The 123,348-nt window shown below is 42.3% G+C and overlaps 1 protein-coding gene and 2 long non-coding RNA genes across 3 annotated transcripts; 2 read left to right on the top strand and 1 right to left on the bottom strand.

The window, feature by feature from the left end:
- The first annotated feature begins 13,676 nt into the window (after positions 1-13,676).
- On the top strand, positions 13,677-77,823 carry Rab2a (RAB2A, member RAS oncogene family). Its single transcript, XM_085677028.2, has 8 exons — positions 13,677-13,931; positions 30,573-30,644; positions 38,919-38,986; positions 48,714-48,796; positions 49,213-49,305; positions 57,455-57,566; positions 74,613-74,681; positions 76,548-77,823. The coding sequence occupies exons 1-8, from the start codon at positions 13,886-13,888 to the stop codon at positions 76,641-76,643; spliced, it is 639 nt and encodes a 212-aa protein (XP_085533154.1). The 5' UTR covers positions 13,677-13,885; the 3' UTR covers positions 76,644-77,823.
- Positions 39,024-44,410, top strand: LOC146891389 (uncharacterized). Its single transcript, XR_015735081.1, has 3 exons — positions 39,024-43,512; positions 43,843-43,944; positions 44,280-44,410. It is a non-coding gene; the product is annotated as an uncharacterized LOC146891389 (long non-coding RNA).
- A 23,876-nt stretch (positions 77,824-101,699) lies between the features above and the next one.
- Positions 101,700-103,212, bottom strand: LOC148119526 (uncharacterized). Its single transcript, XR_015735080.1, has 2 exons — positions 102,767-103,212; positions 101,700-101,856 (listed from the first exon to the last, which is right to left on the bottom strand). It is a non-coding gene; the product is annotated as an uncharacterized LOC148119526 (long non-coding RNA).
- Positions 103,213-123,348: the final 20,136 nt, after the last annotated feature.

Raw genomic sequence — 123,348 nt, 5'->3', positions numbered from 1 at the left:
CACTCTGGATAGAGTGAACCCGAAAGAAACAGCTACTCAGCCCTGGAGGATTGTGTGTGGTAGTTAAACACACAGTTCCTCAGCGAGGCCATCACCAGTTGGACAAGAAGTGCATGCTAGAAGCAGGCTGAGCCTCTCAAGAAGACTGTGAGGCAGGCAGCAATCACTCAGACATCCTTGAGCTTTTTCAGGAGAATGACCCAGCAATTTACCATATTATCATGGTAATTATATTATTGAAGCAAAGAAAGTAAATAGTAACTTCCCAGTGCTGGCTTTCCATTGTTAACAAGACAAATATCTTACCTGACTCTTCCCTTTTATGGCCCTTAAGCCTGGCCTGAGCCTGAAGCTCTATTGGTAAATCACTGGTCAGGCCTGCATAGTCCCTGGGCTGGGTCCCCAGTACCACAGAAAAGCTGGCGTGGCACAAGGAAGAAGAATCAGCTCAAGGTCATCCTGTGCTACAGAGCTAACTCAACACCAGCCAGCACTGAGACTGTCTCCAAAAGGCGGGTGAGGCACTTAAGCCCTAAGTCTTTCTGCCTAGAGACCGAGCTCATTTGAGCCACCAGCCTCACAGGGACAGAAAGCAGAGATTTCTATTTAAAACTTTCATTGGTGTTTTGCCTGCATGCATGTCTGTGCAAGGGTGCCAGATGCAATGGAATTGGAGTGACAGGCTGTTGTGAGATTCCATGTGGGTGCTGGGAATTGAACCGGGGGTGCTCTGGAAGAGTAGTCGGTGTTCTTAACAGTTGAACCATCTCTCCAGCTACCTTTCTTATACAGTCAAGGTCCACTTGCCTAGAGATGATACCACCCACGTGGGCAAGCCCTTCTCCACCAGTTAGCAATTAAGAAAATTCTCTGTAGACATGCCCACAGCCAATCTGATGGAGGCGGCTTTTTAAACTAAGGGTCCTTTTAAACGTGTGTCTAGTTGAGAAAACGATGACATGGTTAAACAGTTCTTTCGATAGGAAGAGGCTTAAAGAAGCTCACTAATTTCTCATGTTATCACAGCTAGTGAATGACAGCATGGGTTGCTGGATCTGTGGGTCTAATGACAGCACCAGCCTCCACAGACAGAGTTAGAAATTACCAGCACTTAGCAAATAGCAAAACCATGTTTGTCCACCACAAGGAAACCATGTTTTAGGTTCACAAAGATATATTGCATCTCTGGAGACTGCTCAGGCTGGTACATGTGGTAAATCAGACCCAGAAACTTGATTTCTCTGCAGATCTAGCATGGCTCCATCCTTCAGGAATAGACTTGCAATAACCTGCTTTGTGAGCCTAGTGGAAGGTCAAGTAGCAAAGAGAAGTCACTGCCCCAGACTTCAGGATTTGTAAAGTCTGTGTGGAGTCAAGGTTGTGAAGGGTTTAAAGACTAATTGAATAGAGCATGAGCAAGCTTCCTCTCCTCCCCTCCCCTCTCCTCTTCTCCCTGCTCTCCTTTCCCCTTAGCTCCCTTCATCACTGTTCTATTGCTGTGAAGAAACACCATAACCAAGGCCAATTGTAGGGTAAAAAACATGTAATCGAAGGCTTGTTTAGTACATTATCATCATGGTGGAGAGCGTGGCAGCAAGCAGACAGGCATGGTGCTGGAAAAGGTGCTGAGAGCTTTGCATCCTAATCATAGGCAGCAGGGAAGGAGAGAGAGAGAGAGAGAGAGAGAGAGAGAGAGAGAGAGAGAGAGAGAGAGAGAGAGACTCTGGACTTCGTGTGGACTTTTGAAACCTTGAGTCTACCCCAAGTGACACACTGCCTCCAACAAGGCTACACCTCCTAATCCTTCTCATTTAGTTCACCCGCTGGGGACTAAGCATGCAAATATATGAAACTAGGGGGGCATTCTCCTGCAAAACTCCACAGCCTTGACCAACGTAACACTAAACTGCTTATCTGAGCCTCTGCCATATCATAACTAGAGAGAGAAAGATGGATTAGCAAAAGAGAGCAGCCAAATCTCCCAGACAGACCAGTTTCCACGGGCAATAAAATGTTCTCCCTCTCCCCTCTCTATTTATGCTTTGCTTGAAATCCATACCGGCATTGAATCACATGTGTAGCCTTGAACTTATGCTCCTCACGTTTCTACCCCATGGATGCTGGTGTGGCAGGCTACGACCACCCTCAACTCATCTGCTTTTCTTTGACAAAGATGTTTCTGTGTAGAAAATCTCAAAAACCCAGTGCCGGGAGTTGGTTCACTCACTCTCTCATATCCTGAGCACACCCTATTCTCTTTGGGCCTGTGAAGACACTTGCAGTTTTGACTCAGTGGTTTTATTCACTACTAAATAGCTAGATGGGGGAAAAAAAGTCTCCTGAACTGAGTTTAGTATTTAATGCAAATTATTTATTTATTATTTATTTGCTAGTCTAGGGCTGGAGTGCAGGGCCTTGTGCCAGGCAAATGCTAGAACACTGAGCAGGCTGTAGTTGTGTCCAATAGTTCCGTGATAGCCTGGAATGGAGTATAACAAAGGTTTATTTATTTGAGGATAAACTCACAGTCAGGGTAGCGATCCACAGTCCTCTGTGTGTCCTGGGAACTGGAACCGAATCCAGCAAAAAAAAAAGGGCCATATGCAGTTTTCGTCTGCACTTATAATACATGAGACCACACCCAAAGTGGGCCAGTATCTTAAAGGTTTTTGGGTGACAAGGACTTAAATAGTCCCTGGGAATTATCATCTTTGACTGAAGAGAAATTACAGAAGGCACATTTGGATCTTGTCAATCTGAATCTTAATTGTATTCTGTAGGATGAAGGCTGCTAGTCATTTCCTGGCCACTTGGCCCTGATCATCTGTGTGATGATCACACAGAAACTGTATTAATCAAATCACTGCTTGGTCCTTGAGCTCTAGTTTCTTATTGGCTAACTCTTACATATTAATTTAACCATCTCTATTACTTTGTGTATTGCCACGAGGTAGTGTCCAACCAGCAAAGTTTCAGCATGTCTGTCTCCAGCAGAGGCTCCATGGCTTCTCCCTGATTCCACCTCCTTTTTTCCAGGATTCCATTTAGTTTTCTCCCCCACCTAGTGCTGTTCCCCTATAGCTCTGCTATAGGTCCAAAGCAGTTCCTTTATTAACCAATGAAATTCACAGCATAGAGAAGGGAATCCCACATCACCTCCCCTTTTCTGTTTAATAAAAAGGAATGCTTTATCTTCAACATAGTAAAATTACATATAACAAAACAGGTATCAAGTAAGAATTACAGTTACTATATTTATATCTATTTTATCTTTTATCATAACTAAGGAAAACTATAATTATCAATTCTTCAACTCCATCAAAGACTCCAGAAGGATATAATATTACTTAAGTAAACTGGAAGTCCGTTGTAAGCTACTTCCAAAACTCTAGAATTGACAGAGATATCTCACTGCTTGGACAGTCATCCAAAGATCTTCTGTACCATTGGGGCATCCATCTTCAGCCTACAGGCCCATAGTATCTGGCAGACTTTTCCATGAAGCAGGAAATTTCAAAGAGTTCTGTAAAAGCAAATCTCTATAGCATATTGGTCATATTACTCTAAAAACATTCCCCAACAGGAATTTTAATGCAGAAGGAAGATATTATCTTAGAATGATTCTTTTTTACCACATAAACAGACTAAAAATTTTAAAGCTTATGTGTAAATGGCCTCTGAGTTAATTCTAAAAGGAAAACTGAGACTTCATCAATTGGAAGGAATAAAAACAGCAGAAATTATAGTACTTTTAATGATGATGAAATTGACAAATTATAGAAGAACCCTGGCAAAGAACTTGTAGCAATAGTAATTTTTTGGAGAGAACAACAACAACTATTCAAAAGCAAGAGAATTCAACTTATAAAGAGAACTAATTACATCCTTCTTTGCATTGTACTTGTCATACCAATAACTAGAGTGCCTACATTCTATCTTGATGCAAATAAATCAGGAAAGACAGGTTAGAAATCAGAAAATTTAAGTAAAGTGGAACAAAGTCCTCATGATTCTGTCCATAAGTCAGAATTATATGCTATTCTAATGGTGCTAAGAGATTTTAAAGAACTTCTCAATATAGTTACTAATTTGTAGTATGCAGAAAGATTTGTTTTGCATATTGAAACTGCTGAACTTATACTAGATGATACAGAACTGACTTTATTATTTATTCAGTTACAAGATACAATCGGGAATAGGAATAATCTCTTCTACATGACACACATCCAATCCCATATGGGTCTGCCAGGTCCCTTAGCACAAGGAAATTAAAAAATCGATCAATGAATTGGAAATGTGCTGAAGGCCTCAAAATTATGTGAAAAAATTATGTCACTAGCAAATATTAAAAAAAGAACTTTTTCATCACATGGCAACAAGCCAAGAAATTATAAGGAAATGTACTACTTGGTCTTTATATAATCAAATACCACTACCTGCAGGAAGTAACCCCAAAGGGTACTTAAAGGAACAAAATCTGGAACATAGACATGTTTCATTTTGTAGAATTTGTAAAACTAAAATATGTACAACACACCATTGATACCTATTCAGGTTTTCAATGGGCAACTGCTTTGAGTTCGGAAAAGGCTGATTCAGTAATCACACATTTGCTACAAGTTATGTACATTATGGATATACATGTATCAATAAAGACAGGCAATGCTTCAGCAATTGTCTCTAAAAAAATGAAACAGACTTTTGCTTATTATAATATAAAACATATTACAGGCATACCACACAATCCTACAGGGCAGGCAGTTATAGAAAGGTCAAATTGAACTCTAAAGGATACATTAAATAAACAGAAAGAGATGATAAAGACCCCCAGAAATGGCTTGCATAAATGAAGCATGAATAATAAGAGTTCGTAAACTCTTATTATTATTGGGGTTCAACCTTCCATAGACAGATATCGGGGTTCAAACTGAAGATCAGAAAAGCAAAGCAAGCAACCACTGACTCTTACCTCTACCTCAGAATGAAATGGCGATCCTGCCTCCACGAATCCTCAGAATGAGACTGAGCTGAGACCTGTCTCCTCCCTTCCTATATTCCTCTCTAGTGCTGGCATTAAAAGCCTGCACCACCAATGTCTGCTCTCTATAGCTGTGTAGTTACTAGGGTTGAAGGTGTGTGCCACCACTGCCTGCTCTGTATGGCTGACCAGTGAGGCTGCTTTAGTCTCTGATCTTCAGGCAAACTTTATTTACTAAAATATAACTGAAATATCACTACAAATAATGCTTTATTAACTTTGAAATTTCTAAATGCTAATGAGAAAGGAACAACAGCTATGTAGAGACTTTGAATAGTAGAAAAAATACAGAATTAAATCAGTCGATATACTTTAAAGATGTACTGACCTCAGAATGGTTACCAGGACTTGTGTTACATTGGTGAAAGAGTTTTGCATTTGTTTCCACAGAAGAAGAAAAACTATGGATACCATAAAAATTGATAAAGATTCAATTTGAACAAGAGACACATCTTAATTAGAAGAGATGATAGTTCATTAAGCACCATGGCCATTTAATCTAGCGTAACCTATAAAGGTAACAAATGCTTTTAATTTGATCAGTTATAACTTTCCAAAAGAGAATCTCCCCAAAATTAAGGTTAGGGAAAGGTTTTGTTTTTGTCTTTTCAGGAAAACAAAGGTATTCAACTAAGAAATCTGAAGACCATTGAACAAGACCATGAGACATCTAAAGAAAAAGGATAAGTCATTCAGAAAAAAAAGTCTCAAAAAAAGTAGTAGGTTGACCTATTTCTATATCACATTTCCAACAGGGTAAAATTTCAAAAATTTCCCCAAATGTTTCTTTCTGCTGTTCTCTACAGACATATAATACAAATGGTCTTTTTGTAGTCCCAGTCCAGTTAAAGATTAAAGCTGGCTTTGGAGTTGGAGTGTGGCTCTCTCCATCTCTAAATCTAAGCATGCTTATTAAAGTGAAATCTAAAATCTCTGTCTCATGTCTGAAGAGGCACCTGATATGGCACAGAAAAAAACAAATATTTAAGGACAATTTTATTGGCACTAATCTCATAATCCTTTGGTTTTGTATTGACTCTTTGACAGCTTTTTTAAGTTATAAGTTTTATAAGATTAATATATATATTAAAATTTTGTCATGATATTAATGGTCATAGAGAGTACTAATTCTAGAAAAAGTTTTAATCTACCTTCCTGTACATGATTTTGGGTTTGAGTCTCTATCAGTTTTCTGCAGTGAACCATGAGCATACCTACCAGTGACCTTTGAAGTCTCCAAAAGGAGGATGGGTGGGGCCCACAATGATGATTCCTTCAGGATTATGATAACACCACTAAGCTGAAAAATACCACCTAATGATTGGCTTTGGGTGACAAACTGATTAGAGCAATTTCAAGGTGGCTAGCTGAGATGATCCAGCCTAACAGATTACTCTAGCCAATCTTTAAGTGGTGTTTTTCAGCTGGGGACAATGGTATCTTTCAGGGATACTGAAAATAAAAATTTGAGTTAATTGTCAAGTCCTGGGAGAGGTAACTATCATTTTTTGTCCAATCTCTGCATAATGGGAAAGTGACAGCTGTATTGCTGGGCAGATTGTGGGGCCACTGGCAGTGAGACCAGAATTTATCTCTACTGCTTGTACTGTTTTTTTTTTTTTAAGGGCACTTCCTGCTCTTTTTTTTTTTTGAAAGTAATTTTATTAAATTATAAAAGTTTCCATTTCCGCCCCTCTTCCCAACACCCTCCCACTCCCCCCACTCCCTCTCCTCCTCCCTCTTCATCCCTTAGGGCTGTCAGGGTTTCCTGCCCTGTGGGAAGTCCAAGTTCCTCCCCCCTCCCTCCAGGTCCAGGAAGGTGAGTATCCAAACAGACTGGATCCCCAAAATCCAGTATATGCAGAGGAAACAAGTCCCAGTGTCATAGTCAATGGCTTCTCAGAAAGACTTCGGGCCAGCCACATTCAGAGAATCCGGCCAAATTCTGAGAATCTGGTTAGATCACGTCCTCGTTCAGTTGTACTGGTTTTTTCAAACCCGTTCTTTTTGAAGGGACACCTTGCTCAGTCTAGATATAGTGGGGAGGGCCTTGGTCCTGCCTCAAAGCAATGTATTAGACTTTGTTGACTCCCCGGGGGAAGCCTTACCCTCTCTGAGGAGTGGATGGGGGTGAGAAAAGGGGAAGGTAAAGGGAGGGTATGGGAGGAGGGGAGAGAGTGGAAACTAAGATTGGTATGTAAAATGAGAAAAGATAGTTTTTCTAAGAAAAATTGAACTTATAGTCATATTAAGTATGTTTTCAAGGTTAAAGAAAGGCATATTTCAGATAGATGGGTCATCTTCAAACATTTCAGAGATCTACAGAATATGGAATATAAGATGTTTTAATAACAGGTTCTTTTTTATGACAATAAGACATGTCTGCTCCTGGGAGCACCAATCTACTTCAGAGAAGATAAAGGGCACTGAAGAAACTCCACATGGAGTTTACTTTCTTTGTGGCAAAAGTAAGCTACTTGGCTAGAAAATGTCCTTACCTCAACTGCTGGCAGTATGCTGTCCTGATGGGACAAACAGGACACAAAAACAAAAGACAGTGACAGCCAAACATTATTATCAAGACAAGGCAGAACAACTCTTCAGAATGTCCTGCTTCACAGAAAAGTCTGTTGGATATGCTAGGCCTGTGGGCTAAAGATAGATACCCAAATGTTGTCAAGTAACTTTGGGTGACTGTCCTAGAAACCAGCTGTTTCTGCCATTTCTACAATTTTTGGAAGTCGCTTGCTCATACTTCCTGCTTACTCAATTAATATTATTTCCTTCTTGGGTCTCTGAGGGGGTGGAAGACTCGATAGTTATAGTTTTCCTTGTTTACCTGACACAGAAATCAAGTTATGATAGAAAGTAAATTAGGTACAAGACTTTGGACTCAACAAGATAGCATAGATATGGAGTATTTTCTCTGAATTTGTCAAATGCAAATGGACTAGACATTGTTGACATATTTATTGCTTGCATATATTGTATATAGTTACTATATTTATTGTTTAGTCTTTTTTTTAGCCTTAGTTATAATCTTTTTATTTTAGACCAAAAAAGGGGGGAAAGATAGTGACATTTCATTTGTATTTTAATAAATATTGCTTGCCTGAATACCAGAATGCAAAACAGCCACACTAATCAGCCATACAGGCCAGGCAGTGGTGGCACACACCTTTAATCCCAGCAGGCACACTAGTTAGCCATAAAGGCCAGGTACTAGTGGTGCATGCCTTTAATGCCAGCACCAAAGAGGAATATAAGGCAGGATGAGACAAGAACTTGCCCCTTTTTCAGTCTGAAGGTTTCATAGAGGTAAGAGCTCTCTAGTGGTTTGGCTTTCTGATATTCAGGTTGAAACCCAATATCTGAGTTTTTAGTAGTTGTGCTACTAAAGGCATACATTGTTTATCTGGTTTATAACGTTCTTAAGAACTGGCTTCCAGATTCCTTAAATTAGGAAATGATTGAGAAACAAGGACAGTCATAGAGGTAATCTACAATCCCAGAATTCAGAACACTGAGGTAGGAAGACTGAAAGTTTGAGGTTAGCCTGGGCTACTATAACTAGACACTGGGGAAGGGGGGGAACAGTAATTAACGATTCTTGGCATAAATCTGAACAACTGAGCAGATTTAAATAAAAGTATGCTGGTAAGTTTTTAAATTATTTATTTGTATGTGTCTGTGTGTGCATGACACTGTGCACCTGTGGAGGTCAGAGGACAATTTGGAGGAGAAATACCCATTTCTCCCCAAGCTCCCCAAGGATTTTTGACTCTGTTGGGGTCATTTTCCTCTAGTTCCATATGTTGAGAATCTTGAGACTGTTTGAAGCAGTGAGGGTTATTCAGTAAAGAGAGGTGACTGAAGAGTGCTGAAGTGTGATGTCACAGTTGTCTGTAACATTTATTTTGTCTCACACAAATGACATCAGTTACAGGTCTCTCTGGGTCCACTTCCCCAGGGACAAAACTAGCTTCTCATTTGCCCTGAGAAGAGAGACGAAGTGGGTCTCTCTTTATGTACACATGGCTATCTTTAAAGAGAGAGAAAAAAATACATTGGAACACGCAGGAGGTATATTTCTCATGAACAGCATTGTAAACCCCAGTCTTCCAAATCAAGGACTATCTAGAGTTTAACCCAAAGTGCAGAACATACTCAAGACAAAGCAGCAGTGGGCAGCTTTGGGAGACAGTTCAGCAGTAGCACCCATGCTCAGCATGGATGAGGCAATGGTCTAATGCTCAGCACCAAGACCTACAGGTGACAGTTTTAAAAAGGAAATGGGAGAGGGGTCTAAAAACCTGGAAGGTCTGATGTCTGCTGATACCAATACACAAGACATAGAATAAGCTTTTTTCTTTCTTTCTTTTTTTTTCTTTCTGATGTTACAAGGTTCTGTAAAATGGGCTGGAGTGATAGTTTATTTGATCAAGTGCCTGCCACAGAACCATGAGGACCCAAGTTCAGTCTTTACCACCTATTTCAGAAATGGTATGACTGTAATCCCAGCACTAGGATGACAGACAGGCAGATCTCTGCATCTTCCTGCCTGCGTGTGTAGCTGAACCAATGAGCTCCTGGTCCCAGTGAGAGACCCTGTCTCTTAGAAACCAAGGTGGATAAAGGCCGAAGACATCTGGGGTTGAGGCTGATCTTTGACACATGCGTGCACATAACACACACACACAAACACACGAGAGAGAGAGAGAGAGAGAGAGAGAGAGAGAGAAAATATCAATCAATAAAAACTAAAGGTTCTGTAGCAGTAGCAATCAGTGTTGCTGCTGTTATTTTGAAGACAGGTTCTTACCATGTAACCCAGCTTGGAAATGGCGAGTCTCCTGCCTCAGCCTCAATGAAGAAGAAGGTCTCTTAATATAGTCAGATACACTGTAGAGAATCATAGAGCAATATAGTAAGTACGCCTGTTTTCTCCTAGCAGTAATGTGATTTTTAGAATCTGAGTCTATCTGCAGTAATTGTGGTATGTGATCAGCTAGACTATTCCTGTAGAATAGACAGAAGGTTCCAAGAAGAGATTTCCCAGGTCTGTTAGTCACTAGAAAAAACAGACTTCACTTCAGGTCTGCTGGAACCCAACAGGAGACCATCTCCCGACTGCTCCTTACACAGAGTCACAGGGAAAAAAAGAGCCAGTATTATTCTGGTTTGTAACTCACTTTTAAATTTTTACTAATCACTATTTCAAATATTTATGAAGTTCTGTCTTATAGGAATGAGATTACTGTCATTCCAATATTGAATGTTTCTGATCCATGCATTTATGCTCTTCCTTAGAACTTCTATTACTAAGTATCAATTTATAGGTGTAAGAATAGCTTACCCATAAAAGAAAGTTTCCTATCTATCTGAACACACTGACTAAGGATACGAATTTAGTTATGATAGTCCGTAAATCCTACAATTTTGATCTTCAAACCACTGTGTATGATGCGAGCCTGAAAGATGAGACTCCTGGGACTCATTCCCAAGAGAACAACAGTAGCTGAAAATCAAGTTTGATGGGAAATCCCAGGAAGTCTACTACCACTTAGTCTGGGGAAGTCTTATTGAAAAATACATTTGATTTTTATATAGGCCAATAAAATATCTTAAATGGCATTTACGTGACATGCATTTGTATCTCCATTAACAAGAAGATTTAAGCAATGTATATGTTTGGAGAAAATAAAACACAATATTATAAATGGGAGAAAAGAAGACACAGAAGAAAGGATGCTTCCTCCCTTTGAGACTGGGGTCCTCCAACCCAAGCTCCTACCTCGGGCTCCCATGCGCAGGGTTACAGATGGGTGCCACAACGTCCATCTTCCAAACTGACTTTAAACATGAACTCATGCAGTAATTAGACCTTTGTTTCTTCAAAGTAGCTTTTAGAGAGAATGCAGCACTTAATAATTTCATACTTTTAGTAAAGTAATAATAATAATTGGGGCTGGAGAGATGGCTTAACAGGAGAGCCTGCTGCTTTTCCAGAGAACCTGAATTTGGTTTTCATGCCCCACTTCAGACAGCTCATAACCTTCTGCAACTTCAGCTCCTCAGGCACCATCTAACACATGACATATATTCACAAAGACACAACATAAACCTTTAAAATTCTTACAGTGCAACAACAACAACAAAAAAGCCAGGCGGTGGTGGCGCATGCCTTTAATCCCAGCACCCAAGAGGCAGAGGCAGGAGGATCTTTGTGAGTTTGAGACCAACCTGGCCTACAAGAGCTAGTTCCAGGAGAGGCTCCAAAGCTACAGAGAAACCCTGTCTTGAAAATCCATAAGTAAATAAGTAAATAAATAAATAAATCAATAAATAAATAAATAAATAAACCTTACAGTGCTGGGTATGGGACCGTGGAGCTTTAACCATGCCGGCAAGGATTACATCACTGAGCCTCAACCCTAAGCCTTCTATTTTATAATGTTGAAAATATTTTAATTTTTCTTTTTTTCACACCAATCTTCAGTTCATTTTGTTTACATGTGTACATATGTATATGTGTTTGAGGGTTCATGTGCGTCTATGACTCAGGAGCCAGAGACCAAGACTGGGTGTCCCCCTCAATGGTTCTTTATCTGGTGTTTAGAGGCAGGGTCTTTGAGTGAACCGGAGCTTGCTAACTCAGCTGGATTTCCGCTCAGCAAGATCAGTCTGTGTCTACCTCCCACACTGGGGGTCCAAACTCAAGCCCTCACGCGTGTGCAGGAAGCCATTTCCAATATTTCAAATTTTGAAATATTGATATTTCAAAGTGCCTATCACCCACGTTTTCCAGAGAAGTGAACTGAGGCTCGGAGGAAGATTTGAAAACCAAGTGCTTGGATTGGGGAGAGGGCTCAGCAGATAAAGACACCAGCCTCTGGGACTGGCGGTCTGAGTCTGACCCCTGGGACCCACAAGTTTTGGGAGAAACCCATTCCAGGAAGTTGCGAGCTGACCTACTGGCCATTGTATATACATGCCCACAGTCATAAATGTACACAACAATCTAACAAAAAATTTGCCTGTAAGATATATATATATTTTTTTTCTGGGTTTTTTCTTCTACACACCTAATTCTTTCCCTTCATAATTTCCCTTGTATCTCCTGTATACAGCTCTATATGTATATACCTTGACACAAAAGGCCCTGGGTGGCCTGGCACAGACAACTTCTTTGATGAGCTATCTCCTCCAGGGGAATACTCCTGATTCCAAAGGAGGCTAGGCTTCTATAAACGTTCTATATGAGTTTCAACTCCAGTAACTTTGCATGTCAAATTCTTGTCCTATCCCGAAAACTTGGGCAAACCACCTCCAAGTATTGCCGCAAAATCTAGTGAGTCCCTGCTTGGCAGCCGTGCAAATGCTATAGTAACCAACTACAGCCATTCCAACATGATGGCATCGACCGTAAACACAGAATGACAGATTCCCAAAGGGAGAGAATATCAGTTAGCAGAAAGCAGGTCACTAAACCCCACTCATCCCTCCTCCAGTCAAGAGGGCTTGAGCCATTAAATTAGCTTCCTTATACAAATTCCCCGGACGGATCTATGAATTTTGAATATTCTGCTTATTCTTTATGCTTGAGTGTGCGTGCGCACTATGCACGCGCGTGCGCATGTGTGGGCGGTTTTCTCCCTCCACTGTGGTTTCCAGGGAAGGAACTCAAACAGTAAGGCTTGTATGGCAAGTGCTTTATCTGCTCAACTATTTGAGGGATACACATTTCTGAGACAGGGTCTCATGCTAGACACCCCCCCCCCACCCCCAGGTAGTAAAGAATGATCTAGAACTCCTGATCCTCCTGCCTCTATACCAAGTGCTGATTATAAATGTATGGCTGACTTGTAGTAACCTTTGTCCTTTTGATACACTTTTACTTATATCTGATTCTGACATGATCTCTCTAAAAAACTATTCAGATACTTTAACTCTGCCCTCTACCCTCTTCAAAGCTTGGGCATTTTAAGAAATGGGTTTGTCTCTAGTTGCTGGCAATATACACAAAATGAATTCAACGGCAAAAACAAAACAAAATCTTCAATACTGCACACCCCCACACACACACACCCAAAATCAGTGAAAATTAAGATTTTTTCCCCCAATTCCATTATGTAACTTAATATCAGGTGTTTCTTTTCATAATGCTTCTGCACATACTTCAGGGTTTCATACAATACATACATAGAACATGATTAAGCCATATAAGTGCACATTACACAGCGCTTAGAATCATGGTCTGCTGTACATGCACATGTACATCCACTTGAAGATTCATACAGATTTGCTTTGGTTTTTACATGGGTGTAGGAGCAGCCGAACAGCATAGTATTCGGTGACAGGGACATACCAGGATTACTTCCGCCCGATTGAGCTGCCCCGCACCGAACGTCCTCTCCGCCTCCCGTCACGCGGGTCGGCGGCGGAACCCCAGCCGGCTCCGGTTTCCCGGCGACCTCCCGGCACCCGGCCGGAGGGGCGGGGCTGCGGGTGGGCGGGGCTCCGCGGTAGGCGGGGCTCCGAGCGGCGGGCGCTGCCCCGGCTCCTCCCCTCTCCTCCGGCGGCGCCGGCGGTGGCAGCACTTCCGGGTCGGCGCGGAGGCGGGGCGGAGGCGCCGCGGCTGTTATTGTTCCGAAGGGCTGGGCCGCTGCGTTCCGCGCTCGGCGCTGTCAGTTCGTCCCTCTGCCCCCTCGGGTCCTTGCTGCTGGCTCTGACGGCGGCCGACGGCGGGCGGGGCCCGGGTTCGCGGCCGAGCGGCGCCGGTGAGGGCGCGGAGGAGGCGCACAGCGGGAGGAGGAGCCGTGAGCCTGGCACGGAGCGGCCGCGGCCATGGCGTACGCCTATCTCTTCAAGTACATCATCATCGGCGACACAGGTGAGGCCGCCGGCGGGCCGTGGCGGGCCGAGGCGGGCAGGCGGGGCAAACGGCGGCGGTGGCGCGGCTGGCGCGGGTCGGGCGGCGCGGAGCGGCGCGGCGCCTCCCTTCCTCCCATCCTCCCTCGGTCCCCTGGCCGCCGCTCCATTTCCGCAGTGCTGGCGCTGATGACGTGGGCGCTGCGAGCGGCCGCGGCCTGGCCGGGGCCTTCCTCGCTCGGCCCGGGTCCACTGCAGCCGGGCCTAGGGCAGCCGTTTGCGGCTCCCGGAGAGGGTGACAGCAGGGCGGCCCAGCCCGGGACCCCCGCCTGGACTGTCTCCGCGGCCCGAGGAGGGAGAGGGAAGCTGAGCGAATCAGAGCGTGATGGGCCCCGGTCCGGATTTTTGTCCCCGGTCCCACCTCCCCGACCTGCACGCTTCCGCCTAGGCCTGCGCAAGGCGCACCCTGAAGTGGGACAGCCTGTTACGGAGAGATTATTTTTAAAAAGAATTTTTTTTTTTTTTGAAACGTTCTCAACTTCCAAGTCCGGATAAGTCGGGTCACATGACTTGATGGCAGGGTTGTTCCTTTCGGGGTCATTAAAGCATTGTAGAGCCCTGGCGACTTTTGCCACGTGTAAGCTGGGGTTATTGGATTTGATAGTAATGCAAGGCGGGTCAGTGCTCAGGGCGTGAGCATACCGTGATATGCTGATTGAGGACTTTTTTTTCCAGTTGTGTCAAGTCACAGTTGCTGATTTTCAGGTGACCTCGTGTACATTTGACGCAAAGGAAAAAAAAAATCAATTTTCAGTTAATGATATAAACCTAATACATTTCTCAAACAAATAAAACAAGCCCTTTATGAAATACTTCGAATACCTGCGATTTGGGCCATACTTCGAATCTAATAATAAGCCTAAAGCTTGTTCAGGTGTTAAAACTATTAATACACCGGAGTCTGATTTCAGTGGTGACTGTTGCACAACCCTGGACCCTTTGCACAACTTCGGCAATGTAGAAGCAACTTGAGGTGGCCCTGTAAAGAGTAGGTTCTATAAGTAACTGGAAGTATGTTGATTGCTGCCTAAAATAAAATCTTCCTGCTGTGAATACAGTTTTTCAACAAGGTTCTTTTGTGTGTGTGTGTGAGTGTGTGTGTGTGTGTGTGTGAGAGAGAGAGAGAGAGAACAGAAACTTGATCGTTTTCTATGCAAGGTACTGGGTAAAGCCATATTTTATTTTGTAAATTGTTTGGAAAGGGAAGAATCTAAGACCACTGAGATATAAAAAATAAAATAAAATTGGAGATAGCATAGCCTGGAACAGAAATGACTTATTACTTGGTTGTCTCAGCAGTAGCGAAAATTAGGTTTAGAATTTGTCTTGTTTTTTACTTGGGATCTCCTGTGGATTAATAAAGCAATATGCAGGGAATAATGGGGCTACAGATATGAGCGAGCTGGTACTCTGTATGACATTTGTCCCCATGCCACATCAGTTCTGTGCTTTAAAGGAAGGCACTCCTTTCTTGGCATTCTGTTGTGACCTAGTTCAGGCACTGGACTGCTGACACTGGACTGTAGAGTAGCACTTTGCCCACACTCCACTTCAGCTAGTACAGTTTAGCATGAGCTTAAGTTCCTGAAATACCTGTGTCAAGAGACAAACCCCTGCTCATTCATGCCTTTGCCTTTTTAGCTTGACCCTCAGTGAACTCTAAAATACCTGCCTGTTCTTCTGGCATTCTTTCCTACTGCATCTCCTTCTCTTGCCTGTGATGCCCAATGGCTAGTTTTTGAAGATTGCCTTGGTCCCTCCTCCTCCCTCTGACTTGGCCTGTATTCTGCCACAGTCTTTCCCTATGAAATTTTGTTAGTCTTTTAATAAAAGCCTTGCCCAGGTCTTTCAAATGCTTGCAGAATCAGCATATCTTGACCTCATATATGCCAGTGTTCTCCAGTTAGTACTGACTACTTATTTTCTGGATTATATTTCTCAATTTGTGTCATTTTTTTCTGATATTAACTCCAGATTGATTTTTATAGGTATAGGTATTTTTTTTATAGGTATTTATAGTTTCTATAATAAGTAATATCAGTGCCATGTAGCTTACCCTTAGCCCTTGGTTTGGGAAATTTTTTATTTTATTTTATTGCTTATTTATTTATTGAGGTAGGATCTCACTACATAGCCCAAGCTGGCCTCAAATAATTCTACTCAGTACTGGGATTACAGGCTCATCTAGTCCTTAGTCCTTGTGTTGAATTTTTCTTGGGTAGGGGGATCTTGGTTTGGGTTTGTTGTTGTTTGTTTTTATAGACAGATTTCACATAGCCCAAGCAGGTCTCTGTTTCTTGGTGTGGGGAAGGATGATGTTGAAATGATCCTCATGAACCACTTGGCACCACCTGGAGGTTTTGTTTTGTTTATAGTTATGGTCTTCGTTTTGTTTCATAAATTGGCCTCAACTTCAGATCCTCTTGCCTCTGTCTCTGAATGCTGGTTTGTTCCATTGAGTCGGTTATCTTTTAATCCTTCAACAAATTTGCTAGGTTTCTATTTCACATATGAAGAAAAGCAAGCTATGTTGTTTAGAAGAAATTATGTTTAGTACATGGTAGAACAAAGGACTCGGACTGTCTATTACATTGTGATAGCTAGTGACCTGGCTTTGTTTTATTTGGCATCCCTCACCTACCTCAGTTTTACCTTTGCTTTTTCTTCTTTGAGAAATGAAAGATAACTATATGGCCTGTCTGACTTGGAACTTGGTCTATAGACCAGGCTAACCTCAAACTCACAGAGACCGCCTGCATCTGCTTCCCCGGTGCTAGGATTAAAGGGGTGTATCACCATGCAAGATTCCTCAGTTTTGCTTTTTATAGCTTTGATAAAGCTTAGGTTTCACTGGTGGTGGCTCACACCTTTAAACCCAGCACTTGGGAGGCAGAGGCAAGTGAATCTCTGTGAATTCGATGCCAGCCCTGGTCTACAGAGAGAGTTCTGGGACAGGCTCCGAAGCTACAGAGAAACCCTGTCTTGAAAAACAAAACAAAACAAAAAACATAGGTTTTTCCCAATTATCTTAAATATTCTCATCTTCAGGTATAGCTGATGGTGACTGTCTGGGACCAAGTTGGGAGAGAGAGAGAGAGAAAGTGAATATTGATGTCTGTGCTGTTGCAGCCAACTTCTTGAAGGCAGGAGCAGGATGGTGCCTGGCACAGTCAGTACTGTCGTGAATGATAAATGTGATGTGTAGGTTTTGCTGGGCAGGCAGCATGGCATTTACCAAATTATTTTTCATTTGCAGAAATAGTAAAGGGCGTCGAAATTGAATTTTATGTAAATGAAGGATATAGGATATATTAATTTTTTGTTGTTTCTGTAATAAGCTACCAGAAAATTAGCAGCTCAAAGAAGACAAATTTATCTTAGCATCCTACAATTCAGATGTATGACGTGTCTGTGTTGGCAAAAGTCAAACCTTTGGCAAGGCTGGGTTCTGTTCTGGAGAGTCCTTGCTCATTCAGGTTGTTGGCTTAGTTCCAATAGCTGTAGCTATGGGGCTCCTATTCCTGTCTCTTTGCTAGATGTCATCTGAGGGCTTTTCCCAACTTTACATATCCATATATACATAACAACCACACACACACACACACACACACACACACACACACGAGGTGGGGGCACTGATTCTTCTTTCTCCTACAAGATAGTAACAGACAGTTGTCCACATTTTTCTTGTGTCCTGTCTTGTTTTGTTTTTCCAAGACAAGGTTTCTCTGTGTAACAAACCTGACTGTCCTGGAACTCATCTTGTAGACCAGGGTGTCCTAAAACTCACAGAGATCCACCTGCCTCTGCCTCCCCAGTGCTGGGATTGAAGGTGTGTGCGGCTGTGTTGTGTCCTATCTTTCTAAATCTTCTTGTGTCTTCTCATCTTGGATTAATCTAGGAGTCTCCATTGTTAAAGTTGCATGTAATTAGGTTGGGTTCACCTGGATAACAAAAATAACCTTTTCTTCCCTAAGTCTTGACTTTTGTTTTGTTTTTCTCGGTTGGTTGGTTCTTTCTAGGTCTCACTATGTAGTCAAGGCTGGTCTTGAGCTTGCAGCAGTCCCTCTTCTTCAGTCTCCCAACCGCTGGACTTAGAAGCATTTAACACTGTGTCCAGCTGCTGTTAAGTGGTTGTCTAAGGCAATCAGTCTCTCTGTGTGGTAACTCATTGTATCTGAGCAATAAAATCCATGGAGAGACTCTGTTTTTTAGTTGGAGAATGGGAAGCTGCCGTAGCACAACATTGCTAATAACTGACTAAGCTGGATTTTAAACCTGGGTCTTTCTAACTCCAGATTCGGCACTCTCCCCTGTGTTGTGCAGATTCTTTTGGTTCTTCTAAGCTCCTTATCAAATTGTCTGCTCTGGGTCTGCTAATCTTTTGGTTTTGTAGAGTTGCTGCTGAGTACTGCATAGTTCTTTATTTAAAGAGAAAGTACAGTGTACAGTCAGGGCAGAGTAGGTCTGTCCAAAGCTAGGATCAAGGATTTTCTTGACGCCTGCATCTATTACTGTGCAAATTTTCTGAGTCTTAGTACCTTTATATCATGGGAATGAAGACATTAGATTAGATATGTGTGTTAGATTAATATGTGTGTTAGATATTTTTCTATTACTGTTACAAAACACCATGATCAAGACAACTTATAAAAGAAAGTGTTTAATTGGGTTTACTATCTCAGTGTTAAAGTTCATGATGACAGAGAAAAGGCATGGTAGCAGAAACAGCTGAGACCTTACAGAGAGCTCCTGAGCACTGGGACTGTCTTTTGAAACCCCAAGCACTGCCCCCAGTGACACACCCTCTTCAAACAATCCTTCCAATCCTAATCCTTCTCAAAGAATTCCACCAAGTGCCAAATATTCAAAGTAGACGCCAGTGGGCGCCTTTCTCATTCAAAATATGTGGCTGTGAATTGTGTAAGAAATGGCAATAGCCCATCATCGCTTTGTTTTGTTTCCTTGAATGCTTCTGTAATTACCTCATATTTGTTTTAAAAACCAACCCAGATTTGCCCATGCTGCCTAGTATCCAAATAATACAGATTTAAAAACATGTTGTTTTGCTCTCTATGTGTCTTAATACATGAATTCCTTTCACCAGCTCCCCTGCCCCAGGACATTTCTGCTTACCTGCTTATTTATGGCCAAGTGGTACTTTTTAATAGTCTGCTACGGCTTTTCTTTAGCATTCCTGGCCTGTGTTGTGTTTTCTTTTGCTTCCTTTTTTTTTTTTTTGTATCTAGGTGGTTTGTATAAGCTTCCTTATATTAAGATGATTTGTTAACTGTCATTTTATCCTTTGTATCTGTTCATCTTGGTTCGTCCATCCATCCATCTACCCATCTCCAGCTCTACTAGTGGCGTTTTTCCTGTATGTGTGCACTTATTCCTGTGTAGGTACATGTGCACATGCATGTTGAAGTCTGAAATTAGTGCTGATTGTCTTCATCTCTCTTCACCTAAGATTTTCTTGGGAAAGTGTGTTTTTGTTTATTGACTAGGCTGGTTGGCCAGCGAGTTCCAGGGATCCTCCATCTCTGCTGTCTATTCCTCTCTCTGCCCTTGCCTCAGCATTATATTACAGACACTTGGCACCGTACAAGGTCTCATACTTGTTTGGCAAGAACTTTACTGGCTGAGCTGTCTTCCTAGCTTCCGCTAGTGATTTTTTTTTTTTCTCTCCAAAGACTCAGGATTTTATTTTAGGACAGACCTAAATGGTTACAAGAAATAGAAACCCTCTTTGACTAGCTGAGTAAAGGAACTAAACTGTAAAGGTGGTAGCACAGCACAGGGTGCAATCTGCCCATAATCCCTGAAGGTTTGACATCGAGGCAGGATCAGGAGTTCCAGGACATTCTGAGTTTGTTGTGAGTTTGAAGCCAGCTTGAGTTTTATTGTGAAACATTGTTTCAAAATAATACTAACACTAAAACTAATACCACCAAAAATAGGCTTATAGAACCCAAGAAAAACTGTAAGTGGGTGTTTGTTTACTGAGAAAGTATTGCTTTTTTTCTTGATCCTTGAGGTATTTGTGTGAAATGATACCTAAATTGTTTCAATATAATAAAAACTCATTAGTCGGAAATTGAGATAAAGACCTGATAAATTTTAGGAACAGCGGAGAGTCGAATGGCTGACCCTCTATGTTTCCCCTATCCACCAAACCTGGAAATCCCTCTTTTCTCTTCTCAATCTTCTCTAGCAAACTTCCTCAACTCTCCAACAACTCTATGACTAATCCCAGTCAGCCAATAACTGACTCCATCCTTTGACTCAAGATGGCTTTATCAGCACAGTAGAATGGCTGTAAGAACAAATGTCCTGCAGCATATCCCCCTTTTGTCTAAATAAAAAGGAAAAATTTTAGCTCTAACATAATAAAACTATATATAATAAGAACAATTATCAAATACATTCATGCTGGGCAGTAGTGGCGCACACCTTTAATTCCAGCACTTGGGAGGCAGAAGCAGATAGATCTCTGTGAGTTTGAGACCAGCCTGGTCTTCAGAGCAAGTTCCAGGACAGACACCAACGTTACACAGAGAAACCCTGTCTCAAAAAAACAAAAGAAAAAATGAAAAAAATAATACATACATACACAATGTCCAGTCCATTAGTATTTGGCAAATTCAGAGAAAATGTTTTATTATCTGTCCTATCTTGGTGAGTACAAAGTTTTGTACCTAATTTTTTTCTATCACAAGTACGGAAAACTGTAACTATAACTATCAATCTTCAACCCCTTCAGATACCTGAGAAGGACATACTATTAACTGAATAAACAGGAAGTGCAGAACAAGTAACTTCTGAAACTAAGAAATAACAGAGACATCTACCTGTCTGGACAGTCACTCCAAGGTTCCTCTGTCACGTTAGGGCATCTTTCTTCAGCCTGTGGGACTAAAGTATCTGACGGACTACTCTGTGAACATGAATTTTTTTTAATATTTATTTATTTATTTTAAATATTTATTTGTTTATTGTGTATACAATATTCTGTCTGTGTGTCTGCCTGCAGGCCAGAAGAGGGCACCAGATCCCATTACAGATGGTTGTGAGCCACCATGTGGTTTCTGGGAATTGAGCTCAGGACCTTTGGAAGAGCAGGCAGTGCTCTTAACCACTGAGCCATCTCTCCAGCCCATGTGAACATGAATTTTGAAGGACTGTACTACCTTGTCTTGGCAGAATTCAGCAGTTGCCTTCTTTTGTGTCCTGTTTGTCCAATTTGGACAGCATACTGTCTGCAGTCGAGGAAAGGGCAGTTTCTTTGTCCAGTAGCTAACTTTGCCTCAGATGGTAGCAGGCCTCATACGGAGGTTCTTCAGTGCCCATCATCATCTTTTGAAGTAAATTGGTGCTGCCAGGAGCAAACGAGTCTCACTTTCATGAAAAGCCTTATGTTCTTAAAACATTAAAATGTCATATTCTGTAGATCTCTGAAGTGTTTGAAGACTGTCTGTTTAAAATATATCTCTGATTGACCTTGAAAACATACCTAACATGACTATAAGTTTGATTGTTATAGATGACTAACTACTAAGCTGTGTTTCTTTGTTATCCTAAATAGCTGTCAAGGACTAGAACTTTACATTTTTAAATGAGCTACATAAGTACAATACTTTAAACGACATAAAAACATGTAACACAAAGAACAAAAATAAACTTAAATTTCTATCAGTATACAAAATTAACTTGAGTAGAAACATATACAGTACAACAAAATAGCCTTGTTTGTATCAATATATAGAAATTCATACCAATGTAAAATGTTTGAGACTAATAATTACTCTTTTAGCTTAAAAGTAGATCCCATAACCTACCCTTTTATTCAATCATTTCTATATCTCCCTTTTTTCTTTTCAGAAAGGGATCCCAGAATCTAAACCTCCCTTGCTTAGTTTTCTTCCTGACCATGACCAAAAACAACTTTCAACTAACCTGTCAAACATCTATAAAATCACCAAAGACCAAAAACCACACAACCCACCTCTTGGGAATGTGGTCATCATTTTGTTAAAATTACTTCCTGCTGTCTATGGACAATGTCCTCTTTAGGGGACCCTGAGAAAATTGAGATACAATGTTCAAGTTACGGGATAGCTACCTGTTGTCCAATCTCTGTGTGATATGAAAGTGCAGAGCTTGTCTGAAGTCCTGACTGGAGTAGTTTACGAGACAGGGCCATCTTAGCTAACCACTTTGAAGTGGTCCTGAGCAGTTTGTAGTCCAAAGATGATTTTTGGGTGGTGTTTTTCAGCTTACTGGAGTTAGCACAATTCAGGTGGATTCATCATTGTTGAGCCCCAATATCCTTTTGAAGACTTCATAGGTTTCTGTTAGGAATGGTTGCAGTTCACTGCAGAAAAGTTAAACACTTTAAATGTCATATGCATCAGATATCAGAGAGCTTAATGGGCCACTGTAGATTAATTCTTAGTTGCTTCCTTCAGACTCAAGCCTAAAACCACATACAGGAAACTAGATAAAGCTTATTTCTAGAATTAGTTAGTACTGTATATGACCATTAATATCACAGCAGAAGGTTTAAGTATATATAATCTTAAAAATTTAGAGATAATATTTATACCTTAAGAAGAGTTTTAAAGAGATTAGTGGCAAGAGAATAGTGCCATGCCATTAGGCCATTTTACTCTTTTGGGGTGGGGGACATTTTTCTGGATGATTTGTCCTTTCAGATGTCTTTATTTGTCCAGTAGTTTTTAGATTCCTTAGTTCCATGATTTTATTCTTTTGGAAAGACAAAAACCCAACCTTAACTCTGGGGAGTTTCCCTTCTTGGCAGGTTGAATAGCCACGCTGTTAGATGAATTATTACCTCTTCTCATCAAGAGGTCTCTCTTGTTCAAATCTAATCTTAACCAATCTTGATGGTATCCATAGCTTTTCTTCTCCTGTAGAAACAAAAGCAAAACCTCTTCCCCAATGTAGCACTTATTCTGGTTTCCATTCTGAGGTCAACATATTCTTAAAGTATGCAGGCTGATTTAATTTGGCATTTTTTTTCCCTATTAGCCAATGTTTCTCCACAACTATGGCTTCTTACTTGTTAGTATTTAAAAAGTTTAAAATTAGGCTAGGCAGTGGTAGTGCATGTCTTTAATCCCAGCACTTGGGAGGCAGAGGCAGGCAGAACTCTGTGAGTTCAAAGCCAGCCTGTTCTTTAAGAGCTAGTTCCAGGACAGCCTGTCTCAAAAAACCAAAACAAAACAAATTTAAAGTTAATAAAGCATTGTGCATTCTATCCCTGAGGGTCTTTATTATCCCCCCCTTTTTAAATTAAAATATCTTTTAGAGTGTGATTAGATCTTTCTATAACTGCCCTAAAGGACTGTGTGGTTTACCTATAATATGCAAAATACTGTTTCATTTTAATAGAGACACATGCTGGAGCATTGTCAGTCTTAATTTGTACAGATACTTCCTTAATGGTTATAACTCACAAGTCTGTGATTACAGAATCATCCTCAGAGCTCAAAGCTTTGCCTTTTGGAATCCTGATATGTATATGTGATATGGTGTACATACTTTAATTTCCCAAACTCAACAAAATAAAATGTATCTATTTGCCAAATTTCATTTCCTTGAGTACCCTTTGGAATACTTCTTGCAGATAGTGGAGTTTGGTTATATAAAGAACAAGCAGGACATTTCCTAATTTCCTTGACTTGTCCAATGATAGAAAACTCTTTCTTCAAACCCTTGCTACATGGTGTTTCTTTTGAAATTCAGAGTCTTCCAACACATTTCCTATCAGTAGCTGAACAATTTCATCATTACCTTGTAGGAGAGGGTAGACCCAAATGGGATCTGATACATATTATTTGCAAGGATTAGTTTCCATTTCTTATTATTTCTTATAATTGAATAAATGACAAAGGTAATCCTAAATTATCTAAGTTCAATGGCTTCTATATGTAAAAATTCTTTCTGCATATTGAGAATCAGTAACTATATTAAGAGGTTCTGGAAAATCTAATAATACCATAAGAATAGCATATAATTCTGACTTTTGAACATACTCATAGGGACTTTGAGCCACTTTACTTAATTTTTCTGACTTATAACCTTTATTGATTTATTTGCATCATTGTAGAATGTAGGGCCTCCAGAAATTCTTGCTCACATTCTGTGAGGAAGAATTCAATTAGTTCTTTTTATAAACTGAAGTCTCTTGCTTTTGTGATATTTGTTCTAATCTCCCAAGAAATTACTACAGGCTCTTTGCCAGTGTTCTTTTTTTTTTGTCCATAATGAGGCAATTTCAGCATTAGTAAAAACTTAACTACAATTTTTGCTGGGTCTATTTCTGTTAATTGATGAAGTCTCATTTTTTTCAGATTCTATTCAGAAACCTTTTTGCCATAGTTCTTTAATTTTTTACTCTGTGTGGCAAAAATATCCGTTCTAAAATATTATCTTCTCTCTGTGTAAAAATTCCTGTAGCAAAATGCATAGAAGGTAGTTTGACCCAGATATAATCAAGCTATGGATTCAAGTGATCCACATTTGCATCTTGTAGTTTCTTTTCTACCTAAGCCAATTGTCTCTCAGTCTCAGCTGATAATTTTATTGAACTATTTAAATCCTTATAACTTGTAAGATTTGAAAAAAAAATACTTAGCTCTCAAGTTTTTAATCCCGTCTTAGAACTTTTTAAAAATTATTGAGTTCTCAATCTCTCCTGATTTGTACATTCTGTGGTTGACTATTTTGTAAACCTATCTTATATTCTAAATAATTAATAGAGTCTCCTCTTTGTATTTTTTTTCAGGAGCAATTGTAATCCCCAACAATGCAAAAAATAATAATTTTTTTTTGCTTCTTCAAGCATTTTTCTAAGGTATTTGCTTCTAAATCAGCTAGTAAGATTTCAGCTATATAATGGTAAATTACAGATTGAGGAAACTGATTATGAATTATTTGCAATGGCTGTTGTACAAAATATTGTCCTTTCCAGGGACAACCATGCATGTCTCCCTTAGGGGCCTCTTTGTTTCTTAGTTTTCTGGGGTTGTGGGCTGGAGGCTAGTTATCCTTTACTGTATGTCTGCTGTCCACTTAAGAGTGAATGTGCATCATGTTTTCTTGATGGGTCTGGGTTACCTCACTCAATATAGTTTTTTTTCTAGTTCCATTCATTTGCCATCAAATTCAAGATGCCATTTTTTATATTGCTGAGTAATGATCTATTGTGTAAATGTACCATTTTTTTTTTATCCATTCCCCAGGTGAGGGGTATCTAGGTTGTATCCAGGTTCTGGCTATTACAAATAATGCTGCTATGAACATAGTTGAGCAAATGTCCTTGTGGTATGAGTGTGCATCCTTTAGGTATATGCCTAAGAATGGTATTTCTGGGTCGTGCAGTAGGTTGATTCCCAGTTTTCTGAGAAACCGCCATACTAATCTTCAAAGTGGCTGTACAAGTTTACATTCCCACCAACAGTGGAAGAGTGCTCTCCCTTTACTCCACATCCTCTCCAGCATAAGCTATCAGACTGCTGTAAGATGGTTTCTGAGAGTTGTTTTGATTTGCATTTCCCTGATGGCTAAGGATGTTGAGCATTTCCTCAAATGTCTCTTAGACATTTGAGTTTCTTCTGCTGAGAATTCTCTCTTTAGATCTGTACCCCACTTTTTAAATTGGATTCTTTGGTTTTTGATGCCTAATTTCTTGAGTTCTGTATATATTTTGGAGATCAGCCCTCTGTCAGATGTGTGGTTAGTGGCAATCTTTTCCCATTCTGTAGGCAACCATTTTGTCTTGTTGACCGTGTCCTTTGCCTTCTCAGTTTTAGGAGGTTCCATTTATTAATTGTTGCTCTCAGCATCTGTGCTACTGATGTTTTATTTAGGAAGTGGTCTCCTGTGTCAGTGCTTTCAAGGCTACTTCCCACTTACTCTTCTGTCAGGTTCAGTGTAACTGGATTTATGTTTGATCCATTTGGACTGGAGTTTTTTGCTTGGTAATAGGTATGGATTTATGTGTTCTTCTGCATGTTGACATCCAGTTATACCAGCACTATTTGTTGAAGATGATTTCTTTTTTCCATTGTATAATTTTGGCTTCTTTGTCAAAAATCAGGTATTTATGGGTGTGTGGATTGTCAAGGTCTCTGATTTGATTCCATTGATCCACATATCTGTTTTTATGCCAATACCAAGCTCTTTTTATTATTATAGCTCTGTAGTATAGCTTCAAGTCAGGGTCACATGTCAAGGCATATCTTTTAAAAATAGAATGTGTGTGTGTGTACACATATAATTTAAGTAAAATTTATGAATATATGAGTTCAGTATTAACATATATCATTTCCACCCCCTCCTCTCCTCTCTAATTCCTTCTGTGCCCCAAACTCCCTTTCAGATTCAGACTTTATATTTAATTACTTTCATTGCATATTATATGCATACATAAATATATGTACAACCTGCTGGATCCATTTAGGATCCATTTGCTCCTATGTATGTATTTAGAGCTGAGCACTTGATGTTAGGTACCAATTAGGCTTGTCCTTGGGGAAGACTTTCTCTCTCTCTCTCTCTCTCTCTCTCTCTCTCTCTCTCTCTCTCTCACCATTAGTTTCCTTCATCTTAAGGGTAAATGAGTCTTGTGAGAATGTTCCCATCTTCATTTGCATTTCAGCTGGCAGTATTATCTTGTTTAGGCAACAGATTGTTGAAATTTTATGGATTAGCTCCTGTTACATATAGAAGACAGTGTCTCCCAGCAGATATTTTTGTCTCTAGCTCTTACCAGTCGTTCTGCTCCCTTCTTTGGTGATGACCCCTGAGCCTTAGCAATAGGGATTATGTTGTAGATTTATCAGTTGGGGTTGGGTACTTACTTCATGATCAGTTCTTTACATTTTGACTATTTATGAATTCCTCTATATAATTTTAATATAACCTATTGCAATATTTTAAAATTCATTTTGAGTCTATAATTTGAAAAATTTAGTGTTTTCATATATATTGCAATCATTGAAGAATTTGAATTTATTTCTGCTGTTAGGTTCCATTTGGCTAAGTCAGATAGGAAGGGATGAAGACATAGATGACAAACATGCATGCCCATCTTGAGCCTTTATAGAGGCACATCCCACGTAAGAAGCAACGTGAATGCCAAATTTCCCAAGATGTGTTGTCACCTGTGCATTATAGAACATTGATAGAGCCACAGCTTGTGGAATTACATCATTAAATTTCTCAGTTCTCTCTAAAATTGGTATAATGTCTGCCAAGTGCTTGTTCAAACACCCATTTCTTCTCTAAATTCACAGTGTATTCAAGTGGCAATTAAGTGTGTCATTTATTTACTGCTGGTATGCTAGTGTAAGTATGTTCATGCTTGGTATGTTGACATATGCTTGTAATTTCAACATCTAAGAAGCTGATACAGGAAGATTAAGAGTTAGAAGTCATCTTGTGGTGTATAGGAAGTTCCAGGCAAGCCTGAATATATTAAGACCTTATCTCAAATTGAATTAATTACTATTAATTAAATAAAATTTGTAGAAGAATTTGGTTTTAGTCCATTTTTAGCAATAATTGCTATGCATCTAGAAGTCAAATGGTATCACAAGTCCATCTTTGATTATTTTGACCTAGACCTCACTCTTGAACATTTTCCAAGAGTCTCTATTTATAATTAGAAGATTTTGATTGGTATGGTGTCTCTACTGTATGACCTCTTCATCTTCTGTTTTCTCATGTAATGCCAGGCTTAGCTGACTTTACCGGTTTTTCTTTTGTTTTGTTTTGTTTTTTGAGCTTGATGTAAAACTATGTACAGGTGCCTTATAAACGACAGAGTGGTTTACTAATAATGGTACTTAAAGCTAATTGTTCCCTTCATTGAGCGTCCTAGAATTAAATTGGAGGGGGGTTTCCTATTCAAAAAGGTTATTTACTTTGCTGATTTCAAACCACTTAAATTTAAGAACACAAGATCATATGTTAATCCCAAAATACTAGTTTTTTTGGTCTTGATATCTTTTGTACTCAGTAAACTTGAAAAGGTTCTTTTCAGCCTGACAGTGGTTGAACCTTTTCACAGCCTTTAATTCCAGCACTTGGGAGGCAGAGATAGGTGGATCTCTGTTAGTTCGAGGCCAGCCTGGTCTACAAGAGCAAGTTCCAGGACAGGCACCACCCTTCAAAAAAAAGTCTTCATGAGTCACTCAAAATAGGGAAGATATTCTAGTTTTCACTAGTCTTCAGGAAATCAGAGACACACAGTAGTTACCTTCTTTTACCTGAACTTCTCTGTTTACTTCTCTGATGCTACTGCATGTGCTGGCTACTTTTATATCAACTTAAGGAAACATCACTTGGGGAAGCAAGGCTCTTAGTTGAGAAAAACAAATGCAAGTTTATAGTGCATTTTCTTAATGATTGATGTGGGCGGGCCCAGCCCATTGTGTATGGAACCACCTCTAGGCTGGTGGTCCTGGATACCATAAGAAAGAAGACAAAGCAAGCCATGAGAGAACAAAGCCTTAATTAAGCAGTACTCCTCCATAGCTTCTGCGCTGGTTCCTGTCTCCAGGTTCCTACCTTGAGTTCTTGCCCTTACTTCTCTGGATGATGGTGACTACAAGAGATAAACCCTTTCCTCCCCAAGTTGCTTTTGTTTATGGTGTTTTATCAGAGCAATAGAAACCCTGAGACTGCATGAAGGATTTCTCATTTTTAAAAGAATGAAGTTGGTAGTTCTGCAGGCCTGTTTTGTAGAAATGAATCCAATAATAAAAAGCTATCCCATCTGTTTGATTAAAGTATCATTTTTTCCATTTCAAAGGGGGAAGTAAAAGTGTGCATGGCCCCAATCACTTCTACTCAAAACTTTGCTTTATTTAGTACAAAAATAAATAGCAGAATGAGCTATCAGTTATAAATTTAAACAAATAATTGTATTCTGATGTTTGTATCCTAATTTCATCAACAGAATTATGCAATGTTACTATTATTGTACTTTTTAAAGTATCCTTCTGTAACACATATTAGTCTTAATTTTTTTAATTTCTATGTAATTCAACCATATAAATCTGTTTCTGCTTCTTGTAGTCTACTTCTGTGTTATCTACTAGAAACCAACTCTGTTGAAACAAGATTTTAGTGAAAAACTTAGATTCCTGGTTCTGAGCAGCAACATCTGATTGACAGCCTCTGTCAGTTTCATCTCAGCTTTCAGAGAGATCACAGAAGGGTACTCAGGATGCCAGGTTGCCAAAAACAAATGTCCCCTAGTTTTTGTTTTAGTTTTTTGGTGTTTATGTTGTTTGTTTGTTTGTTTTATTTTGGTGTTTTTTTTTTTCCAAGACAGTCTTTCCCTATGTGTATCTCTCACTGTCCAAGAACTCACTCTGTAGATCAGGCTGGCCTCAAACTCACAGAGAACCACCTGCCTCTGCCTCCCAAGAGCTGGGATAAAAGGTGTGTACCACCACCGCCTGGCCTGGCCTTGCGGTTTTTGTTTTGTTTTGTTTTTTTAAAAGCAAGGTCTCACCATGTGGCCTTGGATCACACTACTTGGACCAGGCTGGCCTCAGATTTAGAGCTCTGCTCGCTCTACCTCCAGAGCACTGGGATTCAAGATGTATGTCACCACACCTGGCCACTAAAACTATTGTCTTCAGTGTTGTTTATTGGTAATCTGTGCATTTGTGTATGAAGCCAGGTTTCCAGATCAGCTGCTATTTGCATTTGTATTTTTATAAATGTTACTTAATGACTTTCACAGAGTCTCTCAATGTCCTGTTGTTCTAGACTTTTCCCTTTTTCTGAAGTCATCTCAGACGAAGCTGAGGTTGAGGGTTAGCTCACTGCTATATGTGGCAGCTCTGAGTTTGCTGAACCAGACTACGTTTTTTGCAAAGAACTTGGTCTTTAAATTCTTTAAGAGGCACCAGTATGTTTTGAATGTGAGATTCTTGAAAATTTGTCCACTGAAGAAGAGGATCTGATACAAAGAGAAGCATGAACATGAGCTGAAAAGGGCTGGCTAGTTCTTGGGACCTACGGCAAAGGCTGAGCCCGGCCTTTAAAGGAAAGGGACACTGCTGCAGTGTTGAAAGGACTCAGGTGGCACGGCTAAGAGGGCTCTTGGAGGGAAGAAGTGAAGTGTTGTAAAAACCTGTTGGATTTTGACTTTTTAGTTAAATAGAATAATAAATGAGTTCTAAAGTTACTCTGTCCTGAGTGCTTTATAATTTAGCTGATTTAATTCTCCCTGCCCTGTGATATGGATGCATTTAATCCTCATTTTGTAAATGACAGAAAGGATACATGTGTCCAGCTTCCCTAGGTGGTGCTTTGGTGGGAACTGCTAAGACCTAGTTGCTATACTAGGAGTTTATGTGCCAGCCTCCTTTGCATGGAAAACTAATGAATAAGGAAGCGCAAAGGGGTTATTTTAAAACTTGGAGAACTGTAAATAATGACTGACTGGACGACAGCAGCAGAAACCCTTGCTGCCGCTCCTCTGTGCTTTTGTAAGGTCAGTCTTAATTTAGGTGGGTTTTATTTTCCTCTGATTATTTGTTCATTTTTTAATTTCTAGGTGTTGGTAAATCGTGCTTATTGCTACAGTTTACAGACAAGAGGTTCCAGCCAGTGCATGACCTCACAATTGGTAAGTTTTAGAAAAGAATAAAACATTTAAAGTTTTCAATAGCTTTTGTGCTCTGTGCTAGTGGGTCCACTATATAAAAGTAGTGAAACTAGATTTGTTGTACAAAATTTAGTCTCCATTACATTTTAGAAATACATATAGTAAAAATAGATATTAACTAACTTTTCATACAGGGTTAAAATGCAAAAGACATTAGTACTTAAGATTTTAATTAAATTTAATTATGAATCATACTGTTAAGAGACAGTACTGCACCATGGTAGGAACTCATTGGGAATTAAAGCAAGTCTTATCAGTAACTGAGCAAACTGCTTCACCTCTCCATATTTTCAGCCTTGCTGTCCCTACAGTGAGAGTAACACTAAGAATTCCACCAAGTTACTGTGATCAGGAAATGAACAGTAAGTGTAAAGCATAGGAACAGTGTCCTGCAGTGTGGCAAATCCAGCATGTTTGCTGTAATTATTAAACAGGACCGTCAGCAGAGTATGAGTTGTATGAGGTAGGTACTAGTAACAAGTAGACATCCAGTGTTAATTATTGTTATTTTGCATAGTGTTATTACTACTTTTTTATCAGCATGCAAAACTGCAAATTTAAAATGAGTAAAAACTAAGAATTTTAGAGAGTTACAGTTTGTTTGAAAAAAATATATTGATGGCCAGGCATGATGCTCCTGTAAACCCAGTGCTTGAGAAACAGGCAGGAGGTTCACCACAAGTCCAGAGCTAGCATGGTCATTATAGTGAGTTCCAGGCCAGGCAGGGCTATGTAGCAAGATGTCTCTTACAAAAAATTATCAATAGATAGATAGATAGGTAGATGATCTAGAGCAGCAGTTCTCAGCCAATGGGTTCTGACCTCTTTGGTGGTCAAAGGACCCTTTCACAGGGGTTGCATATCAGATATCCTGCATATCTAAAGAGTAGTTGGAAATCTCATAATTCTTTTGCTTAGTAACAGTCACTGACTGTTTATTTCTATCTTGGAGCTGGGTTCGTTTTGTTATTGTTTGTTTAAGACAGATCTCAAGATGTAGTTCAAGGCGGTTCTTGAATTTGCCTTCTGCCTTCACCTCCTGAATTCTGGGGTTACAGTTGTGTTCTACCACACCCAGTCCTTTAAGTCATTGATTCTGTTACTTTACTGATCCGTGCTTTGTTAACAGTACATGCAGGAGGATCTAGGAGTCAAGGCCAACCAACCTCATCTAGTAGTGAGTTTGAGTCTAGTCTAGACAACAGGAAGCCCTGTCTCAAACAAACAAAAGGAGTTCAGCCAAAACTAAGGTTGTATGAAAAACTCTTTTAGAAACCCACTGCTTTGTAAAGTTGTTATTGTTGTTGTTTGATTGCCTGTACTTTAAGGAGTTTAAGCACAGGTATCCTCCATGGGCAGACAGTGCTTTCTCTAGAAGATCTGGGTGATTAAGTGAAAATCTTAGTATCAGGTGTAGAATTCCTCCCTGTGAGTTATGTATTGGTCAAGGAGGCTCCAGAGGTACTGCCATTGTTCTTGGTTGCCCCCCAAACTTAACAGTGTTTAATTGGAAGCTCTGCTCCAGCCTCATTCTCCCACATTCCAGCCCCCCTCCCCTCAGATGTTCGGTTGGGAGCCCAGCCCCCAGTCTTCCCATTCCAGACCTTGCTCTTCCCCAAGGGTGTGTCCTTCCCCCCACCAGCTACTCAAGACCTGGTCACTAGATCTGCCTTAGGCTCTCTCTCTCTCTCTCCTGCCTTCCTGAGAGTTAACTGGGAGTTGTTTCCCTCTGTTTTGCTTTACTCTGTTTATAAAACCTGAGTTTATTAATTCAACTGGATTTGACTTTATTGCATCGGTGAACGGACCCACTACCAGGGATTTTTAAAATACTTATCAAATAGTATGACCACCCCTGCTACTAAAGACACAACTCACTTTTGTTGCAGGACATTTAAAAAAAAAATCAAATTGGAACAAATTTGAGAGCTTTTTACCTGTTGGTTATTTTCATAGCTGGAAGATGCTATACAAGCCTGTGGGAGAGATAAGCTATCAGTGTTATTAACCAGCAGCAAACCCTGGGTGTCCTAATGTTCTTTCTCCAGGAAGAAGTGCCTGTATGTACAACAGTGGCACAAGGGTTTTGGTGATAACTATATACTTTGGGATTAGATTTGAGGCCTGCTCCACAGGAGAGAATTCTTAGCTAATACTGTAAACTTGGTCAAAAGCCCAATGCTAGGGAGGTCATGGCCCTAGACCCCTTAGGGCATATTACTGTTGTCTTGTTAGATGAATATAGTGTCAAGCTGTCATGATTTCCCTTGGCATATGTTCTTGGCCAGGTTTACAATACCAGGCATGAATTTCCTCCTGTGGAGTGGGCCTTAAGTCCAATCAGAAAGCAATTGATTATCCACAGATACTTATGACACTATTTTGTCAATGGGCATATCTTGTCAGGCCAGTGGATTTTTGTAGTTTGCAGTGATCACAGCTGGGTCAGATTTTAATAACTTCTCCTGAGCAGCTTTCGTAGCACCTTTGGCACTGTGAGAGCCAGCCAGCAGGAAGGAAGCCTCCAGGTCATGTCCTGTCACCAAAGTATCCGATGCCTTGAGTAATAAGATCGGGCTGTTGAAGTTTGGTGGGCATCCTAGAGCATCAGCAACAGGTCATGTTGTTCTGTGTGCCTTGGCACCTCAGCTGCAGAGTTGTCGGTACTGGGGATTTTCAGACTTCATCTTACGCAGCAAAATCCACCTCACAGATTAAGCAAAATGAGACTTTATTGCTTTAAGTATTTTGTGTGTCCCACAGAAACTGGGGGCCGGCCAGAAGAGGGCCATAAAGCTTTTAAGGAGGTGGGAACTTCTGCTTCTACACCACCCATTTTCCTCATGCCCACTTTATGCTTCTCTCTGCCTATTCCCAGTGGTTTTTCTGTTTGTTTGTTTGTTTGTTTTTGTTTTTCTGTCTCTGTGGCAAGAAATAGTTAACAATGAACAGCTCCAAAGTTGTATTGTTCAGAAGATTAAAGGTTTTTATAAATGTAAAGCCGGATTCTTTGGGAAACACTGCCTCAGTTTGGTAGAGACCCACTTAATAGCTCTTATTAACTTGGAACTACAGATGTGGGTCAGCTCATACCATACCCTGGGATCAGCTTGCTCATCTTACCAACTCTGTCCTGGTGGTGGAGATTTAGATGCATAGTCACATAATTACTATCATAATTCCCTAACCCTTAAATGTCAGCTAGTTGTCTTTTCTATTGCTGTGGAGAGACACCATGACTAAAGCAATTCATAAAATAAAATTTATTTAGTGGGGTTGTCTTACTTAGGGTTACTATTTCTGTGAAAAGACCCCATGACCATGGCAACTCTTATAAAGGAAACATTTAATTGTGGCTCACTTACAGTTCAGAGGTTCTGTCCTTTATCATCATGGCAGGGAATATGGCAGCAGGCAGGCATGATGCTGGAGAAATAGCCGCATGTCCTACATCTTACAGGCAGTAGGAAGTCAACTGACTGTCACACTGACTGAAGCTTGAGAAAAACCAAAGCTCAAAGCTGATCCCCCACAGGGACACACTTCCAACAAGACCACACCTACTCCAATAAGGCCACACCTCCTAATAGTGCCACTCTCTTTGGGGGCCATTTTTTTTTTCAAACCACCACAGGGGTTTAATGGCACACACCTTTAATCCCAGCTTTTGGGAAGCAGAGGCAGATTTACCTCTGTGAGTTTAAGACCAGCCTAGTATACAAAATGAGTTCCGGGACAGCCAGAGCTACATAGTAAGACCCTTCTCAAAAACAAAACAGCATAAGAAAGAAAAGTAAAGCATTTAATTGGGGACTTAACAGTTTCAGAGGGTGAGTTCATGATCATCATTGTTGGGAGCATGGTGGCAGACAGGCAGGCATAGTATTTGATCTGCCACTAAGAGTTTCATCCTGACTTGAAAGTTGTGAGAAGAGAGAGATTAATCTTGGAGAGGGCTTAAGTCATGCTTTAAAACTTTATGATCAGAGTTGTATTCCCCTAAAAAGCCAGCATAAATCTTATGGAAGATGAATGTGGGCATTTTGACTTTTACCTGCTGTGTTCAGGGAAACTATATTCAATGGATTTAAGAGTTTGCTACGTGTCTTCTTCACTCTGTTGTGCACTTGCCTTTGCCTCATGCATCGATAATGACTTACTTAAGCTTGGACTGAACTTTGCTGGTTTGAATAAGAATGGTCCCCATAGGCTTATATATTCGAATGCTTAGTCACCAGAAAGTAGAGCTGTTTGAAAAGGATTAGAAGGACTAGAAGGTGTGGCCTTGTTGGAGTGGTATTTCCCTGGAGATGGTCTTTGGGTTTCAAAGGCCCACACCAGGCCCAGTCTTTCTTTCTCTGCCTTTGGATCAGGATGTAAAGTTCTCAGCTACTGCTCCTGAGCTGTGCCTATCTGCTTTCCACTATGATGATCATGGACTAACTAACCCTCTGAAACGGTAAGCACACCCGCAGTCACATGTTTTCTTAATAAGAGGTACTGTGCTCATGCTGTCTCTTCACAGCAATAGAACAGTAACTAGGACTGTAACCAAGAAAGTGTTAAATGATGGAGGGTTTGAGAAGTGGTTCCATCATTAAGAGTACTTGATGTACAGTCATGAGGACCAGTGACACAGACCCTGTGTCCCAGTACCCACAGACACCTGAAACTCCAGCTCTGAAGGGCCTGACACTGTCTTTGAACCTCCATGCCTACACAGGCATGCACACCTGCATATATGCTACATACGCCCATACACCCACACTTTCACACACAAATAAAATCATTCTTTCGTTAAATATTAAATGATAGAAAAAAGGAAATAAAAGATTAGGGAATTAGAGGAAATAAAAGACTGGGTTAGTTTATTAGTCAGGGTCTCCACATACATACATAAAGGGGAGTTATTAGAATGACTTACAGGCTGTGATCCAGCTCATCCATCAGATGGGTGGCTATGAACAGAAGGCCCAAGAATCCAGTAGTTGTTCATTCCACAAGGCTAGATGTCTCAGCTGATCCTAAGTATACGCTGGAATCCTGAAGAAGTAGGCTATAATGCCAGTAAGGAAATGGGCTTGCTAGTGAGGGCAAGAGCAAGGAAACAAAGAGCAAGGCTTCCTTCTTTGTCCTTAAATAGGCTTCCAGCAGAAGATGTGGTCCAGGTTAAAGGTGGATCTTCATACTTCAGAAGATCTGGATTAAAGGTGTGTGTTACACCTTAAATATCCAGATCAGAAGTAGATCTTCCCACTTCAGATGATCCAATTAAAAATCCCTCACAGGGCCGAGCAGTAGTGGCGCATGTCTTTAATCCCAGCACTCGGGAGGCAGAGGCAGATGGATCTCTATGAGTTTAAGGCCAGCCTGGTTTACAAGAGCTAGTTCCAGGACAGGCACCAAAGCTACAAAGAGAAACTCTGTCTCGAAAAAAAAAAAAAAAGAAGAAGAAGAAGAAGAAATTCTCATAGATGTGCCCAGTCATTTTTGGGTTTTAGTTAATTCCCAATATAGTCAAGTTGACAACCAAAATATCCATCACAGTTAGACAATATCCTTATATATAGTTTATCCTCTATCTCTGAGAATTGTTAAGATGAACCGAAACAGCTGTCTATAAATAGCTTTATAATGAACTGGAGAAATGGCTCAGCCATTAAAGGCTAGACTTACAACCAAAAGTAAATACATAACAGAATTATATTGAAAACCCAGAGGATTGCCTGGAGCACCATCATCAATGTGATATGGAAACTTAAGCAGTGATGTAAATACTGATTACATGGTTGCTTGGGTCTGCCATGAGCACAAGCACACGTCATAGTCTCTCAGTCCTTCTTCCTCCGCTACAGTGAACCTGGATCCTCTACATCAGCTGCCTCGTGTCCCAGTCACAGCCAGGACTTTGTTCACACTGAAGTCTAGAGCCCCTCGAGAATTTCAGTTTCACACATCTCTCTCATCTTTCCAGTGCCACCTGGAACCGTTGGCCGCACCATCTTTTCATCTGTTCACTTCCCTGCATACCAGGCTAACTTAACCGTATCACTCCCATAAGCACTCTACCCTCCTCCTATCCTCCTGGTCCCTTCTCGGTTCCTTTTGTTTTTGTAAACAAACATAGGTTAAATCTGACTATCTGCTCCATTTTTGCATGTGTACCATTAGCCAGGGATGGAGAAAAACATGCTAACAAGTCTCATTTTTAATTTCTTAGACACCAGCTACAGGGGAAGCTTCTGTATTTCCTGACAGTCGTACTTTATTTCCATTCATCTGAAAAACTGCAGCCTGTTTTCTTGTATTTGACCATGCAGTACTTTTCCTGTTTTCACTCGCATTTGATTACCTTGGTTTGTATTTCATTCAGAAAATAAGGGCAAGTCAAGGAACTTTTTCACAGGTTCCCAGCAGCCCCACCTAAGAGCACTGTGCCCAGGAACTGCTCACTTGCTTACTCCAGATGCTGTGGAGGAGCTGGGAGATCCTAACCACACACACACAGGCGCCCGCCCTCCTTAGCCTTTCTCCTTTAGCCTTTCTCCTTTTCTCACAGCAAGCATTGTTAACTTTTCCTTTTTTTTTTTTTTGGTGATTATTATTTATGGCTGTTTTCTTTTCAATCATTTTTTTCATTTTAACAAAATTCTTCACAAAAAATTATCCACTGTGATTGATGTCTCTGCCTCTCTTCCCCTCCTCCACCTGTCTCTCTTCCTATTTTCTTCCCTTCCTCTTTGATAGTGGTGGTGGTTTTGTTGAGACAAGATTTCATATAGTCCTGTATGGTCTTAGATCCAATATGTAGCTGAGGGTGGCCTTGTCTCACTTCCCAAGTGAGAGAATTAAAGATTTGTACTACTATACTCAGTTCTTACCTGATCTTCCTTGAACTCTGTCATTAGACCCCTCCCCCTGTCTAAATATACACCTCTCTTAGATGAATAGACGCCTGAGATGTCCCAAATGGTTTCCATCTTGGTGTGCTAAAGAGTTCAGCTTACCATTTACCAAGTTTATGGATCAAAACAACAAAAAGTAATCATTATCTTGCCAGTTTTAATTTTTTTGTGTGAATATAGGTATATTTTGTAGACTATGAAGTGTTTCTGTGAATGTAGGCTCAGCTGCCAGGCCTAACAACCTGAGTTTGATCCCAAGGACTCAAGTGGTTGAAATACCTTTTGGAAGTTGTCTCTGATCTTTTCCATGCACTCTGTGACATACACGCATACACACACAAAATGTCTATTTACACACATACACACATACATAGTAAATAGAAAAATTTTGTTTATCTGTTGGCTTCTTTGAAGGGCTTTTGTGCCATTGGGTGATGGTTTTATGTATGTCTGTAGCCAGAACAGATATGAAAAAGTACATATGCTATGAATATACATGTGTGCATAGATGAGCAGATGTGTAGTCACTATTGTATTTTCTGTGGCATAATTTTCCAATTTTGCATTTTTTATTCTAGTCCATCATAACTCCTGGGTCTCTTTTCTCTAGCGTGCCAGTATTACTGAACCCGAAAAGCATGAGTATCACCAAGTTTCTGTGTGTTAACAGTGTGCAACCCAGGAATAGAATGTATATCATGGGCGACAAATCACCTTTCTATCTCACCCTCGTGGTAACAGCTAGACGATGGTAGAGGGCTTTTCTTTGTTTTGTTTTGTTTTGTTTGGAAGGTCTCTCACTACGTAGCTGAGGCCGGCCTTGAACTCCTTATTTTCCAGCCTCCCAGTGTCAGGATTACAAGAGATTACAAGTATGTGCTACCGTGCCTGACTGTAATTGTAATTTTTTTTTTTGAGACATGATCTCTCTATATAGCCTTGGCTATCCTAGAACTCTTAAGCCAATCTGCCGTTGAAGTCAAACGTCCACCTGCTTCTGTCTTCCAAGTGTTGAGATTAAAGGCGCATACCACCAATCCAGCCCTGTAATTTGTTTTTAAACAGTGCTGTGTAATCTAGATGGCCTCAAACTCATAGCAAGTGCCAGGAATACAGACTAAGTGTCACTCCTGGCCCATGTTGAACTATCTAGAGTCAGGTGGCTCCAGTTAAGTGCTAGGAAGTTCACAGAGTACCTCTGACTCAGCTTCTATATTTTACAAGGTTAGCAGCTTGTTTATCACATACCCTGAACAAACATTTGTGTTTTAGTAGTTGAGTGTAAAGTACTTCACTAGTCCCTTAACAAATTATTTTCTGTTCTATTCAGGTGTAGAGTTTGGTGCTCGAATGATAACGATTGATGGGAAACAGATAAAACTCCAGATCTGGGACACCGTAAGTGGAGCATTTGTAAAAGTACCTTGCATGCTTGTTTACTGTTAAATATATTAGACGCAGAATTTCTACAGCCCTGAAATGAAATGGACTAGATAGGATTTTTCTTGTTATTTAGTGATTTCGCTATGTGGGTGTGCTTGTGAGAACTGAGGATTGGTAGACAATCTGAGCGACTCCTTTGTGGTCTGAATAGTAGTGTGCTTTTACATGCTTGCTGATGTGTATGCGTCTCTGTGAATTTGCATGAGTACATGTACACCACACGCATGCAGTATACACCCGTGGAGCTAGAACAGGGCATTGGCTGCCCTAGAACAAGTAGAGTTACAGGCAGTTCCGAACTGTCATGTGGATACTGGGAACCAACCCAGGGTCCTCTATAAGAGCAGCAATTACTCTCAACCCCAGAAATTGCATTTTTAAGAAAAATAGTCACAGAACTAAATTTAAAAAAGTAAATGTGATATAAAATAAAAATACCACTATTATGTACTTATTTGTCCTGGAAGCTTCATTTACTAATTTAAGTTTGATTCATCCTGATCACTTGAAGTCTCATAACTTAATATCCTATTTCCATCACTATCCCCATTTGATAATTTGAAATGTTTCCTAATATGAACTCAGAATAAGCAAATAAATGATTTGAAACTGCAAACACTAGTCTGGTTACTGCCCAGCTTTGTGATCCCTCTTGCAGTATACTCAGGAACCTGGTTTTCCTTCTTAAAAATGTTTTAGATGCATGAAATGGAGTTACAGTGGATGCCATAAGGCACCAGTTGCCAGACCCCTATATACTTAAAAAGGACCACAGAGCACTTAACTTTTATGGAGCATCAGTATAATTAGTGCTACATTAAAATGGAAATTGGGAAACTTACTAAATACTCGGGTTTTTTGCTTTCATTGCTTATAAAGTTATAAGACTTTATGTGTATTAGGCAAGTGTCCTACCACCGAGCTATATCCTTGTCTTAAAATAATATTAATAAGCTGTTTATTTATTAGGATAAACAATACAGCACTTGTGAATATTAATCTTACTTTCCCAAAGCAAAATAATCAGCTATCTTTTTTAGTGAAAAGATTGATATAGTGTTAAGTTTTGAAAATCTCTCTATCTGCTTAGTACAACATACTGGGGTCTCTAGTCTCCTTCTGCATCAAGTGTGACATGTGTTTAGCTGAAGTTTCATGCAAGTAAATGACTAAATCACGAGTTGGTACAAGACTTTATGAAATACAGGGGATGTAATTATCATATACCCATGTCTGTTTTCTTATATTCACTCAGTTTTAGTTTCTCACTTGACAATGCAGAAGCTAAGAGAAATTAATCAAAGAAAATACCCAGTCTAAGCCTGCATCGCCGAGACCAAGCGAGTTGCTGAAGGTGGTTACGGGATTTTGATTTCCTGTTTTTTCCCCATGTGTGCCACAGCTGTCCTTCAGATGATAGGCGCTGGCTCTGTCTGCTCTGTCTTGGAGTTCCCCCTGGGACTGTGCATTCATTCTTAGACCTTCTCACCCCTCGTTAGTGGAGAGCTGACTTATCTATTTCTTAAGACTTTCCTCTGTGAGCCTTAGTGCTGCATATGATATATGTACATGTTGATGTACATGTGTGTGTTTGGGGATGCCAGAGGTCATTGTCAGGTGTTTTTCTTGGTCATGGTCCACATTGGTTTCTCTGTGTGTCAGAGTCTGGAGTTCCTTAGTTGTACTAGGCTGGCCAATGAGATCTAGGGCTCTACTGTTCATATCTCCCTCTACCCCAAAGTACCATTGTCATAAACATAGCACCATACCCAGTTTTGTACATGAGGACTGGGTATCTGAGCTCAATTCCTCTTACTTGGTATGGCAGGCACCTTACCAGCTGAGTTGTGTTACTGGCCCAACACTTTGATTTAGATTTTCTTGAGCAACATAACTTTAATCAAAACTGCTAGGAAAGCCTGGGCACAATGGCACACACCTGCCATCCCAAGCACTTGGGCAAGGGGTGAACGTGGGAAGATCAGAACTGAAGATCATCTTCAACTGTATGGTGAACTAGAGGCCAGTGGTGGACTACATTAGACTTTGTCTCGGAGAACAAAACAGAAAAAACAAACAAAAACCTACATGGAAGAGCCTGAAAGTCTATTTCATAGATCAAGTGCTTGCCTAGCATGCCTAAGAATCTGCGTCCCACCCCTCGTGCCTTGGAAAAAGCATGATAAAGATCTCTCCTAGAGACTTAAAAGCGTGAACTCCAACCAAAAGGAAGTATTTGCTTCTGCATTTTTAAAGTATTGCACAAAGTAGGGTGCTTACTTAACTGTCAGTCCAGCCGACTGGTCTGTACATTCAGGTCAATAATAGGCTCGAACTCTCAGACTTATGTCAAGGTGGAACAGAGCCACATCTGTGGGCCTCCACACTTAACTTTAATGACACACATCGTTCAGCAGTCTAGTGTGAGCTAGACTTATATTTCCTAAGCATGTCCTCATACCTTCAGGAAGAAAGGAAGATAGAAGAAACCCTGTGTTTCCACTTCCTCCAGCAGGACAGAGGGCTCGTCTGCTCCCTCTGTTTTCACAAGGGAGTCTGATGCCTTGGAGACATCATAAGCATTAAGGAAGAATTCCAAAGTTGAAATTGCTCATTAATTTCTTTTTGAATGTATAACTTAGCCAGATGTGGTAATGACTCACCTGGCTAAAATGATCCAGCAGCATCCAGGGACCTTACGGCAAGGAAATGAAAAGTTCAAGGCCCGCCTGGGCTTCATAATGAGACCTACTCAAAAAGTGGGGAAGAACTGGCTAGACGGCTTAGTAGATGGAGGTCCTCGCTACCATGGACAGCCTAAGTCTGATCGCTATCACCCACATAATAAAAGGAGAGAAGCTACTGCTGCAAGTTGTCCCCTGACCTCCACATGTGCCAGTGCATGCCCTCTCCCACCCACATGCGCCAGTGCATGCCCTCTCCCACCCACATGCGCCAGTGCATGCCCTCTCCCACCCACATGCACACTAAATTAATAAACTAAATTAATAAATAAATTAATAAACCCACATGCATAATAAATTAATATGTATTAATAAACATACATAAGCCTGTATGTTGTCTCTTTAGGTTTTGCCTTACAGATAATCTTAATACCTCAGTGTTTTTGTGTGTTCACACCCCCAGTGCCTCTTATTTGACTGCACTCAGGACCTGTGCATACTAGGCAAGTGCTCCACCACTGAGCTACTTCCCCAGTCAGTCTTTTCCTCTTATTTTATGATTTTTTCTTTCTTTCATACTTGAATTGCAAAAATCTTCAGTGAATGATATAAGAAAAAAGAGTGCTTCCACACTTAACTGAGTGAAACAAGGCTTCCCTGTCATAAATGTTCTTAGTGCCTCTGTTTATTTGGATAGCTTGCTGTCTTTGTAGTGGTTTGAGCCCTGTCTTTTCCTTATCCAGAATAGTTTCAAAACTGGAGTGATCTGTGGAAAAGTAAAGGCTGTGCATTGTTTTGTCGATCTTAAAAAGTTAATATCCTGCTGTGCTGGGGATTACACCTATAATCATAGCGTGCAGGAAGCTGAACAGGAGAATAGGAGTGCAAGTCAGTCTGGGCTATGGGAGACTCAAAATAAAAAATTGTTCTGTCTCCACACACCATGTTCAAGTCACTGAGTGTTAGGATGCTATTCAGTATATGTCCATTCTAGTCCTCCCAAATTTTAAAAATAACTTGTCCTTATACAATTTACATGTCTGCCTTCTTTCCTTCTTGCTTTCTCCTTTAATTTTGTTTTTGTTTTACATTGCCAGAGTTTCATTGTTGGATGAATGGCTAACAATCAGAGATAAGTTTTTACTGTAACACTGACTCTATAAAGATAACATTTTGAATGGATAGCTCTTTGGAAACAAAATAACACGTTCAAGTGTCTGCTATAAATAAATGTGGGTTAGTCCTGATGGGACCAAGAAAAGTACATTTGTTTACTGTGTCCGGCTCATTTCATCAACAGTGTTAGGCAGAACCACATGGGCAGGCTTTCGAACGTGAGGAGAAAGACTGAAGTGTAGAAGTGTAGAGTGGAGTTGATAAGTCCCTCCCTCAGCTTTGTACAAACCTGGACATTTTGAACTGCTGTTCTAACGAAACAGAAAGTAGATGGATAGGTGGAGGGGAAAGAATGGGTTTTTAGGAAGAAAATTAACCAGAGAAACAAAGTCAGGGATATTCAGAATATTGGTGATGATACCAATGGGAAGAAATTGGCTTTGTAAGCCAGAGCATATGTGTGTGTGTGTGTGTGTGTCGGTCCATTCATTCAGCTTGTGTTTTTGAGACATCTCATTGGCCTTAAACTCTTTCTACCTTAGCCCCTTCTCCAAAAGCCGGGACTGCAGGCCTTCACCACCACACTCAGCTGTAAGACATTGATTGAACATGGGAAAAAAGACCACACTGGGTGTCAGGCTTTGAAGCTGGAACTTCAGGTCGTCAGCACCACATCCAGCTGTAAGACATTGAACAAGAAAACAAAGGGACCACTGGATGTCAGACTCTCAAGAGCTTTGAGTTATTAGGAATTTTTTAACAATATCATAATGCATATAAACTTTTATAAAGTTTTATTTCATGGACTCAGTAGAGGAATGGCAGCTAAATTTGCCACCGTTGGCATCCTGGTTACTACAGAATTGGTGTCAACAGGGAGACTAAGACACATGGGAAAGCCTATTCTGGGAGTATTTGAGTATTGTAAGGAAGGTGACTTTGGTTAGTTGGTTGGTTGGTTGATTTGGTTTGGTTGTTTTGTTTTTTGATTTTCTTTTTCATTCGAAACAGGGTTTCTCTGTATCTCTGGTTGTCCTGGAACTCACTCTGTAGACCAGGCTGGCTTCGAAGAGATCCACCTGCCTCTGCCCGCCCTGAGAACTGGTATTAAAGGTGTGTGTCACCACCACCCAGTTTATAAGGGAGTTTTAAATGGAGCATAGGGTCAAGCTTCTTTGGGTTATCAATCCTCTCATGAAAGAAGCAGCTGTGGAATTCTTTGTGTACAAGCATCCATGATTGTGCTCTTCCCACAGAGCAGCACTGTAGCTTGACTGAGAATGGCCCCCATAGGCTCCTGTATTTAATTGCTTTGCCCCAGTTGATAGAACTGTTTGGGAAGGATTAGGAGGTGTGGCCTTGTCGGAGAAGGTGTGTCACTGGCGGTAAGCTTTAGCATCTCAAATGCCCATGTTATTCCCAGTTAGTTCTTTCTCTTTCCTTCATAGTTATTGTCTCAACATGGAAGCTCTCAGCTACTGCTCCAGTGCCCTGCCTGAATGCCTGCTGCCATGCTCCTCGCCGTGATGAACATGAACTAGTGCTCTAACCCTAACCCCAATAAACTCCTTCTACATGAGTTGCCTTAGTCATAGTGTCTTTTTTTTCTTTCTTTCCCTCTTTTTTTTTCTTCAAGAAATTAGGCTTGCTCTATTGGATTCACCCTCCCCTGTAGTTGAGTATCTCCATTTATGTGTGTGAGGGAGAGGGAAGCAGGGAGCACTCTGAGTTTAATTGAGGTTGCTGGCAGGAGCCTGAATAAGGATCTGTTTAGAGGAGCGTGAGTACCTTACCAGTAGCTATACCCATGAAGAGATTGTCTCTCTTCGTCACAACCACTGACTACATTTATATCCTTAGTGACAGATGGGGCCTTGTGAGTCTACCCACTCTATATAGTAGGTTCAGTCTTTGCAGCCGTGTGCTGACAGTCACAGCTGCTAAGAGTTCGGGAGTGCAGTGCCACATCCAGAGAAGGCACACACAACACTCTACCTCTTCCTCCAGCTCTGATAGTCTTCCCTTCCCATCGTCTGCAGTTTTCCCAAACATTGAAGGAGATGATAGATAGCACCTTCTGCTACTGGGCCAGCCAGTAGAGACTGCTCAGTTTCGCTGTGTCCTGTAGTCGAAGCATGTGCATGTCGCGTCTTTATCAATAGATGGTTTTGCCATCTAGTTATGTTGTAGCCAACAGCTGTGGCAGTAGCTGTCTTCTTCTAGGGTCTTCTCTGACCAGCAGTTCCTTTGGAGGTGGGCCACCCCTGGCCCTGGGGGTTTTGCCTAGTAACGAATGGCTTCTGAAGGGACACTTTTATTTACTCATGCAGAATGCCTCTTTTAAACTTCAGGTCTCACCCTGTAGCCCTGGCTGACCTGGGACTTGCTATGTACTCTAGGCTAGCCATCTTGTGAACTTCCAGGCAATTGTGGGAGTTCTAGGATTGCAGACACAAGCCACCAAGTCTTGTTTATTGTAGATTCTGAGGATCAAACTCAAATGTCAGACTTGTGTCACAAATGCCTTTACCAGGCAAGCAGTCTCTTTAACTATGTTTTAGTTTTGAATTAGCTTATCAAGTATCAGGTCTGGCTGACTTTCCCTTTGCTCCTACCTCACCCTGCATTTCTCTCTGCCCCTCCCTACATAGTTAAATATTTGGCTGTTTTGTTTGTTTGATTGTTTTTTAAGTCAGCTGCTTTGTGAACTAATTGAAACTCCTGCTCTGTAGTCCCCACGTCTAACCCATGTGATTGGGTTTTGCTTTTTGGTGGTGCAGTTCACTTAGCGATCGATAAAATTGTCGTTCCCTTTTATAGCTTTATCTATCATGAATCCCTTACTACAAAAAACTTCTGGCCTATTTAGATATGAAGAGGACATGTATTTCCTAGTTCACTTAGAATTTAGATCGTTAAGTATTAAACTACTTTTTAAAACTAGATTACTTTGCTTTAATATGATCAAGAGAACTAACCATTGGGCTAGTTTTATGCCATTAATGTATGTATGTTTGTTTATAATTGGCGAAGCCATAATAAGTACTTTAGGTCACATGTATTTTACAGCTGCTAGTGCCATTTCCAGAGATCATGCCAGAGTTTTCTCAGACTTTTCTGTTGTGAGTCAGGTATCAAAACCCCAAAAAACTTATGAGATAAGAATTGCTTATTAGAACATGATAAAGTACAAAGATGGATTGGTAGTCTTTGAGTGTGATGTGTTTTTGATGTTTGTGTGACTTCAGTGTGAAATGGCAAATTATACAAGTTACTACTGTTGGGAACCCGTTGTTTGCAAAGCAATTTGAGAGGAATGGAGATAATTTATAGAAGTTTGCTGTCATGCTTAATTTTATTTCCTTTTAACTGTATCTTGCCTGAGCTGGTTTGACATTTTTGCTTATTGTAATATTTTTCTAGCATTATGTTTATCTTTATTCATTCCACAGAATGTTCCAAAGAAATCATTCTAGTGGTTCTCAACCTTCCCAATGCTGGGACCCTTTAATATAGTTCCTCATGTATTGGTGACCCCCCAAAATAAAGCTACTTTATAACTGTAAATTTGCTACTGTTATGAATCGTAATGTAAACATCTGATATGCAGGATCTCTGTGAAAGGCTCATTTGTGCCCCCAAAGGGGTTGTGACCCACAGGTTGAGAACCACTGTTTTCAAGAATGCTTTTTTTCTGCCATTTTAAATGAGACTTTTTACATGTATATTTGCCTGCAGTTTTTGTATGCATGCTTGAATGGGTGCCTGTGTTGGAGAATCCATGTGCCTACATGTGTGCATGAGGATGCCAAGGGGGGTTGATGTTGATGACTCTTTGCTTCTTTTTTTTTTAATTTATTTATTATGTATACAATATTTTGTCTGTATGCCTGCAGGCCAGAAGAGGGCACCAGACCTCATTACAGATGGTTGTGAGCCACCATGTGGTTGCTGGGAATTGAACTCAGGACCTTTGGAAGAGCAGGCAATGCTCTTAACCTCTGAGCCATCTCTCCAGCCCTGGCTCTCTGCTTCTTTACTGAGGCAGGGTTCTCACCGAACTGGGAGCTGGATGCAATTAGTCTAATCTAGCTAGCCAGCTTGCCCTGGGAATCCCCTTGTCTTTTCCTACCAACAACTTGGCTTATAGGCAGTCTGTCAGCTCTGCCGTGGGTGCTGGGTATGTGTGAACTCTGGTCTTCACACTGCTAAGCTGTCACTAGCCACACAACTTTTGTTTTGAAATTGTAATACATATCCTTTTTGTATTATTTGCCATACAGTTCTTTCACGGTATACATAATTTACAATAAAATGAATGTTTTAAAGATATACTTAGTTTTCCCACACTAAGCAATTGAAGAAATTTCCCAGTTTCATTGTTAAATACAGAGTTGAAACACACATCTCAGTAAATGCACCTGTAAGCCCATCTAGGATCTTTTTGTTATGTTTTATTTTGTTTTTGCTATGTTTGAGACATGCCCTCCTACGTAGCCTAAACTCTCAGCCCTCCTCCTACCTCAGCCTCCCAGGTGTTGGGATAACAGCATGAGCCCCTGTAACTAGATTTTGTTTTGTTTGTTTTTAACCTCAAACTATGTGAAAGGAACAGGCTGTTTGTACAAGTTGTTTTTTGTTTGTTTGTTTGTTTGTTTGTTTTTTCATGCGATGGCTTTTGTCCTCTCATTCAGCATAAAACTTTTAACTATTAGAACTGGCTCCTGGAGAAGACTTGTTAACTTAGATCTGGGGTTATTGTCATTGAATGAGAAGTGTGTCTGCTGTGTGCAGTGGAATACTAAGCATTTTGTGCGTGTAGCTGAGACATGTGCTCATACAGTTTGACTCAACAGACTTTTCTAAGTGCCACATGAATACCGAGACCCAGTTCTAGGCCCTAAGAGTGGGTGATACTCGAGAAGGAGAATTTTCTTGGAGGGTCAACAAGAGAAGATGCTGGAACATACTGACTGCATTTTAGAACAAAGCAAAATATGACAGATTTTATATTTACATCAGAAAATCAGGACTAAGAACATGGAAACTCTGAATATTTTTCAAGTTAATATATTTTAAGTACAAAATTACTGCTATACTCATAGCCTTCCCCAGCCTTTCTTAGTAGAATGTTAATACCACAAGATAAAAAATTATTGAATTTGACATAATCTCTTGTGCCTGTTTCACAGGATATAAAGATGACTTTTACATCCGGTTGCCTCTTGACAGGCATTGTATATCAAATGCAGAGAAAATTGATTGTATGAAGAAAAATTATATAAATTCAATTCAGAACCTTTTTCTGTTTTTCATAAAATGATTGCTCAAAGAATTCTATCCTGAAGCTGTTGAAAGCCCACTGCGGTTTATGGTGTAACTGATCAGATCTGCATCCTTGGCCTTGTGACAACCTTTCCACCAGCAGATGGTGGGCGTAAAGATGGCATTCATCATTTATTTACAATGGGCTTTATTTATTCTAGTGTCAACAGCTGCCCTGGGGAGTGGGTTACTGAATTCAAATGTGAGGCTCTGGGTTATTTGCTTCCTTTCAAATTTGTCTTCAGAGCTTAGTTGCTAGGAGTCCATTCTGTGCCCCAATAATGATTCATGTATTGTGAAGCCATTCAGTAAATTGGGTTGTCAGGGATTGCCAAAAAGGGTTAGGGGTCTTGTTTGGGGGTGGAAGGGTAGTGGGAATGGCCTCCTGTGCATCCTGGTGGCTGGCACTGGTGCTGTTCTGTGATTTTTCCCTAAGACTGGTGAAGTTTTCTCCTCTCTTTATGACCTCCTTTTCTCTGTGTGCAATGTAGGTGTGATATGAAAATGTAAAGGATATTTGTTTTAAGGAAACTTCTCAACCTTTTGTTTCTTCACAGGCAGGGCAGGAGTCCTTTCGTTCTATCACAAGGTCATATTACAGAGGTGCAGCAGGGGCTTTACTAGTGTATGATATTACAAGGTGAGTATTGTCACATTTTCATCTCGGTACAAGGAGAGTACTTTAAATAAGTGTGGTTACCAGTAACAATGGTATATTACCTTTATGCTCTAGCTACTCGCCCTTAAAATCTATCTTGAATCAAATTTAAATTTATTCTCAAAGTCTGCAGCTCTATTTAAATAATCCCCCAGATTGACAAACTTGGTAGTATTACATAGTCACTGGAACTTTCTAAACTATACTAACAGTTGTGTTTGTCCTAATTGAAATGTAATCAGTGAGCTCTAAACCCAAATTTCCTGCATTAAGTATGGTTCTCATAGTGTAAGTGGCTATGGCTAACATGACTGATGTTGGGGGTGTGTAGGCTGTACATTGTTCTCTTTGAAGAGAAATACTGAAAACTGAAATCACATACCATTCTTTATGTTTAGGAGAGACACGTTCAACCACTTGACAACCTGGTTAGAAGATGCCCGTCAGCATTCCAATTCCAATATGGTCATCATGCTTATTGGAAATAAAAGGTAAAAGAACTGACTAGAGCTTAACTTGCATTCATGGTGAGCATCGCGCTTACAGTTGTGACTGCTTCTCTTGTACATTTGTCTGCACGACAAGGTACTAGCTTCGTAAGTTTCAAGTTTCATTTATATCCTAAGATACTTCTTTAGATATTACCATTATGTTTAGCTATTTAGTAGTTAATTTATTTTATATGTATGGGTGTTTCGCCTGAATGTGTTTACATGCACCATGTGTCTGCCCAAGGTGGTCAGGGGAAGCATCAGTCCCCTAGAACTGGTGGCTGTGAGCTACTATGTTCCTGCTGGGAATTGAGTCCAAGACCTCTGAAGAGCCGACAATTGTTCTGAACCTCTGAGCCATCTCTCCAGTCTCAAAATTTACTATTATTGCAGTTGTTTTTATTATTATTTAAGATATAATTTATTCAAAGGTACACTTTTTAAAAAAGTTTCCTAAATTCTTGCACTCAACAAAGGTAGGCATATCTCTGAATTCTGTATAGTCCAGCCTGGTTTGCTTAGTGAGACTCTACCTCAAAAAATAAAATAAAACCCAGTGATTTGTTGGGAGGACAAGTAGCTATTAAGGTATCCAAACTAGGCTGGGTGTGATGGCTCATAGCAGTAATCTGAGAGACTGAAGCAGTAATCATTCCACAGCATGACCCTGTTTTCAAAACACTTGAAAAATAACATGTTCATAGTTGTATTATCCCATTCATTTAAAATAGTTAAAAAATAGAAATAAGTATCTGTACAGAATTCAGAAAAATATTTGTTTTAATAACAGTCATCATATCTGTTAATACAGTAATTAGTAGATTAGTTAGGTGTATTTCTTAAGTCCTAAAGCGCTAGTAGTATTATGAGTCTTTCACTTGCTTGTTTAGAGTTACCCCCAAGATACTTTTTATATTACTTGATGCTATTATGAAAGGTGGTACTATTTCCCTGATTTCTCTCTCTGTTTGACATTTGTATATAGGAGGGCTACTGGTTTTTCTGAGTTAATTTTGTCTCTAGCTACTTTACTGAAAGTATTTATTAATTGTTGGAGTTCCCCGGTAGAATTTTTAGTCATTGTAGTGGTTTGAAAGAAGATAGCCCCAAAGGTAGTAGCACTTATTAGAGGAAGTGTGTCACTGTGAGGGTGGGCTTTAAGGTCTCCTGTGCTCAAGCTATTTCCAGTGTATCACAGTTCACTTCTGCTGTTTGTGGACCAAGATGTAGAACTCTCAGCTCCTTCTCCTGCACCATGTCTGCCTGCATGCCGCCATGCTTCCCTCCATAATGATAACGGACTAAACCTGTGAAACTATAAACCACTGAAATTAAATTTTTTTTTTTATAAAAGTTGCTGTGGTCATGGTGTTTCTTCACAGCAATTGAAACCCTCAGACAGTCACTTATATGTGTTGTCTTATCTACCAGTAAAGCTATTTTGACTTCTTCCTTTCCCATTTCTATCCCCTGATCTTCTTCAGTTGTCTTATTGCACTAAGACTTCAAATACTATATGGAACAGGTATGGAAAGAGTGGTTTCTGGTTTTAGTGGAACTTTGAATTTCTCTTGACTTTAAGTTGGTATTGGCATGGGCTTGTTGTAAATCACCTCTTATGGTTGAAGTATATGTATCCCTTATATCCGTAACCTCTCCATAACTTTTATCATGATGGGGTGTTGGATTCTGTCATCTTTTTCTGTATCTAACGAGATGACCACATGGTTTTTGTCTTTCTGTTTGTTTATGTGGTGGATTACATTTATCGATTTACATATGTTGAACCACCCCTCCATCTCTAGGGTGAAACCTACATGATCATGCTAGATGATCTTTTTGAGGTGTTCTTGGATTTGGTTTGCTAGTGTTTTAAAAGTTTTTGCATCTATGTTCATAAGGGAAATTAGCCTTTAATTTGTTAATGTCTTTATGTGGTTGAATATCAAGGTAACTGTGACCTCATAAAACAAATTGGGCAATGTTCCTTCAGTTTCTACTTTGTTGAATAATTTGAGGATTATTACTATTAACTCTTCCTTGAAATTCTGGGAGAATTCAATTCTAAAACTATCTATCTGGCCCTGGGTTTTTGTTTGTTTGTTTGTTTGTTTGGGAGACTTTTAATGACTGCTTCTATTTTACTAGGGGTTATAAGTCTCTTTAAATTGCTTATCTGATCTTAATTTAACTTTGGTAAATATTGAGAAAATTGTCCATTTGTTTTTTAGATTTTCTAATTTTATGGAGTACAAGTTTTTAAAGTATGTCTTTAACGATCCTAGATTCCCCAGTATCTATTGTTATAGCACCCCTTTCATTTCTAATTATGTTAATTTTGGTAATCTTCTTTTAGTTAATTTATATAAGGGTTTCTCAATGATTTTCTCAAAAAATCAAATCTTATTTCATTGATTTCTTTATTGATTTATTTGCCGTTATTATTTGTATTGTATTGATTCTAGTCTGAGTTTATTTCTTGCCATCTACTCCTTTAGGGTATGGTTCCATTTGTTTGTGCATGTGTGTGTTCTAGCACTTTCAGATGTGCTATTAAATTACTAGTAAGAGATCTCTAATTTTTTTTTTTTTAATGTAGGCATTTAGTGCTATAAACTTGCCTCTTAGAATCACCTTCATTGTGTCCCATGGATTTGGGTATATTGTGCATTCATTTTCATTCAGTTCTAGGAAGTATTTATTTTTTAACTTAAGTGTTTATTTCTGTCTTGGCCCATTTTATTAATTAGGAGTTGTTCAGTTTCCATGAGTTTGTAAACTTTGTGTTGTTTCTGTTGTTGATGATATCCAGCTTTAATCTGTGGTCAGATAGGATGCAGGGTGTTGTTTCAGTTTTATTCTATCTGTTGAGACTTGCTTTGTGATGGAATATGTGGTCAGTTTTGAAGAATGTTCTGTGAGATACTGAGAAGGAGGTGTATTCTGTTGTGTTTGGGTGAAATGTTATACAAATACCTGTTAGGTATATTTGTTTTGTAACATCAATTAGCTCTAGCATTTCTGTAGACTGAAGTTTCTGTCCTGCCTGGTCCTGCCGCTATTCAGTCTCAAATAAACACACAGAGGCTTATATTTAATTATAAATTGATTGACCTGTTGCTCAGGCTTATTACTAACTAGCTCTTGTAACTAACCCTTAATTCTTGTCTATGTTTAGCCATGTGGCTTGGTACCTTTTTTTCAGTGAGGCATTATCTTGTTTCCTCTGCGATTTGCTGGCGATGGACTCTGCCTTTCTTCTTCCCCAAATTCTCTTTATCTGGTTGCCTCGCCTATACTTCTTGCCTGGCTATTGGCCAGTCAGTGTTTTATTATCCCAATATGAGTGACAAATCGTTATAGTATTATACAAGAGCATTTTCCCACAGCACATTTCTCTGTTCAATTTTGTCCGGCCTGTCTGTTGGTGGGAGTGAGGTGTTAACCATTACCTGTGTGAGGGTGACTATGTGATTTAAGCTGTAGTAGTGTTTATTTTACAAACTTGGGTTCCCTTGTGTTTGTTGCATAGATACTGAGAATTGCAATGTCCTCTTGGTAGATTTTTCCTTTGATATATTGTATCTTTCCCCATTTCTTCTGATTAGTTTTGGTTTGAAGTCTGTTTTATTAGATATTAAAATGGCTACATGAGCTCGCTTCTTAGGTCCATTTGCTTAGAGTCTCTTTTTCCATCCTTTCACCCTGAGGTGCTATCTATCTTTGATATTAAGGTGTGTTTCTTGGATGCAGCAACAGGATGGATCCTGTTTTTGCATCTCTTCTGTTAGTCTGTGTCTCTTTATTTGGGAATTGACACCATTGATGTTGAGAGACAGAGACAGAGACACAAAGAGAAGTGAGTTTCCCCTCATTTGATTTGCTGGTCTCAGAATCTTTCTTCCTTGTGTTTTCTTAGGTGTGGTTAACATCTTTAAGTTGGAGTTTTTCTTCTAGCACCTTCTGTAGGGCTGGATTTGTAGACAGATAATGCTTAACTTTAGTTTTATCATGGAATGTATATTTTCTCCATCTATTGTGAATGAAAGTGTTGCTGAGTGAATGAAAGTATGGGCTGGCATTGGGATCTCGTAAAGTTGTTAGAGACCTTCTGGCTTTTACATTCTTCATTGAGATTGAGAAGTCAAGTTTAATTCTATTAGGTCTGCCTTGATATATTACTTGGTCTTTTTCCCTTGAAGCTTTTAATGTTCTTTCTTTGTTTTGTACATACGATACTTTTATTATTATGTGCCAAGGATACTTTCTTTCCTATTTGGTGTTCTGTATGTTTTACTTTTATAGGCATGTCCTTCTTTAGGTTAGGGAAAATTTTATTCTATCATTTTGCTGAAATTCTTTTCTGTGCCTTTGACCTATAAGTCTTTTCCTTCCTCCATTCCTATTATTTTCAGATTTGGTTTCTTTCTATTGTGTCCCAGATTTCCTGGAAGTTTCGTTCCTAGGAGTTTTTTTAGATTTAAATTTTTCTGTCGTGTCTTCATTGTCTGAGACTATCTTGCATTCGCTGGGGAGATTTGTCCCTGAGATTCCTGTTTGAGTTCCTACATTTTTAATTTCCAGAATTCCCTCAGTTTGGGTTTTCTTTATTGGTTCTATTTTGATGTTCATGTCTTGAACAGTTTTATTTATTTACTCCAACTGTTTGTGTGTTCATAGATTTTTTTAAGAGATTTATCCATTTCTTCTTTAAGGACCTCTATTATATTCATAAAAGCTTTTTAAAGGTCTTTTGTGTCTATTTCAGATATGTTGGAATGTTCAAGGTCTGCTGTAGTAGAGTTGCTGAGCTCCTGTGGTCACATGCTGGCGTGGCTATTTTTATGCTAGGGTCTGTGTGACTGGTTTGATAAGACTATAATCATAGGTGCTGATATCTGGTCTTGTCTTTGTTTGTTTTGTTACTTGGTTTCTGTTTCCCTCTCTGGTTCTTAGGAAAGTGTGATAGCTGTGTGTTGCCATTCCTATGGGGTCCTGCTAGATGTGGCTGCTGTAGGTTCTAAGTAAAGTGTCTTTCTAGGGATTGTGACCTGACACGTAGGAATGGGGATAGGCTAGTGGAGGACTGGAGGGTCCACAGGAGAGAGGAAAGTAGGGCGTTCCACCATTCCTTGGGAGTGGAGCTGAACGGAGGAAAGGCTACAGCAGATGGTCTGCTGCCGACCTGGGACTGGAGTCTGAGGGTAGAGGGAGGGGTGAAGAGCTGCAGGTTTCCCTCGCTGGAGGACTGTGCCTTCCCAGGATGCCTCCTGGAGTTGGGGGCTGCAATAAAGCAGTGCATGAGGGGAGGGTGCTTTTGAGGGAGATCTGTGTGATCCACTGGAGATTGGGGTAAAGGGGGTAGGTGGCCTCGGCAGGTGGTCTGCTGCAGAGCTAGGGATGAGACCTAGAGGATTGGATTTGGAGGAGGGGGAAAAGGTAAGAATCTGCAGTTTATTTTTGTTTCGAAATATATACTGGAAGCAGATAGTATATTTAGAAAAGTAAAAAATTAACTCATTTAATAACAAGCTTGTTAAAGCTTTTATTTCATTAATTAGTGAAGAAACCAGTTAGATATATGTCCAGTCCAAAAGAGAACTCAGAGTACCACGCTAGTCCAATAAGGAATGCCACCAGATGAATTTACAGACAGATGAACATTGAAGACTATTCACGGGCTGATAATTTTAATTTACACCTCCAACATTGCAACTATTGTGGCATTATCCATTTCCACAAATAAACCTCTGACTTTGCAGTCTTTGAAAAATGTGAAATAAGATAATAATAGAGGGAGATTATTACACTGAATATATATATTAGGGGGAAATCATATCTTTTTATCAAAGTGAGAACCTGGGTGAATGTGGCGGTGTGTGCCTACAGTCCCAGTCTGCAGAAGGCTAAAGCAGTAGGATCACTGGCCTATGCCACTCCAGGTTACACAGTGAAACCCTGTTTTAAAACAAACACCAACATAAGAAAGAAAAGGCAAACATTGACATTGAAAGCTAGTGGTTTTGTTTGGAGAGATTGAAAACAAGATCTTTACTGTGTAACTGGCAATCCTCCTGTCTCAACTTTCCTAGTAATAAGATTACAGGGGCAAACCATCATGCATGACTCCAAAAACTAATTTTTTGGAAAATAAGTAAAATAGATAAGGATCACATTATCAGAATCAGAAATTAAACTGTAACATTGCTACAGATCCACCTGTAACTGTTTTGCACAGACTGGAGAGCGTATGCCACATTCACGGGTCTTGCGACCAAGTTTTGTGTACCTCACTGTTTTAGTTATTAGGGTTTCTATTGTTGTGAAGAAACACCATGACCACAGCAACTCTTATAAGGAAAACATTTAATTCAGGTAGCAGTTTACGGTTTCAGAGGTTCAATCCATTATCATTACGGCAGGAAGCATGTCTGCTTGAAGGCTGCAATGTGCAGGCAGACATTGTGCTGGAGAAGGTGCTGAGGAAGTGGTAGGTTACACTGGGCAGTATCTTAAGCATATATGAGACCTCAAAGCCCGCTTCCACAGTAACACACTCCTCTAACAAAGCCATACCTAATTCCAACAAAACCCACATCCCTTTAATAGTACCACTCCCTTTGGGGGGCATTTTCTTTCAAACCACCAGACTCAGGAAGGCTTCAAACTCACTCTGTGGCCAAGAATGACTCTTATTCTCCTCTCTCCACCCTGCAAATGCTGGGAATACAAGGACGAGCCACCATGCTTATGAAAGATAGTAGTTTCTTCAAGATTTGTCTTAAAAGTTATTCTAACCCCAACCAAAATTTTATGATTTTTAAACGGTTTAGTTACAATCTGTTTTAGAATTTTTTCTTTATGTGAAAATGTAATCTAACCATAGCAACTTTGAAATAGGGAACAAAATGGAAGATCTACTGGTCTTACTAATAGAGATTTTAAGATTTTTGTTGTTATGTATTGTTGAATGGGGTGTTGTCTGGTTGTTTGTTTTGTTTTGTTTTTTCACAAAGTCTCTATAGTTGGGCTAGAACTTACTCTGTAGACAACATGCTATCCTTGAACTTCAGTGAGCCTCTGCCAGTTTCCCTAATGTGGGCTGTAGGTATGCAATGCCATGCCCAGCAAGGGTTATAACAAGGCTCCTATAATCACATTAGTACTTTAGTCATCTGTTACTCTTATTATGAGAAAATGCCTAACTGAAAATCAAATTCAAGTGAGAAAAAGTTTCATTAGATTGCTCAGTGCTCTCTTTCTGGGTCTACAGCAGTGCAGTAGCTCTTAACTATACTGTGGCAGAGGCTCTTAGCAAAACAAACAAAAACGCTAGTCACCGTGAGGTGGCTCGGAAGCAAAACCAGAAATGTAACTCATTAATAAAGAGGAATGAACTATTGATATATACTCAAAATAATTATGCTGAATGAAAGGCACTAAAGCAGGTCAACCAGCTAACCATGTGCATGCATTTACATAGACAGTGCTAGTAACGGTTTTGAACTTTTATGATAAAGTATGCTTAAAGAAATAACTCCTTCCTTCACTAAGCCAGTTCTTTATGGAAAAAAAAAAAACTGCAAGGAGACACCAGCTTCATAGCTTAGATTTCTTTCTGTCCCTACCCATCTCCCAGTGATTTTGCTTTGAGAATTAAACCAAGATAAATAATCTAATTCATATTTCTTTAACACTTTGGATTTTACAAAGTTTCCTATAAACTGGGGAAATTGAATGGCAGATATTTTGATTACATTCTTAGAAACTCTGGCTAGTGGATGAGGAGGTTAGGTTAGACTAGCCTTTCTTGTTGAAACTTACTCTTTTTAAGCCAAGTGACTTTCTGCTCTGGTAGCCACTGCTTTGAAAATGGAGCACTTTCCTCTAGCTGCCTTCCCACTCCTGCTCTCAGCACTCTGGAACTCCGACTTGGAATACTTTTCTGCCGGAATTCAGGCACTTGAAAGTAGGCAATGTACTTCAAGCACTTTGACCTTCACAACATCATGAATAATGCAGCCAATTATGTATATATGCAGTTGTTGAAGAAACGGTCAGTGTCGAGTCCCATGGTACATTTTCTGCTGACTGACTCCTCTTTGCACTGGGTTAGTTACTAATCTGACTCCTTCTCTCCTGTGTTCAGCGACTTAGAATCCAGGAGAGAAGTGAAAAAAGAAGAAGGTGAAGCTTTTGCACGAGAGCACGGACTTATCTTCATGGAAACTTCTGCCAAGACTGCTTCCAATGTAGAAGAGGTAAGTAAGTGAGGGGCCTCATCCATTTGCCTGCAGGCTTTGTGTTCCATAATCCTCAACATTGTATTGACTGGCCTTTTTTTGTAAGTTTAAGTTTCTAGTAGTTGTTGAATATAATAAAATAGAACAATTGGTTTTCTTTGAAATTCTTTCTGACGTGTATTTTCTGTCTGGCTCTTGCATTGTCTTCTGAGGCCCTGTAGCCTGCATGTGTCAGAATATCTGTGAGCACTGTGTGAGAATCCTGCTGTCTTTAATGGGTGAAAATTATATTACCTCATATTTTTTATTGATCTAATCAGTCTAAACTGTTAGTTTTCTAGACATATTTTTATGCTATATTATTTGGATATACATCTATACATAGATGAACAGAATTACTATAGTCTGTATTTTATCAAAAGAGGAAATTTGAGACTAAGAAAGCAGCTTACTTGAAGTAATGCTGAAGTTCTGCCTCCTGTGTGAACAACTTATGAAAATGAAAGAGACCCAGGAAAAGCTCATTGTTCTAAGTATAGCCAAGGAAAGGGCCTTGTGCATCAGCTAGCATAACACTTTAAACATAGTATCTCATTAGTAAATATTAATAATGGTGCTCTTCTGATTAACCCTTGAATTCAGAAATTAACTGTAGTAATTCTGTGACACTGGTTTATTCAATGATGACGTCTTCCTTGGTAAGATACACTTATTTATACTTGGTGAGATACCCTGTGGTGATTCTAAATGCGTTTCCTCCAGGTGCTAACTAGTGCTTGTTAGGGGCAATGCTTACAGCTCGATAATACACTCTTTCCTTCACACCGTGCGGTGTGAAATCTCTCCACCCTTTTCTGTGTCTTCCAGTAGAAGTACACACACATATCTGAAGCTGTTCCTTTCAGGGAGCATCTCCTCTCTTGGTGGTATTGTATTTGAAACCATAAAGGCCAGTTTTTGGTGGGGAAGGATTTCAAGATATCTGAAGCATACCTGCATTAGTGAAGAATCACACTGTGAGGTCTCATAACAAGGCTTTGATTTATGCTAAAAGTTTAGACTTCTAATTCTGTCTCTAATACCTTTGTGTACTTTTTTCTTAACAATGTCCACTGTAGTAAATTGCTGCTGTCTTGTTGGTTGAGTATTCAAATAAATGCTGTGGTCCTGGAGTAGATGAGCAGCACTGCAAGTCTGTATCTATGATTTATAGACTAATTGTTTAAATTCTATCTGAGCAAGAATTTGCCTTACTTATGAGAAAGTGGCATTTTCCTTAACAATGAAACTAATTTGCCTTCCGAAAGCTAAGCATACTATGATGGAGTATGTTAAGATGGTGACTATATTGTGATCTGAAAAAGGTGGACTCTAGTGGGGCATAGTGACTAATGCCTGTAATCCCAGCACTCGGAGGCTGACTCAGAATTGCCAAGAGTTTGAGACTGACCTGGTGTCTAACTTCAGCTACTGAGAAGATAGACTAGCTTAATCTTTCCTGCTGCCAAGTGCAACTGAAAAAGAAGCCAGAGTCCCAGGAAAGGGGCACCTTGATGCAACAAGAGAGTTCTTAGGGGATTTGTGGGCCACACGGTGCTGTTCTAGGCTAGCGCATGATAAAAGTGCTTGTCTGATTTGCACAGGGCCAGTACTGCTAGGAAAGAAAAGGAGAGGGAGGGACAGAAGTCAGTGGTGACACTCACTTGTAATACCAGGTCTTCAGGCCAGTCTGCTACCTAGTGAGTCCCTATTTCAACAACAAACAAGGAGACCAGAGAGATGGAGCAGCACTGCCTGCTCTTCTAGAGTCCTGAATTCAATTCCCAGGACCTACATGGCAGGTCACAACCATCTGTAATTGTAGTCCCATGGGAACTGATGCCTATTCTGGTGTGCAGTTGTACATGCATCAAAACACCATATACATAAAGTACATAAGTAAATAGATCTTGGGGGCGGTGCAAAAAATTCACTACCCAGATATTTATGTTACAGAAAAAAAGAGGTGCCATATCCACCAGCACTAGACTGAGATTTTCCTAGCATTACTTAGCAGTGAGGCAATGGTACCACCATTTCTCACTTAGAGCAGTGTCAGAGGAAGCCCACCAAAGTAGAAGCCTAAATACAGTCCCGAGTCTCACAACATAGTCCTCAAATGCCTAGGTTCTAGTAGAAGGTTCTCTGTATACTCAGACCCAGGGAGGTCTTACGCTAGATGAGCAAGAGAAGTTGGGTGTGGTGGCTTACACCTATAATTGCAGTGCTGGGCAGCATGAACTGGTGAGTGAGTGCCAAGCTAGCATAGGATACAAAGTAACACCCTGCCTGAAACAAAAGCAAAAGACCACTGAGATGGGAAAGATAGATTTAATGAGGTGGAATGTCTTAAAGTTTTAGCAAAAGAATCAGAAGAAGCAGGTTATGCAGCAGGTGTAGCCAAGTTCAAGAAGCATTGCACACACATTACAGTAGCATAAATAAACCCCAGTCATAAAAATTTAGCTGTCTTTAAAGAGTTGGACCCTGAGTTCCTGAGGAATGTGCATATGCCAAGAGTGTAAGGAAGAATAGCTAACAGAGGTACAGGCTAACAAAGTCAGAAGATGTGTGTCTCATAAAGCCCACGTGAGTGCTAAAGCTCTTAGACTCAACAGGGTATCAGTCATAAGCTCAGTCAGCATGCCTGCATTACCCACTCACACCTGAGAAGCATGAATTACCAGCATTCTTAGTTCCTGCTCAGGTTTAGTCACATGAAGACTCTGTAAGTGGATAGAGGACTGGTGTCACCCCAGGACTGCTACCTGCATGAAGCCAGGGTACATGCTGTTTACATAAGTAAACCTGAGATATGACCACCAAAAACTGTTAAAAAAAAAAAAAGTTTTAGAATCTAAGAGGATAGTAACTGGAATTAGTAAGTCTGATCGGGGTGTGATTGAGAAAAGAAATAGTGATGGTATGATTAAACAACAGAAGCTCGTGCTGGGTAGATGACTCAGGGATGACAAGAATTGGCTGCTCTTCTAGAAGGCTTGTATTCAATCCCCAGCATCCATGTAGCAGCTAACAACCTTCTTTTAACTTCAGTTCCAGAGAATGTGCTACCGTCTTCTGGCCTTTGTACATAGTGCATGCATGCTGCATATAGGCTTACAAGTAGGCAAAGCACCTATACATAACATAGAAACAAATCTTTTTAAAACAATATAAAGTATCCAGTTTAAACTGCAGAGATAGACTAGGGATGTGGCTTAGTGGCATATAGCATTCGCTTCACATGCATTAAACCCTGACATCCCAAAAAATAAGTTCTAAAGAGGCTTCAAAACTGTCGGAAAAGAACAGGCTGGGGGTACCAAATAGACATGTGGGACTGTAACAAAAGTAGTCATGTATCATTAGTCCTAAAAGAAGAAGGGAAAGAATGTGTCTCTGAAAAGATACTCAAAACAAACAAACAAACAAATGACTAAGAACTTCACACATTATGAGGGTAGGGGCCAGGAACATACAGAATCAAGCCAAGCCGACCCAAACAGAATAACACCAAATAATTCCATAGCAAAGAAAGCTCTGAATGGTCAAATGTCTTGAAAGTAAAAGAAAACTTTAAAGCAATAAGAGACAACACGCAGGGTGTTTGGAGTATGGGACACAGCAGTTCAGAGGCAGATTTCTCATCAGAAACCCTCCAAGGTTCTGACCACTTGCTGCTCTTGCAGAGGAGTAGGGTTCAGTTCCTGTTGTTTATGTGGCAGCTCACAATCATCTGTGACTCCAGTTCCAGGGGGTTCCCACTCCCTTATCTGGCCTCTGTGAGTTTTGCATACGTGTGGTCCACATGTGTACATGCAGGCAGCACACTCATATACATAGGATTTTTTTCAAAAGAACTCTTGGGAGCCAGGAGAAAGTGGCACGTTTTTCAAGAACTGAATAACGTGGAATCCTTTCCCTACCACAAATGACTTTTAGGAATGAAAGAAAAATCAAGGCATTGTCAGATAAGTAAGTTTATCAACTGCAGATCTACCGTAGAAGAATGTCTATAGGAAATGAAACGATAAAAGAAAAACTATCTCAGAGCATTGTAATGAAAGAAAAACATAGTAAAAAATAAAGCTGAATGTGACACACTGTTGAGTGTTATAAAGTGTGTCTGATGGTTGAAGCAACCCTGCCTGCTCAGTGTAGTTATCAATGTAGAAAAAAGGGAAATCTCTTAACCTATAGGTAATGAAGGGACAGTACAGAAAGTAAGGTCTCTAAACTTTACTAGGTTTGGTAAAACAAAGGCCCTAGTAGGTAGATAATGCATGTATGGTATAATGCCTTGTTCTGTACTTGAAAGATTTTATAAAGAGACACCAGAAACAATATATAAATCAAATTTAAGTCTAACAAATGTTTAAATCAAAAGGAAGCAGGAAAGTTGGGTGTGGTCATGTATTCCTATAATCCCAGCTTCTTGGGAGGCTGACACAAGAGGATCACAGTCAATTCGGATAATTTAGGGGAGACAATATTTCAAAATAAAGGCTTTTCAGAGAACTGGCATAATGGTAGAATTTCTTGTGGGGGGCACATGATAGACTTGGGCTTTATATGTCAATAAGATGTAATAGAAAACTTAATCAAAAGATAGAGATAAGCAGAGAAAATTCAGAAATATATCTCAGCTACAAGGCATCTACAAGAAACTTCAGATATAACAATATAGGGAGACCGAAACTGGAGTAATTGAGAAAATTATATTTAGACATTGATAACAGAAAGTGGAAACTGAGCAGTGGTGGCGCACGCCTTTAATCCCAGCACCTGGGAGGCAGAGGCAGTCAGATCTCTGTGAGTTCCAGACCAACCTGGTCTACAGAGTGAGTTCCAGGACAACCATGGCTACACAGAGAAACCCTGTCTTGAGGGCATGGGGAGGAAAGAAATGAAGTGGCTATATTAATAACAAATTAAATAAAGATAAGATCAGAAAAATAATAATTTCCAGAGACAAAGGGGGATATACTCCATAATAAGTCAGCTCATCAGAAGACATGGAAGTTTTTATACTTACCAGACGTAGCTTAAGATACCTAAGGCAGAAACTGGTACAACTGAAAGGAGAACTAGTCGTGTCCACGTTAATGTTAAAAAATGTAAGCTCCTTTAAGGGCCTTCAGACCGTAGACAAAATACTAGGTCATAAAATAAAAAATAGAATTTAAAGTACTGAAGCCATGTAGTATAATTTCTAATCACAGTAGAATTTAACTAGAACTCAAAATACATAGCTGGAAACACTTGTAAATGAATGAAGTGTGGCTCTAATCTATGAGTCAAAGAGGAGCTCTCAAAATACAAAAACATAATGAACTAAATGTGAATACAGCGGTAGTGTGGTAATTCAGGGCAAACTGTTGAAGCAGCGCTGTAGGAGATGATGTGTAGCATGAATGCGCACATGAGGAGGAAAGGTCTCAAAGCTTTTTCCTTCCTTAAGAACTCAGTGCAAGATAAGAGAGAAAGAAAATAAAGATAAAAATTAGGCACAGTGGTGCATACCTGCAAATGCCTCCCTGACTGAGGCAGGAGGATAATCATTTCAAGGCCAGTCTGGGGTGTGTAGTATAATCTCATATGAGAAAAATATCAATCTTATTGAAAACAAAAATCAGTGAAGCAAACAGCTGGATTTTTTTTTAAAGCATCAATAAAATTAACAAGCTTCTGGCAAGACTGTCCAGGAGACACAAAGCTACCAGCATCCATAACAAACAGAAGACTGGCTTACTGTAGATCTTGAGGTACAAAAGATATGAGAGTGCTGTAAATAGTCATACCCACATAGAGATGACAACACAGATGAAGTGACCCAGTTTCTCTTAAGCAAACCATCTCAACCCACCCATTCCTGTAAATTCAGATAGAGTGCTTCCTGGACACGATTCAGCAGCCCAGCAACACCATTAAGAAGCAGTTTCTCTCTATCCTGCTCCTCTCTCTTCAGCCCTTGTCTCCTCAGCCTTGTGATCATATCTAACAGTGCTTACATATCCCACAGTCATTTGGTGACACTGAGAGGTTTAAATATGGTCTTGGGGAACCCAGAATGTAGGAACCTCCGAGCCAATACAGACTTCTGACTCCCTTGTGAGTGCTAGCAGGAATTGTTGAACTGTGGGTGGTCTTTGCCAGAGCTACAGTTTCTTGACTGCATATTTTTCACTATGATTAACCTAACAAGACAAAACGTGGAATTATTTGTTAGGGAAGCCGGTACGGTCGGTGCAGAAGTGTAAAGTCTAGGAAAAGGGTAGAAACCGCCACCACAGTCCAGGAGCTTCATGTTCTCAGCTCTGCAGAAGTTCATGGAGTAACTAATTTGAGAAGTCCTTTAAACTGTTAAGGATGGTGAATTCATAATTTAAAAGCTTCCTCAGAGCCAAGCATGGTGACCCACACCTTTAATCCCAGTACTTAGGAGACAAAAGCAGGTGGAACTCTGTGAATTTGAAGTCCCTGTCTACATAGTGAGTTCTAGGACAGCCAGGGAGAGACCCTGTATCGACAAACAAAAAAGGCCTTCCTCAAAAGAAATCTGTATGGCCAAATTGCTTTGTTTGTTTTGGGGAATTCTAAATGTTTAAAGAAAGAAAGAAATACCAGTTCTAGACTGTCTTCCAGAAAGCAGAAAGTAAAACTTTGCTTTTTATTTTATGAAAATAACTTTGCTCTTAAACCAAACCAAAGACAATACAAGTAAAGGAAAAATACAGGCTAATACTGTATACGGACATAGACAAAAGTCCTCAACAAAATCCCAGCAAGTAGAATTTCAATATGTATACATGTATACAGTATGTATATATGTATGTATACAATCATGGCCAAATGAATTTCTCTAAAATAACTGGTGCTTGCTCGGCATCCAAAATTGAATCATGCAACCTGATCGTAGCAATTGATGCAGAGAAAGCATCTGATAAAACTCATCACTCACCCATGCATTTTACTTTTTTCTTTTCTTTCTTTTTTCTTTTTTTTTGGGGGGGGGGAATCTCAGAAAACAAAATTGAAGAGAATTTCCTCAAATCATTCATTAAAGAGTGTGTACACACACACATCACATAGCTAATTGTATCCTTCATTACAAAAAAAACAAAAAACAAATGTCATGCCCCTTAGTTCAGGAACAGGGGGAAAATATCTATTTCTGCTCTACTGAACATGTTGACGGAAGACCTCGCCTGCACACTGTTATTAGAAAACAATGAAGATGTGCAGCTCAGAACAGAACAAATAAAACTGTATTTGTGAGTGTCGTAATTACATCAGTGGGAAAATCTCCAGGAATTGCAAGGTGAAAGTCTAGAATTATTAAGGTAGTTTAGCAAGGTTGGCGGATACATGATAAACACAAAAATCAATTATATTTCTCTTAAATACTAGCAATGGAAACATGAACTTCAAATTGAAATACTACCTATAATTACACAAAAATTCAATGCTTAGATGTAAACCTGAAAGTCTGTATAGCAGATTTGGCATATGGCTCAGTGGGTAAAGTGCTTGACTTAGCAAACAGAAGGCCTGAGTGTGAATTATTAGACCTATAGAAAAGTCAGACACTGTCATACAAGCCTGCAGCCCCAGTTTTGGGGGCTGGAGAGGGCATAAAAAGAGGCAGATCCCAGGAGCCAGCTAATCTAGCCAAATCAGTGAGTACTGGGCTCAGTGAGAGATACTGTCTCCAAAAAATAAGATGGAGCTGGGCATGGTGGCACACACCTTTACTCCCAGCACTTGGGAGGCAGAGGCAGGAAGATCTCTGAGTTTCATGTCAGTCTGGTTTACATAGCAAACACCAGGACAGCCAGGGCTACATAGAGAAATCCCATCTCAAAAAAAAAAAAAGCTTAAAAAATAAGGAAATAAGGTGGAAAAGCAACTGAGGATGATGACCCCCTACACTCACATGTACCCATATGTGCATATTACCAAACATACACAAAACTAAATATGTGTGTAAGTGTTTGTGTGTGGAAAACCTCAAAAACTAATAAAGGAAAAGATCTAAGTCGATGGAGAAACATAGTGTGTTCCTTGTTGGGAACATTTAGCTTCTTAGTGATAACTGTGGTTGTTTGAATGAAAATGACCCCCATAGAAGTAGAAAAAGACAGAATCTCCTGAGTAAATTGGGAGCATGGGGATCATGGGAGAGGGCAGAAGGGGAGGAGGGAGGAAGAAAGGGCAGCAGAGAAACATATATAGCTCAATAAAAACAATGAGAAAAGAAAATGGCCCCTGTAAGAACTAGGTGTGGCCTTGTTGGAGGACCGTGTCTCTGGGGTTTACTTGAAGGTTTCAGGCTCTCGCACCAGGCCCACTGTCTACCTTCCTGCTGCCTGCAGATCTGGATGTAGAACTCACTACTCTCTGGCACCATGGCCAGTGTACCGTCATGTTCTCCACCATGGTTACAATGGACTAAACTTCTGCAGCTTAGAAATCTTTTCACAGCTGACTTAACAGAGGATCTGGGTTCAGTTCCCAGCACCCACGTGGTGGTTAAGAACCATCTATCAATCCAGTTATAGGGGGACTGATGCTGTATTCTGGCCTCTTTGGGCACAACACTTAAACACAAAATATAAATTTTTTTAAAAAATGGTAATAACTGACTTTAATTAAATTTAGTCCTTTATAAAGTATTATTAGTAGGCTATAAAGGTTAAAGTATACTTTATGAGTTGTTGAATACTAAATTTACTTTTCACTTATTAAGTTAGGAAATGGTGTTAAGTATGACACTTAGGAGTTTTATGTGCCTTCTGTAATAGGACTATGATTTTGATAAAGTGCTTTATTTCCCTGATTGCCTGAAGGAGCAAAGACAGCATCCGTTCTGTTCAGTGGGATGTTTCTGACATGGATGCTGCAGTGAGTAACCTCCATATTATAACTCGTCCTCGTGATGCTGGTCCAAGGACCCATGTCCTCCCCTACTTACTGTACTCATTTTCAGTGCAGTACCACCAGCATCATTCTTCAGCAGCACTCTATGTGTATGTATTTTCTTTAGTAATAGTCTCTGATGAGCCAACTGTTTTGCTCTTACCATAACTGAGGCCATCTTTCTTAAATAGAATTTTAAATTTAAAACAGCACCTAAACAGTACTTTCAAGTTAATTTATAAAGAGAATGAAAACAAAAGTTAGGCCCTATTATGCCTAAATTAGATTTTACTTGTGAAGGTAAAATTTCTCAGGTGTGTCTATGGAGGAGAAGTGAAGTGGGATCACATACTAACATACACACACAAATATATATATATATATACACACATACATAAATATTAATTACACACAAACACGGGAAGCTTTCTTCATTATAAACATGCCTTTGTTAGCAAACTACCGGCTTCATGCATTTATTTTCCAAGTTATAATTTTAACATGGCAGATTATAATACGAGTAATAATAAGAAAAAGGACCTTTGTTGCTTTGCTGTCAACTTCACACAAGCTGGAGTTATAGGAGAAGAGGAACCTCAATTGAGAAAATACCTCTATGAGATTGCCTGTAGGCAAATCGGTAGTATATTTTCTTGATTAATGATGGAGACAGATGGGCCTCAGACCCATGGTTGACTATCACTGGTAATGTGTGCTACCCCTGAGTGTGTGCACGCGCGCCTAAGTGATTTCTGATCTAGCTGCAGGCAATCTGATGCCCTTTCCGGAGCTCTCTGGACACCAGGCATGCATGTGGTGCACACCATACATGTAGGCAAAACATTCATACAAGTAAGTAAGTACATCTGACTTTGCGATATGCTCAGGAGTCCTTTGGCTGGGTCACATCGTAGTTGTTTTTAGTGTATTGAGAAACCTCCAATAATAGTTTCACAGGTGCTGTCTAGTTCCCAGGCCCACCAGCGGTAGATAAGGCTCCTCCTCCCCACCTCACCAGCGTGTGTTGCCATTGGTTTTCTTAGGGTTAGGCATTTCAGCTGAGGAGGGTTGGGAATCTCCAAGTAGTTTTAATTTTTCTTCTTTCTCTTCCTCTCCCCCTTTTTTTGAGACAGGGTTTCCCTGTGTAGTCCTGGCTGTCCTGGAACTCACTCTGCAGACCAGGCTGACCTCAAACTCAGAGATCCACCTGCCTCTGCCTCCCAAGTGCCACCACTGCCCAATTTTCTTCTTAGTCTTTTTACTACTTGATTGTTCTTTTTCTCCCGTATATTCATTTTACCTAAAAAATTAGAAATTAGAAAAGCAGGGAAACCCTTAGGACTGTGGAAAGGAGCACATTGACTTACTGTGCTCTGTCTTGATCTTCATGGCACGGATGGAGCAAGTGCTAGTGAGGATGTGGAGAAAAGGGTCCTTTCCACTGCTGCTTGGAATGCAGAATACTGTGGCCAATGTGGAAAAAGCAGGAAGCCGGAAGAAGCTAAGGCGGATTGTCTCTAGCCTCCAGTGGTTGTCTGTCCTCTACCTCATCCCAGAGTAGCCCAGCAGCACTGCCTTTACTAGGGTTTGAAAGTCACTGTGTTCTGAGTCCTCTTGCAGTAAATTGTTCAGTTTCCAGATAAAGTTACAGAATTTGTAGGAGGTCTCTATTTAAGTTCCATAATAGTAAAATTTGCCCAGTGTTTTTATAGGACTACCTTGTCAATGTCTGTTTGTCCTGTCTCAGTGTGTCTTACTCTTTAGGGCTCACTTTATGCATGATTTGCAGCTAATTCACTTTCTAATGTTTGTTGTATTTAATCAAGGTATTTAATTGACTGAAGAGCATTGCCCATCACTCATTTACTCTGCAGTACTTGCAGGGTTTGCTGACTCCAGCCCCTTTCTCCTGTAGAGCAGTGCATCTCAAGCCACACACTGGTGGGGATGGTGCTGAAGTTTGAACCAGAAAAACCTGGTTCTGCTGTACATGGTATACTAGTTTCAGAGGCGTAATTACATCCCAAACCCATAAGCTTTCTTCAAAGAAATTTAAATTTTCAATTTTTCTAAACATAATTTGAATTTCTTTTAGGGAACAATATAAAGCTATATAAAATACTCAGTGTAGTGACTTACCCATAGTAAGCACTTCATAATTATTAGTTATTAACACAGGCAAATTGATACATTTAATTGCTTTTAGCATTTTAGAAGAAAATTAAACAACAGTTTTGGTTACATCATGTTTCTCAGCTCAAAGGGAACACTACAGGTCATTTGCTTGCAGAACACCGTGTTCTCTAGCATTTGTTCAGGGTACTTGAAGAGTTTTTCTGAAGTCAGACTTAGCAGATGGTGTCATTTCTGTCCTCCCACCAGGTGGCAGTATGGTACACAGGAAATCAGTGTTAGTCTGCTGAAGACACTTTATATTCAGTGTTTTAACTTAAAAACTGTAAAGCCATAATAAAAATATATTGTACACCCCTGCCTCTCTTCAGTCAGCTCTCAGAATGTTATGCATGTTGTCTGCTAGGACCCACTGCTGCCCAGCACTCAGCTTCTATCAGTTAATGCAGGAAGCCCCTTTTCTTAACTGCCTTGGCCTAAAATGTGAGCTCTTGTGCTCAGATTCTCCCAACCATCAGAAACTATGTCCTTTCTTGTTTGTATCTTGTGCTCGACACTTACCAGATGCCCTTGTCAGTGATGTGTGCAGTGCACAGCAGCTTGTGTGCTACCTGAGCTTGTACCTGACCCTAGGTCCCATTTGTAGTGGCTCTGGTGGTGGTGGTTGCTTGACTGGTTTGTCAAGTGGCTGTCTGTCTGTCTGTGGCTCAAACCCACTCTAAAGCCAAGGATGGCTTTCCACTCCTGATCTCCCTGCCTCCACCACCCATGTGCTGGGATGAAAGGGACCACCATACCCAGTGTGTGTGGTGCTGAGGATCAGACCCAGGGTAGTGTGTATGCTAGGCATGCTCCTTCCCAACTGCCACACCCACAGTCCTGCATCCGTCATGTTCTGTGGTTTATATGTTTAATTTGTGCTGGCTGTACAATCCTTGAAAATTTGCCTTATTCTAGTACCACTCAGCTAACTGCTGCCAGGGGCTGAAAGATTAGTGCCTGAGGTAGAAGACAAGAAAATGAACAGCTCATGAAGAACATGAATGTAAAGGACTAATTGTAGCAATTAATCAAAGACTGTGAGAGGGGAGGATGGTGATGGAGAGCGTGCAAGATTCCAGTGCTGAATCCGGGTGGTCTGTGCACGAGAGCCACCGATTTCCAAATCCACTGGCTGTAAGGAAGTTATCTGTGTTCATAAGCACATATGTGCAGGGCATTGGTTTGCAGTGAATGGATCTGTCGTCATTTTCTTGGCTAATCTTTACCCAGTAGCAGTATCAGTTTTTCCTTATTGCTTTACCCTTTCTTCTTTGTAAGGTCTTAAACAAATTTTCCCTCAGAGATGTACAGTTCAGCCAGGCATTGTGCCATATGAATGTAGTCCCAGGAGGCTGGACAGAGAATCACAAGTAGGAGACAAGCAGAGCTACATAGTGGGACCCTGACTCACAGAACAAAGCCAAAAACAGTGTTTAAGTTTGTAGTTACTTCCCATGTCGCTAGGAAAAACTGCCTTACAAAAGCAACTTAAGGAAGGGAGGGTTTATTCGGGCGCACAGTGTGAAAGTACATTCTCGCAGGGGTGTTAGGAGACAGAAGCTTGAGGCAGCCCTGCCGCTCTATAAGCTCAATCCTGGTGCTTGCTGGAATCAAACTGCAGCTGTGTGTATGTCCTTCCCTCTATTCAGTTCACAACAATAGCCCGGGAAATGGTGCTACCCAGTTCATGGTGGCTCTTCCACCTCAGCTACCTAATCTAGATGACCCCCACAGGCCTGCCCAGAGTCTAACCTAGTCCAGATTACCCCTCACAGGTCTGCCCAGAGGTTTGTCTCCTAGGTAATTTTTAAATCTTGTCAGATTGACAGTATGAACCAACACTTAGAAAATACCCAAGACAACTGAAGAGAAATGAAGAGTAAAATTAGAATTTTTCAAGATGTATTTATTCTTAAGTGTATGAGTGTTTTGCATGTATGTGTATATGTTTACCGTGTCTGTGCCTGATACCTACAGGGGTCAGAAGAGGACACTGGATCCCCTGTAATTAGAGTTACAAACAGTTGTGAGCTGCCATATAGGTTCTGGGAATTGAACCTGGGTTCTCTGCAAGGGCACCAAGTGCTCTTAACCATTGAACCATCTCCATTAAAATTACCATTTTAATAGCCAGATTATTATGAAATCATTGTCTATTTCTTATTACTGAAATTTTTACATATTGAAAGGATAGATTTTTATCTGTGATCCCAGTACTATTAACTAACCACCAATGAGCCTTAATAGTATCGGTTTAATGTTCATTGTATTTGGGGGAATCTCCCACTTTAGCCAATAGCTGTGTAGATTAAGATGGGTGTGCTGATATCTGCGTTTGTCATGCTCGATTCCACATTGTAAGGAATCGTTAAAACCACTTAGTAGTTGCCTAATAATATACAGTAAATGTTATTTTTTATTTGAGGTATCTAAAAGTACTGCATTTATATAATGTTCTCTATATTGTACTCAGAAAAGTAGAAAGCATTTTAGTGTCTTCAGTGTGGAATCAGAATTACAGAGTAAAGGTATCATTATCCAAAGACTACTCCATTTACAGACTGAATTATAATGAAAAATCCGTAACCATCTATGTATTTCAGTTCAAAGAAAATTAATTTCATGCCTTCCAGATATAAAGTACATCTCAAATATGCGTTACAACTGTGTTCTTAAAAGTGCTTAATAAAGTATTAAATACTGCTTAGGGAATAAAGTTAATATGGTAAAGAGAAATTTTACATAGCATAGCTTTCTTATACCAGTTTTTAAATGATTTCTTGTTGAGTTGGTAAACAACAGTTTGCTTAACCTCAGTGAGTCTTTGTATACTAGGTTAGGGTTAGAGTTGTTTGTTTCTATGAAGTTATAACACATATGCAGGACCACATAGTTCAGTCTAGCAATACTAATACTGCTTTCTCACACATGGTGCCCTACATAGTAGGACCTTGTAGTCTGTCTGGAATTACATTAGCATGCACACATGGGTGCTGTGCGAGCACCTTCCGCTCCTTCAGCCAGTAGCCTTTAAGATATCAGCCCACTTGGGCATGGTCTCTTATACTATAAATGCTGCTGTAAAGCTTGAGCTCACTCTCGCTTCCAGCTGTTAGACTCTGTTCCTGTTCCCCATTCATGCAGAGGATTGTGATCTAGAACAGTGATCTGTGAGTCTCCCCTAAATAAATAACCCCTTTATTATACATAATTCTGAACTAGTGTGGGATTATTTTGTAACTTCCATCATCATGTGGGTGCCCTACATATATAGGATCTTGTAGTCTGTCTGACAGTGTTAGCATTTACACACATAGTGTCCTACATACATGGGACCTTGTAATCAGTCTGGCATTGTTGGCATGCACATATGTGGTGCTCTGTAGGAGGGATTTCAGCCTTACGAGTACTTGTCTCTTGATTAAGTTAGCCAGGTTTCTGAGGCCATTATTGTAATCAGCTTGTTGTTAGAAATAAAGTTCAGGTTTTACTTTTTTATAGGGATAGGGATACCTACGGTTTTGAAGAATACGAATCAGTTCTTAGTTGACTGAAAGGCGATTTTCCACCACTGCAATGCCAGAACACACATGAAAAGCAGGCTGACGTCCTAAATGCCTTGTGGATCATCAGTGATTAATTCTTCTCATTTTGCAGCAAATTCTCATGACCCTCTGTGATGATTCAGACAGCCACTTAGAATTTATGCATATTCATACCTCTGTGTTCTGCCACAGTCATTCCGATCTTCTTTGCTGACTGGGCTGTGCTTGGTATAGTAATTGAGCTGTAGTAGATTGATTACTCCGGGGAGTGGTAAGGCTTTTAAAGGTGAAAACGTATCAGTCCTGTTAATTGGGAAACAAAAGCTATGATAGCAACTTCAGCAGTCAAATGTTTCCAGTGTTGAAAAGAGGGGAGTTATGATTTGTTCTCTCCATGAGCGCTTTGCTTCTCAGCTTTTCCATCAAATCTGTACTGGTGGTTCAGGAAGAAACCCATGAATTTTCATCAGATGCCACTTGAAGATGCCTTCCTGCAGAATACTGATTAATACTCTAATCTATTTTTCTCTCAAATCTAATAGTTTAGACCCTACCAGAATTCGTATGCCCTCTGTAGCACTGGTAATATTTACATAAAATACCTTAAATAGTCTACATAAACATAGGATACTTGTGGGTAATTGACAGACTTAATTTTGTGAATAGTTTCTCACACTCACACTGATTTTCTGATGTATAGTAGTGAACTGGGTAGGAGAGGGCAGAACTGTTCCACACGAACAGCCTTTACCATCGGAATCACCTTCTTTTCCTCTTTTAAAGATTTATTGAGAGAGAACACAAAAGAGTCTCTGCCACTGTGCTGCATACATTAGCTCCCAGGTGATGCACCTCCCTTTGGTCTCACTGTTGGAGGCTGGGCCACCACATCTGGGGTTTGAACTATGTTCCCAGAACTGAGCTCAGGTGCTTAATCTTCCTGACAAACACTCTGTCCTGCTGCACCATCTCCTGGCCTGCCTCTGACTCTGTCGTTCAGACTCCATAGTATGGCAGAAGCATGCCTGTGGAACGTTGACTTGGGTTCTCGTACATACTCAACATCAGGATACTCTCCCCCTCCTTAGCCATATCTGCTTTGGAGATAGGATTCACTTATAAAATCCACTCTTCAAATATGCATTTAGGTAAGCTTTAATTATCTACAGAGTTGCATAGCTATCACCATTGTCTAATAATTAGAAAACATTTCCATCCTCCTGCAAGAAAATCCCCTAGTTGCCAGTTGCTCTCATTTCCTTTTCCAACCGTGAATAACCAATAATGTATTTTCTGTCCATGACTTTGGCCATTCTGACATTTCATAGAAATGGGGTTGAATTATGTGTTTTGCACAGCATGTTTTCAAGGGTCCCCATATTGTAGCCCAAACCTTTGTCCTTTAGATGGCTAAGTGTCTGTTACATCACTAGCCCGCGTTTTAGTTTCCACTCACTTGGGGGTGAAAGCTCATGTTGTTCTTGTATTCTGGCTGTTATGAACAACAGAGCTAATGATGCAAATGAGGTTTGGCATGCATCCTTGCTTCCCTCAGATTAGAGGAAAAACTTGCAATCTTCACTAGTGAGGATGCTGTCAGATGTGCCTTGTCTTAGATCAGCAGTTGGGGTTCATGATCCTTTGGAGATGCATGTCAAATATTTACATTACAATTCATAACAGTAGCAGAATTATAGTTATGAAGTAGCAACAAAAAAAAGAACTGCACTAAAGTGTCCTAGCATTAGGGAGTCTGAGGACCACTGTGTTAAAGGTCTCAGCATTAGGGAGGCTGAGGACCACGGTGTTAAAGGTCTCAGTGTAGGGAGGCTGAGGACCACTGTTTTATATTATATTGAGATGATCATGGTTTTTGTCATGTCTTAAGGATATGGAATAATTTCATGTGCCAATGTTATGATAGTCTTGAGAACAGTGTGTGTGTGTGTGTGTGCGTGTGCGTGTGCATACGCTTCTCTATAGAGTTCAGAAAGTATTTCCAGCAGTTTGTTCTCTCCTTTTAGGAATCAGACTTAGATTGTCAAGTTTTTGTGGCAAGTACATTTTACCGTCTGAGCCAGCTCTAGTGCCCTGGAGTTCTTCATCACCATCAGCAGCGTGGTTAGAGCAGGGCGCCCACACAGGGCAGCAGATCCCATGGAGCTGGAGTTACAGCATGGTTAGAGTAGGGTGCCCACACAGGGCATCAGATCCCATGGAGCTGGAGTTACAGCATGGGTTCTGGAGCCAAAAGTGTTTTGGAAGAGCAGCAAGCTCTGTTAACCCTTGAGCTATCTCTTCAGTCCCCCATAGAGTTTTCATATAATGCTCTTTTACTGTTATGACTTTGAATCATACAGACCTATTTCTCTACTTTATTTTTCAGGCATTTATTAACACAGCAAAAGAAATTTATGAAAAAATCCAAGAAGGGGTCTTTGACATTAATAATGAGGTATGTACATGCAAATATTGTTGACCAAACATTAATTTTGAGTTGACTCTACTTAGTATTTGAAGCCTTTGTTTGTTTGTTTAATTTTTCTAAAATGGGTGCATTGATCACTCATTGCCACATTAGTTAGCAATCCCGTAGCTAAAAGCCTGGTACATGTTATTACAGTAGGTAGGTGCCTATGTTACCTGATGAGTATAGTTCAGTTAAGTGTTCATGTTCTAGTAGAGGGCGGCTTTATGAAATTTGATTAAAGGAAATGGCCCTGACTATTCATTGCAAACAATGAAGAATAATGTAAATTCCTTTAGTTGTAAAGAAAACCTGCATTTATCCAAATGTGCTTATGCTCAGGGGAATGCCGTCCCAGCGTGTAAACGCATGTCCTGTGGACTGGTGCAGTGTGCTCTCTTCTGACCGGAGAGATGGCAGTTCCTAATGTGGAAATGACTATTAAAGCAAAAACACATTTTTCAGGATACCCAAATAAATGCAAATAATTAACTAATAGTTGGCATGGCTTTCCTAGTGTTATTTTGAGCATAACTTGGTCAACATGATTGGATAAAGTGTGACATTTTAGATGATTGAGAATGTCTTCTAGCTGACATTTTCATTTAAACTCCCCTCCCGCTCTGCATTTATCCTTATTTCAAAATGTTTATGCAAATAGAGCATGTTGTGACTTTCACATAACCATTGCTGTTAATTTGTATTACGACATCTAAGAGATGCTTTTGGCCTGTACTTAGGAGACAATCAGCTGCATGCCTTGGCTTTCTAAAAAGTACTTAATGTTTTTAATGTGGAATAGCGCAGGTTTAAATCTTTTGTTTAGACTTACATGGCAGTACTTCTTGAGTTAATTTAAAGGTGACACCATTCAGAGACTGATGCCCTATAAACTGAACAGTAACTGGGCCTCTGTTTACAGGGCACACATGCTGTTTCTGTCTGGTTTCCTAGAGTAGCTGACTGCTTTGCTGCGTCTTCTGTGGCTTTGACTGTAATGTGCTGTCAGGAGCCAACAGGCCTTGCTATTTATTTGGCCTGATGCCAAGGTTGACTTCTTGATTCTCAAGAAGTTGCTTGCAGCCCAGAGGGGGCAGAACCAATGAGCCATAGGGCATGCTTTTTATTAAAGAGGAGTCAAAAGAGCGAAAAGAAACCACATCAGCCGCTGTCAATATGGAGCCAGTGCCAGAAGCCCCAAGGCTGCTACTGCTGCAGAGTAACTGCCAAGCACCATAAATCTGAGATTTACTGTGACGCAAAGTTTCCTTAAGAGCTTAATTTCTGGAGCTACTGTATTACTTTTCTCAAAGTGTTATATTTTTAGGTAAAATCCACTTGAGGGAGTGAGGGTTAAGACATAAGTGTGAGTTTGATGAATGAAAGAACCACTCTGTGTGTGGGTTCTTGGCAAGGTGCCATGTCTTCGGGGATCATAGAAATTACTGACGACACAGAACACTCATGTCCCCCGAGCCTGCACAGCTGATTCAACATGGAGCAGAAATGCTGTCTAGAAGGAAGATCTTACGTCCTCCAGGCAGCAAAGACTTCGGATATTTTTACCCTTTATTAATCATCCCCTGTACTAATTATTACATGTCTTCATTATGAAACTCTGGCAAGCAGCGTTATCCGAACCCCACTGACTGTAACAGACTCTCAGGCTCTGTTCTCTGTCCCTCTTTTCACAACAAGGAGCCACCTGGTTTCAAAAATCTACTGAAATATTTTTTAGAGTTGTTTGGCAAAGTTAAATCACTCTGAATTAGATGAATTTTTTAGAAAAATCTAGTTAGTCTACTTCCTGGTTGGGTCTGATTTTATTTACGGTCCTGTTCTCTTTTACTTTAGGCAAATGGCATTAAAATTGGCCCTCAGCACGCTGCTACCAATGCAACACACGCAGGCAACCAAGGCGGACAGCAGGCAGGGGGAGGCTGCTGTTGAGTCGTTGTCACCGGCTAGCTGCCCAGTGGAGCCACGCACTCTGTCCCCCTCTTTCCTCGTGCCCAGCTGAGACATGAAACTATCCGAAATGGCTTTATGTCACAGGAGGCTTTAATCCTTCAGATTCTTGTATAACTTTGAATAAATGGTTAATGTTCACTTAAAAAGACAGATTTTGGAGATTGTATTCATATCTATTTGCATTTGATTTCTAGGTCAATTGATGTGATTATTTTTGTTAAATGTTGTCTTGTGCCCTTGACTACGAGCTGAATTGTATTAAACACTACAAAGTCATGGTGAGTATTTTAAATCAGTTTGTGTAGTTAGGTTTCCCAACATCTGTGGTTACCTAATGTTTAATATGATAGGACTGTCCTCAGAAGGTCTGTCAGTTTTCAAGGATATGAGGAAAAGCAGAAGGACTCTTTGAATTCTGTATTTATCATTTGCTTTCTGTATATATAGTTTAATAACCTGCTTGGGTGTGATTTGCCAAGCTTGAAGTCTAATGCATTTGCATAAACCCTACACTGTTCGGAGCTTGAAGCTACAGAAGCATTGTTAGGAATTGCTTGGACACTGACTTGTAAACTTTTTGACATCGCTAATGAGCATGCTCATCTCTTGTCACTAGTCCAAGAAAAATAAGCTTATTGTATTACTAAAGGCTGTGTGTGTGTGTTAACCTGTTTTAATGCCAAAAGTTTGCTATTTGTCCACAATTTCTTGAGACAGCTTCACAGAAGGATTTGTTTGCCTTAATGAGTGCTGTTGGGTAAAAACAGTGTGGTGGGTAGGAAGGGCGGAAGCGGAAACCCCAACACTAAGTGACTCCGAGGGCACGCCATGCCTCTTTACCTTCCCCAGACACAATAATGTTCCCTTCCAGTCACACGGTTTCCAAGGATATTTTTCATGCAGGACAGTTTGTCAGCCTTGATGTACAGTGACTGTGTAAAATTTTTCTTTCAGTGGCAACCTATCTATAATCTTTCAACTATGGTAAGCTTACTGTCTGTTCTGAGGGGATGTGATGAAAATAAATCTACCAGATGGAAATCCTGTTGAAGTAGAAGAGCTTTAGTCGTTTGCTCTGTGGTGGTTTATCCTTTCTTTTTCTCCCATGGTCTAGAATGGAATTGTTTCAGCAGTGCAAAATAAAATCCTGTGTATAAAAGCGGCCTTTTCATGATGAGCACGTCTTTAAATATAATTGATGGTCCACCAACACCTTTTACATGTGGTCCCGCATGTCTTCCCAGGGGGTCGGAATGTGTAACCCTTGTGAAAGTGTAGAAGGCCTCACTAGTAGGACCCTTCTTCTCACCTTGCAGAAAAGAACATGTGTGCCCGGAGAACTTAAGCTCGGAGTGAGACCCTGCGCTCCTACCTACTGCTGGCTTTCCCTGGAGATCCAACAGCCCTGTCCCGGCTTTGTCCTTGCTCTCACGGGGACTCACCCAGATGCTGCTGTGTGGCACAGAGAAGGGAGCAAGAACTTGTAGGGTTTTTTGTTGTCCAAGACAGGGTTTCTCTGTGCTGCTCTGACTGTCCTAGAACTCTCTCTCTGTAGACTATGCTGGCCTCAGACTCACTGAGATCTGCCTCCCAAGTGCTGGGACGAAAGGCATGTACCACTGTGCCACGAGGACCTGTAGTTTTCTGAGCATTTTTTTATTTGAGCTCTTTCCCCTCAGAGGGGGCAGAGCAGTCCACTGACGCTGCTGCTTTCTCATTACTGTTGCATAGCCAAAGCCCAGAGAGCCTGACTCCCGCTGTATTCCATGGGCCCTTGGATATGTTAACAACTTTGTTAACTTGTCAGAACTTGAAGTGCTTTTTTACATCCCTTCTCCTCTAACCACGAGTCTTTCCTAAATCAAATGTGATATGATGGCTATAAACAAGACTCGGTATTTCATGTATGCTAGTCCCCACCAGAGACAGAGGCAGTCGCACCTGATGGACGGCTGCCTTTCACTGCCGACCACCAAGGAATGAGTGTACGGCCCGAGCACTTCGTGACTCACAGAACAGTGCTGTCTGTGCTCTCCACTCTTGGAGCCTATTACAACTAATGCTCTCCACTCTTGTGCCTATTACAACTAATGTAGTATTGGGACCCCGTTGAATCATGCTATAATTGTGCCTTTTGTTTGGTTTTTGATCAATTTTTATAGCATATATGGTTATATTTTAATAACAAGAATCAGCCATGGAAACAGATACAACTCTAGTGGTCAACATGGAGGATTCCAAAATTAGAGTCTTCAATGAAGACCCTGTTGCCATTTGTCCTCTTAACTTGAGTCAGTTGGATGAAGGAGTCCCGGACAACAGAGGTGCTGTCCAGCTGAACCCAGCTGCATCTGTTTCACTTTTGTTTGAAACCTCTCTCTCTGCATCTCGGGCTGGCTGTTAACTCACAACCTGTCTCCTGGCAAGCTAGAATTACAGTTGTGTGTACCCACACCCAGCTGACATTTCCCATTTGTTTTTAAGGACATTCTAAAATAACCAGTTAACAGAAAATGTGGGTCAGTAAAATAAATTCATAAACAAAATTGCTTGCCATATGTTGAGTCCCAGAGAATTGCCTGGGCATTTATGTTCTGTCTAGCACGTAACACACAAGTGAGACCGCCTCAAGAGGTGGAAAGAAAAGACATGCACTCCCCCAAATGTGAGGCCTGAGTTTCAACCCTGGGAACCTCCCCAAAAAGTGTTTTTAAACATACAGTAAGTTGATGTGTCGGTTTACATCACTGTATTAACATTTTTACCCTACTAGCTTTGTGTCTGAGGGTTTCTAGTGCTGTGAAGAGATACCGTGACCATGGCAACTCTTACAGGAAAACATTTATTTGGTGTGGCTCTCTCACAGTTCTGAGCTTCAGTCCATTATTATGGCAGGGAACATGGTAGCATGCAGGCAGACATGGTTCTGTAGAAGTAGCCAAGTGTCCTGCATCTTGGCTTGCAGGCAACAGGAAATTAACTGAGACACTGGGCAGTATCCTGAGTATAGGAAACCTCAACACCAGCTCCCACAGTGACACATTTCCTCCAGCAAGGTCATACCCATTCCAACAAAGCCATACCTCCTAAGAGTGCCACTCCCAATGAGATTATGGGATCCAATTATGCTCAAGGTTCCATACATTATATACCTTATTACACAAGATGAGTTTTTGTTTTTGGTGGGTTTTTTTTTTAATTCAGATAGAGGACCAGTAAAATGGTTCATCTTGTAAAGGCACATGTATCAGGCTCCCAAATCATGTCATGGAGACTTCTTATTAGTTATGAGTGTTCAGATTTATTTTAACTTTATCTACATTTTGCCTTGGGGCTTTTTGCCTTTATGTCCTACTCTGTGTCTGCTGGCTGGTGGCTGCCTGGCTGGCCCCAGGCATCTCTCTCCTCTCCTCTCTTCCTGTTCTTTAACTTTCTTCTCCTGCTTTTTCTTTCTGCCCACATGTCCCACCTATCCTTTCTCTGCCTAGCCGCTGGCCATTCAGCTCTTTGTTAGACCAATCAGGTTCCTTAGGCAGGCAAGGTAAAACAGCAATACATCTTTGCATAAATAAACAAATGCAACACATCTTTTCACAGTTAAAGTAAGATAGCTCAGCATAAACAAATGTAACACATCCTTGCCCAATTAAAATAATATTCCACATCAGGCACCTATCGCCAAGCTTGCCACTTTAAGTTCAACCTCAGGTTGCACATGGTAGAAGGCAAGAACTAATTCCCACAAGTTGTCCTTGGATCATCACACATGTATATGCACACACAAAAATATACTTTAAACAGAAAATTCAAGTTAAAGTCAAGTTACCAGTTTCTCCCATGAAGCTTGTCAAGTTATGGCATTTTGGGGGGGACCATGCCAATGAATAAAGCCCCCTTATATTGCTGTTATAGCAGCAATTCAGATCTCTTCTGAGACCCCACCTTGATAGTAGCAATACAGAAGCTCGTATGCACAAGATACCCTGTGCTGCTGGGAGTGACTGCAGATAGTGGAAATGCCCTAAGATCCCTACACCACTGTATCGCTTGATCTCTAGGAACCAGTGTGACTTACAGTATGAATTGTTAAGTGAGAAACCATCCTTATGGTAAGGCAATTCAAGGAAATACAAATGTACCTACTCATCTATACAAAGGAAGCTCAATAAACTAGAAGCTTGTTCCCTACGAAGACAGTGCACATCGAGTGCAGAGCCAGGGCTGGGAACCCGTCTGTGTAGAGCAGAGGAGATGACACCCTCAGTTCACATTTTCCTATAGTGCCAACTCTAAATGCAGTCATGTTTCTTATACCCCAGACATCAAAAACCAAAGCTCACACCAGGGATGCAAGATGAGAAACTAATGTATGAGCCTAGCTACCTTTCCAAAGAGCATTAATTAGCACACTTTCTGAAAGAGTAGAGAAGCAAACCCAACATACAAGGGGTTAGGAAACAGTGGCATGGCTTAGGCTAAAGACAAAAGGAACTATGCACTCTGTACAAAGGGAGTGTGGGCTGGCGATTCTAGAGCTGCCTTTTCTTACGGTTGACCAAGGAAACATAGTGAGTGATTTCTCAGGAAGAGAGGCAAATACTCAAAGGCAAAAGTGAGCCCACGGTATCAGCGTGAAGACAGAAGGCTTTTGGAATTTGCATTCAGATGCACACCACAGGTACACAGCTGTGTGTACATGTTTCCCATCTTTGTCCAAGATGCCCTAGAAACACTCCAGTAGCACACCTGCCCAGATGCCAATCTCCAAATCCCATCTTTCCATAAGGAAAGCTCATTAGAAAAATATGATTCCTGCTGGGGATCATGGGAGAGGGCAGAAGGGAAGGGAGGGAGGGAGGGAGGGGAGCAGAGAGAAGTGTATAGCTCAGTAAAAGCAATGAAAAAATATGATTTCTTGATGGGGCATATGAATTTATAAATATGCCTGCAATATCCTATGATAACAAGAAAAAATAAGTGTTTAAGAGATGGAAGCAGAGAGCATGCCCAAGGATGGAGGAGCCCTCTCTGCTTCTGGCCTACATGGGCAAGTTAAGAACGTAATGCTGGGAATGGACTGTAAACCACAGAATACCTGTGAGCTTCTAATGATGCAAATGAATTAGTGTGGAGGGGCCTGCTCTGCACCCTTGCACCATTCCGGGGTTGACCTTATTGGGGCAGTGAGTGAACAAAGGAAAGAAAAACATTGTCTCAGAGTTTCTATTGCTTGAATGAAACACCATGACCAAAATGCAAGTTAGGGAGGAAAGGGTTTATCTGGCTTACATTTCCACATCAGTCCATCATTGAAGGAAGTCAAGACAGGAACTCAAACAGCAGGATCCTGGAGGCTTGAACTGATACAGATTCCATAGGGGGTGCTACTTACTGCCTTGCCTTTCCTGGCTTGCTCAGCCTGCTTTCTTACAGAACCCAGGACCACCAGCCCAGGGATGGCACCACCCACCATGGACTAGGCCCTCTCCCATTAGTAACTAATTGAGAAAATGCCTTCAAGCTGGATCTCATGGAGGCATTCCCTCTGCTGAGGCTCTTTCCTCTCTGATGAGTCAAGCTTGTGCCAAGTTAACACACAAAACCAGCCAGTACAGACACGGGCACCCAAAGGCTTGGATCAGGTGGCCTTGGGTTTCCCAACGAAGAAGCCACAGTACTTAAAATCTTAGAAAGTTTATTATATGCAGTTCAACAAGAAAGTCAAAATATTGCATACAGCTGAGCAAGGAAACAGGCTTAGCTAATTCTTGTAGGAACAGTCTTCAGGCCTTAAAGATTCAGAATAAGAAAGCTACAGTGGACATTTCTGAACACTTATCAACATCCACACTTGGATCCAAGGAAGAATTTGCCATTTGGGCCTCTTCCGTCGGGCTGAGGCACAGGATTCCTTGATGTGGCTGTGCGGTGTCAACAACAGATTCATTTAGGACACCATTCACTCAGGGCTCCTCTACTCCCATACCCCTGTGCAGCAGATGTCAGCTGGCAGATACAAAGTGTAACTGAAAATAGTCTCCACCACCATGCCTATGTGAAAAAAGGAAGAAGGAAGGAAGGAAAAGAAAGAAAGGAGGAAAGAAAGAAAGTACTCTTTCCCAAATTATTTTCAAGTATTGTAGAATCAAAGTATTTTCCCTTGTGGAGCTTCTAAAGCTGTGTTTAGCTTTAAATTGTTATAATTATTCTGCTCTAAGAATGTAATTGGCTCCCCCATCTTTTTTTATTCAGTACAATACTTTTCTTACAAATTACCACAAGTGGGACTTTGTATTATCAAACAGGACTACAGATTCAAAGTGTCAGTAAACAAAAATCAAGGTGTTTGTGTTTCTTTCTGAGGTTCTAGGGCTGGTCCATTTTCTTGCCTCCCCAAATTAAAGGCAGCCTGTATCACTTGGCTTGTGTATCTTCCTCCATGTTGAAACACCAATGGCCAGTTAAATTATTCTTATACCATATTTTATAACACCGTCTCTCTTTTCTCTTCTTCCCTTATAAGGACTCTCATGGATTTAGCCAGATAATCCAAGATAAATTCTTTCATCTCAAAGTCCACTGATGAGCAAACTTAATTTCTTATTTATTATTTGAGACAGGGTCTCTCTCTATTTCTCTCTATATATATTTCTCTCTCTCTCTCTCTCTCTCTCTCTCTCTCTCTCTCTCTCTCTCTCTCTCTCTCTGTAGCTCCAGCTGAACTGGAACTCACTATGTAGATTAGGTAGGCCTTGAACTCAGAATTCCACCTGCCTCTGCCTTCCCAGTCTTGGGATTTAAAGCCTGTGCCACCTTGCCAACAGCCTCCCATCCCAAAGAAGCTGGAGCCCATGCTATGCAACGGAAGCAGCCCCCCGGCCCTCACCATAAATGGAAGAAAGCACAGAAAACCAGGACACACAGATGGGCCAGTGCCCCATGCAAAATCAAACTCGTCCTCCATTGGCTAGGAGGGACTAGAGGCAGGCAGAGTTGGATCTCTTGTTAATAGAAAGGTGAGGAAGGGGGTAGGGGAAAATGAGAAGAAACAGAACTGGTGGTGGCAGTAGACATGGCTGCAGGATGAGCCAAGAGCCAGCGCTCTGTCTGAACAGAAGTCACTTTGGCCATCTGGGGAAGAGGGCCAAGTCCCCTCAGTCATGTTCCTAGGCATGTTCACCTCTCAGTGAGTTCCCACCACATCACTGAGATGTGAGCATGTGTGTATGCATGGTTAAAGAACAGATCTTTAAAAACTCTGTGGCATAGGGAAAACCTAGCGCCAAATGACTCTCTGCCCCTCTCTAGCTGTTAAGAGCTCCTAGCACCTACTGTAAACCCCAGCAAAACACATCCAGCTGGGTGTGCAGAGGGGTCGAGCACTCCTCTCAGGGATACAAAGATGTAGCCAGCGGGGTTTCTATTAAACCACTCATGCCTGCAGTGCTGGGAACTGAACCCGGAGCCCTGGGCATACTAGGCCAGTGCTTTTCCATTCAACCGCAACTCTAATCCTTATTAAACTTTTAAAAAAATAAATAGATAGGGGTTAGAGAGATGGCCATGGCAGCAGTTCTCAGCATGTGAGTCATGACCCCTTTGGAACTGAACTGCCCTTCACAGAGGTCATTTAAGACCATCAGAAAAAAACACAGATATTTACGGTATGATTCCTAACAGTAGCAAAATTGCAGTTATGAAGTAGCAGTTGAAATGTTATAATTGGGGGCCACCACAACACAAAGAACTTTATTAAAGGGTCTCCGCATGAGGGAGCCTGAGGGCCACTGTTAAAGAGCTGCAGCACTAGGAAGGTTGAGAACCCCTGACTCAGGGATTCAAAGCACTGGCTACTCTTCTCAGGACTCACATGGTGACTCACACCTGTAACTCCAGTCCCAGGGGATCTGACGCCCTCTTCTGGCCTTGATGGCCACTGCCACCACACGGTACACAACATGCATGCAAGCAAAATATTTACCCATACACATAAAATTAATGAGTAACTTCTGTTGGGTGTAAGAGAGATCAAAACAGAAAATGTTTTATAGGCCTCTGTAATTAAATTAGGCAACTACTCTGCAGTTTGTATCATCAAATATATTTGCATAATTAAAACTTAAAGTTGATCCAGGCAGGGTGATGTATACCTGTGATCAACACTGAGGAGCAGAAGTAGATGGTGAAATCAAGGACAGCCTGGGTTCCCTGTCCAGAACCTGTCTATAAACAACAGCAGAGACAGCTGAACTTGGGGCTTGAGGTATAGCTCACTGGCATAGTGCTTGTCGAATATACACAGACCCTGGGTGGGATCCCCCAAACCAACACACACTGATTCCTTGATAAATAAATACCTTTTGAAATACGTTGAACTTAGCTGGCCACTGACACAAACATGTAATCATGGTTGCTTGGGAGGTTGAAGCAGGAGAATACCAAGCATGAGTTTTAGACCATGGAGTTACTTTAAGGTCAGCTGGGCAAGTGACTAAGACCCTGCTTCCAACGGAGTTTAAAGGTGGGTCTGCAATGTAGCTAAGTGATGGGGTGCTTCTCTATCATGGACAAGGTCCTAGATTTAATCCCTAATACTGAAAAAGAAACACAGTAAGTAATACATTTCACACACAGACATATGAACAAACGCACACAGACATATGCACAAATATGTCTGTGTGTGTATATGTATGTATGTATGTATGTATGTATGTATGTATGTATGTATGTATGCCTTTGATGCAATGCCAGTGAGAACACTGAGCTTGTCACGGAGGTGGAGCTGCAGCATCACAGCCGAGAACATCTCCACCACACTGGTGCAGCTGCCGCCAGTGCAGACCCGTCATGATGTCATTATCTTGATGTCCTGCTGAACCAACTCCTGAGCCCTGATGACCATTCCATTCCATACTCACTTTGTCAACACCCGCCAAGGCCTGGAGGGAAGTCCTTAGGACCTGCTAAACATGACTTCAAAAAATCCTAATTAGGCTGCATACGGTGGTGCACACCTGAGGTTTTTCTGGGACTGGTTTAATTCATGTTCATGGACATCTCTAGTCTCATTTTTTCCCATTCTTTATGACTGAAAAAAAATCATTCTGTATATAAAGCAAATGTTTTCTCTGTCCACTCTTTTCTTGATGGACACCTAGGCTGGTTCCATAGTGAATGATGCTGCAGAAGGGGAAGAGCCTCTGTAACAAGCTAACTTGGAGTCTTTGGGGTAAATACTCAGAAATGACATAGCTCATTGTTGTTCAATTTTTAAAGTTTGATTCTTCTCTCATACATTACATCTGGGTCACAGTTTCCCCTCCCTTCCCTCCTCCTAGTCCCTCCTCCCACCTCCCCTCTCCCCAGAATCAACTCCCCCATTTCCCTTCAAAACAACAACAATAAGAAGAGCAGGCCTCCCAGAGACATTCCAGAACATGACCTGACAAGATACAACAAAATTAGACACAAACTCTCATTTCATGGCTGGACGGGGCAACCCAGTAGGTGGAAAAGGGTCCCAAGTGGAGGCAAAAGAGTTGGAGACAGACTGAGGAGATCCATCCTGAGATAATCTTCATCTGGTGATGGATGGAGATAGAGACAGAGACCCACATTGGAGCACTGGACTGAGTCCCCAAGGTCCAGCTGAAGAGCAGAAGGAGGGAGAAGATGAGCAAGGAAGTCAGGACCGTGAGGGGTTGGTCCACCCACTGAGACTGTGTGACTGATCTAATGGGAGCTCACCAAATCCAGCTGGACTGGGGCTGAACAAGCATGTGATCAAACTGGGCTCTCTGAATGTGGCTGACAAGGGGCGGGGGGTGCTGACTGAGAAGCTAGTGATAATGGCACTGGGATTTGTCTCTATGGCATGTACTGGCTTTTTGGGATCCTAGTCTGTTTGGATGCACACCTTTCTAGGCCTGGATGGAGGAGGGAGGGCCTTGGACTTCCCTCAGGGCAGGCCACCCTGTCTTCTCTTAGGACTGGATGGGGAGGGGGAAAAGGGAGGGGGGAACAGGAGGGAAATAGGAGGGGGGAGGAAGTAGAAATTTTGAATGGTATTATTTATAAAGCAATAAAAATTTTATTAAAAAAAAGAAAGAAAAAGAGTTGGAGACAATCCCTACTCACATTGTTGAGAGTCTCACAAGAAACCCAAGCTATGCAACCATAACGTATATGCAGGGGACCTAGCTCAGACCCATACAGGGCTGGTCACTTCAGTTTCTGTAAGCTCCTATGAGCCACTATGTCCCCTGATTCTGTGGATCATGTTCCTATGGTGTCCTTGACCCCTCTACCACCTACCATTTCAACTTATGCAGGGTTCCCTTGGCTCTGCTAGTGTTTAGCTATGAATTTCTGCATTTTGCTCCCACCAGCCCCGCCTCTGTCTCTCCTGCCTAGCTATTGGCCATTTAGCTCTTTATTAGACCAATCAGGTGCCTTAGGCAGGCGAGGCGAAACAAATGCATATCTCTACATAATTAAAAGCATGTCCTTACATTGTTAAACAAATGTAACACCTCTTTGCCTGCTTAAAATAACAGTCCACAACATAAATCTTGGGGAACGCTCAGCCATGGAGTACCCCCTTTCCTAATTTGCACATTTCCTCTTGATCAAGGCTTACCCAACAACCCAAGCTCTTTGGTTATGGAGCTCTTACAAGGTCAGCATGGGGCATATCTTTCTTGTGGTAGCTTCAAAGATGTTAGTCAGAAAGATGAGGAAATCATTGGCCTGTACCAGAAGAACTTACAGCAATGTCAGGCTTTACCAAAAGACCTAGAATCCCACCTTTCAGAGAAAACAATTTAATATCTGATGGATAGTGTTCCCGACATCTCAGTGATCAGTTCCAAGCCTCCAAGGCTGCTGAAAGAGTCTGCTGATGCTCTTCTGCCATGGAACAAGATGCACCCCTTGTCCATAGGCTAAGTCACTTCTGGGTACCTGTGACTTCAGACACAAGGCCAATGCTTTGTCAACACTGTTCTGAACTATATATGTTCAGTGTAGATGCAGATATTAAAAATCGTTTTGATCCAACAGTTGTTTGGTTGACTGCAAGGATGCAGCCCTCAAAGATTCAGAGGACAAACCTCTTTCTTGGTTCTATCATTCTACACACATGCATGCTCTTATCAAAGTGGCTTTAACCCTGACTGTCACTTCTGCATACTGCATACAATACTGCATGGTTGACCTTCGATTGCTCTTGTGATGGCTGATAGGAACCATGTGACTACATCTGCAATCAACTACAACCTAAGCAATTGGGCATGGCTGTGAGGGATTTTCTTAATTGATCATTTGGGGTTGGAAGATCAAATCTGGGTCACACCTTCTGGTGGCAGCCCACATAAAAGGACATGGAAGAAGGAAGCTTTTGCTTTCCGCCTGCTTACCTCACTCCCACTAGTAATTCCATCTGTCTTGTGGCCGAGGCAGTCCTTTGCTGGTATTAGAACCCACTTCTTTGGGATTCCAACATAGACTGAAGACTCTCCAGGACTCCAGCACTAAACTGGGGCTTCTGAGACCTCCAGTCTCATGGACTGATTATCCCTGCCTTTCTGTGGGGAGATATTCACTGCTGGACTGCAGCCTGTGAGCCATTCTAATAAATTTCATCAGTCTGTTCCTCAAGAGAACCCTGACTAATACAGTCACATGATTGCTTTTCTTGTGATGGATAGAAGGTGAGGCAGGCATGGACCATTTGGTCAAAATACCGGTTCCTCTGGTCATTAACAAGGGACAGAGCCCCCTCTTCATCTCTTTCCTCTATGGGCAGAAGATCGCCTACCTCACAGGAAAGGTGAAATGTACTGTTACAGATCAGAGTCTTAGAAATCTTAGTGACTTATCTTAAGCTCTTCTGTTTGTGGCTCCTCGGTATTTCACTGTGTGAGAGTGTCGTCATTTACGCCATCATTTCTAGACATTGATGAGAAAAGCCATCAACGTTCTCTTTATCATACTTATTTCTGAAACTTTAAGTGCACCAAGCCGGGTGGGGGTGATGCATGTCTTTAATCTCAGCACGTAAGAGGCAGAGGCAGATGGATTTCTCAGATTGAGGCCAGCCTGGTCTACAGAGCTAGTTCTAGGACTGCCAAGGCTACACAGAGAAACCTGTGGGAAAAAAACCTAAACAAACAAATAAACTTTAAGTACATCAATAATAACTTCCTTAAAATATATTCATGGAAATGAGAGTGCTTGTTCGGAAAGCACAGACATCACTCAAGACTTCAAGTCTCCACCATTCAGTCCAGAGCTGTGCCAGTCTGCTCCCACGAGCTCCTCTGGCTGATTTGTCCCTGGTCCTCTGTTGCCAAGGTGTGCGGATACTCACTTGAAAACAGCCTATCACAAGTTGATGAAGCTCGACATCTCAATATTATTAAGTTTCCTCTTTCCTCAGTGCATTCATATATTACCATTGTATGATAATTCTGTATATATATTACAAGATCTGTTCCTGAAAAAACATTTAGTAGGGTGTCAAGTAGCCATGCACACCAGGACCATCTGCACAATTATCATCAAATCAAAATAAAACAGATTTCAGTGATATAAGAAGTTCAGGGTTTGCATATCTATCACCATGCACAAAACTCAAGTCCAAATGGATCAAAGACCTCAACATAAAGCCAGCCACACTGGACCTTACAGAAGATAAAGTGGGAAGTACACTTGAATGCATTGGCACAGGAAACCACTTCCTAAATATAACCTCAGCAGCACAGACACTGAGAGAAACATTTAATAAATGGGACCTCCTGAAACTGAGAAGTTTCTGTAAAGCAAAGGACATGGTCAACAAGAAAAAATGACAACCTACAAAATGGGAAAAATCTTCACTAACCCCACATTTGCCAGAGATCTGATCTCCAAAATATACAAAGAACTCAAGAAATTGGTCACCAAAAGAATAAATAATCCAATAAAAAAAATGGAGTACAGACCTAAGCAGAGAACTCTCAACAGAGGAATCTAAAATGGCTGAAAGACACTTAAGGAAGTGTTCAACAGCCTTAGTCATCAGAGAAATGCAAATCAAAACAACTCTGAGATTTCATCTTACACCTGTAAGAATGACCAAGATCAAAAACACTGATGACAACTTATGCTGGAGAGGTTGTGGGAGAAAGGGAACACTTCTGCATTGCTGGTGGTAATGCAAGCTGGTACAACCCCTTTGGATGTCAGTGTGGTGATTTCTCAGAAAATTAGGAAACAACCTTCCTCAAGACCCAGCAATATCACTTTTGGGTATATATCCAAAGGATGCTCAATCGTGCCACAAGGACATGTGCTCAGCTATGTTTATAGCAGCCTTGTTTGTTATAGCCAGAACCTGGAAATAACCTAAATGCCCCTCGACTGAAGAATGGCTAAGAAAAATGTGGTACATTTACACAATGGAGTACTACACTGCAGAAAAAATAACAACATCTTGAATTTTGCAGGAAAATGGATGAACTAGAAAACATTATTTTGAGTGAGGTAACCCAGACACAGAAAGACCACTCATAGGTGGTTTTTAAACATAAAGCAAAGAAAGCCAGCCTTCAAACCACAACCCCAGAGAACTTAGACAATAATGCAGACACTAATAGAGACTTACATAGATCTAATATGCCTGGGAAGTAGAAAGTAGAAAAAGACAAGATCTCCTGAGGAAATTGGGAGCATGGGGACCTTGGTGGAGGATTTGAAGGGGGAAGGGGAGAGGCAGGGAGGGGAACAGAGGAAAATGTAGAGCTCAATAAATATCAATAAAATTTAAAAAAAAAAGAAGCTCAGGGTTTGATATCTGGTACCAACTCACAATCGCGTGGGCACCAAAGGGCCTCGGCAGCCGTGCTTCTCCGCATCACTTTCTGCAGCACACACAGCTCTACCTGTAGGCTCGAGCCAGCTCCACTCCATAGCTGCTGCCTCAGGACTAAAGAGGCCATGGAGAGGGGGTGAAGTTTGGTACTACGTGGCAGGGTCAGAGTCCATGTAGAGGCCCAGGAGAGGTGTTGGTGTAGGTGTAGCTCAGTTGCAGTGGAGACCCCAATATTTTAGAGATACTAATACCATGTAATAGCCACCAATGCAACAGCAGATGATAGTACCATGGGATAGGATAGCCACCAATGACAGCAGCAGATGTAGTACCGTGTGATAGCCACCAATGACAGCAGCAGATGTAGTACCATGAGATAGCCACCAATGACAGCAGCAGATGTAGTACCGTGGGATAGCCACCAATGACAGCAGCAGATGTAGTACCATGAGATAGCCACCAATGACAGCAGCAGATGTAGTATTGTGGGATAGCCACCAACGACAGCAGCAGATGTAGTACCGTGAGATAGCCATCAATGACAACAGCAGCTGAGGTGTATAGGAAAGCAGGCCGAGTGAGCCATGGGGACTAAGCCAGGAAGCAACCAATGTTCCTCCATGGCATCTGCTTCAGTTTCTACTCTGGGTTCCTGCCCTGACTTCCCTCAGTGATGGAGACGGGAACTATACTTAGGAATATAAGATGAGATAAACCCTTTGCTCCCCAGGTTGCTCTTGTTGTTTATGGTGTTTTATCACAACAAGAGAAACCCTAACTAAGACAATCTGATGGGTATCCCATTGTTTAATGCTTCCTTAACACACACACAATTATATTTATTTGTAGGTATAATGTGATCTTTCACTATACGTATGCAATGTGTACTGACCAAATCAGGCTGGTCAGCACATCAACCACCTCGACTAGTTGAAGACCAATGCAGCAAGTTGTCAAATGTGTGAACTGGAAGTGAGCTCATGGGTAGAGGGTGGTAGAAGGCTGCAGAGGATGGGGAGGTTTATTGTGTTGTAGATTTCCATATTTATCTTCTACTATCATTAACTTGAGAGTCTCAAAATTCTACCAAGTTTTCTAAAATTTGGTTAAACATACAGTTTAACTTGTAGACTATGAGATGTTGTCGTAAACATTACCAGCCAGGAAGAACGCCGCCACGGTGCATGGGGGCTTCAGAAGCCATGAGAGTGTTCATTCCAGGAGGACCACTAGTGCCCCAGGAATCCTTCTAGCCTTCAGCACCAGATTCACGCTCCCAGGAGACATGCAGCCTCCCGGACTGAACAACTACCAGATGCCCAGCTTTTCCTGTGTGAGACAGTCATTGTTGAGCTACCCAGACCACAGCCGGGTTACTTCTACTGTGGCTCTCCAACACGGCTGCTAATCCAATTTCTTCTCATCAGTTCCTCTTGCCTTTGGATAACTTCATCTTAAGATGAGTCACAGGAGGGTAGGATCTTCTCACACAACTGTCTCCTCACGGTTTTCCCATCACTGCCCAATAGACCCAGGACTGCCTACTCGGGAAGAGTATAAAAAGGTCAGTATTAAATGTCTTTTGGACATTCCATTCGCCCGTCACCTGCTGTGACTCCAAGGAGCAGCACCGCCAGCTCTGTGTGAGAGAGGCCTGGCATTTGGCAGAGCAGGAACCAAAGCCCAGAATCCTGAGAGACCTGAATTCGGGTCATTTTGGTTCGAGCCGCTTGATTTTTATCCGAAGCTGGGACACCCCTACGAGAATCTCTGGGACTTCGTCAAGCTGCCTGCTGAGCCCTGTGGTCTTCTGAGTTGGGCCTGTCTGAGACACAAACCCAGAGAGCAGAGGGCTCCCACAGCTGCAGCATGGAAGGAGCCCCAGGAATCTGCAGAGGAGCTGAACCCCTCTAGCAAGCCTGCTCAGAGGCCATCCACGGCGCTTTGTTCTCTCCCATCTCCATGCTCTAGGTAAAGACCCCTGGAGCCTGAGTATTTTACCCATTCTAGCTCCTCATGACTGACTGCAAGGACAAAAACAATAATTTTCAATCCAACATTAATGCCCTATACTTGTTTAATTTCCCAAGTTCCACAGCTCTGAATCGGGTGCCTCACATGCACTTGGCTCTCATGGCCTGATGAGGGTTGATTAGTGTGTGACTTCATAAAGATATGTGTCCCTTGTGACACTGACCCAACAACAGCTCCTACTTCCCTGCACCTTTTGCTCTTATTTTCTCACACCCTCTAATCACTTGTCCGCATGGATATTTGAAGCATGCTGGACCAGGGAGTAGGGGCTGGGGAATGTTAGCGCCCACTCCTGCATCCTAATGCCCAGGGTTGGGGATTACCATGTATCCTAATGTCCGTGTCATAGGTTCAGGTGAAACTGCATCTCTGCATGCCTGTCACTTGGTGGGTGACATCCTGGGGCCATGAGTTCTGAATGGAAGCTGGTGTCTGGGAACCAGAAGCCCGTCTTGCCCACATCTAGCTCCTTGAGTCTCACATGGAGTTAGGGACCATTTTCTCTGATCACTAGTTTGTTTACTCTCCCCATAGTTGGTAAGAATGTGTGGAAGTTCACTGTAGAGACCAGAGGAGAATTTTCTTAAGGGTTGAGCTGTGCTCACCATAAGGACATACTGATGTCCCATCTCCATACTGTACCATGTGACTTTACGTGGCAAAACTCCTTACCTGTAAGACCATGCAATGTAGTTTCCTCTTAAGAAGACATCGTGGGCAGGGCTGCCATTCCCCCACAGGACAGGACAGCCATCACCTCACAGGACAGGGGCGGCCATCACCTCACAGGACAGGACGGCCATCACCTCACAGGACAGGGCGGCCATCACCTCACAGGACAGGGCGGCCATCACCTCACAGGACAGGGCGGCCATCACCTCACAGGAGGACAGGACGGCCATCACCTCACAGGACAGGGCGGCCATCACCTCACAGGACAGGGCGGCCATCACCTCACAGGAGGACAGGACGGCCATCACCTCACAGGACAGGGCGACCATCACCTCACAGGAGGACAGGACGGCCATCACCTCACAGGACAGGACAGGATGGCCATCACCTCACAGAACAGGGGCGGCCATCACCTCACAGGACAGGACGGCCATCACCTCACAGGACAGGGCGGCCATCACCTCACAGGACAGGGGCTGCCTGCATTCTCACCGTGATGTGCTCGCCAGCCTCTGTATCTCCTTAAGACGTACACTCAGGCATGGTGTGGTGCTGGCACACACCTTTAATCCCAGCAGTCTGGAGGCAGAGGCAGGCAAATCTCTGTGAGTTTAAGGCCAGCCTGGTCTACTAAGCAAGTTTCAAGACAGCCAGGGTTGTAACACAGAGAAACCCTGTCTAGAAAACCAGACAGAGAAAAAGATGTCCCCTCCGGTTAAGAAGGTCAGAGACTGCAATGTGTGGCTGCTGCCTGCTTCTGAGTCAGGCTGTCACTCCACATCCTGGTCCTGTTCATCCGGGGACGGGTCTGGGGGCAAGGCTGTTACAGTGTGGATCAGCTGCTGGCTAGGGATGCTTCCTAACAGTGCCCAAGGGACACATTCCTTCATTGGGATTGGTTTTTTACTCGAGTTTACTACTGAAAAAAGGTTTAAAAATATTTCACACAAAAACATAAAGATTTTGCTGGTAGTTCCCCAGTTACCTGCTTCCCAGCCTCTGTCTGTGCTGGTGAAAGCGCCCAGACAGCCCAAACACTTAGTAATGCTTCAATTGTGATGTTCAGATGGAACAACGTTGTTAAAGGAAGCCTAATCTGTTTAACTTGTCAACATCTAATTACTAAAGCCCAGAAATTTATTGTCGGGACAATTTGACTGCTTTGCTAGGAGTGACATCGGGTAAGATAAAAAGATAATTAAATGTTGCTTTTTATGTTCCTGTCTGACAAGGAGAGACATGGATTTCACTGGATTCAGAACAGTTCTTGCGATTCATCACACATGGGAAAACTCTTGTTCCTCCTGGGACCCCGGGTCTGTGTAATGCACCTCTCCACTCCACACTGAGAGAGTCTCCCGCAGACTGTATGACTGCCCACGCCAGCCACCCTCCACCACCCTCCAGTGACAGACAGCCCTCCTCTGCCGCTCCTGCACAACTCAACGATCACATCTCTGCTCGTGTTACTGTAGAGAAAATATTTTTGTTTATACCACATGATGTGACACTAAAAACAATTTTAAAGAATTTGACAAAACCAAAGCCATACTGTCAGCAACCCCCCCCCCCCAAAACCCAAACAAACCAATGTGCCGCGTGCCATTTTGTTCCTGAGACTGGCTTTATTATTTTTGGAACCGTACGGGACTTCTGTCAAACATGTTGAATGTTAAAGGGAAAGAGACTCCTGGCAAATATGGAAAGGCAATTACAGAAAATGCGCTGTTGGAGCGAGGGAAACATAAAGCGGGGCTGGGAGAAGTCAGCCCCCCCCCAACACATATCCAAAACACAGACGGTGGAATCACGTGGTAGAAAACTCACCATCCCAGCTCCCCACTGTCTTCATTTTTCGATTTACAATGGGAAAGGAGAGTGAAATGACGCGTCCCAGTAAATCTCTTTACTTGCCATACAACAAAGCAAGCGGGGCGGGGCGGGGGGGGGGCTTGCTGCTAATGAAGAGATTGCACTACATGGTTAAATAGTTTGCATTTTAAATATTACCAGTATTAATTCACTGAACTTTCAGGAGCATGTCTCTGTGCACTGTTCGGTGAAAGCATGCTTACATGTAAATACCAATTAAAGGATTTAATTTGATCTACTTAAAAACACGCAGGTTGGAAAAAAGACAACTTCGGTCTTGAATCCACTGCATTCTGCAAAGCTAGCCGGGGATCTTGAGAAAGAATCATCTGATGATGCAAACCTGAATTCTCAGGTCCTGCCGTTTGCTGCCATGTGGTCCACCACGACCGACTCCTGGCCCTCTGCAACCAGAATTCCAAAGAAACTCTTTTCTTTTTTTTTTCTCCACTTTTATTGATTCTTTGTGGATTCCACATCATGTAATCCAATACCGCTCCTCTCCCTGTCTTCTCATATCTACTCCCCACCCTTTTACCCCCCCCTCGCCAAAAAACAAAACCAAATTTAAAAGAAAGGCTAAAACCCAAACAGTTCTTTCTTTATCAGCTGCCTTGCTCATGGGCGTTTTATCCCAGCAACAGAAAGTTAACTCGAAGACCCCTGGTGACCATCAAGTCACATATACTGACGGTGACTTTGCCTTATGTTTTTTCATCTTACCATGGGGTTCTGGACTGGCCAAGTAGTAGAGACACAGGCCTTTATTCTCAGCACTCAGGAGACAGAGGCAGGCAGATCACTGACTTAGAGGCCAGCCTGGTCTACAGAGTGAGTGTCAGGACAGCCAGGGTTACACAGAGAAACCCCGTCTCTAAAAACAAAACAAAACCAAAGACCAGAAAAACAAAACAAAAACGAAAACCCTTCATTCTGGGAAAGAACCCAGTGGAAGTCAGTGCTTAGATTTGAGAAATATCAGACGATAAAAGCTTACTTATGAAAATTAGCTTTTCCTATTGCTGTTGTTTGTGTTAAGTGGAACCACTAACCAGTCAGAGCCCAGGTGGCTCTCTTTATTTGGGCCCAAGACTGAGAAGACATAGTGTTCACATTGAGCACAGATATCAGTCACCAGCTAGTGACAACGTGGCTTGGTAGATCAGGCTCGGCAGCGACTGCCCCCATCCCCATTGTTTCTCTGTCAGGGTTTCACCACGCCTGGTGAGACACTTATTAGCCAGTAATAAAAAGTGCACATGCCTTTAATCTTAGCACTCAAGAGATAGAGAAAGGTGGTTCTCTGTGAGTTTGATGTCAGCCTGATTTACACTGTGTCTGTGTTCCAGGACAGCCAGAGCTACACAGAGAGACCCTGTTATAATAATGATGATGATGATGATGATGATGATGATGATGATGATGATGGAGAAGGAGGAGCAAGTTATTGGTATTGTAAATGTAAACTTGGTTAAGAGCCCATGGCTGGGAGAGCATATATCTTAGCGAGGAAGCTGCTACCGTTGTTTTGCTAACCAGATACAAGGTACTTGTCAAATTGCCTTCTAAATAATTGTGTTTAGCCCCCAAAGATTAGTGTTGCTGCCAACTCTGGTCTGAAAAGCTTCTTTTCACAGGGGATAGTACCTACTGCTGAGACTCAGAACTGGCCAAGGTGTTGAGAAGAAGTGACTATTATGTGCTCATCTACAAATGGCACATCTAATTCACCTCCTCCAAGACTTGAGGAACATGACAGAAAGGGGCGGGAAAGCGTGGAGTGTTTGGGAGCACTGTCTTCACACTCTTGACACGCAGTAGCTATGGTTGGCTGCAGGAGACTGGGCCTATCGACACCCTGCCTGGATCAGGAAGGGGTTCATGCCTCCCCCAGGATCTATAGGTAGTTAATAGCTGCTGGGGAAGGGAAGGAAGTTTCCTTTAGAAGTGTCACCGTGGGTACAATGTCCATGGTCCTATAAATAACCTCTTCCCCAAGCCCTTGTCAGAAACCCTAATGAAACCCACTGAATCACAAAGAAAAAAACAAAGAAAAGAAAGGACATGAAAGTAGAAGAGAGACTAGTTGGGGAAAGAAGGGGATCAACAGGAGTGGGAGGTGTAGAAGAAAGGGTAATGGGGGTAAATATGATCAAACTACATTATCTACACATATGAAAACTTCAGAATTAAATCCACTGTCGTGTATAATTAATATATGCAAATAAAAACATTAAAAAGTGCTATCTCTGAGTGCACGTGGGAAAGGGGGTGAATGAGCAGAGTCCTCGTGTCCTCAGCCTCCAGCACACCAGATCCTAACGCTCATCTCTAACACCTGGGATGCTTAGCTTTCATTCTCAATTTATTCACTATCAAGCCGCATGGAAGATGCAAGACTGAGGTGGGGGGGCGGTCACAGAGTACAGCTTAGAACAGACTCTTGATTTAGATTCTCATGGATAGGCGTTAAGAGGCCATGTGTGAAGCCCTAAAGGGGAAGCTTGAGCTACAGTTGGAAACAACAGACTATTGGAGCTCTTAGGACTCATGGACGTTAACAAGGAGAGCAGCAAGTTTGGCATGGAGCTGGCTTAGGCATGAGAGAAATTGTGAGTGCTTTACGTAGCAGAGATGGAGAGTTGGGACTGCCTTTCGTCAGTCTCTCAGAGCCCAGCCAGTTAGATCACATGCCCCAGATGCTGGACATGGAATGTTAAGACTTGTGTTTACCTTGCTTGATTTTGGTTTTGCTGTGATGTGACTGCTTTATGTCAAGTTCTTCCCTTTTGGAACAAGAAAGTTTTCTCTGTGCCCTTATATGTTGAAATTGTGTCACTTAGTTTTTATTTTATAGGTCCTTGCAGTTAAGAATTTTGTAACAATTGATTTTTCTTTATGTGCATGTGTGTGTCTGAGTATCTTCAGGTACCCTCAGAGACCAGAAGAGGGAGTCAGAAACACACCCTGGAGCTGGAGTTACATGTGGTTGTAACACATGCTTACATGTGGTTGTGCACAGGGTGGGTGTTGGGAACCAAACTCTCATCCTTTGTAAGAGCAGCAAGGCTCTTAACACTGAGGTCTCTCTCCAGGCTCCGAGATTTTACCATTTTCAGGTGCTGGAATGTGTAAAGACTATGGGAACTTTTGAATTTGAACTGTATTTTACATTAGAAGAGAAATATGAGATTTCGGGATGGGAGAGAGTGGAGCTGACTTATGGATTAAAGAAACATCTGTGTAACAAGCTGACAAGGTGCGGAGTTGTATGGCGAGTTTTAATTATCAATTTGATACCGTTTTGAATCACCTGAAAAGAGTCTCGCTGAGGGACTGTCTGGATCAGGTAGGCCTGGGAGAGCCTGTCTTGGTTATATTAACTGAAGAGAGCAGGCCCTTCCTATGTAGGCAGTACCATTCTCTAAGCAGAAGATTCTGTACTGTTAGGAGTAAGGAGAGAGGTGAACATGAGTGAGCATGTTTTTACTCAGTATCTGCTCTGATGGCAGATATCATTAGCTGTTTCAGGTTCTTCTTGCCATGACTTCTCTGCATTGGTGACCTATGATCTGGAGTTCTGAGCTAGAAGAAGTCCTTTCTCCTCTAAGTTGCTTTTTTGGGGAATTTTACCATAGCTATGGGTAACGAAATGAAGATGCTCACAGACGTTGAACAGAGAGCTCATTTCCAGGTGGTCATGAGCTTTAGAAGTCACAGGAGCCCATGAATTGACAACAGCCTCACAATCTGATCTCTAACTTCTGAGCCGTCTTTACGCCCTGTGAACACACAACCATCGTGACTGATTTGAGCCTGCCTCTTCCACCCCATCTGTGGAAGAGCTTTGAATGAGCGTTGCAGACTAGGTATAGGCACAGCTGTTCCTAGTCTGGTCACTAGCGAGGTGCCACTTAGGGATGTGCCACACTGAAAGAAAACAAGGAAACAGTAAGAGTGCTAGGCCTGGTGGTGCAAGTCTGTAGTCCTGTGCTTAGGTGGCTGAGGTACGAGGTAGAAATGTCAAGGCCAGCTTGAACCATATGGCGAGTGTCAGGCCAGCTTGGGCTCAGAAGACTCTGTCTCAAAAACAACACAAAAGTCTCACCAGCGCAATCCTGTGTCAGCTTAAATATTTTATGGCTGCTATTGCCTGCTAATGCAACTGATCCCCAGACTCCTGCCTAGCAACCTTTGCTCTTCCTTCTCCTGCCTCCATTTTCTAAAAGGTTGACTGTGAGCACTGGTCTGCACCTGAACGATGGGGCTCAACCAGCCTCAGCATGACCTGGAGAAACAGGGGTCCTGTACATAGCAGTCATCTGGGAAGTCTTCAGGAAGAGGCAGGAAAAAAGTGAGCAGACATCACTAGAATTTCTGTGTGCCTGAGTTCATGCTAATGACCTATGTGCAAGACCTTAAAACATTCAAATCTGAAGGGGATTTCTGTACACAAATTACACGGAGGCTTGAGGTCTGAAGGGGGTGGTGGACAATAGTAACCTTTGGTCTTGGGAGACAGAGGCAGAGAGAAGCTACACAGAGTTTGATGCCAGCCTGGGCTATCCAAAACCTTGTCTCAAACTAACAAACACAAAACAACAGGACAAGAGAGATAGCTCAGCAGTTATGAGCACTTGTTGCTCTCCAGAGGATGTACATTTGGAACCCATTCCTACTGGATGAATCACAATCACCTTGACTGCAGATCTGACACTATCTGCTGGTCTACACACACACACCCACACACACCTTTAAGAAAAAAAAAAAAGGTCAGCCAGGCAGTGGTAGCACACACCTTTAATTCCAGCACTCGGGAGACAGGGGCAGGTGGATCTCTGTGAGTTTGAGGCCAGCCTGGTGTACAAGAGCTAGTTTAAGGATAGGCTCCAAAAGCTACAGAGAAACCCTGTCTCGCACCCCCCCCAAAAAAAAGTCAAATAGAAAACATGAATGACTAAGGGCCAAGTGGTAGTGTAAAGAAATTACCTCAAGTTTAAGGCTAGCTTGGATTACAGAGTTTCAGCCCAGGCTGGGCCACAGGGTCAGAAACACCTTGTCTTAAAAGAAGAACAGCCTTGCCAAATGGCTCAGCAGCCAAAAATCAGTTGCTACAAAAGATGATGACCTGAGTTTAATTGCCAGAACCCAAGATGTAGGAGAGAATCCACTCCATTAGATGACCTCTGACCCCCACAAAGGAGCTTCGGCATTTCACACCCCCCACACACCCTCAGATTTAAAATACAACAAAAAATATAGACGCTTGACTTTCTGTAGAGAAACATAGATGGTGGTAAAGTGAAAATATAAGGGTTAAGGAAAAGTGAACGAGTTGTTCAACAGGCCCAGTTGAAATGTGATTGGCTGGGAGAGTGGATCAGTGGTGGAGTCAGCCAGGGTAGGTAGGCCGAATTCACCTCCAGCATAAAAACCAAACTAAAAACAACCTAACCTTTCAACTGAGAAACAAATCCTCCATTCCACAGGTCTGTCTGCTCGGTGAGTGGCTGAAAGCAGAGTCAGAGGGGACCTGGGGCAGGAATCCAGGTCGTCACCTACACTTACTGCTGGAGTCATCCCAGCACCTGCATCTTTCCAACAGCCACAGCAGCAACCCCTTCGTGTCTGAGAAAGCTGAGGACGCTTAGCAGTGTTGGGCACACGACGGAGTAACACAGTGTCACTCTATATAAACTCGTGGTTATGCATGGGCTGCCAGGGCAAAGCTGCTGGGTGAAGTGCGGACTTACCTGCCGCGGATGCTGCAGGCTGCAGCACAGGGCCGCTGCTGTTTCTACTTCACTCGCGCTAAGGTCTACATGGCGATCACTTTCTCGATAGCTCACAAAGACAGTTTAATTACAAAAATCAATAATTCAAATACTAGAAATTTTTATTATTCACAATTACTCATGTATCACTCACTGGGATAACTGTGACCTTTAGCCGTTTATTTTGGGGTTATTACAAGTGTCAGCCACCCACACCCTAGTGATTTTATTTTTAAATATAAAGAAAAAATCGGGGTTTTTTTGTTTTTTTTAAGACAGGGTTTCTCTGTGTAATAGAAAATATTTTCATATATGTATACCAACTGATTTTTAAACATTATTTATTTGGAAAGTTGGGCTGCTCTTCCAGAGGACCCACAATCAGCTCCCAGCATCCACATCGCAGTTCACAAGATACCTGGAACTCCAGTTCTAGGGATCTGACACCTTTTTCTGTCCTCAGTTACCAGGCAGGTGTGTGGTGCAGACACTCATACCCTTATTAAACAATAAGTATTTGTGTGTGTGTGTGTATGCCCATTGTCATGGGGAACATGTGGAAGAGAGAGGACAAATTACAGAGTCCATTTTCTCTCCATCCTGTGCGTCCCACGGATCAGACCTAGGTCATCACACTTAGTAGCAGGTGCCTTTACCCACTGGACAGCTCCATTGTCCACTATGGCTTTCTCAATCCCCATATTATAATGGCTGGGGATGAGGAGCCCAGGACTGCCATTTGAGGAAGCCACAGAATGTTTTCAATTTTCCCTTACATCTCTTATCTCTTCCATTTTCCACACCTGCTCCCCACACACACTAGCACAGAAATAACGGTCTGTAAGATGAATTTATTTAGCTTCAAATCTCATTTGGTAGGAATCCCTCTAACAGGAAATGAGCTCATGTCTCTTAAAATGAAGCATGTCATTATCTTCATCTTGTCTTCTGGAGGCTTCTGTTTCTGCCTTTGTCATTTCCAAGCCTGCTGTAGAGTCAAGTAAGTGAAACTTTGCTTTTGAAGAAGGCATGAAACTGGAGCTAAAAACTGTATCAATACAAGCCTGTTTTAACTTTACAATGATTTCTCCTCTGTCAGCTTCTTAACAAGCGAGCACTGAGTTATTCCGAGTTCTCTGAGCATTTCCCATCTGATCATCTTTGATTTTCTGTGTTTCTCATTTCTTATCTTTTCACTTTTTCATCTTAAAACAAAATCTACTACTTTGATACTTGGAATTAAGTAGAAAATCAGTCATTTTCAAAGCTAGCACACTGCGCTGAGTTTCACTACGGCATACACCTATACCTTGTTATGTCGGTGTTCTCCCCAAACCACCCTTTATCTTAAAATCCTCTCTCGTTGCCCACTAACGGGGTTACTCCTCAAGTGTTGGTACTTTCTAACTTCCCGTTACTCTGATATTAGACTCCAATGATTAGAAACACACCATTTCCATATATTCTTCAAAAACAATCCAAGAAGTGTAATTTCAAGAGATTTTTTTTAAAGGTCTCACCTATTCTAAGATATTGAGAAACAAAAGGACATCGTAAAATTTTAAGTCTAGAATCAGAATCAGGGTATCTTAACAGTGGAAACAAACTCAGAAAGCAGTTCAGTCTGGTTTTATTTTTCCGGAGTAAAACCCTGCATTATCGAGAGAAGGAGATATACCTACCTCTACATCTGTGCACACACTCACATTTTATGCAGACTAGTTAATTTTGCCTAATCAAATTAACTGTCACGGGCTCGGATTAATGGAAAGAAGAAACGAGTTTTTACAAGTTGGCCCCTTTGAATGCCCTCGATACCTATTTAGAAGGAAACCTTTATGTTGAACACAATCATTTTATTCCCTTGCTGAAGACGACTGTGTCTTTTTAAATCGCACCTCGAGGCCATCGCCCAAATCCGCGATCTCAAACAAGTTAGCGGTCTCTTTCTGGGGACCCCAGACCGAAAGGCCGGTGCCGTCCGGAGAAGGGCCTCGCCCGCACCATTTTGACCCGAGCGGGGCGGGACCAACGGCGTCCAGCATTCTCCGCGCCTCCGCCAATCACAGGCAGCAGCCGGCTGCGGAAGCCGGGCCTCAGGCCGCCCAGGCCGCTCGCTGGGAGAGCGGGTCAAGGCGGCGGCGCGGCGCTGGCCCTTTAAGCCCGCGTTGTCCGGGCCACATCCGGGCACCGCTAGCGGCGTCCTCGGCCACCGCCCGGCGGTCCGCGAGGCTGAGAACGGGACTGCGGTTGTCCCCAAGCAGCTCAAGGACACCTCGGCCCGGAGTGCCGAAGAGGGTCACAGGCGCTTCCCCGCGGGGCGACGTGCGCGCGCGCCCGGCCAACTTCCTGCGCGCGCTCTGTGGGCCGGGCTGCGAGGAGCTAGCCAATCAGCGCGGGGCAGCCCGGATCCGCCCCCCGCGTTCTGGAGTGGGCGGTGACCAGGGGCGTGGCATGGGGAGGGGGCGGAGCCGGTAGTGTAGCGGGGGACGTGCTGTCTCCGTCCCGGACACGCGCGGAGCTCCTAAGCTGCCACGGACAGACATTTGGAAAGTTTGCACGTCTGCACGCACTGGTCGTGTACGGCTGTCTCCCGTTTCGGTGTTTTGAAAGTGACTGCGCATTTGTAACGCGATATTTATTAAAATTGAAATTTGGTTACCCTAACGTTTAGATACAGGAGTTGGGCGAAAGGAGCACGGCACATTTTAAACCTAAACCCATTGCTATGAAATACTCTTCCAGGAAAGAAAATATCGAGATTCCGTATTGTTGGATGTATTGAGTTAATTTGTGGGCGACACCGGAGGGCGGGGTTGTTGGTTGAAGGTTATTGACAGGACTCGTAGAAAGGAAATGGTGAACAACTCTTACCCCCAAATCTTATTTCCCTCCACCAAATCAGAGCGCTGGAACCCACTGCCTGTTTCACTGCAGGTTTTGGGATTCCGGGTATTTTTTGAAGAAAAGGAAAACAAGTGCGATCCGTCTTTGCTGGCTGTTCTCTCATATGTCTGGTCCACTCGCAATGCGCCCTCCGCCTTCCAAGCGGTCCTGAAACCCAAGCGATTTCACGTGTAGGCTGGAAATCTCTTTTACCCGGAGCTCAGCACCTGTCTGTCCTCAGACCTCCCGCGTTTCCCATCTCAGTCATGCATGATCATCAGCCATGACTGCCTGTTCATCATCCCTTCGCGCCAACTCTTGCAGCCCCAGAATCCGTTACGCCCGCACTTCTGCTCGTGGCTCCTGCTGCTCCGGTGCGCGCTCCTGCCGTTTCCACCAGGATCCCCGCAGTTACCTGCCCACTGCGCGCGGCCTGCGCCTCCACCCCTTTCTCACCGCTACAGTGGACTAAATGGATGCATTCATTTTAATCCGTTCGCTTCCCTCCCGTTTTAAATCCTTTAAAGAAATCCCTGTGGCTCTCAGAATAAAGTTCCTTCTTCTAAAATTAGCGTAACAAACGCCACCGAATGCTCTATCTATCTGATTATTTTACTCCAGGTTTGGTTCTAACCTTTTCTCTGTCGCAGTCAACCTGAAATTGCTTTCCCTTTTCAGTGCGACTCTCCCGCTGCTGCCGTACTTCCCTGTCTCCTCGTCTAGTATGGTGACTTCCTTCTCAAACCCAAAATGATGACTAGGGATTCCCGGACGCAACCCTGCCCTTAGCCCCTCGGTACTGCGGAATCCAGACCTCCCCTCGGGCTGCTTTGTCCATCTCCATCTAATTGCAGCTGCCTGCTCACCATTGTTCCCAGTTGATGTTAGGATGATCTTAGCAGTGTCCGGTCAGAGGACAATAACCCTTTTAGCAAACACACTAATGGGCACGGAAAACCAACAAAGCCTTAGACATTGTGGGTCGTCAATGTATATATTGCTGAATTATTTTTCTGAGTGCTCAGTTACAAGTTTCTAAGTAATTATATAAAACATGATACAAGTTTTAAGACACAAGTTTTATTGAAATTATAAATCTCTTAGCAAAGACATATGTGGTTCATAAAGTAGATTTCTGGGCTGAAGCTTGTTGGTCCATGCAGATGGGGAGGGAGACTTACTTTCAGCTTGAATTGAAAGTTTAAAACTCAACTGAAATTTTTGCCCAGGGAAGGAATGGAAGAAAAGAACAAGTGTCAAGTTGCGAATTCTAGGTCCTTGGTTGTTCTTGCTGGATGCAACAACTGTCAGTACACTAAGAAATTGCCTCAGCAACAAAGAAAAAAGAAAGAAAGAAAGAAAGAAAGTGCCTCAGCATCACATTTTAAAAAGCAACTATTCCGGTACCTTTTAGTATTTCCCCTTAGTATGAAATGTCAGTGTAACAAGTTGAAGCTCCTTTTCCTGTGCTGTCTCAGGTAGCCATGCTGACATACCTGCCTTCAGCACTGCAGTATTTAAATATGGCCCTGATACTAACTCCAGTAAAATTCAACAAGGGTTCTTTGCTGAGCTATGAAGAGTTAGAACAGTGGTTCTCAAACTGTGGGGTGTGACCCTTTCACCAGGGTCACCTAAAACCATCGGAAAACACAGACATTTCCATAAGGATCTATAACAGTAGTATAATTACAGTTATGAAGTAGCAACAAAAGTAATTTTGTGAGTGGGTTCACAACAATGGGAGGAGCTGTATTCAAGAGTCACAGTGTTAGGAAGGCTGAGAACCACAGGGGAGATGAGGGACTGAGACATTAGAACAGCTGGTTGTTCCTTGGCCCCTAGTGGCTTTCTCTTAGCAGTTCAACTAACCTGCTGACTTTGTTACACTTAGGTGCAAAGAGTAGACTTTCTGGTTGAAAAATACAGGTGAAAAAGAAGGGGGAGGGTTTGTTACAAAATAAATAAATCAATAAGCACAGAAGTCAGATACAAAAGTCAAGTAATAATGGACCTTAAGCTTGGAAAAAGTACAAAGAAATTAATGTTTCCATGATCCTGTGCTGTCAGCGCTTTAAAAATCGTCTGTGGCCTCATTCATTCAAATATTATCATTAAAAGCAGTATTTAAAGCAGAAGTATTCAGTATGATTATTTCCTACTTCTACAGAAAAAAAATTCTTCAAGTATGTATCCTATCTGGTCATATAAAACATTCCAAATGGTTACTATAAATAGATGATACAAGCAAAATGATGCCTAAAATTGGCTTCTCTTGGGCTGGAGTGATTAAGAACACTGACTGCTGTCCTGGAGGATCCAGGTTCAATTCCCAGCAACTACATAGTAACTGACAACTGTCTCGGGTCTGAGGCAACCAGCTCTGTCCATGTCCTCTGTCCTAGTTACTCTTCCCTTGCTCTGATAAAAGGAGGCTGGGCAGGAAAGGGTTTATTTGGCTGTTAGATTGCAGTCCGTCTCTGAGGACAGCCAAGGCAGGAGCATGGAGACTTTGAGAACACTGCTCACTGCCTTTCTTTCCATAGCTAACTAGTCTTCCTTCCTTCCTTCCTTCCTTCCTTCCTTCCTTCCTTCCTTCCTTCCTTTTTACCTTTCTTTTCTTTTTCTCCTTTTTGTTTGTTTGTTTGTTTGGCTTTTGTTTTTGTTTTTGAGAAAGAATTTCTCTGTGTAGCTCTCTAGCTGTAGACCAGTCTGTCTTTGAACTCAGACACAAATCCACCCGTCTCTGCCTTCAGAGTGCTAGGATCAAAGGTGTGGCCATCCTGCTTTCTTATGCACTCCAGGGCCACCTCAAGGATGTTACAACCCATAGTGGGCTGGGCATCAATCATCATTTCAAGAAATGCCCCTCAGAGTCAGGGGTTATGGCACAAACCTTCAGTTCCAGCACTCAGGGGGCAGAGAGCGGCAGATCCCTGAGTTTGAGGCTAGCCTGTTCTACAAAGCAAGTTCCAGGACAGCCAAGGCTACACATAGAAAGCCTTTTCCAGAGAGAGAGAGAGAGAGAGAGAGAGAGAGAGAGAGAGAGAGAGAGGGAGGGAGGGAGGGAGGGAGAGAGAGAGAGAGCGAGAGAGAGAGAGAGAGAGAGAGAGAGAGAGAGAGAGAGAGAGAGAGAGAATATGGCCCCCAGCATGCCCACGGAGCAGTCTGGTGTAGGCAGTTCTTCAAGTACAGTTTCCTTTCCCCAGGTGATTCTGGTTTGTGAGAAGTTGACATAAATAATAACAGTCCAGTCTCCATCTTTGCAAACTGAGCAACTTCCTGCTTTCTGGATTTCCCCAGAGAACTAAACTGAGAATCAAATAAGGGTAACAAACACTGTGCTATACCCCAGCATCTGGACAAATACCAGCCACTGGCGCTCGACATAGCCCGCTTCAAACTTAGGGGCATTTGGATTTCATAGGAGCAATGAAAGCAATGAACATCTAAACTCATGGGTGTCCATATGAGTCACCAAACAGTGGTGTTTTAGTCTACAAAGGATCATGTGAGATTCAGTAGCAGTCTGGAATTCTGTATGCGTAGCAATGTGGTAGCCTTCACAATCTAGGAAAGCACACTCTATGACATTCACACAAGGACGAAATCACCCAACAATGCATTTCCCAGGATGCTGCTGTCACAGAGTGACACGTGACTAGATAGCTATACTATCTAGGAGCAAAGCAGAAAGGAAATACATGACCTTCTCCCCCGACTCAAATCTCCAAGGTCTTGATACAAAGCTGTGTTCCCTCATAGATGATAACTGATACTAAAGAAATTGGGGTACTCTACTCCCCAGATCATTTCAGTAAGTGTCCAGGGAACTCCAAAAGTCTTGGTTTTTGTGGTGCTCTGAGTATTCTAGAAGAACAAGAAGATGATTGCATATGAAGAGGAGACTAACGCAATCACAAAAGAGACAATTGTCAGTAAAGTCTGTCTTGCCCAGTGTTCACCATCAGAGATTAAGAAAGAAACCTCATTGACAGTGTCCACTGCCTGCCCTTGTCCTATGGTAAACGGGGGAGAGGAGCAGGGCAGCTGTGAAGGCAGTTCTTCTGCTCTCCTTAATCCCTGCGCCCAAGTTGGAAATATTTAGCCAGTAGCTAGTCATCCAAGTGCTATGCTGTGCTCTGTTTAAAAAAACAAGTCTTTCTACGTAGCTCTGGCTGTCCTGGAACTCACTGTGTGGACTAAGCTGGGCTTAACTTCACAGAGACCTAACTTCTGAGTGTTGGGATTAAAGCGTGGTGGTGTTGCCACTGCACTGGGCTAGGATGTGTTTTCTAAATGAAGCAAAGGAGAATCGGAAAACAGCAACAATAAACAGCAAGTCTGGGCACATTTGTGAACATCGATCCATCTGTTGTTTCCTATTAATTTGTGCGATTGTTTAGAGACACGATCTTGTCGAACTGTCCCCAGACTCGCTAGGTAGCCCTGGCTGGCCTTGGATTTATGTTCCTCCCACTTCTGCCTCAGTGCGGGAGATTGCAGGTGTGAGTCACTCCCTGGCGCCGAGCTTCTGGTTTTCGCGAGGAAAGGAGAGCTGAGTGGGCACTCTCTCCCCACTGCTTCACTTCGCCATCTCCCACAAGCCCTGGCAGCAGGCAGCAGAGGACTTCTGCCTGTGGCCAGTACCACCTTCACCTTCTCTTCGGCCACTCCAGTCTCGTCCTTTATTGTTCGAAGTTTTAAGTTGTCTTTTTGTGTTTTCCTTTCCATTTCCGCGTTTTATTTTTTTCAAGACAGAGTGTTACTGTGTATCCCTGGCTATCCTGGAACTCACTAAAGAGACCAGGCTTGACCTTCAACTCGCTGTCTCCTGAGTGCTGGGATCAAAGACCTGTGCCACTAGGCCGTTTTCAGTTTTTGAAGGCTGCCTCTTCCAATGCAAATCTCCTTGGGAGGAGACAGGTAGCAGAGACGGTCATCATCTTGTAGAGATCAAGAAATGCTCTAAGATGTACACACAGGAGGAGGGCTACAAACAAAATGGTACAGGCACGGAAAGGCCAGCGACAGAGAGAGGTGACCAAAGGACAATCTGACAGTCCCTTTCACAACTGATTTCCACACCACCTGGGCAACGTGCTGTAGAGGCCCCTCTGCCTCATTTCTCAGGTGCTCTCCCAGCTCTGCCCTGGTTCCTGCCTGTTGTAGAACTCAGCAGTACCCATGCTGCCTCGGGGGTAAGCATGGATCTAGAAGAAGCGATGTGCGTTCTCTGAATCTTTGAGCCACTCACATCTTCAACAGACTTTATTTTCCATGTTTTTCGAGAAGATGAGGGGTGACACCCCTCCAAACACTGGCCTTCTTCCTTTTCCTGCTAATTTCCTCCCAAGTCTTGCTCCTGGTTCACTGCAATTGACAGGTGGCCACAAATTCTGCAGCCTTCAAACTTGGAAATAGCCCAGATGTCCATCAGTGGCTGAGTGGTTAGAGAAGATTCACGACATCCGCAGAGCGAAGCACATTCTCATAGTAATGTGGGAAAACCTTTACAATACCGAGTAAAGTGAAGCAAGCCATACTCAAGGGGTTGATGGGGGCTAGGGATCTAGCTCAGTGGGAGAGCATTCGTGTGAATTGCATAAGCTCATGAGTCCCCCCCCCTCTTTTACACACACGCACGCACATGCACACACGCATACATGCAACACATTGTGTGACCCCACATAGATAAGGTACCTAGAAAGGGGAATTCAGAGAGAGGAAGGAACAGAGGTGAGGAGGGAGCACAGAAAGGGGAGACTAGGATATTTTCTTTTAGTAGATGAAGGAAACTTTATTTAGTTGGAGATTTAGCTTAGATGACAGCTTACACAATAATGTGGGTAGAATCAATGTCCCTGAACCCAAAACTTCACATAGCTAAAAGTGGCAAATGTTGTATGGTGTGCGCTGAAAAGCATTTGACAAGTGTGGAGCACACAGTAGTTTGCCCCTGTCCCGGCTGAGGAATATTTCGGCATTCATCCAAGCTTAGTCACTCCTAAGACATTAGAACCCCTGCCATGGCACGTCCTAGGAATGGTTCTCATTGGGCCTCCAGTATATTCTGGATCCTTTCCTGGTTTCTTCTTGGCTCTAGTACAGCCCAAGAAAAGCTCAGCCATGGCTCCCTGACTGCTCAGGAGCTGTTGTTCCAAGCCCACACCTATCTCCTATGCTCCCAGATGGCATCACCGGGTGCTCTCCCGCTTCTGAAAAGCTGGTATTTGCAGCTGTAACCACACGCTGCCTGCCTTCACCAAACAGCTCCGATTGTATTCCTGCTGCTTTTGAGCATTGTGGAAACCGTTTTCTCAGCTTCTCCCACAGAGCCTGCCCCATCCTGACGCCTCACCAGCATCCCCTCCCTTCTCCATCTGTCCGTCCACTCTCTCCCTCCTAAGCTCTTGGATGCTACGGCACAAGTGTCACAACACAGTACAAGGTCACAATCAGTCACACGAAGTGAGACTCCTTGGTACCTTCCTGTACCTTCTTCAGGGAATTTCTCGTCTGCTCTTCTAAAGTTGACTCTCTTTGGTCCTTATTCCACAGCACCTCAGGCAGCCCCCAGAGCAATGGTTCTCAGCCTTCCCAATGCTGTCCCCCTTTAACATTGAGTCTCAAGTGGTGACCCCATCCATGAAATTATTTTTGTTGCTACTTTATGACTGTAGTTTTGATACTGTTATGAATTGTAATGTAAATATCTATGTTTTCAGATTGTCTAAAGCAACCCCTGTGAAAGGGTCATGTGACCCTAAAGGGTCAAGACCTGAAGGTTCAGAACCACTGTCCTAGGGCCACATGGAAGAAGAGCTTTGTTATTGTCTAGCGTGGATCTATGTGAACAAAATTGCTAAGGGTCCCTCTGTTCCAAGTTTCCATTCTAATAGATCCACTGTCTAGTATGCTCTCCTCTCTGTTCTCCTTTCTTCTGCTTCTCTCCTCCCTCCACCTTTCCCTCCTCCCTTCCTTTTTTTCCTTCCTTCTCCTTCTGTGTTAGGGATGGAGCTGGGGGCCTGTGTATGCTAAGGACGTACATGACCACTGAGTACCACTGCTACCTCTTCTCTTTCTGTCCGACAAACTTTCATTTGTTCTCCTAGTGTCCATGGAAACCGCAGCTCTAAGCATGTATCCCCTGGCTCTCATTCTGGCCACGTGAGGAGAAATCTCCATAGTCTTCTCTATGCACATCCTACACAACTGTATTTCCCATGGTCTTTGAGACTTGTGGTATCAGGGACTGTGTTACACTAATTTCTGTATCCTCAGACTCTCACACAGACCCCAACACAGCAAATACAGCTTGAATAAGAAGACTTTTTTTTCAGGCATAGGAGCAATATCATTTTTAAATTGAGAATAATTTTTCAGGCAATATATTCCAACTATGGTTTTCCCTCTCCCAAGTCCTTCCAGACCCTCCCCAATGCCCCACTCACCCAAATCCACACCCTTTCTTTCTCTTTGCTTCATTAGAATACAAAAGGTATCTAAAATAGCAATAAAACAATAAGAAAAATAAAAACAAACAAACCGGAATAGAACAAAACAAACAGAAGAAACAGAGCCAGAGAAAAAGCATAACACATGTAGGTGCAGGGACGCACACATCTGCACACTTAGAAATATAAATATACGCAAAAAAGACCTAGAAGGAGAAGAGAAAGAAAGAATAAAATTAATGCTCAGACAAAACATTATGGGACAGGAAACTTACAAAAGCGCCATTGAGCTCTTTTCCTGCTGGCCCTCTGCTGTTGGGAGCTGTCCTTAGAGTGGTCTACGTACTCCGGAGAGGGCTTATCAACTGGGTACAATTCCGGGTTAGTGGTGGCGGCTTGAGTGGCGCACACCTTTAAGCCCAGCACTTGGGAAGCAGAGGCAAGTGGGTCTCTGCAAATTTTAGGTCAGCCTGGCTTACATAGTGAGTTCCTCACCAGCTAGAATTGAGTAGGAAGACCCTGTTTCCAGAAAGCTCAAGAGATATTTTTGTAGGTTTGGTCTAATTGATAATTTAGCTAAAATCAAGTTTATTACATTCTCACTAATATTGCTAACTTTTTATGCTCAAATATTAAATATTTAATATTAAATACTTAATATACCAATTAGAGTATTAATACTTAATATTAAATACTTAATATACCAATTAGAGTAAGGTTTGGCTGCAATCCTGTAATAATATTAGCATAAAAATAGAGTATTTTGAGGCAGGGGGTGGTAGCACACATATTTAGTTTGAGGCTAGCCTGGACAACGAGGGCAACTCAGAAAAATATTGTCTGGAAAAACAAATGTAAAAAAAAAAAAAGAAAAACATTTTATTGTTGGTTTTGTTTTATGAAATTATTTTCACTCTGTACCCAGACTAGTCTCCAACTTACGGGCTCAAGTGATCCTCCTACCTCTGTCTCCCAAACAGCTGGGACAACGGGTCACAAGGCTGTGGCAAAAAGTTCTTTCCTTGTCCTATACAGATTCAAGGCTAGAGAGTGCTGCTCAGATGTGTCTCGATGCTATGTCTTAATTATAGCTTCACTGCCTCATCCCAAGATTGGGACACAGTTGTTGTGGCCCAGATGAAGGCTAGACTCAAATTCCAGACAGCAGGCTAAAACATGGTACAGGTACACACTATCTTTCTAGATAGTCCCCCTAGAAACTTGGGATCCTTAGTTTTTCTTACTTATATCATAGCTAGTTATGAGAGAGGCTGGGATATCGGTCCTTATGGTCCCCAACCAAGCATTCTATCCAGGGGAAGGGCTTGAACATTTAAGAACAAAAGCATAGGTAAGCCACTCTTTTGTTTAAAGAGAGATCTAAAGTTGGGCATGGTAGGGCAGATTTGTAATCTGTGTTACTTGAGAAGCTACAGCAACAGAAATCAAAATTCAAGACCCACCTTGGCAACTTAGTGAGATGTCTCAAAATCTTAAGACATAAAAAGAGTTGGGGGATGTAATTTGGAGGATTCTCTTAGCGTGCATGCAGCCATTTGCTGCATTTTCAGGGGGGTGGAGGATTAAGGAGCAGGCAGGGAGATGCAGAGAATGTTCTAGACAAATGTAGACTTCGATGTATTCTTCCCAACTCTTACACTTACCAGAGGCCATGAAGTCTGGACTATGTTTAACACGGAGCCGGTGAGTACCGTCCAGATACAGGTTTCCCTGTCTTAGCCAGCACTTTGGCCTTAACAGTAGGGTGAGACTCAGACACGGTGTGGGGCTGAGTGGAAATAAAGAGAAGAGGACGGTGATTACAAAACCGCTTCCCCCTCTAAAGCTGCATCAAGGCCTTTGCATGTCGGTGGCTGAGCTTTCTTTCAGCTGAGCCTCCCCTCGGCTTTGGGGGCAGGGCTCCTTCCAGCTCTGCCAGTCGCGGACACCTGCAGTTCCACCTCCAGCAGCTGGGGGGCTCCATTCCACCACGGCCCACAGGGAGCAGATTAATTCACACCTTTTCCCAGTCACATAAAAGGAGTGACTTCAAAGGCCATAGAACGTTCTCCTCAGCAGGACCGAGGAAGCCTGCCACCTGCTCGCCTGTCTGACACTAGGGGAGCCCCATCCTGTGGCTCCTCAGGACCTGCTCTGTCCATCATCGTTGGATCAGGCAGAGCGGAACGACGTACACTGTGTTCAAACACGCTTCCACCAAGCCCTCAGAAATTCAGATTCCTTCCTTAGCTTTCTCTGGGTTTTACTTGTCAAACCTCTTCCACTGTAAATCAGTTTCCAGGAGCTTTGGAGCCTGCTGCAGGACCAGTCCCCCCCCCCCCCCACTCCCCCCCCCCCACACACAACATCTCCTCCGGCTAGGCTCCCAGTCTTCTGCCCAGGGCTGTCCAGTCCCTTTCATCACCAAATAAGGAAACATGCCACTTCCGCCGTTCCCCTTGCCACCAGCACTTCCAGCTTACTTCTCTGTTGTCTGGTTGCGTTCTACACGTCATCATGAGCCGGACAGAATGATGTCACCATTGACCTCCAGACGACCTAAACTGATGAAGGCATCCATCGGATTCCTTGATTCCTCAATGGTACCGTTGCCACATCCATTGGTTTTCTCTTGCCTTCTGTCCTTATTTCTTGTGACCATTCTGTTAGGAAATAAAACATCCACGCTGCCATAGAACATGTTTGGGGCAGAAAATGGTGATTTTTGTGCATGGATTTGTTTAGCACATTGAGTGGTGCGCGGCTTCATTTAGCCACTCATGAGTTTTATATGGGTGATGTAGTTTCTCTCTGGGAGGTGTTTGGAGGCAAGAGATGAACTCAGGGACAAAGCCAGTAGGTCTCAGCTGGACTCAAACCCAGCACGTCCATGTTCCATCAGTACAGCTTCCCGCTCTTCTTCCAGAAAACCGAGGTTCGTCTGCTCCGGATTCTCCCCATGGTGTGAGCCTCCATCAGGATCCGTCTCTGCACGGTCTCTACACATTTACGTTCACGGGGAAATGCTTGGCTTTCAAGCGGCCCCACTCACGTTTTACAATGAACCAGAAACATGTCCAGAAGCAGAAAGGCGTGTGTAATGTTGACACCTTCCCTAGGCAGTATAAGCCCAACTAATATCAACGTACGGCCTCTTTTTCTTCTGTGCCCCACCAATGCGCTTTCACGCCCACGGTGGGCTGTATTAAAGCAAACCCCAGGAGTCACACTAATTCAGCTCTCAGTGTAGCCACGTGTGGCATGACAACCTACGAACCAGCATACAGCACGTATGCACACGGTCTCATAAGATCAGAACGGAACTGAGGGAACACTGCTACTTATGATGTGATAGCCACCCTGAAGGGAGAGCCCCATGGGTTGCTCTGTGTTGTGGTGATGCTCATGTCAAGACTGTTCTGCCAGTCAAGCACAGGGAAGGGGCGGGTAGCAGAGAGGCAGAGCGTTTGTCTAGCCTGTGCAGCGTACTGGGTCTGATCCCCAAGCACTAAAAAGAAGAGAAAGAGGGGGTACAAATGGAAGGATGGAGGGAGAGACGATAGATAACACCAGCCGTGATGGTGAAGGGAAATCTCAAGTTCAAGGCCCGTGTGGGCTTTGTAGGTGGCGACGTCTCAAAAAAAGAGTATAGCATGTACAGCTATGTTCAGAACACAAATGCTTGGTTATGGTAACAAGCCATTATGTTACTGATTCGTGTGTTCGCTTCCTAGTGACATTTTAGTGTGTACACATACTTATGGGAGAAAGCTGGCATGAAGCAGTACAGGAGGGGGGCCAGGGGCAGCTCCCACTTCTTCTGATAATCATACTTGTTCGTTGTACCAAGAGGCTGTGCTGGATGACGGAGCTTAGACGTTCTAGGTCATTGTATCTGGCCACTGTGAGGCTCACCCAATGACAGATTGTGTAATGGATCGCTTCTCAGGCTATCTTCCTGGTGCCTAAGCAACAAATGACTGTATGTTAGTACACAGCTTCAAAACAGGACTCAGGGCTGGTCACCAGGAAGGCTGAGTCTCCCTTTCTCAGCAACCATTAATTGCCTGTTGTTCTTCATCTAGGGGTGGGACCTCGTGAGATTTCCTCCATTCACCTTGGTGTGTCAGCTGGTGTTGTCATTGTTCAAGACTTCCTTAGGTACCAGATTGAGATTCCATGGGTACAGCACACACACACACACACACACACACACACACACACACACACACACACTCACACATATTACCAGGCAGTGGTTCAGCACTCAGGAGGCAAACACAAGCAGAAGTTTGAGGCCTGTCTGTTTTTCTGTCTGTAGGTCTATGCATATGTATGGAGGTCAGAGGATAAGACTGGGGCAAGTTCACTCCTTCCATCATATGAGTTCAGCAGGTGGAACTCAGGTCATGGGACTTGAAATGTCTTTACCCATTGAGTCATTTTGCTGGTCTCTCATAATCTTTTTCTTATCTGTCTTCTTCATGTTTGAGCTCAAATAAAATCCATGTATTTTGTTAGGTTGATGCAGTTCTTTTTTTTTTAAAGATTTATTTCTTTATTATGCATACAGTGTTCTGTCTCCATGTATGCCCGCACACTAGTAGAGGGCGCCAGATCTAATTACAGATGGTTGTGAGCCACCATGTGGGTGCTGGGAATTGAACTCAGGACCTCTGGAAGAGCAGCCTGCGCTCTTAACCACTGAGCCATCTCTCCTGCCCCTGATGCAGTTCTTTAAGTGTCACTTACTCTCTATGTTCTCTGCCCCTTGACATCAGTATTAAGAATGCCAGATCCCTTTCCCATGAAATGGCTCACGCGCTAGGTTCATTGACCCAACTCCACCGTGTTATTCCATCCATTTGCATCCCTCACCATGCACAAAGTCAGCAAACCAGGAATGGCATCAAAGGTCTGGATCTGATTCATGCTTCATTTGGGGGCAGAGGATTTCATAGGTAGATTAATAAGTCATTTCCATCGCTTCCTCAGAGCTGAGACGACAGGTGTATACCCCATGCTTGACTCTTTTATTTGTAACTTCTAGGACATTTCACTTACTATCCAGCTATCATCTCAAAGTCAACATATGCAAAATTAGGGCTACGATAATTCCTTTGCCAAGTGATGTCACTGCTTCAGCCTCTTAGGTAGCTGGGACTCCAGGCTAATGGTACTATACCAGCTACTCCACCTGAAAACCTTCCAGACACTCCTCTATACTCTATACTATTTGCAGCCATTCCCTCCTTTTGATGCTCAAATTCACTACCCCAGGACCAGCACTAATAACATTACCATAGCTTCCCTCTACCTCAGTTCCTTCCCACAAACTGCTACTTGGTCAGTCACCATGTGATAGTTTGAATGTAATTGGCCCCCAGAAGCCTATAATCCCTTAGACTCAGGGAGTGGCACTATTAGGAGGTGTGGCTTTGTTGGAGCGGGTCTGGCCTTGTTGGCGGAAGTGCGTCACTGTGGGGGCAGGCTTTGAGGTTTCATATACTCAGGATACCACCCAGTGTGTCAGTTGACTTCCTGCTGCCTGGCCAAGAGGTAGCTGGCACTACGTCTGCTTCCACCCTGCCGTGCTCCCCTTCGTGATGGTGATGGACTGAACCTCTGACACTGTAAGCCAGCCACCCTCAGTGAGATGTTTTCAGATGCTGTCATGGTCATGGTGTCTCTTCACGGCAATAAAGGTCCTAAGACACACCAACAGCATCCTCGACATGTTTTACTCACAACCCACAGTGACTTCTTATTACCTCAGAGAACATAGGAACTACGGAGACTAAACATTTGGTCCCAACCCGTGTCTCCACAGGTCTTGTTATGCATTGGATGACCTTTTCCCTAGCCATGGGGATCAGCTGATGTGACTGTGTTCAAGCCAACATTATACCTGACCCACTATGGTAGTACCCAACGCTTGCCCTCTAATGAGTACCCATCTCAAGTCCTGGGATAAGACTGAAATTTCCTTTTGGAAAGATATATTTTATTTCACGTGAGTGAGTGTTTTTCCTACATGCATGGTGTGCACCATGTGCCTGCCTGGGGTTTAGGGAGAGGAAGAGGATGCCAACACGAGGTAAGGATGGCAGTGAGCCACCGCAGGGCTGCTAGGATTCAAACCTGCGTCCTCTGAAAGAGCGGCAAGTGTGTTTTTGCTGTTGTTTATTTGTGGACTTTTTTTGTGATTGCTTCTGTTTGGTTTTGGTTGCTATTTTGAGGCAGGGTTTCTCTGTGTAGTCCTGGCTGTCCTGGAACTCGCTCTATAGATCAAGCTGGCCTCAACCTCAAAGATCTGCCTGCCTTTGCCTCCCGAGTGCTGGGAGTAAAGACGTGTGCCACCACTGCCCAGCTGCAACCGTTCTTAACTGCTGAGCCATCTATCCAGTCCTGGCCTAAAACGTCTGGCTGAGACTAATGCTGGATTTGTTTCAAGGGGCACGAGGCAACAGTTAAGTTGTCTCTCTGGCACAAGACGGGCTGCTAGCTCGTTGGCTCTCTTAATAGGTCACTCACACATGTACCTGTTGGTCTGGTCTGTAAGATGTGACCTGCCTTGCACCAGAAGCATGGAATGCTGGTCACCCAGGCTCTGTTCCCATAACACCTGCTCTCAGCCTCTCATAAACCACTCAGGCAGACACCCAACAGTGGGAAGACCTGCCAGCTGATGCAGCAAGTTGGGGGAAATTGCCCCAGGAGACAGGATGCTTTCTTCGCTCTGCCGAGGGACTTTGATAGACCAGTGGATGCGGCATCGTAGAAGAGCTTCAGGCACCAGTGAGCCAGAGATCTGGGAGTCGGATTACTGCTAGGTCACCCCACCCACCTATCTTTTTCTGTGGGCGTTGGAGGTTAGAGCTGCTTGCAAGGGAAGAGTTTTATCCACTGAGTCGCCTCCCACTCCCCACCCCCACCCTTCTGTTTCTACTGTTATAACTTAATATGGCCAAACCTCTTACGAATTCCTTAGATTCATTTAGGGATGAGCTGGTGTGCACGATAAGTCAGTAAAATGCCACCACCATATTTCCTCACCCCAGGCGGAGATGCTCGACCTCCATTTGCATACTGTTTGCCTCCTAGCTGGACTGGTGGCCTCCCTCCTCTCTGACCTCAATCCTGTCCAATATGTACAGTTCATTAGAAGATGTCCCTCCCCTTCGTCCTCTGTGACCTACCAAGCTACCATTGTGAGGTTTGGTTAGAAATTTTCTATTTTTCTTTAGGTTGTCTTCAGCAGCCCCCCACCTTTCTTTCTTGCTTGTGGCTTTGTAGAAAAGGCTGGTATTAAATATCTGATCCTTCAGCCCCCACTGAGTGCTGGGCTAAGATGCATGTGCCACCATGTCTGTTTTATGTAGTGCTGGGGGATCAAACCCAGAACTTGAGCATGCTAGGAAGCACTCTATCAACTGAGCTGGATGACCATCTCGTACATTATTTTTTAAATTCAAAAGTAGTATGTGAACACAGGAAAATTTCAAGTGAATTTAAGGTTTTATTTTGCTTTTTACTGTTTAAGAATCTCATACATGCTTATTATGTGTTTTGATCCTCGTCTCCCACTCTCTCCCCCCAAACACTTCCTATATTCCCAGACGATGACAATTTAAGCCGTACAAAAGGAGATAGTCTGGAAAATGTCTCCCATCTACAATCCTTCACCCCACAGACAACCAATACTGTGAGCATACAGCTCCACACATAGTCTCTTCACTCACAGATTCACCCATTTGAAGATGTGTGCACATATATCACACAGATGGGAGTAGGCATGAGTGTGAACCTTCCCTTTCTTCTACAACCAAGAACATACTATGCAAACCGGGCACGATGGTGCACGCCTTTAATTCCAGACCGTGGGAGGCAGAAGGAGGCAGATCTGAGTTTGAGGCCAGCATGGTCTACAGAGCAAGTTCTAGGTAGGACAGCCAGGGCTACACAGAGAAGCTCTGTTTCAAAAACCAACCAACCAACCAACAAATAAGAACATACCATGTTACATCCCGTGAATCTAGATTTTCCCCATACAGTTTGGAGATCAGCTTCTAAGTCTTTCTTTTCTCTATATTTACTCCTCCCCCACCCACCCATCTAAGACAAGGAATCTTTGTGTTCCTGCCTGTCTCCGAATCCCTTGTGTAGAACCAGGCTGACCTTGAACTCACAAAGACCCTACTGCCTCTGCTTCCTTGAGTGCTGGGATTAAAGGCCTGCACCACCACACCCGATTTTCTTTTTAAAGCATATATATATATGTATTTGCCGGGTGGTGTGGCTCAGGCCTTTAATCCTAGCACTCAGGAGGCAGAGGCAGGCAGATCTCTGTGAGTTCGAAGTCAGCCTGGTCTATAAGAGCTAGTTCCAGGACAGCTAAGATTGTTACACAGAGAAACCCTGTCACAAAAACAAAACAAAAACCAAAACCATCTATATATATCTACTCAATGTGTGAGGGTGAGCAGATGGCTCAGCATGTATGCAGAGGTAAGAAGACAGTTTGTGAGGATCAACTCTTCCCTTCCACTATGTGGGTTCTGGGAATTAAACTTAAGTTGTGTGACGAGTGCCATTACCTCTGAGTCATCTCTCCAGCCTTTCTTCTTCTACACTCAGGGTTGAACCCGGGGCACCATTCATGGCAGGCAAGCTGTTCACCACCAAGCCACACCCTCAGGTCCTTTTCACTCTGCTCTGAGATAAGGTCTCAATTTTGTGAGCCTCTTTCTCCACTTCCCATGTGGTTGGCTTTAGAGGCCTAAGCCACCATGCCTGAGTCTCATTCTCTCTAATACCTCTGTAATTTCTGTTATAAATATAAGTCATAATTTATTTGGTTAGTTATGGCAAATATATATATATATATATATATATATATATATATATATATATATATATACTTTCTGAGGGAAATGTAAAGAATATGCCTACATTTAGTGCATTGGCCATGAATTTGGTATACTGTCTTCCACACAGGAAAATCCTAATAAGTAACATATTGTACAGCTTTATCCGCAAACAACTCAGCAGCAAAAAAGTTCTTTCCTTTTTTCTTTTCTTTTTTTTTTTTCTTTTTTTTAGCTTTTTGAGACAGGGTTTCTCTGTGTAACAGCCCTGGCTGTCCTGGAACTCGCTCTGTAGACCATGCTGGCCTCCAACTCACTTGAGATCTGCCTGCCTCTGCCTCCTGCGTGCTAGGATTAAAGGCGTGTGCCACCACCACTGCCCAGCTTGAGGAGTTCAAACTTTTAATGTCTCAGGTCATAATCAGCAAGAACCTGGAGGGGGACTCGTGTGTAGCAGCCGGGTTCAGTCCTGAAGTCACACAAAGTCATATCTCTGAGAGCGGAGGTTAAAAGGCGGTAACACCCCAGACGTCCATCAGCAGATGAATGGGCGCTAGAATGTGCTACACCCATGGGGTGTTATTCAGCCTCAAACCGGAAGGAGGTCCTGACACACTCAACAGCACCGGCACACTGTCACAGCACACTGTGAACTGAAATAAACAAGCCACCGAAGGTCACAGGCTGGGTGATTCTGTTTCTGTGAGGTTCCCAGGAAAGTCAAATTCACAGAGATTCCAAAGCTGCCAGGGTTGGGAAGAGGAGAACTGGAGGACTGCTTCCAAGGAATTTCCTCCTAGGATGGTGGAAGTTTCTGGAGATGGACAATGGTGATATCTGCATTTAATATTGATGAATGTGATTAGTGCCCCTGACTTCATCAGTTAAAAAAAATCATTGGAATGGTATATGTGTAATACCTATGTGCAAATATATTACAATAACATCAAAGATTTAAGTTGAGCATCGTGACAAACAACTCTAAGTCCAGCACCCAGCAGATGGAGGCAAGAAGTTCAATAGTTCAAAACCAGCTTGGACTACATAGTGAGGCTTTGTCTCAAATAGATGGGAAGAAGGGGGTAGAAAGGAGCACTCCATTTCCTAGCGGAGGACCTGCGCTTGGTCCCCAGGACCCACATACATGAAAAAAAGAAATGGAAAGAAAAAAATAGAGAGAAATAGACAGACAGAAAAAGAGGGAGCCATGAGTCAAGAAGCCAGCGTTGTTGGCCTCCGTCCTCCCGGCATTACCGTGATGGCTGCGTGTCTGAGCCTACATTCAGTAGTCTGCCTCTGTGACTCACGGCTGGAAATATTACATTTTCTTTTCCTGAGAGAGGCAATAAACGAATAGGCTGTCAGTGAAACATGCAAAATGATACTTAATCTACTTTAGACTCAGGTGACATGAGGGTGGCCCGAGGGAAACGGCTTGGGAGTGCCCCCAAATTGGAGTCTGTGGAGATGGGTAAGGGCTGGAAGGGAGGTGACTGTCAGCTTGGCTTCAGGTCAGTGTCTGCCTTTTTGACCCCGTGAAGCTAATCCGGGGAGCTGGGCTTCGCAGCAGCACTACATACCGGAGAGTCTCCACAGAGGAGCTGAGAAAATGGTCTACTGCGATGTCTTGCTAGCTTTCTAAATGAAAAACCCCAGTCTAGCAGCTCAATCATATTATAAACACATTATAAACATATTAAAAAGTAATTACTTTGGAGGAAGTTAACTATGTCAAAATACAAATTAAGATAAAATTAGGAATGTTTCCACTTTCAGACTCCAGTTTGTGGGATATTTTTTTTCTTTGAATGTGGTTACCTTTATGTTTCCAGTCTTCCTGGAACCTCAGATGCCACCTACAGTCTGTGAGCATCTGTAGTGTTTCCTGTATGCCAGGTGCTGGCGTTGACCAACCTCTGGCCGATCCGTGTGGGTGTGCATGACTGCCACATTTCGACATGGATTGGGGAGGTTTCTACCAAGAGAGGGCTTATTCACGATTGCATAACTCTCCAGTCAGGCTTATCCAGAGTTGCAGCCTCCGGCAGACTCTTGTGGAAATTACGGGGTAGCTCACCGCATGAGACCTTTCCCCCTTAAAGCAGAGGGAAGCCGGGCATAATGGTGTGTGCCTGAGAACTCAGCACTCCAGATGTGCAGACAAGAGGGGCAGGAATTCTGGCTGGAGATGAGCCTCGGTTGCAGAGTGAAATACTATCTCCAAAACAAAGCAACAATAACAACAACAAAAAACCCAAAAACCTAAGACCTAAGAATGGAGCTTGGTGACTGAACAGTAGCCTGCCATGGGGAAAGCCTTTGTCTGATTCTCAGCCCTGGAAGAAACGCAGAGGAAAGACAAGCAGACAAAAAGCAGCTCGCATGGACAATGGATTATGAGAAAGGGAAGCAGTCTTCTGGCAACGGTCGGATTTCAGCACTAGCCAGGCGGTTAGAACATGGGTCTGAGATGGACATTGGTGGTTTGAGCCTGTGATTCCCAGCTCTTGGGAGGCTGATGGAGCAGGATTGACAGAAGTTCAAGATAAGCCTGAGCTATGCAGTGAGATCCTGTCTCAAGTAAGCAAACAAACAAATAAACAAACAAACTGGGGTGGGGGATGGCTCAGTGTGCAAAATGTTTGCCAAACAAACTTGAGGCCCTGGGTTCTGATTCCCAGCACCCATATAAAGAGCCAGGCACAGTGGCACATACCTGCAATTCCAGCACGGGACGCGGGGTGGGGGGGGCACAGAGCAGGGAGAACCCAGAATTTACCGGCTAGACAGTTTTGCCAAATCGCTGAGCACCATGGTCAATAAGAGACCCTGGCTCAAACAATAAGGTGGAGAGCAGCTGGGGATGACAACAGTTGGGGGGATTGGGGTCCCTCAGAATTGGTACAGGACACACCCAGACACCAAGTTCTCAGTATAAAGGCGATGTATTACCTCGGAGGGGTAAGTGGGGTGAGGGCTGCCTCTGGACTGTGCAAAGACAACAGTAGAGGGTGTTTTGTGTAGAACTGGGCTTTTAAGGAGAGTAAGGGCAAATAGGTAGGTCCTGGTTGGATGGGTTAGCCAATGTAGCCAAACAATGAATTTTGATTATTGGAGTTCAGTATTTTGATAGGTAAACCGTGGTGCTCAGTCTCAGGAATGTGTCAGTGACCAAATAAGGGAATGGACTTTGGAGGCTAGCTTTAGGAATGCAATGGAGGGAAAAGGTCAAAACCTGTTGGCACTATGTTGGCCCATGTTCCAGCCTGT

Source organism: Myodes glareolus, chromosome 16, assembly GCF_982192425.1.
Source record: "Myodes glareolus chromosome 16, mMyoGla1.1, whole genome shotgun sequence".
In the NCBI taxonomy this organism is placed as follows: domain Eukaryota; kingdom Metazoa; phylum Chordata; class Mammalia; order Rodentia; family Cricetidae; genus Myodes; species Myodes glareolus.
The sequence above is the reverse complement of the archived record's forward strand: the minus strand, read 5'-3'. Positions and strand labels throughout refer to the sequence as shown.

Excerpts from the sequence above, each read along its gene's own strand:
- Rab2a (XM_085677028.2), top strand. The coding sequence starts at position 13,886 with ATGGCGTACGCCTATCTCTTCAAGTACATCATCATCGGCGACACAG. Across the intron at positions 38,987-48,713 it reads AACTCCAGATCTGGGACACC|GCAGGGCAGGAGTCCTTTCG; the intron begins GTAAGTGGAGCA and ends GTTTCTTCACAG. Across the intron at positions 57,567-74,612 it reads CTGCTTCCAATGTAGAAGAG|GCATTTATTAACACAGCAAA; the intron begins GTAAGTAAGTGA and ends TTTATTTTTCAG.